Source organism: Prinia subflava, chromosome 1 (assembly GCF_021018805.1).
Source record: "Prinia subflava isolate CZ2003 ecotype Zambia chromosome 1, Cam_Psub_1.2, whole genome shotgun sequence".
NCBI classification, from domain to species: domain Eukaryota; kingdom Metazoa; phylum Chordata; class Aves; order Passeriformes; family Cisticolidae; genus Prinia; species Prinia subflava.
The window spans coordinates 109,114,794-109,258,972 of NC_086247.1; the positions used below are offsets into that span (position 1 = coordinate 109,114,794).

The 144,179-nt window shown below is 41.4% G+C and overlaps 2 protein-coding genes across 4 annotated transcripts; one reads left to right on the top strand and one right to left on the bottom strand.

Moving 5' to 3' along the window:
- Nucleotides 1-16,139: 16,139 nt before the first annotated feature.
- Nucleotides 16,140-55,640, top strand: TRAK1 (trafficking kinesin protein 1). Of its 3 annotated transcripts, none has more exons than XM_063407255.1 (14): nt 16,140-16,205; nt 19,432-19,548; nt 25,211-25,311; nt 26,100-26,208; nt 28,000-28,078; nt 28,467-28,597; nt 29,106-29,180; nt 30,411-30,548; nt 32,145-32,221; nt 34,249-34,485; nt 35,420-35,736; nt 39,939-40,268; nt 48,678-48,780; nt 52,643-55,640. In XM_063407255.1, exons 1-14 carry the CDS (start codon nt 16,155-16,157, stop codon nt 53,439-53,441), a joined length of 2,664 nt encoding a protein of 887 aa, XP_063263325.1. In that variant the 5' UTR covers nt 16,140-16,154; the 3' UTR covers nt 53,442-55,640. The 3 variants fall into 3 exon arrangements, with proteins under 3 accessions (XP_063263325.1, XP_063263334.1, XP_063263344.1); XM_063407264.1 differs by having other exon boundaries at nt 39,939-40,154; XM_063407274.1 differs by having other exon boundaries at nt 39,939-40,094.
- Nucleotides 55,641-60,711: 5,071 nt separating this feature from the next.
- Nucleotides 60,712-67,058, bottom strand: CCK (cholecystokinin). The gene is made up of 3 exons (XM_063420385.1): nt 66,909-67,058; nt 65,153-65,407; nt 60,712-61,080 (listed from the first exon to the last, which is right to left on the bottom strand). Exons 2-3 carry the CDS (start codon nt 65,403-65,405, stop codon nt 60,944-60,946), a joined length of 390 nt encoding a protein of 129 aa, XP_063276455.1. The 5' UTR covers nt 65,406-65,407; nt 66,909-67,058; the 3' UTR covers nt 60,712-60,943.
- Nucleotides 67,059-144,179: the final 77,121 nt, after the last annotated feature.

Below are 144,179 nucleotides of genomic sequence, written 5' to 3' on the forward strand. Positions count from 1 at the left end.
AGGCAGGAAGGCATGGCTGCGTTTCACTTGACCTTAGCAGCGAAGTGAAATCTCCTGTATGTCACTGAAGGATACTGACTATGCAGAAATTTATTGAAGCAGATTATTATGAACTGGACTGGTATTATGAAGAATGCACGGATGGTAAATATTTCTTTCTAGTCTCTTGTTGCAGAATTTGGAGCTCGTAAAACTGGAGCATCATTATTCAATGGTTTTAGAAAGGAAATACCCAGAAAAAGGCAACACCCAGGTGTAGCAGAGATGCCTGCACCTCAGCATCTCTTGTGAGTGTGCTGCAAGAGATTCTGCTCTAAGCTTTTTCCTCTCTGAAGGGAGTGGCAGAGCAGCATATGCTCTATGTGAGCTGTCTTTGGGCATGGGAAAGAATATTTGAAAAGCTAACTGTTATAATAATTGAGGTGAATTTAAATGTACTGACAGTAAGATTGGTTCAAGTTACAAGTCTGTGTTTTTTCTGTGTTACTGATATCCTATAAGATGTATATATTTGGTGTGTTAGCAAGCAGTACGTGTTTTCTCTCTGGTTATTTGTCTGTGAAAGACGTTAAAAATGAAGATTCTTAAAAGCGAGCAGGTTAACTTTTTGAGTTGGAAGAATTACAAACTCTGGCAAGCATTATCTTTTGTACCATTTGCAATTTTTTTGTAATATTTGCTAGGGTGATTATTTCTGTATCAGGACACTGAATATTTTCATCTGGCTTCTGATAGAATGCACATAAGAAAGGGTAAGGAATTGCTAAAACTGTATTCTCTGCAGCAAGAAAATTCAAGATCCTTTATTGATGGCACTCTGAAGCAAAATGCAGCCTTTGGGAATGCAGAGGTTTTATATGGATTTTATTCTGGTTGGAGAGTTTAGCTTAAACAAGACAAGTCCAAGATCGCAGTGAAGCAAAGCACAGAAAGCAGGAAGGAGTGTAGGCCCGGGGTGTAATATACATATGTAATACACAAAGATATTTCTATGATAGTGCTCTGATAACAGTAGCAGAGTTGATGTGAAGTGTAAAGATAAGGGTGACAAAATTTGAATGGTTTTTTATGGTCTTTTGGGTGTTACATGCCTCCATTTGTTTCTCAGTACTAGCTTTCAGAACTGAATGCAGCTTCAGAAGCTTATTACACTTGAACTTCTCTTATGTGTAATTGATTGTTCTTGTCCAGGTGTTCAAAGAGAGAGGTGCATATTTATTTGAGAGATCTGACCACTTTAAGTTGGATTGAATCCATTATGTAACCTTTATCCTCTAGGTTTAACCCTAGTAAATACTGTAGCATCTGATTAATCTGCATGATGTAACAGCCTGAGTTGGCCTGCTTTTAGAAGCTTAAGAAACAGACCAGTTGTACAGTCAATAGAAGCTTTCCTCAGGTTAAAGCTCCCACAGGTAGCATTTTTTTTCCATTTTTTCATTTTTATGATCCTTTGTCTGTCTGGTCAAAGTGTCCTGTGGAGGGGTGGTGTGCCTCAATGTCTGAGCTAAGAGCTGATCTTCTCACCCATTGTCTTAAGCTGTAAGCTGCACTGGGGAAACTGGGGGAGTTCCATGATTATGGAATAAGCAACAGGTGTTGGGCAAACATTTAAATGCCTTGTGGGATGAGGGCCTCAGGTGCACAGCAGTGGTTACTGGGATTCTGGGCTTACAGGTTTTCCTGTCAGTGCTGAACCCCTGCCCAGAGCACTTCTTCCGTGAGCAGAGATCTGCAGAGTCAGCTGGAGTATGTGCTGGCTGTCTGCTTGAAGTATTTGGGGAGTTCTTCCCTATGAGAAAGGGTTTAATGTCTGATAGGGAAATATCTCTCCAGCAGGTAAGGCATAATGCTTTTTTGCATTTTTTTATTACTATTATTTTTTAATTAAAGTATTCATTTTCTGTGTGATGGAGGGTAGTGCTGTCAGTCCTGTCTCGGCTTCTCAGGTGAACATTCGTCTCGAAGGGTTCATAGAATTTTATGGGATTTAGCTTTCTTTTGCTTCTTTGAGTTCAGGTGTGTGTGCAAGAGGAAGATTTGAGAGATGCAGTGGAGGGCACAGTCTTTGGCCTTACATACTGGAATGTTCATTTGGGTCTAAAATAGTGTTGGCATTTACCCTTGACAGAGAAAGGTATTTTAATTGTGGTAGCAGACAAAAGGCATCATTATAGTAGATAACAGAGCTTTTCCAAAAACCCGAAGCAGACGACATATTAAAAAAGATGCCTGTCTCTTGACTGGTGTTTTATTTTTGTTGATACCAGAGTCATTTTCCTGAGATTCTTTTTCCATTCAGTATAGTGAGACAGGCAGTTGCAGCTCAGCTGACCTGTTCTGAATATCTACTTTAAGACAAATCGAAGCACAGCTAGAGAGCCAATTTCTCTGCCATACACAGACTCTCCAGATCTCAGATGTATGTGTGCATTCAGTTATGAATCCCACACAGTTCACCCTTCATGATAAATAGAACGTTGAAAAATAGTGGGTGGTACATTAAAACTAATAGGAGTCTTCACAAGATAATATTCTGCAGAATTGTTTTCTGATGAAATTGTTCATACATTGTTTGTCAGAGCCTCTGGGACTCAGATTTCCATTTTAAAACACATGACTTAATTTGGTTTCCTTTATTTAATAATTATTTTAACAGTATATGGTTTCTTGTTCTTCAAAGGAAAAAAGTCTGAAATTATATTGGGATATAATATTTTAATGCTATTATTTTACTTAATAGGTAAAGAAGCAACTCACTGTTACTTCAGATGTAATGAATTTCTGTACCGATTGACAGTAATGATGTCTTCAACTTGCATCTAGTGGTGGTATTTTTTAATATCTTGCAAAAGAAAAAATGCTCAAAATTTACAGTTTATAAGTCTTGAGAAAGACTTTCTAGGGTTGGATTAATTAATTAATTAATTGTTTTACATAAGGTCCTTTACAGAGTTTATATTTGGTAGGAGTAGATTGAAATAGACAATAAGATGTCACACTCTGTTTGAATCACTGGTGCTAACTAACATTACAATAAATTGAAACTTCTATAAATAACTACTGCACTGTGCTTTTTACATACATTTTCAAGTATAATATGAGTGACACTTGTCACCTTACTTGGTGTTAACAAAATATATTGTGTAGGTGGAATGGGGAAAGAGCTGGGGCTGTTACTTGAGTAAGAAAGTAGCTATTTGCATAACAGACTTGGACAGCACCAGTGATAAAGAGGGAAAGCTGAAACGTTTCTGCTCTTTTTATGAAAGGTAACAGTATAAAAGTTTAGGTTCATCTAAGTATTCTTTCATTAAAAAAAATACATTCTTAAAATCTCACATGCAACTTGGGTGAAAAAAGTTAATACTAAAAACTCCCACAAACTACCAAACAAGTAAACAAAAAGACAAGTATATATCCATAGAAATTTTTATGAATATGCTTATTCCCTGTCTCTCTCTTAATGCAATATTTTTCTAAAGAACAATGCTTTCTAGAGAAATCCAGGCTGACTTTAGAGCAAATTACTTTTCTTGTGGTTTCTTCCATTACTTGTTTATTTCTACCTCAACAGTTTATAACAATACATGAGTTCAGTTGCCTGTGATTCCAGATGGCTTTGTGAATGTGCAATTGGATCTTTCCTCCTCGTTTCGTCTGCCTTGAGCTTTTGCAATTTTTTTGTGGAGGAAGTGGTGTCTTTCCCTTTCTTCCCCTGCCAGACCCACGGTGTGGCTGGTTTGTTACACATGCTGAACCTTCTGACCACTCTGTTTGCCTGAGCCACTCCATCTTGTTCCAGCATCCCTTCCTGTATTTTCTTCCCACTCATGTTGAAATGTTTTTACCACCTGTTATGTTTGCAGTTAGTGTTTAGAGCTTCTCTCCTCTATTCTGTTTTCCATTCCACTGATATGATTATCAGCAAGCTCACCAACTTTCTTTTTAACAATAGTAGACAATGTTACTGCTTGTTCTTCTTGATCTCTTATTGTTACCTTGGTTATGTTAGTGTGGTGACCCATCATCTCTCTCATACATTGGCCCCTTTTATGTCCATCCCTATGGACAGAGTAACCCTGGTGTCACTCTGAATTTTAGTGGAGGTGACACTGGATGTGCTACTGAAATCTGGGAGAATGTTATGAATGCCTTTAGCATGCAGTTTCTGAAAGAGCCCTTACTCTATAGGTATGCAGCTAAAGTACTCATTCAGGTTGATCTCATTGTGCTCCCATATCTTTTATCTCTATACATGATAAATATAGTTGAACCTTGCTTATATTCACATAGTTGTTGATACAATTTTCCTGGTTTTCTGCTTTTTGCCATGCCACTTCTTTCTCTTTACTCCTTGATTGACTCCCTGTTCTTTATCAAGTCACATGAGCCACAGAAGGCAACACACATTGCAGCATAGAGATATTTTTTGTTTTTATTCTGTTCAGATGCTAAGTATCTAGATAAGTGTTTTCCCATTGATTCCGTTTCTTTCCCTTTCTGCAAGAGTAACATGCTGTCCTTTTGGTTGAGTGACAGAAGATGTTTTGTGTGGGATTTTGAAAGAGTAGGAAACGTGAAACCTGTAAAAATTTGAACAAACTAACTTTGCTTGACTGTACATATTAACAGAAAGCACACATTCAATAACCAATCTATCTCCTTCCCTGAAGAGTCCACCCCAAAATACCCACATTTCTTCAGCAGCTTGTTTAAATCCAAATGCTGCCATTTCATGTGCTGTTTTTAGACTTCTTGGCTTACAGAGAATCTCTTTGTTCTAGGTGCAGCATTGTCAGAAGCAGTTAATTGTGCAGAAGTTAGATATTTTTATTGATAAGAGAAGGTTAAAATTATTTGAATGCATTGGAGTTCCTTGGAAATAATGAGTCAGGATATGAGGATTTGTTTGTGTTGTGTCCAGCCTCACCCTTCTTAAAATCAGCTCCTTGTTTGTGTGTTTCCTGTTTCATGGCAAAGCTGCTGAATACAGTCGGTATCTCACTGCAGCCATTGTACAGGGAGTGTGCTTGGAGCACGGCAACCTGCTTAACAAGCTTCCTGACAGGAGGTAAAGGTCTTCAGCCACTAATTCAGAGTGGGATTGCAGCAAATACACCAAATTTGCTTCCCAGTGGCAACCCATAAAAAAGCATCTTTATTCTAGTATAAAGTCCCTTAGTATGTGTGTAAAAGATATATTCAAAATCTCTTTTGAATCTTTTCAGATTAGATTGTATATTTTCAAAATGGAATACAATGTAGCTTTTTCTTTTTCTTGTTCTTTTTTTTTTTTAATGCATAGCTGCTTATTGTTTGGCATTTGTTGGAAACCTGGCTCATAGCCTTTAGCAAGTAAATGTTCCTGCACTGCTAAGGGGGTGTAATGCAGAATACATGAAAAATGAGTTGATAGTGTGAGGGTGGGGAGTGCATTACTTTGCCATCCATTATTGCTCCAGCATTTATCGTATGCTGATATCAAAATAGGAATTGCAACACTTTCTCTCAGGTTTTGAACGTCAGAGTCCTCCTGTGTGGCATTAGTTGGTATTAGTCACAGTTCAGAAGTCAGCCTGTGGGAATGTTCAAGTACCCTCCTTATATTGTCAGTAACATGCCTCCTTTCAGTGTGTTCTCCATAAACTAGATGGTTAGCTGTAGTTGATGACTTGTCAGGATTATTTAAAACCTCGCCATGTTTGGCAGGGGTAGACTTTTCTGTCCCTAAGCTTTAAAAGAATGCTTCTTGCATTCTTTTAGTATGACTTATTGTTTTGGTTACTTTCTCAATTTCCATTTTCTAACTATCACTGAAATGTGATAAATGGCAAGTAGGTATTTAAGACCCTTACTGTCTGATTGTAAGTATTTTTTAAGGTGTTGATTCACTGTTACAGGGAAGAACTGAAGACACAAAAGCTCTAAGCTTCAGAAACTAAAAGTAATCCTCATTATTACTAAAATTATATATTTTAATGTAACAATGTGGGGAGAAAGAGACATTCTTATTTTCCCCCCGAGTTCTTAAGGTTATTTCTGCTGCTGAATATTGCAGTAAGTGTTGGCAGTCACAGATCAAATTGCTTTGAGTGGCAAAATCTTTATTCAGAAATGAGTGTTTCTTCCCTGAGCAACCACTTACATGTATTTCATATCCTTTGGCTGTTATTTATATAAATATTGCTGCATTGTTTGCATTTAAATATCAAGAGTTTAAAACGTAGACCAGAATCATTCATCATTATTGTGTAAAAGTAGCTTCCCATCTCATACTACTGTTCTTCCTCACCACTAGAGAAACGGTAATAGCGGAACTGTTCTTGCAGGACCCAGACTCACGTTCTGCTGGCTTGCAATGTGATGTTTGTCTGTCTGTTCCTAGCAGTTATGTCTCCTCAGAGGATGATGAGGTGCTTTTGCCTTGCAGTTCCCCCACTTTGCCTGCAAATGTTTTGCCCCGTGACATGGATAGGAATGCTTTAGCAGCAAAGGGTACCTGCAAGTAAGGGAGGCAACTTAGCAAACATTAAATATCTATGACCACAAAAAGTTAAATAAGAAAGTTAGCCTGCCCTCTGTGTGTAAAGATTAGCAAACACAACCTGTTGGAAACCAAGAGGCCTGAGCGGAAGAGATTTGTTGCTTGTTCAACAAAGAAGAGATGCATGCACCCCTGAAAATTCACTTGGGGGCCATATGTGGATTTGTGAGGTATTTGTTTTCCCACAGCAGACTGAAGAGAAAAATGGCTGTGGAAAATACAGTATTCGACAGCTAATGGGATGTGTCATTCAAGTTCTTGGTACCAGTGTAAACTCTCCTTTGTAGAAGCAATAAAAAAGATCCTTTCCCCAGCCTAATTCTTCACTTAATGGTTGTACCATATGGTGGATGCTGCAATCAGACTGTACTGCACAGTAGCCCTGGGTATCAAGATCTCTCTTCTGGGTGGGATTGGCTGTGTGTGCCCAGGCTGAGGCTGTTCCCAGCTCCAGTGAGGTCTGGCTGCATTGGGCAATGTGAGAGGTGATTTATGACTGTGCTGGTGCACACCCTTCCCCAGGTGTGACAGTCAGAGGCTGGGACAGACTTCCGTGTTGAGGCACTTGCGGGGAGCTACCACTTCACTCATAGGAGCAGGGGCAGAAGAGAAGGGAGCCTTGTTGGTGTGAGGAGTCTCAGGGAGGGTCTTTCAGCCCACTGACTTTGTCTAAAATATGTTACTGGGGCTTTTGAGCAAAAACTGGCTACTGTCAGAGCTGGTCTGAGAAGCAACATAAACCTTCTAGTAATTATTAGACAGATGGTCTCTTCCCTCCTCCACCCCATCTGTACAACTCCGAGCTGTTGCACTAAGGACAAGTACTCCGGAGTTCCCTGGCTGAGCATGAGAGTGAGGAAAGATGGTATCCTGCTTTGTGGAGACCTTGCTCTGCTCTCCCCAAAGATACAGCCTTCGAGGGAATGACTTCCCATCGCCTGTGAGGCTAAGGCATCGTTTCGTGTCCATCTGGGATAACTGCAGCAATGTCAGTAAACGAAGAAGAGTGCTATGAGTATGACTATGAAAAGGAAAATGAGAGGCAGCGCACCTTTAACAGGCAGAGCCTTGACATCTTGGAGGAAGGTACTCTCTACTGTTTGTTTTTAATCTTTCTTGGTGGTAGCACATGACAACATACAAGTGATTTGAGTGATATTTGTGGTTTAAATAGGCAAAAATTTCTGGTTTACATGTGTAGCCAATATGTTTGGATGAAGCATTTGTCTAATATCTAAATAACATAAATCTTAATTTATGTATACTTCTTTAAAGAAGAAAGGCATGATCAACAGATGCAGGCTGTGCAATACCTATTTTATAAGAAACAGAAATGGGGAAATTTTCTCTCTCTGGAATTGTAGTGCATTTTTTATATGCACACAATGTGTGTGTCTTATGAAACTGTATATTTTAGGTTGTCATTCCCAGCAGGAGCTTCTAGAACAGAGCAGCAATTTTGTGCTTATCCATGAATTTGAAAGCCCATAGACAGAAATAATCCAAGTGTGGGGTCTTATGACTTAAATTTTCAATATAAAAACCAACCCAAAAAATGTTGTTGTACTTTCTGGAAATAATGGGCAACTGGCCTGTTCAGATAGAAATTAGAATGTATGTGCAGTGAAAATCATCCTGTGCACCTGCTGTATGGAGAGCATATCTCTGGTATGGTACCTATTCTAGGGCTGCTTCCAGCCAGTCTAGTAACCTTTTTCAGGGTTTCAGGTAGCAAAAGCTGAATGTGCCATTCCTTTTATTTCATGGGCTGTAGATTTTTCTCTGAAGCAGTAGTTTTATGGTAGAGAATGGTTACTCCCAAATAAACTATCTTAAAGCTGATGTAAGGATGCTTTGAAGGATTGTTAGCACAGAAAATGCAATGTGCTGTGAATTTACATCTTTGTTCACCTCAGGGTTAACAGTTCCTGTGTCCAGAGTTCTTGGTGAATGAACCATGATGAATGCTCTTTGAATGCTATTCCATAGGCTTTTCCTGTAAAAATTCCCTCATAATCAAATAACCCACCTGGTTTTCAGATTTGTGTGTGTGTGCAAAAAAGAAAGGTGCTGAAGAAAATACTGGTAAAAAGAAAATATAAAACTGGGGATTGGGATGGAGAGGAAGCTTATTAAGAGATGCCAGCTGACTTTTTTATAATTTATTCCTGCCTTTGTAGCAGTTAAATTATTGCTGAAGCATACATCATGCTGTTCTTATTCTTTCTGCTGACTTTACCTTTCATCCAGATCTAACAGTCTGAGGCTGTTCTTGTTGATTTTGAGAGGAGGAAAAGGAAAAGTGGAGTTCTATCTGGGATAAATTTAGCCCTGTGTTTCTACAGTGGCTTCCTCTCAAAAGCTCAGTGTGTGTTTGAAATGTTTTCTAAAGATGCTTTTTCATCTCCACCTATGCGTTCATGTCACCTACACACAGTGCAGAGATACACAAAACTTATATATGGTATTTCTGTGTATCTTTGCACGTGGGAGTGCTTGCAAAGGGTAGTATTTCTCTCGGAGAATGGGTGAGTCAATCCATTCTGTAAGTAAAGCAGATGGAAACACCAGCATATAGCCTTTTCATCCTGAACAAAAGAAACATTTTAGCTATATCTGGCTGTAAATCTGGTACCGGAAATGGGAAATCACAAGATATGCTTCACTTCAACCATTTATAGTTATTGAAAAGAAGAGGATAAAAGTTGTATAAATAAAACTCCTTAACTGTTTGGCCTGTTCCATGTGCAGAATGTGTACTCACTTCTTGACTATTATTTCCATTGTCATTTTGATGTAATGAGGTTTTTCTCTGTCCTAGCATTTAGATGCTGTAGCTCCCCTCAGTCCTGTTTCTGGAGCCTGTCACAGAACTAAGGTTTGCCTGGCAGCACTACAGTCAGGTCTCTTGATGAGAGTGGAAGGCATCTTCATAAGGGTCTGGGCAGAACAGTCCTAGAGTCACTGCATTGCTTTGGAATTGTAAAGTTGCCTAACAGCAATATGTTTATTTCTCATTTGATAAGCTGGCCTCAGGGCTGACTGCAGTGAAACTTTGCTCAGGGATATCTGTTGATAGTGTCTACTCAAATTTTCTTCATAAAGGAACCTGAGCTGTGAAAGGACAGCCTGTCAACTTCCTTTGATTAGTGATTTGTTGGGTCAGCTGTTTCTGAAAGGGTCTATGTTTTGGTTCTTGCTTTTGCAGCTGGGAGAGGAAAAGATTCTTACCTATGTAGGACCTATGATGGCAACCATTTCCATTTACTAATGTAGTAGTTTAAAAGTCCTGTTTATCTAAAGTACTTAGTAAATGCAGGCAAAGAATGTGTCTCAAGTTGAATTAAAAAGAAAATGTAAGTGTTGAGATCACTATTAAAATCTTAAATCAGGCACTGCACTCCAGGGGTCTGATTTTCAGAAAATGTAAAATACAAAAGGATGGAGACCGCTCAGAGCTCTGGAATCTGTGAATGCTAGAGCAAAACAGATGGAGAGGAATCATTCTTGGAAGCTTTGGCACAACCATTCCCACCCGAAGAGTTGGAATAGGAAAAGATCACATATTTAAGAAAGCAGACAGCTGACAATGGGTGGCTTACAGACTTGTAACTTCATTTTAGGATTTTCAAAGATGTACAGATCCTGGTTTAAATCTTTCACCCATGTATTAGTTACTTTGACTGCAGTTTAGACATTTCTTGACAAGAAATGAATGGAAATGAATGTCAAGACAGTAACTCAGTGGCTAGCAGTAAAAAATCCTGCAAAAAAAGTTTTAACTTTGAAGAGAAGAGCTATCCTGAGCTGTATCTGTAAATGATGTACGCATTAAGGCAGTTAGGAGAATTAAGGTGTTCTCTCCAGAGACTTTTTCTTATTTTCTTAGTTTTACTTTGTGTCTGTATTTTCTGAGTTTCCACATTTGATCTGTTTATGCTAACAGAAGGAACAAGTGCCTGATGCTCTTTTTGAAATGTCTTTTAACTTGATTTTTCATTCATCACTAGAAAATTTCATGCAGTTCATGTCCTACTTAGAGGAAGTACTTTGAAATTACTCCCTGCCCAAGGTTTCAGGGAGAGGCTTTAGAAAAGAAGTTAAGAACAGTGGCTTGTTGTTTTTTGGGGTTTTTCTGTGAACCTGAGTTTAAGTAATGACAAAGGTTTGTATGTGAGGCTTTAATATTGGATTTGCTAAGCTATTTGAATATCTTATGAGAGAAATGGCAGTAAACAAACACTCCTTAAACCATAGCCTGAAACAGCAAGAACAAATCTCTTCTTCCAGAAGAATCAGTACCTGCGGCTTAATATTGAAAGATTATTTTGCCAGCTGTGGCATTGAAATTACAGTAAGCCATGCTGTAGCATTTGGAGAAGACAAAGCCCAAATCTATTGGATTGTCTGTTGAACTTCCTGACCATGTATCCCTCACACCATGTTGTTCTCCCAGACTCCTGCAGAGCCGCCCACGGTGTGGCCTGGCAGCTGTGAGGCAGTTGGCGCGCTGTGACCGCTCCTTGTCCCTCTGACCAGGGTCACGCCACCGCTCACCTCCCCGCTGGCCTGCTCCCTGCTTCGGGAGTGCTGGGGGAGCCTGGGGCAACTGCGGGGCTGTTCTGTTGGGGTTTGGATTTCTAGCAAGCTGTGACTCAGAAGCACATTCTTCAAGCTCTGGTGACAGTAGTATCTTAAAATTTTTAAGCTGTTTAGATGGGCATATTCTCTTAGGGCTGTCTCAAATGTGGCAAGTAACAGCAGAACTGAAGTCTCTATCCCGGTTTAGCCATGGCTGCCAGAAACTCCTCTGCATTGGAGGAGAAGGTACCATGTTTATCTTTAACTGTTGAAGATCAGTAACAGCTGACAGCACATTTGAAGTACAATTTTTCTGAGTTTTTTTGAAAGGTGATATACCTAATATGGCACAGTTTCAGAATTCCACATGTGCTTGGCTCAAGTTGATGTAGTGCTCACAAGTAACCTGTGCCAGAGCATAACTATTAGTGGCTCTGGAACTGAGGCTGTAATTTTTAGTGGGTGCTTTATCTTTGGAGTGTAAAAATAGCCTTTGAGGAATGAATCCATCGAGAGGAGTCTGAGTCTGCCAGGGTGTGCAACAACGAACATTTGCCAAGTGGCAGCAGGGAGCACGGCTGCTGGGTCAGATTTGCCATGTGTGTTCTGTGTGGCTCCATGTGCAACCTTCAGGATGCAGTGCCCTTGCCATTGTGTCTTTGATGTTTGGACAGAGCTGTGAGCAGAGGGGAGTGAGACAGAAGCTGATTGTGAGGCAGGGCTTGTCATAACTGAGCAAGAATATAGCAGGCCTTGCTATAGTAAAAGGCTTTGGGTTGGGAACTGTTAAGAAAAAAAGGCACTGTCCGCTCCCACCACCTTGTCAATAAGAACATGGGTGTTTAAATGGCAAGAGATCTGTGCTCCATGACAATATGCATTTCCCCTGATAGAGTTTCTGATGAATTAAAATTTTGCTAGTAGGGAAATCCTCATGCATTGGGCCTTCCCTGTTAGACTCTGAAATTATACAGGTCAATATTATCTACCCAAAAAGTGAAACTTTACAGTGGCATGCTAGCCCTCTTATGCTTCCCAGTAGTTAGAAATAGATGTGAAGAGGAGCAGTGGGAGCTGGGCTTTCCTCTTCAGCAGTTGCAGCTCTCTTTTATTCCATTAGTTTATCCTTGGTTGATGGGTCTCAAAAATGAAGAGGGAGTATATTTTGAGGGATGCAGGGAACAGGAGCTGAGGATACCTGTGACTGCTGGCACTGGTGATGTATTTTTTCTTCCTTCTATTTGAATCCTTTGTTTGGCAAGTGGTGGCTCACTGCAGAAGTTGCCAGTAGTGGTATTCTTGTTCCCCTTCCCTTCTATGCCTGTCTCCTGTTCCTGCAAGCATCCTATACTCTAAGTAGCATACTTGTTGAATAGGTGACTTTCAGGGAGCAATCCAGAAGAGTGTGTGTTCCTCCATGTCCCAGTGCATCTCCAGCTCAGGAATCAGTGCTCCATTAACTAGATGATAAGAAATAAATGCAGGGTGCACCCTTTCACCTGTACTTACTTTGGGAAACACAGGGATGTGGTTACCAGTAAATTCGCAGGCTTTAGGATGGGATAAAGGTGGTGCAAGTTACTTTAAGGCAGAGGAAATGTTTGATCTGTGTAGTGTTTGTCCATTGACATGTTTGGCTTTAAAAAAAAGCCCAGATACTTCAAACTGCAAATGTGTCCCCAGTACCATGTATTTAGTACTGACATGAAAATAATGTGATGGGAGCTTTCTCTGCTCTTTGTTTCCTGTTCTGGATCTGGGACGTTTAGCTTCAAAGCACTTATCAAAATAGGTAATTTTTTTTTGATTGCTCTTTCTTTCTGTATTGTCTATCAGCCTTCTCCATAAGCTGAGAAGTGCAAATTATATTTGATTTGGCTGTTTGCATGCATCCATGCACTTAGACACAGTTCTCCCTATCACCCTCAAGCAAAAAGCTACTGATGTGTGAGTGAGCGAAAAGAGGTCAGTAATTTGGCACTGTAGGTTTTGCATTACAAGGCACTGTCCTTCATTTGCTCTTGTTTTATCTTTATAGCAGTCCCCAGGCTCTCATACCCATCAGATACTCCAGCAGGCTAGAAACCTGATCCATTACATATGTGGCATGTGGGGGGTATTTTTCTGCTGCATACTTCACTGATTACTCTTCTAAATGGTTTAACAAAATAGTCTATCTTCCTCACTGATAGATTTTTTGGTCTAAAGAAATCTACCAAGGAAATAAAAACTGCTGTAATAGGAATTGGCCAAATGTTATCTCATAGTCTGTGGAGGCTGAAATAAGTAGGTGTTTAGACACTTTTTAGGATTTTTTTTTTTTTTTACAATGATGCTTCTGAATTCCCCTCTCCCCTTAGGTTTCACCTTCTCTTCCCCGCAAGCCCTGATTTCTGAGTAATTGAAAGCAACACCTCTATGCTAGTTTGCCCTCCTTCCAAAAGAAAATCCTTCCTTTTCGTTGGTAGCTCTGTGTTTCCACAGTATTGTATGTAGTAGTAGTAGTATGGACAGTAGTTGACTGACAGATTTTATTACATGCAGTCTATTGAAAATTATTTTCACTTGGATGAAGAGGATGCATAAAAGGACATTTCTGCTTTGTAACCCTTTTACACTGACAGAGCAGTGTACGAAGATCTCTGTTTTGACAATCACCAACAGAACTTTGATGGAAGTTTCTAGATATAAAAGCTATTGGTGACCAGATTCTACTGTGCTGTGCTGCTGATAATGTCTGTTGTTATAATGCTGTGGTATTGCATTGCCAGGTTAAAGTTTAAATGGCAAGTTCTGAAGGAATAACCAAGGGAGTATCCACACACATCAGCCTTTATCACTCTCCCAGCTGAGTGACTTTACTCTGTCTGTGGGAACACCATCCTTTTATCAACCTGGCTGTTAGGAAGGTTGTATATTTACCTGAATTAGGATGGTGTGAGGTTGCCATAGTCCTGCTCATTGGTGATTGTTAATGCTAGGTACAGAGTTGAAATGAGCTTGCTAATGACAATGTCAAATATTATTTTATGGTAGTGATGGAATGTTGTAACCAAGGGAACTATTTAGTGTGCAGTTGTATTGGAAACCTGCTGGCGTCAGGGTTTCTGATAGATGTCTTATGACATGACTTATGAACTTACTGTATTTAAAATAAAACTGAGTTTATGGTGATGTCAGTTTGTGTGTGGATGAATAGTCTTCTGAACATTGCACCTTCTGTCTTTTTGTGAAGTTTTTGTGAAAAACTTGGGTTAAACCCCTTTTTTAATTATAGCAAATGCTCTCTGCAAGTTACTGCATTTTTTTCTGTGGAATCCTTAGTAGTTTGCTTTTGGGTAATATAGCTTGTAGTTTACAGATGTACTGTATTTTCGCTTCTGCAGTGGCAGAGCTATTCTTTCTATTGATATGTTGTGCTTGTCAGGTTATTACTTTGAAGTATAAACTTTTTGCTGTTAGCACTTTCAGACTTATTATTTGGATATATGCAATTATATTTTGAATATTTTTGTATAGCATTCTTTGAAGTTCACTGGAACTACTCCTGTCAATAAATATAAATGTTTTTAGGATGCAACCTGCAAAAGTAGAATTAGATAAATGGGAAAATAAACAAATAAACAAATTGCCATAATTTAAGCAATTTTCTGATGTTTAGGCAGGGGAAAATATCCTCCAGCATTTCAACAGATATCTAAGTACTGTTGCATTTGATGTATTACCCATGTGCCTTAGTGGTGGTCAGCTGTATGTTTATATGTACGCAGACTGTGTGTTTATGAATTAGGTAGTGTTGTTTCCTTGGTGTGACAAACTGTCTCCTGCTAATATTACTGCACAGTTCTGCCTTTTTTTTTTCTTTCCCCTCACTATATAAATCCTATTAGGCCTGATCTGTCTCTTCCCCCGCCTTAGTGTGCACTAGAACATCAGCTTATCTGCCAGACGGAGCCTTAAGTGACATTGCCAAGGGTAAATCCCCTGAAGAACAGTTCAGGCTACAGCAGCCTGGTAACTCACTGTCCATGTGATGCACTGAATTTCATTAACAGTCCTTTTTTGCAGAATTACAGGTTTTGAGGAAAAAGTGTAGTTGAAAAACAAAAAAGAATAGAAGGGCAGAGCAGAAAGTGCTGTTGTTTCCTGTGACTGTTGGTGAATTTTTTGAAAACTTCTTGTCTTCTTGCTAAGTGAGTGTAGCTTCTTAAAAGGATCACCTATGGTGGTAGACTGAACTTCTACATACTTTCTTCAGTCTGGCAAAACTCCTGGTTCCACCTTAGTGATTAACAATCTCAACAAGTCTAAGTAAATATTTGTTATGGGTGAAACCGGTCACTGTGGTGTGGCTGGGTATTATAAAACCCATTTCTTATTTTGCATGCATACTTTGCTATCTTGTACTGTAAAACCCAATTCTTATCAACTTACTATGACATAGTCTCTTTCTGATGAACAGTGCCTCTAACAGTACTGGAGTTACATATTCGTGGAGTAATGCTACTGCATGTCATACGATGAGTAGGTAACATGATAGAATCCTAATTATGTATCTAAGAGCCTCTGTTTTGACTTCCTGATTATTTTTTTAATGAACTCAAGATATTGTTTTTCAGAGAAGAAAGTTTGTACATTTTAAGTTTGTTCTGCCACTGACAAAAGCAAGTGGTTTTTTATAAGAGGAGCATTTGCATTACCAGTACCACATGAATCTAGGATTTTTTTGAGGGCAGCTTGGGGGAGCAGGGGTAGAGTTTTGTTTGTTTGTCATTTTGTTTGTTTCGAGGTTTTTAGCTGTTATGTGCTCATCCAAAGGTTGGCATAAGCAGTTTTTAGATGAAAACTTACACACATCTAAACTTAGAAAGATATTTCTTGCAAAGGATGGGAGTTGAACTTCAGTGAACCTTGTGTGTGTCTTCCAGTTCAGAATATTCTGTGATCCTCCCCCAACAGCACTGCCTGTCTGATTAATGTTTTGCTTTATTTCTTTGCAGTTTTATGTGCTGAAAGAGTGGGCCAGATGACTAAAACATACAATGATATAGATGCTGTAACACGTCTTCTTGAAGAGGCAAGTATTACATCTGTTTAAGGACCCCTACACAGTGTGACAAAGTAGTACTGAAATTACGTGGCACTACTACTAAACATTGTTGGTAGATCATCCACCATTGTGTATGAATAAGGGCTGTAAGTGTATGTACACTTTATCTCATTGTTAAGGCAAATACTCTTTCTAAATAAAGATCATTTGTTTATTTCAGTCAAATGGATTCATTACTTCTGGTTGTTTTTCAGCTGAGGCCATGGAACTTGTTCTTGGCCAAATGTTTGCCCTAATAAAGAAGGAGGAGGAGGAGGAGGAATCATCTTAAAATGACACATATTTTTACTGTACATGTAAAACTAAGAGTATCATTATTGATGGATATATTCTTTTCAGAAAATAATTTTAAAAAGCTCACAGACTTGTTTTCATAATAATTTTCTCAGATAATTTCTTTCCAGAGAAGTACATAGACACAAAATTAGAAAATATCTAGTACTCTGTTTGTCTTCTTTCTTTCTTTTTCTTATGTTTGGTTGATTTGATTGTCATTTGTGGAGTTTTTAATACCATTATTGTGGAAGTTGGTGTTCTTGTAATCCTTAGAACTCAGGAAATGTCAAAAAGCAACTGTCACAGTACTATGCTTCTGTTCAATAAATATCATGATAAACTGATTAAAATTAGCTAGTTTTCTGCAGTAAACTTGAGCAATGATTTTCCAAAGAATGCTTGTGAGTAATTCTTGAGGTGAAAACTGTTACAATTGTATTAGTTCATGGCTGACTGCAATTTAGTCCTTTATAATAAATTGCTTGTTTATTGCAATAGCAATGTCAAAAATGGGGTCTTTCCAGCCAGTTGGGTGGTCTGTTATTCCTCTAATTCTGGAAGGAAACAAGCATGGGAATGAATGCTCATGTCTCCCACCTGTTCTGGATACACCTCAGTGCAGTACAGTCTTAAATTTTGTGCTTTGAGCCAAACCCATTCAAACACCTCTGTACAGATTAGCTGTTAAAACTGATGTGTTACCCAAAAGACTTCTGGAATAATTCATCACCTTGTAGTAACAGTCTGTTAACTTGTTTGTGCCCTGTTCCCTTTGCCTTGTTTGGCTGAGATCTACTGAGTTTGGTCTGTGGCTCCTTCTAGTAATGATGGCAGCATTCTGCCAAACTGTTTCCTCCCCTGAGTCTCTGTGGCCAAATGTCTGTAGATCCAGGCATCACACTCATGGGAGCAATGCTTGAAGGACCTGCTGAGCCAGTGTTTTAAAGCTTCTTGTCTACTTTCCTATCTGGATGTTTGGAAGGGAAAAATAAGGAAGTGTATAACATGTCAAACTTTATTAAAAGAAATACTTCCAGTGAGCCATTTTGTTTTATTTGACCATAATTTCAGATGAAATTACTTTGTTCATAGGGATAGTTGCAGTTACAGCACCTTTCTCTGCTCTCCATATGATGGTTATCTTGCAGGATTTAACTCCTTCTGTTGCTTTCACACATACAAGTGAGAGAACAAACAAAAGCTATCCCTTGTCTGTTTTTCACATTCATGTTTGCAAGCTTCAGGTGCTTGCATTACAGCATTGATAGAGTGAAAGGTGCAGCATTTGGGAAGATAGGAAAGAAAAGATCTTGGAACAACACGTGTGCAGATATTTTAGAAATCTGTGCCTATAACCCTGAAACTAGGAAAAGGGAGTGGCACCAGGCCTGCCTGGCTTTGTGATAAGAATTGGAGCAGATTTCTTCATGAATCTGCTTTCTCATCTTTTTCTAATGATAGTGTAAATGTGCCTTGCTTCTCAGTATTATTTTTTTATGCACTGCTGTAGTAAATTGGTTCCTTATAATTGTGTGAGTAAGTAGCCTATACTCAAACAGAGATTTAGAGCTGAACTGCTAAAAACTTGTGTAGGAAGGCTGGAGGGGTTATTTGAAGAGCCTGGACATGCACTTACTTTCCTCAAATTGGAAGTTAAAAAACATTGCTGATAGATAGCTCCTCCTCTGTAGAGTCAGAACCATAGTAACATATTTTTTCCACTCAGAATTTATGAAGTGAGCCGAATTAGTGAACAATAAGCTGGCTTAAAATATATCCAAACATATTTTGGATAACTTTATGGCACCTATTGTTCTGAAAGATTGTACATAAGATTACATAAAGATTTTGTGTCTAGATAATGCCAGTAGCTTTCAATGCAAATATAAGTCTGACCTTCAGAAACCATTTGGAAAATGCTGTTTGCAGATACAGCATTGATCAATAACCTCTCTTTTTGTTTACTGGTTATTATATAACTTTTCCATTATGAAAGCCTCTTGTTTCAAATTCATTGACTTCAAATCTGTGTGAACAGTAGCTGTAGGTTTTATAGGTTTTGTCATTAACATATTCATGACATAAGGTAGCATTTAGTCATAAAATCTGGATGGTAGTCAGGGGCAGTAAGTAAACTCCAAACAGTGTTTTCAGTGACAGAGAGAAATTCTTCTCCAAATGGTGTTGAACTAAGGCTACATTAAGGAGTTAACCACAGCACCATTTTACCACTATTTAAAAAAATCTAGTAGTTAAATAAGAAAATGATAAATAGAAATGGTTAGTGAACAGCACAAAATTTTATGCAGTTTATCATCCTCTCCCAGGCAGATTACAATCCCATGTACCAGCTTCTGCAAGGCTGAGACATCCATATGTACATGTCATCAAGAGGATAAGCTCCTAGTTTTTATTGGTACATGTGGTGAACTGTCAAGACAGGTGATTTCCAGTACTGTGCTCATAGAGGAGAGGGAGGAAGAGGCCTAGCATGACATGGGAGTAACCACTTAATGTAGTTTGGGGCATCTGCAAAAAGGAAAGAGTTAGGGTTTGTTTTCATACAAAAGCACTAATGGTTGGCATACACAAAAACAGGAGCTGAACAGTCATTGTGGTGGAACTGGCTTCTACTCTTGCATAGCTTATAGCCTTTTATTTGTAGGTGGAGCAAGTGGAAACTGAAGAATGCTTTGAGAGAGTCAGTCCTTTCTGAATAATGCTGTTGGGAGATATGCAAGAGTAGAAAAGGAAAATCGACAAAAACCCCCAAACAAATAAACCCTCACAGAAGGAAAAAGTCTTTCTATTTTCAAAATGCTTGTTCTTTCCCTTTTGAGGCAGTTTTACCCTCTCTCTGATCCTTTGGTGATTAAAAAAAAATTGAAATTGGCTTTCTATTCTTAATGCTTCACAGAAAGAACGGGACTTAGAATTAGCTGCTCGGATTGGCCAGTCACTGTTAAAGAAAAATAAATCACTGACAGAACGAAATGATTTCCTGGAGGAGCAAGTAGAACACATCAGAGAAGAGGTAAGATTTTAATGCCTGAATGCAGTATGTGCAATGATGGGGGGAATTTCCTTCTAGCTTCACCTTGTCCATTCATTTGGCTGTGGGCAACCTACTCCCGTGTCTGACCACCCTCACTGCTAAAAATGTCTTCCCTATATCTAGTCTAAATCTCCTTTCCTTTGGTTTAAAACCATTACCATTTATCCTGTCACAACAGACCCTGCTTAAAAGTCTGTCCCTATCTTCCTTGTAAACCTCCTTTAAGTACTGAAAGGCTGCAATAAGGTCACCCCAAGCATTACCTTCTCCATGCTGAAAAATCCCAATGCTCTCAGCCTTCCCTTATAGGAGAAGGAATATTTTTGTGGCCCACCTCTCGACCTGCTTGAACAGGTCCAGAACTGTCTTGTCCTAAGAACTCCAGAGCTGGATGCTCACCAGAGATCAGTTGAGGAGGTGAATCACCTCCCTCAACCTGTTGGCTATGCTTCTTTCGATGCAGCCCAGGGTATGGTTGGCTTTCTGGGCTGGGAGTGCACACATTGCTGTGATCAATAAAACACACCAGAAAGCTTCTATAATTTCAAGTAGCACCTGTACTTTAATAGAGCTCTTTATCTGCAAGTTCAACTATCACTAAACTCCAACTTAATAAATGAGCCAGGAGCCAGTGTTGTTTCTCCTGTTCACAGGCAGTGACCTTGCTTTGTGACTCTCACTCGTGTGTGGTTTTGAGTAAGACAGAGAGCAAGAGAACAATGAACCACAGTGGAGTAAAAACTTCAAAAACAGTTCATAATTAACAGTGCTCAGGGATGTGAGATGTTGCATTCTAAAGATCACACATAAAGGATAAAGTGCAGATGTAGTGATCAGTGATGTGTAATAAATGGTGGTGGAGCACACACAATGATAATATCCTTTGATGTGACCTACCCTTTTTGACATGGAAAACTAGTTCTGTTCTCTCCCAAAGGATTGCTGTTGCTTGCTGCCCATTTCCCATCACGAGGCAGCCCAGCTTGTGTACTGGTCAATACGACATGTACTAGGTATGTGCAAGGTGACTGAGCAGGACTGTGCATTCATATCATCCACCTGGAGTGGAAAATTTGATTGACGAAGGTGGAGGACAGGGACAAGCTGCCTTTGTCCATGTTTGTTTTTATTTAGTGGGACTGAGGAACAGCATTAGGGAAAGTGTCACCAGAAATAAGCCTCTTACCAGGTGGCTTGGTATGTTGGGCCATATGTTCTGTCAACACCCCTCTTTCACACTGTTATTTTGACTCCTTCAGAAGTTGATGCTTTTGAGGCAGAGCTCATCAGACTTCAAAGTCATGACACTTTTGTGTATTGAAAATCTGCTTTCGTACGTTGCAGATTTTCTGTTGAAACTGAATCTTGAATATTTGAACAGAACAGTATCTAAGACAACTGTCTTTAGGAGCGAGATAAGAGAAAAGAATTTATTTGATACTTCTAAAATTCTGTAAAAATTGCCTAAAAATTGTTTGTCTGGGAGATACGTATTTTCTGTAATACAGCAAAAATTCTTTCTGGTGTGTGGTGTAAAATTAAGGTTTTATTTGTATATGTATCATGGCATTAATAATTTAGCTTTATATCTCTTTGACCTTTGTCGTGACAAAACCTTCACTCTATCCCATTAAGCAGACTGAGTTTTTCCCGTGTGCTGGTAGCATGCCATGCTGATAGGTACATGTCAAAGTTACAATGACCTGTGCAAAGTGCATCAGATTCTTGTGTTTGTCTTTTGAGTTTTTATTGTTAGGTGCTACTAAGTTTAAGAACGGGCTGTGATCATGTTCAGTAAAAACTGATGTAATCGAGATTTTTGCTGTACTAGAGAACACAAGGGTGAGTGGACTGAAGCAAGCACTTTAGTGTGTGCCCAGACACCTCAGTCTCAGCTTACTGTTTCACAATTGTATTCTAGATGTAAATATAAATATATAGATATAAGTATTATACTGAGGAAATGTTCTTAATTGTAAAGTATTTTGCTTACAGAGATGGGTGTCTGTCTTTTCAGCAGCAGAGTAGTTCCCAGGTGCAGTGTGTCTATCTGCTGTTCAGTAAGAATGCTACAGCTCCATGTTCCTTTTCTCTGCATAAACTTTGATATGCATAAACTTTGATATGATTCCTCCTTTGACATTAGAGCTCAGTATCAAAGAAATCTAAACCTTAAATCTGCACAATGTGAATTATGTTTGGAATGGAGTAGCTCACTAGGTTTTAGCTGCTCCTAATCTTTCTAAATTTCCTAGTTTCTGCTTCCTTTTCCTGTACATATTTAGTTCTATGTTTCTGAAGCTAAAATGGCAGCACTTCCAATGCAGTATCAGTCCTCAAATAACACCACCTTAAACCTGTGTTATCTTCTGAGTAAAAGCCCTCTAGACCTGTTATTCGAGTTCCAGATCACCTGTCAGAGTTTGTGTTTTGATGATAGCAGGTTTCAAAGTCTAGGTTTGATTTTGTTCTGTGTAAAGTGAGAGGAAAGGAAAAAGTTGAATTAGAATCTGGAATGGTGGCTTAAAAAAGAGAGCATTGTATTTGCTCTATTAAGAGTAGAAAGTAGTGTTGGAAAGACAGAAATGCTCTTTGACTTGGTACTTGTATGCAGTCTGTTTACATACAGTCTAACAGGGTGTCTTCCTTTTGAGTTATTCTAACCTGTTAAGCACTTAATTGCTGTCAGGAAAACAAGTCAACTCTACTCTTGAAACAGTTGTTCATGTTTCAGTAGAGATTGATCCTGTGAATTAGGTCCCAAGTCTTTCAACTGTTGTTTGCTGTTTGAGGATACTTTTATCTTCTATTTAAATTATGTTAAGACAGGTACGGCTATTTCATGAGTTAGTTCTGAAGCTGAGTACAGCTGTCAGGCCAGCAGAGGCATTTTAAAGCCTGAAGAGATGAGTTATCACCATGCTTGGTTTGTGGGGTGTCCTGGGCCTTGTCCCATAGCAGCAAGGGCTCAGTCTCTATTGCTTGGTAATACCAAGATTGTGCAACAGTTATATGGCAGTGTTTACTCTGGAGAGCACATGTTGCAGTGCCTTGTGAAAATACAGAACAGACTATTTCTGTTCATAAAACAAGTCCAGTGTTTTGCAGTGGGAAAATGTGTTGGGTATCTCTGGGATGCTGATAATATTTGTCACCAGCCTACCTGGTGCTGTGATCTGTGCTTTGGGTTTGGATTTAGATCGGTGTTGAAAACAATGTTTTGGCTATTGGCAAGCAGTGGTTGCACAGCATCCACCACGCTCTTTTCTTTTTGCCTCATGTGCCCCCATACCTTCCCAGCATTTTTATTTTTTTAATTTCCCTCTTCACTCTGTCCACCATCTGCACAAGATGCTGGGAAGGTGCACAGCTCTGGTAGCTGACCCAAACTGACCAAAGGGATGTTCTATACCATATAGTGTTGTGTTCAACAATAGAAGGTCAGGGAAAGGAGGAAGAATCTGGGATATTCATGGTTATGGTGTTTGTCTTCACAAGTGACAGTTTTGTGTGTCAAGGTCCCACTTTCCAGTAAGTGGCTGAACATGCACCTGCTGATAGAAAACAGTGAATAAATTCCTTATTTTGCTTTGCTTGCATGAGAAGCTTTGCTTCACTTATTAAACTGTCTCAGCAAGAAGTTTTTCTTGCTCTTGAGATTCTGAGTCTCTCCTTCATCCTGTGGGGATTGTGGGCAGACTGTGTGCTCAGCTAGTGGGTGTTTAGCTGCCCACCAAAGTTAGCACACCACAAAATGCTGCATCAAAGGGAGGTGTTGCTGGAAGTTACTGTAGTGAGTGTTTCACAGCCTGACTGTGAAACTGAGATTGGAAATGAGCTCTGGAGGTCATCTGGTCCAAACCCACTTCTCAAGCAGGGCCCCCTTACAGTTCATTGCCAAGGACCATGTCCAGACAGTGTTTGACTATCTCCCAAGGATGGAGACCCCACAAGCTCTCTGGGGAACCTGTGCCAGTGCTTAGTCACCCTCACAATTAAAAAGTTGCACCTGATGTTTTGGAGGGACCACCCATGTTTCAGTTTGTGCCTATTGTTTCAGGTCCTGTTCATTAAAAGATCAACCTTTCTGACTGTTCACTCTCTTTTGGAGGTTTGGAATGCACACAAATGACAGTAAAAATAGTATCCTCAGTCTTTTTAATTAATAGAAAAAAAAACCAGTAGCAAGAGCTGGAGATGATCTGGAGTCCACCCACAGACAGTATCTGAATTCTTGCTTTTTAAAGAGGCTGAGCTACAGTGTGCTGAAGGGAAGTGAATTGTTATTTTTGGTTCAGCATTTTTGCTCTTCCTGAAATGGAGAAAGCGAGCCTCCAAAAATTAATGCACAAATTTTATTTAATAGTTTTCTAAAATGTGGTTAGATGGGGATGTTTTTTTCCCCTTGCTATTTAGATCCCATGTCTCAGGAGGGCTTCGTGCCTTAGCACTTCTCATTATGCAGAACAGTCTTAGTTAAGTAAATGACCTTGTTTGCTTCAAATTCTGAACAACTGAAGTCCTTTTTTGGATTGTGTCTGCTCTTTTGTTCGATGAAAATGGAACAAATTCAAATCTATGTCATTGATATTCTCTGTTTTTTTCCAATAGTAACTACAAAGAAAAGTGTGCTTACAATATGAAAAGTGGAAGTTTAATAAAAAGAAACATACTGTGCATTTTTTACATGGGAAAGTGCAAACTGAGGGCCAAGTCTTGCAGTGCAAGTGGAAGGGAATGGATGTGTCTGATCAGTTATGCTGTCTATAGTTGTGCAAGGCAAATAAAAGTAATCTCCTGCTGCTGGCATCTTAAATCACGGCTGTGAAGTGTTGTACATGCTACTCTCTAATTGAGGTTTTAACCCTTTCCTTGGAAAATAGCGATATAAAATAACAAAGATTACATTTGTGGAGCTCACAATTACAGGAAATCTTAATTACCCACTTTTGATATTTTGTTCATTCTTGATAGATGTGTGTACTAAGTATGGGAATCTCAAACTACTTTACCAGAGCCAAAAAAACCTGGAAACTGACTGCAACCTCCACTGTTGGAACAGCCTCAGAACAGCAGCCTCCCACTGTGTGGTGATTCTGCAGCTCAACAGGCACTTGAGTTGCAATTGTAACCTTACTGTGCAAGCATTTCAATAATTTTATGTAAAGTCTCCTGGAGAGGAAGGAATATCTGCATCTGAGGCCTGCAAGGTTGGCGTCCCAGCCAGGAGGTGACAGTCATCACACAAAATGCACAAAAGCAATGCTTGGCTTGATTGTGCCACATTAATTTCTTGTTGTATCAATGCAATATATCCATTGTGGTGCATATGAATCTAGACTAATGTAAGAGGGAGTCAGGATTGCTCATCTCAAAGAAGGTAAAAAAACCCTATTCTAATAGCAGCGAGTAAATTGCACATTTGGACTTGTAAAAATACATTTAATAGCTATTTTAAAAGGTGTACTTTCCCTTCTTTCTAAGAAATAAAAGAAATTGTTCTGGTCTGTTTCAGTCTTGGACTCTCGATTTAGTCCAAGATGATGCCTGGAGAGTGAATAATGAGCTAATTTGTGGTGGTTTGCTTAAAAATGTGTCTGGAAAATCAGCTTACTGATCTGTGAGCTCTTTCTCTGTGTAGGTTTCTCAGTTGCGGCATGAGCTGTCCATGAAAGATGAACTGCTCCAGTTCTATACCAGTGCTGCTGAAGAAAGCGAACCCGAGTCCGTCTGTTCCACCCCGTAAGTCAGTCCGTCTGCAGCGTTGAACCATCTTCTGTTGGACAATTTAATAACTTTGGAGAGTGGTAAAACTGCCCCTGTATTGGCTAGAGCTATAAATGGGACTCCGAACTTGGTGCGAGGCTCCAGCTGGAAGGATTTGCACGGAGCCAGCTGGCTATCCAGTGCCTACAAGAGCCAGGAGGGGAGAGTGCACAGGGAGGCTGCTGACACAGCTCTGCAGCTTTTAGAGGAATTGGGTCACTCTTGTGGTGGGGCAGCCATGGGCCGCACTGACAGCAGCCCAGTACACCACATACACTTGCATGTGCTAGGATGTGCTACATAAGTGACCCTTGTGCTTGAAGGACCTGTGAAGGCACTATGGAAAAAATCCAAGCTGAGGGAAAGAAATAAAACATGGGTTCCAGGCAGTTTTAGCTGGCTGAACAGCATTGCAGGCTCTGAGGGGCTGTCTGCCCTTGCAGAGTTATTGCTGCATTCTGATGAAGCATGTGCAGCATTAATCAGGAGCTGTTGGATTGCTCCCTGTATTAAAGTGGTTTCTTTTCTCATAGCCTTGGCTGAATAACTTTTCCATAGGGAATGTGGGCGCAATAATAAATAACATTTTTAAATCCTCTCTTTTGAAATTCACTGCAAATTTATTGCTGCCCAAAAGTACTGGCACGAGTAAGCTGTATTTCATGTGTCTCTTTGCTTTTGAGATCGACGTTCAGTCTGTGCTTCTGTGAGATTGGCCATAATACATGTAAAAATTACTTTAAATTGTTGCTTTTTCCTACAAGGCTGAAGAGGAATGAATCTTCTTCCTCCGTCCAGAACTACTTTCATTTGGACTCTCTTCAAAAGAAACTCAAGGACCTTGAAGAGGAAAATGTTGTGCTTAGATCTGAGGTGAAATTGCTCCCTTTGTTTTGCTTAATATAGTCGTTCATCTAAATGCCAGAACACGGGTATTGAGAAGCCTGTAATAAAAGCTGAGAGTCTAAATAAGAGTATAATTCCACATGTAACAGATCTATATGTAGTTGTTTAATCACCATCCTTTATCTTTTTTAATGAAGGAAAGGCTGAAATGTGGAAGCTACGTGGAATCACAGAATTGTTTCAGTTGGAAAAGGCCTCTACGGTCATTAAGGCCAACCTTTGACCAATCAATACCTTATCAGCTAGACCAGAGCCCTGAGTGCCATGTCCAGTCCCTTCCTGAGCACCTCCTGGGATGGTGACTTCAGCCCATCCCAATGTATCATAGCCCTTTCTGTGAAGAAATTCTTCCCAAATGAAGCTACATGCAAAGCAGTGTTTGTGTAGTAAGAATGTGCAGGAGCATGGGCAGATTTTGCAGTCCAGGATTGCACTTTGAAACAGGTTTTAAAAGGCTGACTGGGCAGATTATATGTGACTTGAGCTGCAGATCTCAAGTTTGTAGGCTGGCATGGTCTCTCATACCAATTCAGTGTTTGTCAAAATAATAACTGGTAGCCTAAATTTGTATTACAGTTCTTCATTTTGTGTTTCAAGTCAGGCAGTTAATATTTTAAACAGAATGTGGTCTTCTTCTCTTTATTTCTTAAAATATTCTGTTTGTTTCACAGATGACACAGTTTTCAAAATTTAATAATTGAATATGAAGGGAATAATTTTATATTTTCAGTCCAAGTTTTAAACCATGGAAGCCTGTTACCACTTGGTAAACATGTAGCAGAGTATAGCAGAAGAAATACTTTTGGTCTAAGAGAATATATGAAAACAGTGTTATTGCCATTTTCAACTGCAAATGCAGGGCCTATTGTAAATAGGTAGTGCCGCACCTTTGCACAAGAACCAGGTAATGGACACTGCTGTGCTCTTAACTGAGAAGTTGCACAAGGAAGATGAGTAATAGATGGTCTGAGAATAATGGATGTTAGAACTGAGGGGAGCCACTGCATCAGGAGCTGGCAGCAAACCCCATGCAGCTCTGCCTTCCCACCCAGGGAGATGCAGTCTGTGCCAGCAAGGCACAGGATGAAGCCAAATCTGAAACCTGTGATCTGTGCTGTTCTCTGCAGATGCAACCTGTGGGTGTCTGTGCATGCCCCAGCTTTGGGAATAGATTACAGACCCACCGAGGTGGTGCCAGACAGGACCAGCTGGCTGCAGCCGTGCTGCTCTTGGCACAACCAGAGTCAGAGTGGAAAAGACAAAACAGGAAGGGAGGTAGCACTAAGGGGCTTTTTTGGATGCGTGGTTACAGTGCCAGAACTTTTCAAATAGAATTGAATCTCATATTTTTAAAATACTTGAATGTTTAATTCAGTTGTTTAAACCAAGCATTTATTTAGTTTTTGATGACACGTAGCTTTGCTCAGGTGACCACATCAAGTTCTGCATGTTAGTATTTTGTATGTCCAAGCCTTTCTTTTTCTTTTTACTTTTAGTGCAAAATACACAAGTGACATCTAGTGGGGATATGGTGATAATGATGCAAATTTCTTCATGCAGTAATGTCTCTGCTGAATGTTCACCTGGCCTCTTTTTCCAGAACATGTGGGAGGGCAGGCAAAAGCTGTGGTTTCTCACTGTCTTCCTGAAGGAGTGATTAGAATAGCTTGTCTTTCTGAAGCAGATGGAAGTGCAACAACAGACTGGCAAAGAACAAATGTGCTAATGTAGCATATTTGATGTGGATTTCTTGAACAGGCCTGTCAGCTGAAGACTGAAACAATTACTTATGAAGAGAAGGAACAACAGCTTGTCAATGACTGTGTAAAAGAGCTAAGTATGTTCCTACTTCTTTATACTTTTTTGAGATAGTTCAGTAAAAAAACCAAAACAGATCAGTCAATCATGTTTTTCTGTGATACTTATTTTTGTTTTATAAATGACTACAAGGAGAAATTTTCTGGCTGAAATTTCACAGCAGATGTTGGCTAAGGCTACATCTTTCTCATTTAAAAGTAGTTTTGCATTGAAAATATTCAGTCTCCTTTGCAGCATGAGCACTTAATGCCTTTCTGGTTGTGTGTCCTACTGTGTTTTTCAAAAATGCCTTACTGTGAACTGAGGGTAGGATTCTGCTGAAGCAAGTGATGTTCCAAAAGAACATCTTTATGCTTACTTTTCTGAGTTTCAGTTTGTGATGTTAATTGTAATTACTTACCTTAAAGGGGATGCAAACATCCAGATTGCCAATATCTCCGAGGAGTTAGCAAAGAAAACTGAAGATGCTGCCCGGCAGCAAGAAGAAATCACTCATCTTCTCTCTCAGATAGTCGACCTGCAGAAAAAGGCAAAAGCTGTAAGCAATCCAGTTGAGAGACTACTATTGTCATTTGCTATTGATGTAACCAGAGGACAGATTAAAATCATCTCTGTACTGGAGCCTAAAGGGAATATTCCACCTTCCTTATGTGGATGACCTTGTCTGGTGTTAAATACCTGGCATACTTGACTAGAAAGCATCAATTTATTAAAAGACGCATATATGATTTATCAAATGCAATAGTTAAAATTATTTAAAATATTAGATACAAAATTCTGCTTTGAGGGATGTCAGTGAGACAGGAATGTCAGTGCAAGTATTTCAGTGGGCACATACTTGTTTGAAGCTTCATGTAGCAAGGTGCATTCTAATGCTGTGTATTCTTGTGTTAACATTTTAAACATTTTTAAACTAATGTGTAGGTTAATATTGTTGCAGAGGAGATGTGAGAAAAGTTAGAATGTTCCTACTTACCTGTAGTATAGAATACAAATATCACAGGACAAAACATCACAGTATTTCTAACATTTTTGGAATATTGTAGTGTGCAGTTGAAAATGAGGAACTTGTCCAGCATCTGGGAGCAGCTAAAGATGCCCAAAGACAGCTCACAGCAGAGGTAAGTACATTACTTAGTAATGCAATAATTTAGTAGCAGAGCAATGACTATTCACTTTGCCATGAGAGGTTTAGTCTGAGCTGGATCAGAAACATTAAATAGTTTTGCCTGTGCATATAGAATGAAGGAACATTTATGCTCCTATTAGAGTTCAACCCCTTTTCTTTGCTAGTCTCTGCTCCTTCAAATGACATACATTTTGAAACACAGAGACTTATGGACTGTACAGGAGCACCTTTAGAGGTTGACTTCTCCAGGCTGGTAATTCCAGCCTATTTTGACTAGTGAGATAACATGGAAAAGGTCATTTGTGCTCTATTTGTTTGGTGTATAAACATAAAGCAGTCCAGTATTTCTGGTTGTGTTATGGATGCTACATTCACGTGAAAAAAAATGGACAGGATGGAATTAATAGAGCTTGATCCCTTTAGGATGTGTCTTGCACTTGCACTACTTAGTCATGAAGGTGGGAATGGCCAGAGGAGCTTTTCCAGTGGGTGGACCTTTTGTATCTGTGATGCTCAACATAGATTGGGCTCATGCCTCACCATTACTTTCTTTGGAAAGAAAATGAACCAGATCTCTTTTTCTGAACCAAATAGCTGATTTTTATGAAAGTTGTAGGAATGTGGTGTTTCAAACTTCTGCCCCTTTGCCAAACTTAGTTGAAGTGGCTGATGAACCCAGAGGCTGTGAGGGTACACAGACATCTGTAGACAGAGTGATTACATAAGATACATTTCCTGAGAAAGCTAAAAACAGGCATGATCTTAGGCTGTTGAAAGCTATATGTATGTATGTATGTATGCATGAAAGTCCTGCCTTTAAAATTCCTAAGTCCTTTGTACCGCTGTGGAATGTCTTGTCCTCAGACCATGGTGTTTGCCATGGTGGTCATTGTGGCAGTGATTAAGCACTAAACCTGATCAGACTAAAGATACTTTTTTAGCTCTTTATCTTCTCCTTGACAGTAGGTTCATGTAGATATGTAGGGAAGGAAATGGAGCAAAACCCTTCCTTCCACATTGTGACCTTCCCTGCCTGCCTTCCCATTACTAATCCATGTTATTAATGATCCTCCAGTGATACTCAGTTGTTGGAGATTGATTCCTTTAAAGTGGGATATTCTTCCCTACACCATTATTGCTTACCAGCATTAAAAGAGTTTGCAGGATTTCTATGGTAATAGTGCACCCCTTAAGGTCTTGGACTTTTTTCTCTATGTTACAGCTGCGAGAGTTGGAAGACAAATATGCAGAGTGCATGGAAATGCTTCATGAGGCTCAAGAAGAGCTGAAAAACCTTAGGAACAAGACAATGCCAAATGCTATATCACGACGGTACCACTCCCTTGGTCTCTTCCCTATGGTAAGCAGATTTAAGGAAAAGCCTGCACACACCAAGGAAAGGAAGTGTGCTTACATCTGACTGACAGCTTCAGGGGTAGGATGCTACGTCTGACACCAGCATGGGTGAAATGTGTATTGGTACAGTGTCAAAGGGTACCTGAGTGATCAGTTTTGCATACCTGGTTCTGAAACTGTGGTGTTGTGCAGCTCTGCTGTTATATACAGCCTGCAGCTGTCTGTGATTATGCTGTGAAACCTGGGTAGCATTAACAGGTTCTATGCATCTTTGTTAAACATCTGCCATACTGTGGTGGCTCGTGTTTATCAGGAGTTTCCTGTTTATCTTCAATATCCTTGGAGATAAAACTTCCTAAGGACATAACAATGATTTCCAGACATGGGATCTTTCTAGTAATTTATGATATATGTTCTAGTTCTTCAGTCTAAACCTTTGAACAGAGTTAAAAGCATACCTTCTTGTTTTATGGTGACTGAAAATTCAGTGGTTCATTAAAAGAATGTTAGTTGCTAATCTGTATTACGGCAACAAGTTATGGTTATTTCACTCGTGTTATCAACTTTTTTAACTGATTTCATGTGATTAGGAGATTTAAAGATCAGGGAATATGCAGTACCCTCAATGAAGTGAGAAAACAGAGTGGATGAGACTGTATCCAGTGACTTGCTCTGCTTACCTGTGTATCTCTAGAGTAGTTAGATTATTTCTGAAGGCAATGCTATCAGTGCCTTCTTTTGAAATACATTCATGTAATCAAGCAGCAAAATATGGCCTGCCTTGTTTTGTCTTATTGCTGAAGGACACATTTTATTTGTGCTCACGAGAAGTAAATTGCCAACAAAGGTGTAATTTGCCTTTTTGTGCTCCTTTCTGAGACTGAACACAGGCCAAATTAAAGTGCAGACGTTTAATAATACAAGTTGTGCTTGCAAAAATAATACAAATTGTGCTTGCACAAATACAGCTGAAAGCTGTGGAAAGTATACTTATGCTGAGATAGGTTTATGTGTTTTGTATGAAAATGATTTTCAAATGTTCAGTCATGGGACAAAAGATCATTAGCTTTATTAATGTTTGATACTTAGACCCTGCACCCAGCAGTTAAACTTAGTGACCAGCTACAGAAAATTGATGGCCTGTTAGCTCTAACCTTATGGAGAAAGTATATTGTGCTTTATGCCAAGAATGATGTCATTTTTGTGGATGAGTGGATAATGCTGTGGGGTTTATGTTCATTTTAAATGAGAACATGAAGAGCAAAGCTCTGTACATGAAAGGTGAGTGTTACTGAGTATGGAATTCAGTCTGGGAAGCTGGATCATGTTGTTGCCTATAATGCTTTTTTAAGGTTCTTTGGCAGATATTATGCATCATCAAGTGGTCCATACTGCAGGAAAATGAAGCTAAGCCGTATTTTTTCAGTACTTTAAATATCTGTATTAGTTTTCCAGTCATTTTTCATATTTAAACCTTCCTGTTTTCTTCTAGAAGTACTCTCCATTATTTACTATTCTGTATAAGTAATTTATTATTTTCTCTCATGCCAACCTATCAGTACTATGATATTTGTTTCTCTTTTGTGCTTATTTTTAACAGGATTCCTTGGCAGCAGAGATAGAAGGGTCAATGAGGAAAGAACTGCATTTAGATGACCCCGACTCTCCTGACTTGGCGTACGACTGAAAAGAATTGGTTCCTAATTGATTGGTTACATCTGAAGTTAATTATTTGATGAGAAAAGAAAAAACACGAAATAGTTGAGCTAGATATTTAGAAAGATATATTTCTAGGTGAATGTAAATGATAGGAAGACAAATTGCCTAGTTTGGGGGGTGTTTTTATTTTATTCTAAAGCTGCCAAAAGAAAACACCTATATATTAGCTTTGCCTTGTCTTGTAAACTTTTTTTCTCATTGGTGAGTGCTGAGAATGAGAAAAGGTTTGGTTTTTTGTGTGTTACCATGCTAGATTTCTTCAGTTACCAGTTAGGGGAGGAGTTCAAGTTAGTGGGTTTCTCCTTGGTGAGTTTTATAACATAAGTTATCAGGTAACTTTTGATCTAATCCAGTTTTTGCCGGAAGAACATTGTGGCAGTGAGGGATTTGGAATGGCTGGGTACTTAGTGTGGTGCCCATTACACCTGTGCTGAAGTTCTGTTGAGTTAAACAAGAGAGTAGTTTGAATCAAGTCAAGTGCTTGTGACAGCCCCAAAGTTATAGATAGGCACAGCTTGGCAGAAATGGCCTCACTGATGCCAGTTGCACGTGTACTCCAATAGGTTTATCCCCCAGATTTGTACAAAGCACAGATTGTTTAATTTGAAATAAATTAATCCAGTTTACAGGTCTATTAGAGAAATGAAGTTTACAAAACAAGACGGTCAGGGAACGTACAGTAGGCGCTTCCCAAAACCTTCTAATTGCATTTACAAAACGCCTGACGCATACACTGACCTTTTCAGAGCTTGAGCCAAGAACTATAAATGAGGCTTTGACAGAAAGAAATGTTGATTAGAGAAATGTAAGATCAGAAAGTTGTGAGCATGCTCAAACCCCATAGGATCCTGGCATCCTTCCAGAATAGTCCAGCTTGAAGCTGGTTTAACTTCTTTAGAATGTCTTATTTACTTTGCCTGTACCAGAGGAGGATACAATTTTTTTGGTTATGTGACTCGTCTTAGTTTTATTTATTTGTGCAGTGGTAGTAACTGCACGCTCCATGGGGCTATTTATTGATAAATACTTTTAGATACAGCCTCGTAATGATATACAGCTATAGACCTGCAGCCTCCACACAAAGGGTGCAACTGTTGAGCACCCATGGACAGAAGGAAAGAAATTTTAATGACATTAAATAGCCTAAGGCATGCAGTCACTGTTACAGCCTGGCAGTGTTACCTTTCAGATAAAGGGAATGTGCTATTCTTGTGTTCAGCATTGTTGAACCATCAAACAAAGCAGCAGTGGCACTTTCGCAGCATGATGTAGGGTAATTTTATTTTCTCAAGAAATTTCTGCTGAAATGTCATCTGATGTCAGTCTTAAAGCAGGTGCACAGTGTGTGTTATGGTATAAAGACAGTGGTGATAAGGAATGAACTGTAGAAGTAACTCAAAAATTAGGTTTCCATCCTTGCAGCCTCTCTCTCAAGTCTTGGTCCATTATATTTCTGGGATTTTTTTTCCTTTTTTTTTAAAGTACTATCTAAGGGGGTTGGAAAGTGGTTTCAAAGAGAAAAGATACAAGACTTGCTTGCGTGGAGGTACTCAGAAGAGTAAATTCAGACTCTCTTTTAAAATGGATTAACTAGTTTATAGTTAAGAGTTGAATGGAGTTCAGTTCTGGTTTTTAAAAACTTTTTTACATAATGGCTTTATGGCACTTCTAGCTGATGAACTGAAATGCTTTTTCACTTATTTTTTATGAATATTTGAAGGGGTACATGCACATAATTGTCAAAAGTTCTGTCAAAAATATTCTAGGATGATGGAAGAATTATGTTGATGGATTGAATGTAATGGCCAGACTGTAGCTAGTATGGGACCCTATGCATACTGCTTTCCAGAGCTATATATAAACCCGAAGTGTTTGAGAGACCTGTGAATAGGAATGGTTGTTAATAAGCTGTTACCTGTTTCTCTGTTCCTTGCTCTGTGGTAATAAGTTATTGAGTGATCATGAACTGTGTGTGTGTTTTACAGCCATCAGAAGCGGGTCTTCGAGACGGTGAGAAATGTCAATCAAGTTGTCAAGCAGAGATCCATGACTCCGTCACCAATGAATATCCCAGGCTCTAACCAGTCCTCTGCTATGAACTCCGTCATTTCCAGCTGTGTCAGCACTCCACGTTCCAGTTTCTATGGGGGAGACATCTCAAACATTATGATAGACAACAAGACCAACAGCATCATCTTAGAGACAGAGTCCTCAGATAACGGGTCAGTACCATAGCACTGGAATTTGCTTTTGCTTTGTTTCTGACATAAAGGCAAAGTGTTCCTGTTTTTTCCTCCTTTTGTCTTATGTAGTGCAGTTACCACAGTGGCATACATCTTTAAAATCTATTTTATGCTTATGGTTTTTGAGCACTCGAGTTTATTTAAAAGAGAAAGCTTTTATAAAGTACTGTGTATCAATCAGTGTCTGCATCTAAGACTTGTTCAGAAATGCAGCATTACCAGATGATGTTTTTGTGGGTCAACACTTGAAAACAATTAAATTTTCATCATTTTACATAAATGTCAGGGAGTTCTGATCCCAGATGCAGCCACAGTTAACTTTTTTGATCCTAAAAATAAATGAAGTGTGCATCTGTAGGTTACCTAATATGAAAACCTGTGAATGAAACCAATCAGAACTTTACTTTTCTAGCTCCTTGTCTCTTCCCCCAGTACAGCTCGACACTATGCTGTATATGCTTTTCAGTAAAAATGGCTTACTACCTCAAAACAATGTATGTTTGTCAGTATAAGGTACTCTTGTGAGTCACTGTGGTGTTCTTACAGCATTGGCCCTTTAACATGGGGTCTGCTTGCCTGAGTTTGTATGACTGTGAGAGACTGCAACAAGCAGGCAACTCGCACCTCTTTGTAGGAGGAAGCTCTTAAGTGAAGTGCAGGTTTCCAACCAGGAGCTTCCAGGCAGGAGCTAGGACTCAAAACTTTTACTAAGAGGAAGAAACAAAAGACTGGTGTTTGCCTTTGAGCTCTCCAGATGAGTAGCAAGTTGTTCCCAGACACAGGAATGTAAAGGTGTTGGTGAATGTCTCAAAAGTGTCATGTGGAAGTCTTAAACATTTCTAAGAGTGTGTTATTTTCCCTCCCACCCTTTTTTTTTTTTTTTATTTTTTGTGTGTCCCCCTTTGTGTTTTAGAAATGAAGACAGGATGAAGAAACCTGGAACTCCAGGGACTCCAGGCTCCAGTGACCTAGAGACTGCCCTGCGTAGGCTCTCCCTCAGGCGGGAGAATTACCTCTCAGAGCGCAAGTTCTTTGAGGAAGAGCAGGAAAGGAAGTTGCGGGAACTGGCAGAAAAGGGAGAACTCCACAGTGGTTCCGTTACCCCCACAGAGAGCATCATGTCACTGGGAACTCACTCCAGATTTTCAGAATTCACTGGATATTCAGGAATGTCTATCAGCAGTCGCTCCTACCTGCCAGAAAAGCTTCAGATTGTGAAACCACTAGAAGGTGATAACAAAGGGCCTCGGCCTTTATCTGTTGTTATTAGTGACTCTTTGTGGTCTCTAATCCATCACCAGAAAGCAGGAAATCTTTGCAATACATATTCTTTTTACTTTAGAGACAGTACTCCACGCTGTTGGTTTGAGATCTTCTAACTACTGTATTTTTCCACAAGCCTTAAAAGTGTTAGGAAACTATCCCAGCTAAGGCAGTAAAATAAATATTACAGGCCACGTGCACATCAGCAGTGCAGCCTTTACATCCGACCTAAATGTTACCATTTCCTAGTTGGAAAAGGAAGGTGGAAAGGTCTAGGAAATCTGAACAACAAGAGTTCTGTAAATTAGTATCTGGAAAGGCCTTTACCTACTTCAGTTAGTCCAGTTGGTCTAATAAGACTGTTACAGTGATTCAAAATTATCTCTGGACTTAATGGGTTGTTTGAGTGGTCACACAGGAATCACTATGGCTTCGTGTTTCATGTGTGAAATAGGTGAGGTTTCTTAAAGTCAAATTTCCTTCATACATTGTCTCAGAAAAAGGCAAGCTAGAGATAGATGGTAGTCAGGGCTAGAGCTGTATTTCAAAGTTCATTTCAATAGACTGTTTAAAAAAAGCTGTCAAATCACTTGTAGTATAGTCTGCCTGGCATTCTTCAGTTCTTCCAGGTTGTAGTTGGAAGTTAGCTGAGTCAGTTCCTCCAGGTTTTAAAATGAATGAAGTTCTCCTGTAGTACAGATATGCACTGGGTAACATAATTTAGCTTTGGCTTCTCTCTCCCTCTGTATTTTCCTTTAACAGATCTCTTGCATTATATTGCATTGTGTGTGTTTAAATTGCAGAAGTTCCTTTTTTTTAGAACAAATTTATTTCACCTATAAGGAGCATATAGCATCACAGGTACTCAGAAGCAAAAATAAGTGTTCTTATGTCCTGAAGAAAGTCATGTACTGTCTCTACCTATTGAAATGAAACCATAGCCATAGCACACAAACCCATACTGTCGAGCAGATTTTAATAGTTGGTTTTCATGGCTGCTTTTAAATGGTCATAAAAATTCTTGTACCACGTGAGGGAAAGGATGATTCCACTTTGTTTCAGTTTCCGCTTGCTACCACTGTAATAGATTTCTGTCACCATCCCATTATATCTGCTTTTGTCTTCCAATAAACTCTTAAAGTCTTTATCATCTTTCTATCTGTCTGGTTTTTTTTTTTTCCCTGGTTTTGTTCAATGTTTTCACTGGGCCATTTCTCTCTTGGAATTACTGCACCTTTTAAAGTACTTCCCATGTTTGGTTTTAGATCTTATTTGTAGCATGTTTGTGTCTGCCTGTTTCATGAGTTTTGTGTTTGTTAACTTTTATTAACTAAATATCTTTGATTTTGTTTTTCATTTCAGTTTAGTTTCTTTTCTGAATATTTTTCATGACCCTTAATTTTTTTTTTCAACTTCATGGGCACCTTCAGATTACTCAGGAAAAATAGTCTGCTGTACCTGCAGACTGCTACAAGTAGTTGTGTCTTTAGTTTTATTACTGTTTTGGGTGCTGATGTCATAAAACATAAGAAATAAACATTAGTTCTATAATAAATTTAGTATAGGTTAATGACTTCTGCTCCTTTAAAGCAATCTTTTAAATCCCCCAGAAAAAAAGAGTGACAGAAGCACTAAGATTCATCTTCCTTTGCACATTTAAAAAAACAACACATGCTTTCTTTTAGTCAAAGAGAAGGATTGCTTGATGTGACTTGTTTTAGTAATAGTCCAGTGGGATTGTTTCGTTTTGTTTTTTAAACTGTACACCTGTGATTTGTTGTGTCATAAGCATGAAATACCTGTGGGAAAACTAAAAACTTGGACTGATTATGTCTTCATCCACTTCACTGCAATTCTGAGAGCAACACACTCTGAATTTCTAAACTTTCTCTGAGCCTCAAAGCCTAGTGCATTCATGCAAAGATAGCAGGAATATAGGAAAAAAATTTACTCTGTTCATATATTTACTTTGTTCTTATATTCCTTCTTTCTTCAGTGGCATGTCCCACGGTTACACAGTAATTCCCTCATGCCAGCTATTTCTGATAATTTACAAAATCATCTGTAAGGAACCTGGGACTGAATGTAGGCCAAAGAAATGTTATATTTCTCTCTTTTTTTTGACTTCTGCAGCCTTCTCTTTTTTTCTTTTTATTGGGGTTTTACAATTGTTGGATTCCCTTGTGCATTAATGTTCATTTTCTGTATAGGAAATTAAAGCTCCCTTACATGCATTTTATGAGATTAGGCTCAGATATACTCCTGTTTTTGATGGAGCTTAGGCCATTTTGATTTCTCTAGTTTCAGTAGAAATGTCAAAGCTCAAAGTGCAAATATTTTGATAAATATATTTTCTGTGGAAAAATGAGGTATATATTGAAAATGAAGTGCTTGTATTCTGCAAAGTTTATTTTAAGTATAAGTTTTGGTGTACTTTAAGGTGAAAAAGATTACTTCTTCAGAAGCTAGCATGTAGAACTTGATTAACTTTTTATATTTGCATGCAGTGCAGAAAGAAATTTTGATTTCCTTTGTTCAATTCTTGGAGTAGACTGACAGAAAACCTCTGCTGCTAGGTTAAGGCTTGACAAGATCTGTCACTTCTTCACATTCTGGGGTATTTCTTTTACGTAAAAGCAAAAACTTGGCCTTTGTGACAATTCAGAAGTAAATACATGTTATAAGGATGTCTCTTCTCTCATTTGGGGATTGTAATGGCTTCTACTTCTTGAGCCTTGAAGGTACAAATTTTCTCTAATCTCTCTAGACTTACTTTAAATAAAAGAAAAAAAAAAGGATTATTAGCCAAAGTAATCTAGAAGATCCATTTATTCTGAGCTGAAAAATTACAGATCTTAAAAAGTGAGATAAGCTTAGTTAAAATGCTACTCAGTTCCCAGTCATTCTAGAGAAAGAGCTTTTCCCTGTTCAATTCCTGTTTACAGTAAGCTTCCTCAAGTACAATATGTGAAATGACAATTTTTCTCATTCCATAGGATTTTTCTCAGATTGAAAATGTGTATGAGAGCCACCCCTTCTCTAGTTATTACAGCTGTATAGGCTTTTACATACACCGTGCAACTAATTGAACATTCTTGGTCTTTGAATATGGGTGAGACATTTGTGTGCCAGCTTGTGGAATGAGTGAGTTTTCTGCTTTGCAGAGAGGGAACAGGAATAAGACTTCACAAACTGCTCTCATTTGATCTGGCAGAGGTGAAAAGAAAGATGTTTTGTCTGTGTCACAGGACATGTGTGTTTTAAGTCACAATTTTCAACACCATGATGGTGGGCACACAGGAAAATGCAGGCCCTTGCAAGCAGTGTTTAATTGCTAATTGAGGAATCAAATAAACCCTCCCCTGATTTCACTGGGCCCATCTCAGTGTATATATCAATTTTTCCCGATCCATTGTTGTTTCTGACTGTCTCCTATTAAATTTTGAATACTGAATGCTTTTCTCTGTAAAATGCACCTCCTTTTTCAAAACATTCCTCTGCCAAGGATGAAGCTACAGGTACAGTAGCATGTAGCTATGTAGTAGTTGAATTCCTGTAGCATAGGGGCCCACACAGGTATTTGGACTTGATGTGTAGTTCAGAGTTGTGTATCTGCTTACGCTGCCTGAAGCTGGTGGGGTTTTCTAACGATTGGTACAAAGCTAAAACTGCTGTGCAATCTAGATGTGTGACTACTGTCCTCCTGTTAGCCACTGGTAGGAAATTCTGGAGTGTTTTCAGTGCTTGTCTTTGTTTGAGGTTAATGTGGGAATATGGGGTATATGTTCCTCTTGGAGCTTTCTGTGATGGTGCTCAGATCAAGAGTTACAATGTAAATTCTTTCTACTCCTGCTTAATCCTGGGAATTGAAGCAGATGAGGATATTTACAGGGAGGCGATGTGCATGTGCACAAGTGTGCTGCATCTCACCACCAGGCTTTGCATAACTGCTGATGTGATCAGTTCATTACACACTGGTGTGGAAATGCTGAAGCATAGGTGGAGCAGTTTTGTGCTGTAGCATGTCCCTAGAAACATGAAACCCAGAAACTTTAAAGGTTTGGAGTTCCCAAATCTTTGGTCTTCCAGGTAAATGAAGTGGGACTTTGTCTTTTAGGTTCTGGATTGTTTACTAATTGATTTTGGTTGTCTTTCTGTTCCCTTTCAAGGTTCTGCCACTTTGCACCACTGGCAGCAGCTGGCTCAGCCTCACTTGGGTGGGATCCTGGACCCGAGGCCCGGGGTTGTCACTAAGGGCTTCAGGACCCTGGACCTGGACCTGGATGAAGTGTACTGCCTTAATGACTATGAGGAAGATGAGACAGGTGACATTTCTTACAAGAGCCTAACTACCTCGACGCCAGTTCAGCACACAGAGACCTCAGGTGAGAGGTCACAAGCACAAGTGACTGTTTCAGAGAACAAGAATAACCCCCGCCAATCTCAGGCTTTCACTGAGGAGATGCAGGAGTCCGCGACTGACGATGATGAGGGGTCTGGTGAGGGAAACTCATTAAGTCCAGTAAAACTGACGTCTTTGCAGGATTTTGATTACTGGGCCATTCTCACATCTCTTCAGAACAGCATCCATAATATCGCTTTGTGTGTAGCATCTGCACGATAGTGCGTGCAGTGATTACAACATAACCATTCTAACATTGGCTCAAAAATCATTTCTTAGATAATCTTTTAATTTGTTTTTCAGTAACAGCATCTGTGGTCAATATTTTACTCTATTTTGATAAGAGAAGGCTGCTAAAAGGAAGTGATTAATTCACAAACCTTTGTGTGGCATGTATTCGATTTGTGTGTGTGTATAGTGCACGCTGTTAAGTGTGTGTAATGTACAGATGAGATATATTTTGTATTATTGTAGTGTAGATCCTCTTCTGACAGTTCATAAGAGGTGATACCATGTTCTAGATTTTTGTACTTTGGGAAAAAAATGAAGACTAAACAACTGGTGCCCTAAAGGTGCCTCTACCTTGCCTTTGCTGAAACAAATGGAGTGCCTTGAAAATCACCAAAGAAATTCAAAGTAGAATTCACTTACCTCAGGTATAGTTACCTGTTTTTGAAGTCTTTCTGAGATAAAGAATTAAGGGGATGTGTATATGCAGTGACTAATAACATTTCCCTTATTCTTTCTCCAGCTCACTATTAAACTCTGTTCTTCCTATTTATACCGTATTAGGACGTAAACATTTTAATGAGTTATTAGATACTCTGAACTGACACTAGCAGTATTTTATTGCACAAGATTACAGATTCTCAAGACTATAGATGTGTTTTGAGTTGGTATGGTTTCTCTCTTGCTCTTGGAATTTCGGGGTTTTAATAAGCTATATAGTCTTCATTAAGATTTGCCTCTGATAAAGAATTTTATTTAGTCCAGAATCAGAAAATTGCCAGAACTCCTTTTTTTTCCAGCCTTCTTGTTTTTGTATAACTGCTTTAAATGAAGACACTTCCTTCCCTCTCCTTTTTCTGGGATAAATCATAATTTAATATTTGTCTGGTCTTTGGAAGATTAGATTGTCTCAGGGCTAAACAATAATATTTCTCTTATTATCATGACATGCAGAGTATCTTTAGCTCTCACTGCAATGGCAGTTCAATGCTTTCAGCTGTTGAATATAAGCTGCGTTCTAGAGTCAGTTGTATTAAGGTTAAACTTCGAATCATAGAATCATTAGGGCTGGAAAAGACCTCTTAAGATCATTGAGTCCAGGCATTAATCCAGCACTTCCAAGTCCACCACTAAACCATGTCCCTAAGTGCCATATCTACAGATCTTTTAAATACCTCCCGGGGTAGTGACCCAACCACTTCCCTGTGCCGCTTGTTGCAGCACATCGTCCAAACCTTCAACTTCCCTTTCCATTGGCAAAAGTTGTCCTTGTTCTAGGAAATCCCAGAAAGAAAGTTTGTAATTTTTCTCAATTAATATGAAAATGAATAATGCCTCTTCAGGCAGTTGTGTACTGTTTTGGATATTATCCAGGTTTTTATAATTTTGAAGAATCTTAGTAAAAGCAGCAAGAAAAGCTGGAGATACAAGAAACATGGACTGAAATAATCAGACTGAAATAACTGGCATTTTTAGGATCTAGGGAATAAAAGATTCAACAAAAGCTATGATTAATTTTAGAAGTTGTTGCTGTAGAGAGAAAGGGAACAAGCAGTTCTTTATGTATTCAGAGTACAGTAAAAAATTGTTGCTTGGGTGCACAATTTTCTAACTGTAAGAGTGTTCAGCACAGGAACATGTCAAAAAAGCAAGACTCATTGTCATGGGCTAAACATAGTTAAGGATATAGTTCCATTCCTTGTTGGGTTTTTTTTTAAAGAACAAATTTGTCTAACGTTTCTGGGTAATAATTTGAAAGAGTTCTTTCTTTGGAGTAGAGCAATAAATGTAGGCCTGCTCTGTGATTACAAATTGGTAAAAAAATCTAGTATTTGCTTGCATTTTCTGTCTCCATTATGATTTGAGTAAAGGTCACCGTTTATGAACAGGTTATTTATTGGTTACTGCTGACTTTTCCTGGGAAAGTCTATCTCAGACAGGGTTTTTAAGCAAATTCGCTACCTTATAAATCGATAAACTAGATAAAATCAATTAAATTGCTGTAGCAATCTTATTTTACCTTGTATTGTTTGCTGGGTTTTCTGTAACATTTTAATATGTTACAGAAATAAATGGGTCAAAATTAATAACTTTGTGTAGAATGAACAAGTGCACCAAAAATTTTAATTTCCCATTCTTTTGCCTTCTTTCAAATTGTCCTGTTGCGTAGGATTTAGAAGTATCCATGAGCTACCATATCATTATAGGTTGTGTTGCTCAAATGGAGTAAAGACACTGTATCTGCTTTTTGTTGAAGCAATTTGTCAGACATTGTACAAGGAGGAGGTGATTGTGGATTTTGTCAGAGTAGGCACTTACTAGTGGAGCAGTACTTCTTTGGGTCTGCAATCTGCCCACTGAAGAATGCTTTTCTGGGGAGGGAGGCACGTGCTTAGCTTATGAATTTATTTTGTGTTTAAATATTGTGCAGCCACTGCTTCTCATTGCTTCTCCTCAGCATTCTTTCTTCTAGATTTCTCTGTAGGAGATGCAAGGCAGGTAGGGGTGTGTATGGACATGCAGCACCTTGTCATGAGCCCATCATGAGTACAAGGTTATGACATCATTGCTTGCATGAGTCCAGTTGGGAATTGATTCCAGTTGGCAACATACAGAATAAACTCTTGCTGGAGACTGTGGAAGTAAAACAAAAAGGGAAGGAAAGAAAAATCTTGCACACAGTCTCTAGCGATAATGCCTTTACTTGTAATCCAGGATAGCTGCATTGTGGAAAAATCTTATTCAAGAGGTTTGTAAAAGGCTGCTGTTGGCAGGCCATAAAGTGTGCCAGTCTAGAGTACAGGTCTTCCAGCCTCAGACCAAAAGGTCTTTAGTAATACGGTGCCTACAAGGACCTTCCCAGCAGGTGTAGGTCATCTTAGCCTATTGGGCAGGTTTCTGCTTCAGTTGATTGTATGCCCTGAGGTTTGTATCTTGCCTTTTGGGCACTGGATATGTTCACTGTCACAGTACTTACAAGTAGTATTCATATTGCCATTTTGTGTGTGCAGAGTGCTGCTCAAAATGAGCCCAAGAGCTTATTTTAACTTCCAGACTCAGGAGAGCAAACACCGCTGGTGCCAAAAATATCTTGTAGGCAAAACAAGTGTATTCAGAACAATTGTGATAGATATTCTATTCCTGGGAGAGCTAGCATCAAAAATCCCTCTGACTAAAAAAGGAAAAGTGACGTTCCTTGTGTTTTCTTGTCCCTATGTTGAAACTTGTAGTACCCATTGGTCTATGAAATAGCATCTTCACCCTAAGTGTGTCTTCCATCCCGATTATGGCACTGAACATCACAGAAGTTAGCACACATAGTTCTTAAAATCATGTGGAACAAGTAATTTTTGCAGCACAAATTTTTTGTAACCTCTATATATATATATATATTTTGTTCTGAGAAAGAAACTAGTTGATTATAAAACTGTACAGAATCTGTTTTAGAGGGAGGGATTGTTTGGGCTGGTTTTTTTGTTTGGTTTCTTGTGGTTTTTTAATTCACTGGCTTTCATGTTTTCATTAAAGAAACAAATGAAACACCAGCCACTCAAAGCACTTAATAATGTTATGAATGTTCTCATTTTGAAGTTGGAGGGGCTTCACTTGATGCAGTGTATGCTTAATTGCCTGTTAATATTGGGTGCACAAACTGGTCTTTCAGTACTTGGGTTTGTTAGTTCCACTGATTGATTGCTTTGAGTAGACACGTGCACAGCATTACAGGAACAGCACTCTTGTGTTAGACATGAACCATGACATGGAGGGCTTTCCAAATAGAGGCCTAAAATTACAAGAACACATAATGAATGTATTATTTGAATTGTTTTTAGCAGGATTACCATACATGCTTCTAAAAATTTTTCATTGTACAGCAAAGCAATAAATTTTGTAACTCTTCTTAGACTTGAGGTATTGATGAATGTTTAAATATACTTTATTTTCAAATGGCATGAATATTTCATGGTAATTGTTTCTTTAAGAAAAATCTGTCAGCAGTTGCTTTCTATGCCATTAAAATGGTTGAATTTTAATTTGAGGATCCTAGCCTGCATAAACTTTTGTTGAAGCCACATTAAATACTTTGAAGTCTTCCTACATCTGTGCTCAATGGTTATATACGTATGAGAAAGTGATCTCAGCCAGAAGAACACCCTATCCAAAGAATACCTGCCTTTGTTCAGTTTTTCCTTTCTTTCTGTTTCCAAAGGCAAAATAAATGAAAGTTTTGGAAAACCAGGTATTCAGAAAATAATTTTGTTGTTTAAGAAACATAACAAAACCCACAATCCTGGTGCAGATGTATGAGTTCTTGGAGATTTTGAGTATTCACAGTTACACTTTTAGGAGTGCACCATGTTAACATTTTACAGCTGTTGTTTTTATCACTTATCTCCTTTTTGTTGTAGTGGTTCACCCAGGCATTCCATCTGGCCTTCTCTATATTCCCCCTATTCTGTAGCCAGGCATTTTCAGTTGTGGTAACACTGGATATCAGAGCTCTCACCTTTTGCCACCTGGAGGGGATGAACTCTGCTAAATCTAGACACTACATGAAGCCACTGGCTTGTCCTGTGGATCCTAGTGGGGCTTTGTAACCTAGTTTCCAATAATTTCACCTCACCCAAGAATGGAATTAGTGGCACAAACTGGCAAAAGTGAAGTCCATAGCCTGTGTTCTAGATGATCACACAGTCAGAAAAAAAAAAAAGTCTCCTCATGGTCCTTTGTTATCCTCTTTTAAAGCGGGCTCACTTTTCTATTCAGCAATAAACTTCTAATGCTTTAAAGCACCTTCTGTTGCTCTAAGGATGCCTCATTCTGATTGTCATTCCATTGCTGTTTCCACAATCTGTGCTGAAGAGATGCCCTAATTCCAGTGCTCTCCCTGCTCAAATACAAGAGAACCAGGTTCCCTTCTTTTCTTGAAACATGCCAAAAAAAGGATGGAGCAGAGTGGATTGCTTCACTGTTGGACTGTTGTATTAGCTTAGTGCCAGTCTGGATCAAATCATACTCTAAAGATTTCCCATCTTCTTTGAAGTTAATTTCCTGATAAATCTATATGTACCAGAATAGGTGTTTGTACGAAATGCGAAGATTTACTGGTCACCTTGAGCTCTCTGCCTCCTCACTGTTATTCCAGCATAACAAAAAATTTGAGCTTTGATCCAGTGGTACAAAAGTTAATGATGGTTTAGTATAGCTATCTCATACAAATCTTCCTCAAACTTAATTTCTCTTGACATCTTCTTGTGTGTGGGGCAGGCCACTTGTTTACCTACTGTAACTTTGTACCTTCCTCTGCACAAACTGGTTGAAAATCCAGGTAAAATGGGCTTTTGAGAGTTCCCTGGGCAGAAGGTTGTGTCCTAAACAGATCTATTTTGCTGTTGACACCTAGCAGAATGGCCTGCAGGCTCTGAGTCCTGAAGCTGGATCCGAGACAATTCTGAGATACATAAAATCAGCTTTGTGTTTTGTGAGGAAAGCCCTGTTTGTTCTACCAGAAGATGAAGCTCTCTGCACTGTTTGTCTGAAACCTGCCTTTTTTTTTCTCAGTATTTTAAAAGGTGTTTTTACAATAGTGTTTGTGCTTACAGAAGAGTCCCTTTCAGCTATGATTATTTGCATTTTTGCATAATGCCTGTGAATTGTTTGACAAAACTTAATAAGTAAAGAATCATTAATTCCTGAGTGCTAAAACATGATACAGCAGAAATCTTATGTTTAGATTTAATTTTAATTTAGGGGCAAAATGTACCGACAGCTTGCACAGGGTTCCTGATGGATGAAATAACATGATGTTCTGTAAATTTTGTTAAGCACTGAATTATGTACAGATTCTTTTTCACACAGATATGAAGCCTTGTTATTAAACTATGACTACTTTGGAATGAGGGTAAAATGAAAACTTTTGGTTTCAGACAGTTACATGGAGCAGGTGTATATATTCAAGAGAATACTTTGATATATGTAAATGAATGTGAAGATAGTCTTTGTTATTAGAAAATTGTATTACTTCCTCATGAACTTATACCAACTCAGGAGATGGCCATTCATATGTAAAATTACTAAGTTAGAAATTAATCATTTTGTTTCTATTTGATAAACTTTGTTCATTTACAGCAACAGGTTCTCACTCTTTTCACTGTGTCCAAAGGATGGAAAATGCTACAGCATTATGATACAACCCATTGTTGACTGATGAAGGATGAAGCTGGTACAGGACTTTTTAGTGGTATTTGAGGGTGAAATACATCCTTGGAAATGGATAGATTTTTTTCATGATTTCAGTTTGTCTCCTCTGATTAGAGTTAGTGATTTCTCTACTTTTAGCAGCCTTCTCCTATCTTTGACTCATTAATAGCAATGAGTCTTGCTTTTGCTAATGCAGCTGTGTTTCTTCAATGTGCCTGTCTCCAGTCTGAGGGGATGCCCAGTGGATATTACAAATGGGGAAAATGCACTGATTGTATTACTGCTGTGTGCTTCGGGTTGAGCTTGTGATCTTAAACCAGCATTGCTTTATTCTGTTCTCTATTCATCATCCAGGGATAATTGCTTTGCTTCTAATTGATTTATGCTAAAATCCTGTGTTTTTCTAAATAACCAATATTTTCATGTCCAGTTATTTGAGTTCTTTCTCCAGATTTTCTTATAACTCTCTGCAGTATGGAGAGAATCATGATTGCTAGGCTGTGCTCCCTTGTAATAGCTTTTGTAGTGCTCACACTAATCTCTAAAGCAACTGGATTCCTGAAGCATCCTAATTGCCATCTCTGGAGGTGAAGTAGAGCTTGTTGTTCTGTTATGCCGTGCTAACATTTGAGTGTGTTAACATGACACTCCTGTGGGTCCTGAGAAATGTCCTTCTCCAACGTTCAGCCGCACGTTCCAGCGCTGGCCAGATGTCACCTCACGCTGTGTGCTCAGCCCCCTCTGCCTCCACCGTTCACACTGCCCACGCTCTGCCCTTCACACACTGCTTCTGTGTGTTCTGAGAGGGCTACCTAGCCTCACACACTGTTTTGGAGCTGTGGTACTTCATATGTGGAAAAGGGAACACAGCCACAACTGAGCCTTGCCTTGCTTCTGCTGAGCTGCTCTGGGAGTTCAGAATGGTGTCTGGTCTAGCTGGTCCGTCTGTCTGTCTCTTGCAATGTGTTGAACAGTTGTCTACTGTGGTACTAAAATGTGGCTTAACCAGGGAATGGCTCAGAGGGTTGGGTAGGAGGGTTGGTAGGCGGGGAGGGAGCTGCACATGGTTTTTATCGTGCATGTCTTTTGAGCACTGCTAAGTTTGGTTACTGAATAGGAGAACCTATGCAATCATGATATCTTTGGTGTAATATTTAACTCTGGGTGTTTTTCAACCAGCTTTTCAGATGCATGGCTCTTAAATTCTGTAGTTATTTTGCAGTGACCACAGCTGCATTGTACAGCAGGTTAATACAGCCACAGAAGTATTTCTACTAAGAAGAGAGAAGTTGGCCTAAGTCCTTCATTTTTAAGACTGAGCTATATTGCTTCTTTCCCAAGTCACTGATCTATCACCAGAGTGGCAGTTTTACAGCCATATTGGTTAGGAAATTTGCTTACTGCACTGTCTACAAATATTCAAAAACTGCTATGCTATGCAGCTGAGGACATACATTTTTAAAGAACCTAATCACATGCACAAGATTAATGTCACGGATGTACGGTAGTGGATCCAATAAACTACCACTTTCCATACTGTGGATATCAAAAGTCAGAGAAACAGTAATTAATGTGTGTCCCTCCCCACCCCAACAATCTGTATTCCTGTAGCATTAGCCAGATGGATCCATTACTGAGAAGTAATGGGGATACCTTTTTGTGGATCAATCTAAAAGCTGAAAAGCACAAGCATTGAGAAAATTCTGGTGCTCTGGAACTAGTACTAGAAGATTTTGCTTGTAATTTCCCACTGATGCAAGCTGCTAGTTAAGACAAGGGCTAGCATTTCAAGCACTGCCTGGCCTAAATTTGATTTGAACAAGATTTAATTGGCAGTGTTTGTGATTGTGGGCAAGTTTCAGCAGACCTTTTTAGCACTGGCCTTGAAGTCCTAGAGGTGTTTCTTTTGGAGAACAAGTGTCTGTTCAACACTGTAGTACTTGAGCATTTCACTTTTCTTGCACTGATCCCATAAAGGTGCCTCATCACTTTTTGCATCTGTCTTATGAACACACAGAAGTTTGGTTTTCCCCTTTTCTGTGTAAAATGCAAAGAATTTGCTTTTTTTTTGGTTTAGTACCTCATCCTGGGAAGTGCATGTCACAAACCAACTCCACCTTCACCTTCACCACCTGCCGCATTCTGCACCCCTCCGATGAGCTCACACGAGTCACGCCAAGGTAAGGGATCCTCATGATGGCAAAGCCTTCAGCTCTGTCACAGTTTTCCCTCTAAGCAAATGCTAAATAATAGCATAAGCAGAGGCATTGACTGCATCCGTGAATTATCCACCCACCAGTTACTCCTCCCGTTTGAGTAACAGCCAGAATTTGGGAGGCATGTGTGATGTTTTAAAAAAACAATCAAAGTTTCTTAAATTTTGTTGTCTCTTGTTAAGATATTGCAGGATCACATACTTATATTGGCTTCGGTATCCAAACCTGGCTACTGCTTAGACCAGTTGTAGTCCTCATAGGTGAATGCATAGGACTTAATCTCTTAGGAAAAAAGATGAGTGGTTTTACCAGGGAGGAAGTCTAAGTCTTTCCTTTTAGAAGAAAAAGGGATGTGCAGGTAAAGAAATCCAGGAACTACGTGAGGAACGGAGGAGGACATATTCTTTAACTGGAAACAGTGAGATGTCTACTTTGTTTCTTGGTGTAATTTTTGGAAATTAATTCATAGTTGCCAGACTGGAAGCAATGAGCTGGTGATGCAATAGCAATTGGTATAGACACTGCAGGCCAACAGAAGGCAGTCCTGTGGCCTTATGGAAGGTGAGAACCAGAGTGGGGATGTGAATTTCATACCTAAAGAGAGAGCTTTCCTCCCTTAGCAAATCAGGATTTACAGAATGTTCTTTTCTGATTATAAGGACAATGTCTCATTGCTTTCTCTGCCCCTTCCAGCTCCTCTGTGGGAGTGTACCACTGTGTAGGTCACCATGCAGAGGTGTTGTAGCTGCACTTGTTTAGACATGATGATGTTTCAGTGTAATTTTTTGCTTCCCTTTCTGAACTGAGTTGGTTATTTGTGGCCTGGCTGGTTTTTCTTTACTCTTTTCTATCTTTCCCTTCAACACAATTACTGAAGAGATGCTCTTATATGGCTGCAGTTCTATTTTAATTTTCTCGTTATTGTTGAATTGCTGTCAGTTGTGATCATAATAAACTCCTTGGGTACTAAATCTAACAAATCAGTCAGAAAAGAGCTAAATTCAGTGCACTTTCAACTGCCTTAGTTAAATGCAAGTTCATCATTCGTTCAGGAGAGCAAAATAAATAAAACAGTGTTTCCAGCAGATGTTTAAGGAGCTCCTCCTTACCAACTACCAATGATTCTTCACAGGTCATGTGAGGAGGACGAGAAACTGCGTTATGTGTCGTTGTGATGGGAGGAGGTGTAGGGCAGACACTGACCCAGCGTGGTCGGGGGTGAGCAGCACTGCCAGCAGCCTCTGTGTTGGCAGGGTGGTGTACAAGGAATGCTCGTGTGTGCGGCACCAGCTAACCCAAAGAGGTTTGGTGTTTACCTGCCTGGCTGCATTTTAACCTGTGCTGCCCCAGGTGTTGCTCTAACCTGACTAAATTTCCTCCAGCTAAATGAAGTGCTCCTTTATTTGTTTCTTTTCTCAGTCTAACTCTGAGACTGTCACTGGGCTGAGTTGCTGAGGCCACTTTGAGTCTGTTTCTGTGGTTGTGTCCAGGGTGCCCTGTGGTGTTGATCAGTTTGATGGGAAAAATATTTCCCAGTAAAAGCAATGCCAAAATGATCAAATGGAAAAAAATGCAACACCTGCAACTGCTTTCTTGCAGGGATGGCTTGTTTTTTTAATTGCACTGTAATGTATAACTGTGCTGAAAAATTAGTAGAAATACTAATCTACATGTCTGTGCACCTGAAATCCATACCTGGGAAGAGTGAAGGTGTTGGAGTTAATGAACCATTGGAGTGCTGTAGTTTTCATCTTGTGCCTAGGATATCTTGGAAGCCTGACAACTAACACCATATGTCTGGATTTCTGAAATGTATATGGTCATACCTTGCAGAAAGTCAGTTCATGCAGTAACTTCTTTTTCTCTTCTCTCCCTCATGCTTTTCAAGACTTCTGTATTCTGTATTTAGCTGTATGGGAAATGCACCACAGTGGCTGTCACTGCTCTTTAGTTCCACTGGAATCAGAACTATGAGGGTCCAGCTTTAATCAGTGCTTAAGAGAAGAATTGTGAACTAACTTCTTTCCACCCAGCCTTGCCTTCAGACTGTGTGTGCTGCTGCAGTGGGTGTGCATCATCTCCTTAGCTCTGCTGGGAGAGATCCCTCTGCCCTGCTGCTGCCTCAGCCCAGGCAGGAGGGACAGGACACGAGGATGTGCCTGAGCACATCTGCCACATGCACTGACAGCCACAGCACACACGGGGGTGCAAGGAGACTGAGTCCAGAGCCACTGAGCAAGGCTGTGTTTCTAATTACATCTGCCAGTTTCCTCAAAGACGTGTTTCACTACGGTATACCAGGAGGAACAGATGGGATTCCTCTTGTCAAATTGCAGCTGCAATTCAGCTTCCTCAGTTTCACCTGCTTATGGTAGAGGTTGGTACAGTTCCAAATCACTGTTAGAGATCAAGTCGGTCAGATCCTATTTAGCCTTGGAAAAAAGACATGACTTGAGATTTCATAGCATCAGGCTAATATTTTCTTAATTAAGAAGTGCCTTAAAAATATGATTTTTAGACCACGGCACTAGAGTTTGCAGTGTTACATGAATTCACATCACCTGCTCACTGTAAAGCAAGGATCTACATGATGTTCTAAGCTCATCAGAAGCTGCAGCTCAAAGCATTCCAGGGTGTCCAACCTGATATGCACAGTAGTGTTGGCCATGTGGAGTTCATTAATGTAAGGTGAAATGAGACTGAAAATTCCAGTCAAGACACCATCTCGGCCCTTTTTGTCCGTATGGGCAAAAAAGATGCAGTTCAGTCATTGGCCAGAGTCTTGTCTTGGAAATCCAACCAGATTGTCGCAAAGGGGCTCTTTGAGATACTTTTCTTGGTGCAGAGAACCCCACTTAAGTTAAAGTCGCACGTTATGGCTGAACCAATCCAGCAGCATGGCTCTGCTGGGAAGGGAAGATCCCACTCTCTCTCCTGTTCCTTCCCCTCCCAGCTGCTTAGATTTCCCACTGTCTTGCACTGGCTTTACTTTCTGTCTGACTCTTTGCTGAGTGTCTTCTACTTGCTAAGCTGGCAAGGTTAGAGAGAGTAGATTTCCTTGTTTGAACAGTGGTGAGCTCACGTCAGTGAATCCTTTGTTAGCATCAAGTGCTGCATTGCTCAAGACCCTTTAAATGCCGTTAGAGGGGATGAACCCCTGCTTGGGAGATATTACTGTGGAATTCTTTGGGTTTTTTTATTTAGTTTGTGTCTGTGTACTTGTGGCAAAGACCATAATTTGTGTATGGTTACAAAAAGTTGGAACTTTTTTTTTCTGAAGGTGCATGGAGCTCTTGGGATTCTTTCAAACAGGCTTGAACTTTGAGTGTCATAGATATCCCACATGCCTTGTTTCTGCAATAACTAAGTACACCATGCCTCAGTAAATGAGTGTTCAGTTCTGTGCGCTCAGAAGTGACACTAAAAAGTAAATGTCTTGCTTATACCATTGGTCCAGTCTCCCACATTTCCTTGTCTCATAGAAGCAACTGGGAGTTGTGGCAGCCAGTAGATCAGGAAGAAAAAGTGAAGGTGTTGATCAGAGAGCTGTCAGTGGTTTATCAGGAGAAATGTGGTGCTGGATGTTGGCAGTGGCATTAATCCTGTGAGACTGGGCTCTGAAGTGTGCAAAGTGGAGATGTGTTTTTTAAGATCTGATGGTTTTGCACTTGTAATCACATTTGTGGGGGGCTGGGAACTGTCAGTGTCCTGTGCACTCTCCAAACAGATAAAAGGGTTAAGAATCCAAACAGGGTTAAGAGTCTTGCCTGTAGTAAATTTTAATTTTCTAGTGAAGAGAATAATTTGAGTGCTCCTTTGCTTTCAGCCTTAACGCAGCACCTACTCCAGCTTGTGGCAGCATTAACAATTTGAAAGGCACGCCGGTGGCTACTCCCTGCACTCCTCGGCGTCTGAGTTTGGCCGAATCCTTCACCAACCTCCGGGAATCCACGACGACGATGAGCACGTCCTTGGGGCTGGTGTGGCTGCTGAAGGAAAGGGGCATCTCGGCAGCCGTGTACAATCCACAGAGCTGGGACAGAGCCAGCAGGAGCACCCTGCTGAACACGTACTCCCCGAAAATGGCAATCATTCCTTCCACCCCGCCAAACTCACCCATGCAGACACCTTCTTCCTCCCCTCCATCTTTTGAGTTCAAGTGCACCAGCCCACCTTATGACAACTTCTTGGCTTCGAAGCCTGCTAGTTCAATCCTGAAGGAGGTGAGGAACAAAAAGAACATCAGAAACAGTGAGAGCCAAACTGACGTGTCTGTTTCCAACCTTAATCTCGTGGACAAAGTCAGGAGGTTTGGTATTGCCAAAGTTGTAAGTTCAGGGCAAGCGTCAGCTCCTCCTCTAACTGATGACCAGGGACCTCTTCTCTGTGGGGCACAGGGACCAGTGAGGGCCCTTGTTCCTGGAGGCCTGGCACCTGACGGTCTCCCCTTGGGCTGCCCTGCCGTGACCAGTGCCATCGGGGGCATCCAGCTGAACGCCGGCATCCGACGGAATCGGAGCTTCCCCACCATGGTGGGTTCCAGCATGCAGATGAAAGGCCCAACGTCCCTCACTTCAGGGATCCTCATGGGAACCAAGCTCCCCAAGCAAACTAGCTTACGATGAAGGACTTGATTTTTACAGCTAGTCTTTTTAAATGAAAATACTCAGATTCTTTCTCCAATCTCCTTTCCCTGCTAGCCCTTCATTGCCTCTTGAGTTTGACAAATCAACTTTGTGCCTAATGGGAGAAATGTGTAAACTTTGTATAAAATGTGTAAATATGTACCAGATCTATTGTAACGAATTGGAATATTTTACTGTTCAATTGAGTGCGAAAGGCTCTATGTTATGATTGCTGTATTAAGGTTAACTTGCTAACCTTTTGAAAAGGTTTTTTTTAAGATGCACTGAAGAAAAAAAACAAAAGAGCAAAACCAACAAAAAGGAACTTGACTAGAAAAAACCATGAATTCCGTAGCTAGCCTAACTTGAGTCAAAGGTGCATGGGAAGCTATTGAATGTGTTATGTGAGACCTCTCATTACATCACTTGAAGCATGGGAGCATTTGTGCTTCGTTAAATACTGAAAAAAGCACTCAGTTTAACATGTGCTAGTTTTAATTTTGCCTCTGTAGATGAGTTGAGCTGAGTTATTGGAGTGCCTGGTTATTATGCCTGAATGGATGAAACCTTTTTTTTTTTTTTTTTTTTTTTTTTTTTTTTTTTTTTTTTCCCCCCATTCTGTATTTGCCTCCTCCCCAAGATTATAAACTTGAACTAATACTGTGTTGAGGTCAGCAGGCCTACTGGGTACCTGGGATATTGGCATATTCCTACCACCACTGTTTCCTTTGGCACACTTACACTTTGTGCAAATTCTTGCTTTGTTGTTTTTTCGTTTTGTTCTGTGATGCTGCACTGGATTGTGGATGGGAAAATGCTTTACTATGTGTTGCTGCCACTGAAACATGCTTTGTCAGTGCGCTCAAAGAAAACAGTTTTCACAACTCGTGAGGTAAACAAGGCAGTGACTTCCTAGAAGTCCAGGTTTCTGCGGAACAGATCGACAGATAAGAATGTCATAAAATAACATGTAGCAAAACCAGTATTAGGAAAAGATGAGTCCTTGAAACCTCAGCCGAGAACCACAGAAAACATTTAGTAACAGAATGGTACAGGTGGGAAAGAGCAGCTTGCAGCCCTCGTGCTGGTCTTAGTGTTTCTTGCACGTCAGAGACCGTGGCCTTGTAAGCAGGGTGGGAATATTCTCCACCCATTTCCTGTTTTCTTTTTTCTGAGAAATCTTTTTCATCCAAAGTCGGACAGTAGCACAGGTAAAAATAGGGGAAATGCGTTATTTTCCCAGGGTTTTGAAAATGAGGAAAATACCTGCCATGCAAACATATAACCCCCTCCTTTTCAGAAAGAAAACATAAGACCTCACGCAACCTTTAGTTGCCAGGCAATCCTAATTATGTGGCAATTTTTTCTCTGTTTCTCCAAACCTTCTGCTGGGTGCTTGTAGAAAGAGTTGAAATACCTTGGAACTGGAACAGACTGGAGAGAGGTTGTTTCTGGAGTGGAGCTGAGACAAATATTTTTTGGAAGACGGAACGGAGAGGAGCCAAGCAGGGAGGGTTTAGCATCCACTTTCTTTTCCTTGCACTTCCTGTAGCATCTAAAATCAAGCTCCCCATTTGTTACCATTGTCACGCTACACGTAATTGCCGTGAATTGCCATTTGTACCAGACTGTTACTGAATTATTAGCACTGATAATTTCTTGTATAAAAGAAGCTGTCTTTTAGTCTTTGTGACGAGAGATGGGTGGGTGGTTTGTTTTTTTCAGAATGAAGTAGTTACTGCGGTAGTGCTATGGACACTAAGGATATTTTTTGAGAAAGAAAAAAAACACATCGGTCAGTTACAGCATGTGTTTGAAGACTTCTATTTATTCTATGAACTTACAATGTTTTAGTAAAATGCCATCAGCTCTGTTTGCTGTTGTATGTGTGCACTTATTGCAGGTAAATTTAAGTATCTTTTTATTTGAATGTATCTTAAACCAGTAGATAGAATAACAGTTGATTCTAAAAAAAAAAAAAGTCATGGACTTAATGGACCATTTTATGTACCCAGAGGAAGAAAGCAATACTGTAAGAGAACTTAAAGTGTAGAAGTTAATCATGCAACTGGGAAGTATTATTTAGCCTTTAAATAAGCTGTAAGAGCTGTCCACCCACCAGAGAAAGCAATTGTAACACATCAGAATGATGAAATTTAATTTTTTCTTCACTAATATCAATAAAATAACAGAAAAGTTGCACTGTTGTGTGTTATTCAACTTTTTCCTGTTCTTTTATGGTGATAAATCTTCCACCTTGATTCCTTGCTCTCATCTCTTATTTAAAGCAAAATAAGAGGCCATCCTTTGTTTTTTAAAAATTCTTAGACACAGAACTGGTTGAAAAGTTTTCAGATTTTAAGTTTGCTGAAATCAGTGAAACTTGAATCAAAGGCAAAAAAGAGAAGCATTTTGATTTTTTATTTTGATTTGTGAGAATGCAGAAATGGATGTTGTATGGTTTCTGTATTTTGAGGAGTTTGCATTCTCCTCCCTCATACAGTGCAAAACCTGTAGTAACAAAATGTGAAAGTACAGAATAAGGAGGAAACATCCTGTGTTTTTCAAAAGAGACAGGACTGAGGTCTGCTGTTGGCCAATATCTTGGTTACTGAGGGAGAGAATGTTACAGCGATGAAACATCAGGTAGTGAGGAGCTCAAAAAACCTGCACATGTGGTAAAAGCTTAGTAATGGAAAGAGCTCTCTGGAGGAGGGAATCATCAGGCAGTAACTCATAGAAAGATTAGACAGCCTCATTGAGGATAAGGGTGTGTGGGTGTGTATATGAGGTGGAGTGGGAAATAATAGCATTTGTATCACATACGTGCTACAGAGAGAAAATGGGGCAGCAGTAATGCCAAAATAAACTCGTGGAGGGCTTGCGTTAGTGTGATGCAGTGCCCTGTGCCAGCTGCAAGAGAGGCTTATGCCATGGGCAGAGCCAGGGACTGTCAATGAGTACAGACACTCATCCTTCCTCTCTGCACAGCTCTGAGCCTGAGGGAAGCTCGTGGTTGGAAAGTTAATGATTAATGGGGGGGATCCAGGGAGGAGAAGTCCTGTGCATCCCACCCTCCTTGCCTGGGAACAAGATGAGTTAAACAAGTGCCAAGCCAGGGAAGGTGAGAGCAGATTCTGAGATCCGCAGAAGAGAGGGTGTTGAAATTGTTCACTCTTGCAATATTCAAATATGTCAAATTTTTCTGGATGCATCTTTGCTTCTGGAAGTCCTCCTCTGAAAGCTGTGTTGGAGGGGAGAGGAAGATGAGGTGCTGAGGATTGTGTCTAAGACTGGGCTGTAGATGGGTCCTGGAACACAGGATGTTCTTTGGAGAGCTGATACTGCCTAAAAACGCCTTTTGAGACTCTTCCCCTCTTCCTTTTACCTGTATCCTAAGCACTGGATGGCACCACAACATACTGCTCTTGTGCACAGAGGTCTGAGAGTTCCTCCCACTCCCTGAACACATTTACTGGCAGCTCTCTACACTGAATTGAAAGTCCAGCAATGCCAGTGAGATGTGTCCTGCCTGCCTGTGGCTTGTATCCATGGTGAAGAATTAGCCTCGTTCAGCTGTGCCTACCACATCCCACTGGGTGCTCTTCAGACCTGCTTTAATTCATTTAACAAGCCAACTGAACCACAGAACGGTAAGGAAAAGAAAAGGCCTGGAAGTTACTGGTGCTAAGCAATATCCTTGGCTATAATGTAGGCAGTGGGCTTTCATGTGAGAACTGCATACACTTGAGAAGCCAGTAATGTTTGTATTGAAGAGATGACAGAGATTTTTGTCCTGCTGAAATAGGTTTCAAGCTGTGCTGAATCCAATTGCTGTTCAATTGACACAGGTATTTAGAAATGATTAAAGCTTTAACAAGCACAAAGCCAGTTTTTCCTTTCTTTAAGGGAATTTTAATGAACTTAGGGGAAACAAAAATTGAACACATAGAGAAGCCTTTCACTGCTCTGCTGGGACACTGAAACATTCATCTTGTTTGACTTGCAAATTCCTCTGCTCAGGCCTCGGAGAGGGGAGTGCCTGGTCTGCTGTCAGGCTTGCTGAAATGTGCACAGCTGGGCTGCAGCTGGGAACATCTGGCTGGGGCATGTTGCCAGCCCACACGCAGCAAGGATGGAGCAGCTGGGGATGCATCAAAGCCGGGGAGAGGAGAGCAGGATCCACAGGCGTTCCTGTATGAAGTACCAGGGGAGATGAGGCTGTGCAGGGTCGGGGGCACTGGTGCAGCTGAGGCTTCCCTCACACTGCCCAGCTCCCAGGGAGAGCTGCACCCTCGCCAGGCATGGGTGCTCCCTCTCTTGCCCGGGTTTCCCTTCATTCCCACAAGGAGCACTTGCTGTTTGCACCCTTTCCACAGCTGTTGTATGCACAACTCTTGAAAAGGATAACCACAAGCTTTTCCCAAATAATTTGTGTGGAGTTTGCAGCAAGCTGCTCCATTCATGGAGATTTGCCCAGCACCTGTTTTGAAATAAAGCTAGTAAAACTGAAACGGAACTAATTGAATCAAGCTCCTGGGGAAAATAAACTGCAATTAAACACAAAAAGGTATTGATTTGCTATTTTGCCAATGTAAATTTAGCATCTATGCACATGCTTTCATAAAGATAAATTTGGATAAAGCTAAATTAAATGTCAAGAGATTTGGCAGTGCCAGAAATCTCACGTCCCAGACAGCACCAGGAGGTTGTGTCAATGCACTGCTGTGTGTGCTGGAATCTGTGGACACTTCTCAGCCCAAAGCCCTCGCTGGATGCAAGGGGCTCTTACTGCAGGACCTCCACCCCTGGGGCTGCTGTTTCCCTTGGGCTAAAACACGGCAGCCTGGAGAGCAGCTGCACTAATGGCATGGGAGAAGGGGTTTAGGTACCAGGGCTGTGTGACCTTCCCAGGTTTGCTGGCTCCCCTGTTGAGCTCAAATTAGCACCTCCAGGTCACCTGGGAGCTGCATGGTGTCTCAGCAGCTTTGACAACCCTTTCCCGTCTGGGGACTCTCTTCTGCTCCCAGAGGAGCAGGTGATGGATATTTTTATGATAATGAGGATAATGTTGCTGAACTGCCAGTAGCCAGCTGCTAGCAGCCTTGCCCCAAGGAACAGCACTGTGTCCTACAGTCACAGTCCCTCTCCATAACTACTGCAGTTGCCCCTCTAATCCTTTATTCTTAACGCTCGCTTGCGCCAGTCGGGTGCTGAAACCATCTTTGTGTGTCAGGCAGAGATGCCCCTGTCCTGGGGGAGCAACATGTGAAAGCTGCCAAATCCATCACCTGGCTGCACTGAGGGCTGTGCACTGTCACAGACACCTTCAGAGGCCTCCAGAGGAGAGGAATGGGACAGAATAGTCTTTGTCTCTCCATCCATCTGCCTGTAGGAGATGAAACGAAGGAGAAAATGTTTGTATTTTTCCTACGGACAACATTCTGCAGTAGTAAGGCTTGATTTGTAACATCACCCACTCCCAGCCCCCCTGAAATATTACAATATTACATCCTTCATCAATATAAGCCAGGGATGCAAACATTTAAAAATATTGCTTGAATGTTCCTGACATTAATTTAAAAGATAGCAAAGCAGAAACTGAGTTTTCTCCCAAGTTACTTTTAAAGAAGCATCACTATGGTGGCAAATGTATAAATATATGCAGTTTTAGATTTATTTGTATTTTCCCCAGTGAAAAAAATAGATTAATTTGGTTTAATCTCTTGTTTGAAATTTTTGGAAAAAACAAGCACTTTGCGCTATTTTGCTGTGAGCAATAACCAAAACCAAGGAGAGAATTCAGGTGGTTTAGGACTCATTGTGCCTGGGAAGGGACCTAAAAAAGCCAGGCTAGATGGCTTGGAAACTGGTTGACTGGGAGGAGCTTGAGAGGAAGAAACACAGAAAAGCATTTCCATGTTTTCAGGATGAGATCCACAAAAAACCAAAAAAACCCAAAAAACCCCACAAAAAAACAAACAAAAAACCCCAAACAAACAAACAAACAAAAACAACAACAACAAAAATTGGTGTTACTAGAGAAGAAAATTTGCCATTACTGTTTGCTGAACTCTCACTGCAGATTCAGCAGTGCTGTTTGCTCTCCCAGCTACTGCTGGGAGCAGCTCCTCAAAGCATTTTTGTGCTCCTTGGCACAACCATTTTGGTTTGTTTCCCAATTTTGGCTTTAGTAGAATTTTGGTTTTAGTGCAAGTATTTTCTATGTATTGTTTTCTACACTTTGTGTTTGCCTATCAACTGCTGCAGAAATTGCTGCCTCTTTCCTTTGGCAAGCACCTGCTTTCCTGTGTGTGACAAATATTTTCCTTTTTGCACTCATGCACAAATTCAGGAGAAACTCTGAATTACGCAGTGCAAAAATTGCCTCTTTTATAATTTAGACATTCCTTAGATGTGAGATCCAGCTGCTGAAGGAGACCCAGGAGCTGCAGGGAGGTTGGTTACCTGTGCTAGAGGAGGAGTGTGCAGGTAAAACACTTTTTTTGCAGCCTGCCCATGGGCAGATGGGAGTGACTGCAGGAACTGCAGGGTCCTGGTTTTGCACAAGCTGGGATCTGAGGTTTGCACTGCCCAGCTCTGAACTTGGGGCCCTCTGCTCTGCTCTGAACCACGTAAGAGCTGGGCAGAACATCCCTCTTCCTCTCCACATCAGTGGGCAGTAGCCAGCTCAGCCTCTGTGATACTTGGGAGCCACCTCTTTCCTGTAAGGATACTGGGACTGGACTGCTCCAACACCTCTCCCTCTCTGGATCACCTGCTCTGCTCAGGAGCCTGTCTTCTCCCCCTCCCAAATGAATGCTTGGCTCACCACACAGCAGGGAATGCTCTGTTTATTCTGTGATTTGCAGCCATCAGCAGAACTTTCACATTGAATCCACAACATAAAACAAATAAACCAGGATGATGAAACACCTTGGTGTCATTCCTCTTTTTCACTGTTTTAGCACTGTTGGCTGTTCACTGCAAACGTGTGGGCTCAGTCTATAACTCAGTCCTTTGCAAACAGGGTCACCATGAAAATAGCTGGTCTTTTCTGGCAGTATTGTGCTGCTGTGTTTATATTTGGACAAGTTCCCTAGAGTTCAAAGCTATTGGGACTGACACAAGATTTCTCTGAAAAGTGGATAATCTGACTATTCAACCCATGGAATATATTTACAATGCCAAATGAAGGCATTATGCTGCCTCTCTTTATAGTAAGACACCCAGCAACATGCAGTGACAGGACAAGGAGGGATAAGTGAAATCATTTTAATATAGTATCAATGTATGAGAAACCACAAAAGAAAGAAAACGTTTTCTGGAAAATTCTGCATATGTATATATTGCATTGTATAATCTTACAGATAAACATATGTCAAATATATGATTTTAAATACTTTAAAACACTGATTTGAAGAGGACGACAAATTGATTTATCTCTTTTTGTACAGACATGGGAGTGTGATTTTTTTCTCGTTGCTATAGTTTGGTGTTCTTCAGGAAGAATACTCGTACTCTTCAGCACTGCGGCGTCCAAAATCCATCCAGCCCATGTAGTCTCTGTCATTTATCCTGTGAGTAGGATCAATGCTCTGTACCCTGTTTCCCATTACTGAGAATCTTCCAGTGGAACCTAAGGAAAAGCATTTGGGAGAGCACAGAGTAAGAGGACACATTTTCCAGGTTCACCTGCGTTCTGATCTGGCTTTCTGATTCTGATTTGGAACAGCCAACAGTGCTCACTGGCAGATGTCTGCAACAGTTGAAATGGACCTCATACAGGCCATGTAACACCCCTGTCATGTCACTGGGGAAAACATCAATAGAAACCTTATAGGCAGTGTCCTGGAAGTGGCTTGGATTTTTTCAGTGAAAAATTTATTTTCAGATCATTTTCTACCTCCAGCTGCAGTGACATTCTGCTCCTGTCTGACAGGAAGGAATATAGATAGATCTTTCCTTTTTCCTTCCTATTTTACTAGAGAGAAGAAGTCCAAAATAATTATCCCTATTCCTATAAAGCCCCACTTTGCTTCCTCGTATTGGGAGAGCTGCTCTACATGCCAAATAACTCTTCTTGAGAACAGGCTCAAGCCTGAGACACCACAGCCCTGTGCTGCTTAAAAAGACATAAACCTCAGTACAGGAGCTCTAACAGTGCAAATTTGGTAACAAGCAGGGTAGAGTTATGAATCCTAGGTTTTGTGGAAAAGTGGGAATAGTCCTGAAATGGAGAAAGCTGTGCCTGGATTCACAGTTAGAGATACCTATTGCTGGAATTATGCAGGGCTTTTTACTATGTCAGGGATTTTTATATTGCTTATCCAAAGGCTTCATAATTCTTTCACAGCAGGGCTGGATGCTGATTTCTGATCTTGCCTTATCCTTTCTTGTATGCCTTGCTTAAGGTATCAAAGAGACACAAACTATTTGTAAGGAGAATTTATGCTTAAAAAAAATGGGCTGCAATCCTCTGTTTTCACAGCATCACATGATTTAACTAAAAGTACAGGGAAAGGTAAATTGCTTTTCTCAGTACTCCCTGAAAACAGACAAAATTGATATATAACAATAATTAGATGGAGTTAAGCTTTGAGTGAGGAAGAGATTAAATATATTAGTATTCAATGCACACTGAGGCTTGAGGAATAAATACTTGAATTGATCAAAAAGGAAAAGAAGCCCAAATTAAATCCCATATATCCAAATCTACACAATTGCTTTGCTTTCAGTTTCATGTGTTTTGAAGAAACCTCTGTTGACTCTGTGCTTTTATGTTTCAAGGTCTGCCTCATGTAATGCTTTATAATGAACATGACCCAGTAAAACAAAAAGCAACTGCATTGCTTTGTTAGTGGCTGCAGGGAATTGAAGATACACACACATAAAAAAGCCAGGTTTAGGACATTTACCTAGACCAAAATGACACAAAAAAAAAAAAAAAAAAAAAAAAAAAATCAATTTTCCCTAGGATAGAATGTCTATCATTAAATGGTCAAACCCCACGAAGTTCACATTCATAATTCAAAAAGTGTAGTTAAGGTGATGACAATGGCTCCTTAGCTCAATGACCAGGCAGGGCTCAGGCAGCACAGAACCATCACTCAGACCTTGGTGCTTAGGAGACCTCTGAGCCTGCCCTGGCCTGAGGGCTGCAAAGGCTCCCCTGGTGCCACTTCCCTCTGGCCAGTCAAGGGCTCCTTAGAGGACATTAAATGTGCCTGTCACTGGCTGGAGAGCTACATCTCCTCTACACGGTGCCAGATTCAAGCTGAAAGTCTGCAGATGAACACAATTGAAAGCCTGGGTCACAAATTTCCTAACAGCACCTTAATTACCTTTCCTCAGCCCACTAGAGATTGTCATGTGGGTATCGTAGAATCAGTGTATGACAAACATATTCAAAATTGTAGCAGTTCAGCTTCATGCCATCAACCCCTAAGCCCTTGAGGGAACTTGGCTCTCTCACTTTTTAAACTAGAAATTCTTTACAAAACCAGCCTTTCTATTAATCATGAGGACAAACACCACTACTGGTCACAGCTAACACTAACAAAAGCCCAGACTCTCTTTCCCCCTAGATGGAATTTTCTAGTGATTTTTATGGTTTAGACAGGTGACTAATACAGTAGATGGGAGTGTTTTGCAGAAATTTCTGAAGTACTGCCCAGAGTCTTCACATTAAATGAGAATAGAATGTTTTGACAGCAACACTGTATGTATAAGTTAAGTAAATACTGGTTTTCCTGTGACTCTTCTCTCCTGTAATCAGCAACATCTACAAACTCAAGTCCAACTAGCCTAGTCACATCACAAGAATCTCATCATCTGCTTCCAGACCCTTTTTAGAATTAATTATATATGTCAATAACACATATGCAGGAAAGTGTCCCTCATATTAATATTTACAGAAAAAGACTTTTTAAAAAAATCTTTTAAATCCAAAGGGGTTTTTTTTTTCTTTGTCTGGCTAATCTATTTGGAAATGTCAGCCACATATTTCAGAGAATATAATGGATACATAAACTAGCATGAGGAGTTCAGTTCCCATGTGGGTGGACAACAATGACTATGCTGGGGAAAGGTAATGAGGATTCTGCTTTGCAGACTCCTGCAGTAACATTCTTATTCAATAACAGCCTTAAGTGTAGCACTGAATTGTGGGATTTCACATCTGAATTACCTTTCCATTAAGTTGCATGAACAGCTAGAAGTTGTTCTGTAATGGACATCGTGCAAATTGCTAACATGAGATGAAATCTTTCAGGCACTACTGAAAGTGATTCATTTTTCTGTTGTTTTTAATTTGGCTTTCTGTTCTGAGTACACAGAGGAGTGTGTATGGCTGCATGCACAAAACCAGATGTGGCATCTCCTAATTGCAGACCACCATCACAGATAAGGAGTTTGCCTAGCACAGAGGTCAGCAGGGAAGCTGTCAAGAGGGGAGGGTTAAACAATCTGCATTACGTGGAGAAAGCTCTTACTTATATAAAGTGAACTTTATCCTAAGGACAGTCTGGGGCTGGGTGTGAATTAATTTCTCAATGCCTGTATGTCCAGGTAATCCTAATCCTAATTACTGGCTTCTCTTGAATCCCTCTTTCCTTCTTAGATGTCTTTTCTGTGTGGAACAGGGCAAAGGCTTGACTGAAGTTTTCATGAGTGAACAAAATTTCTCTAGTGTCTCTTGCAGAGGTTGGCAGCCAAAAGGGCACAGCAATTAGGCTGCCCATGATGTTACTCTATTGAGACACAGAGCAGGACAGAGATGAGACAGCTCAAAAGGAAAAATGTTTTCTTGGGGAAGTTTCAGTGGTCAACGATTTTGAGCCATCATTTTTACTGGTAGCACTGACAGCATGCTTTTCTGCCTATGTAAAATATATTCTGTAAGGTGTCAACAGAGATAGCTTTCCTCTTTCTCTTATGCAATACAATTGTTTCCTCAAGTGACTAATAAAACTCATTGTAAGAATGCCCTGTAATCCCATTGCTCTACTGAGTCTTCATGTCTTTGTTACACAGTGCCATGGAGGTTTTAGATAAGTGCATGATTGTGTTCTCAGGCTGCCTGAGACCAAAAACCTACCAGGAATCAACATGTGTTGAAGCAAATATGCTTTTACTTCTCATTGCTTTTAATTATTGCACTAATAAATATTAATTCTGTGTTTTGAAAGCTTTCATGCTATTTTACTTTCCTCTGGGAACAAATACATGAAAAATCCAATACTCAGAATATTTCCCTCACACAGGCGTTTCTGACTGAGGTGAGGCTAGCCATTGGGTTTGTGTTTATCCTCAGAAAAGTTTTCTTGCTCGTCTAACTTTAAAAGAGGAAGGGAGGATTTTAACAAAGTGAAAAACTTTAAAGAAAATGTGGTTGCTTTATCTGAGATACACCATACTGAAAATACCACCAAAATAACAAGGCAATGAAAATAGTTAAAAATAAAAGCTGGACTATAACCTAAGAGGCAGGTGACATATTCTCCAGTTATCTTTATATAACTGGCAGCCAGAGAAATCCTTTCTTTTGGGGGGGAGAGAGCATTTGGGATGCTGTCTACTTCAGGGATAACCAGACAAGATCTAAATCCTCTCTTCTCTAGGGATTCCTGTTAGATGATGACAGGGTTCCCTCAGTTCCTGTGGATCCCTGCAGCAATCCCAGCGGCACGGAAGCAGGCTGTACGCAGTACCTTTTCTGGCTTGCTGGAGATACCTGGCCAGCAGGGCGCCGATGTTGGCTCTTTGGTCGCTGCCGGCCTCCAGCCGCGGCAGGGGTTTCAGGGGCCCGGCAGAGGGAGCGCGGGAGTGCCGCTGCTGCTGCGCCGGGCTCCGCTCCAGCTCGGCGGGCAGAGCGCTCCCATCGTGCGAGCCCCGAGCCTGCTGCCCGAAGGAGCTCACCGAGAGCACGGCAAGCAGCACGCAGATGCACAGCCCGCTGTACATGGCTGGGGAGAGAAGGACAGCGGGCTGTTACATGACCAGATTGGCTACATTGTGCAGCCCCTAACCCCATCTTCCACTGGGGATGCTGGCTTTTGAGCAAACCAGGCTTGTGCTGGGGTTTTTAAATGTAGGTAACTGCGGGATCTGTCTTAAGCTAGAAAATGTGAATAGCTAAATATCCTTGCTAAAGAAGAAGGTACAGGTAACTAATTTTGTTTCTTCCAGCCTAGTATGTGCTGCATCTCCCTGATCTACTCAATTTTTATTTGCTTTTCTTTCTTTGGAAGCTGCATTTCATAAAAACTTGAGGGACTTGAATCCATCTCTGTGAAAAACTCGAGATTCAAACATTTCAGTATTTTGCTATTGCATTAAAACTCTGCTGTTATTACAGATACTCAGTTTTGACAAGTTCTATGAAGAGCCTTATTCTACCAACCTTCATTGATTTGAACTTTACTGTTCAAGAGGTTTCATCAAGAGGTTCAAAGAAAACACAAAAAGGAAAAAAACCAAAAACTTGCCCCAGTGAAAGAAAAACCAAAATCTAATACTCCCGACCCAAAGTATTTGATCTAATAGCCGGGGTGGTAAAAGCTGTGTAGTTAAAAGCTGTAAGAAATAAAGTGCAGCTTCATATTAAAGAGGGGATTTGGATTTCTACTTCTTCCTTAGATGTGTACTAAGCAAAACAATGTTGGTTTACTAAATCGTTTCATCACATAAGCTGAAATGGTATTTTTTTTCCTGGAAACAGAGAAATTACTCTCAATTCTTAGAAGAAACAAACTACCTAGAACTTCATGCTGTGGGGGTAATTTTCACTTATAAATAAACATGGACTATCTTATAAATAAACATGGACTATCTCAGCTGCGTGAGATTTTTTGAACTGCTTCAGTTCTTTAGCAGTACACTTAATTCTATCCCCTTTTAAAATTTGAAGGTTGCATTAAGTTTATTTGCCCAACACATACACTAGAGATCGAAATATTTCACGGCATGTAAAACATGGGGGGTTTAAAATATTCTCAGGAGATGAGTGAATGAGGAAAGTTGAAACGTCACTCCAAAGTGGTTATTAGTGATGTACCCATCTGGGTTTGGGTACTCAGAAACCGAAGGTGCATTGCACCCTTTCAACTGTCCCTAGTCCTGCATTTTTTAAGCACACACACACACACACATATATATATATATATATATATATATATGTATGTATGTATGTATATGCATTCCTGTCCTCGCTAGGGTCTCCAAAGCCCCATCTCACCCCTGCTGGCCAGTTCCCTTCCCAACTTCCCAGCGGTGGGAAGCGCCGCTCCCCGCCTGGGGTCCGCCCGGCTGCCCGCGCTCTGGAATTCTTCTTCCCCGCCGGGAAGCGTTTCCTCCGGCAGAGAGCGGGATGCCCTCCGAGCCAGAGCCCGGGTGGGCTCCAGGCATCCCCATTTCCTTTGCCTCCCCACCCTCAGCAGCGGTGCCGTCAGAAGAAGTGCTCCCTACCTTTCCGCTACGCTTTTCCAAGGTCCCACTCGAGCTGGGAGCAGTGAGTCCCGTGTGTGCCCAAGCAGGGAAGTCGGGGGAGACTTAGCCTGGGCCCCTTAAATAGCGGCGGGCACGGCGGCGGTGTTTGCACATCTCTGACGCAGCCGGGGCCCCCGCCCGCTCAGCCCCCCGCTGCAGCCTCCGCCGCCCCGGGGGCCGGGGGTGTGTGCTCCCCGGGGGGAGCGGGGCTCCTTCCCGCCCTCCTTCCCCGCCGCCTCCCCCGCCCCGGGGGCCGGGGGTGTGTGCGCTCCCCGGGGGGAGCGGGGCTCCTTCCCGCGCTCCTTCCCCGCCGCGGCGCCGCTGGCTGCGGAGCAGCGCGGGCTCGGCGGGGCTGGCCCTGCCCCCGACGGGCACTCCCGGCTCCCTCCGGAGGGAAGCGCCCGGCTGGGCACGAAGGAGCTGGAAACCCCAGGTGCTTGCTGGGCAGTTAAAATGCTCCTGACCGGGGGTATGCCCACTCCTCCCGCCCTGGCCAGAGGCTCCGGGGGGCTGGTGCCCTCAGCACCGGAGCTCCGGCTGTCGGGAGTGGCCGCGGGCGGGCACGGGGGGCTCGCCCTGGCCGCGCTTACCGCCGATGGCAGGAGCGGGGGCTGGGCCGTGGGGTTCCGTTCTCTGCGGCCTCCTGTGACCTGAGCCCGGGGACACAAATGCCTCCATCCTCCCCTTCCTCTCCTAGGCTCTTCCGAACATCTGCTCGGGAAGACGGGACACTCATTTTATTTAAAAAGCAAAGTAAAGTGTAAAGCCATGGACGATCCCTGCAGAAAGCCGAGGATGGAGATGACTTTGGCGTGGGTTTTCCCTCACCGAGCACAGAACCACCAGAGTGTCCCCCGCTGTCCCGCAGCCCTCGGTGCTGCCCTGAGGCGATGCTCGCCAGGTGTCCGCAGCAGCCCCGGACACTCTCCCGCCCTCCCCCTCCTGCTTTTCGGGGAATGGAGGAAGTGTTCCGCGGCTCGGGCTGCACGGGCTGCCTCGCCGAGGCCGCAGAGGGTCGGGCCGGGGCAGCCGTGCGGTACCACCCGAGACTCTGCGCAGCTCATCCCCGCCAGCAGCCGCTCCTCGGACCCAGCGCGGGGCTCAGGCGTCACTGTGCCGAGCCTGTGCCTTAAAGTTTACAGTTTGGAGGCAAGCGAGTGGGCGGGTTGCTCTTCCCTCTCAGGGAAGGGAGCCGGGCAGCCCCGACACACCGAGGCTCCCCCGGGAGCCGCCTGGGCCGTGCGGGGGTGCGGAGCGCCGGCCGGGCCGTGCCCAAGCGACAGCTGAGAGTGCTCCAGCCCGCAGGGCAGGGCACGGGGGCCGTGTGTGCTCTTAGCCTCTTAACCCAGGGCTCCTGAGGGGACAACCGCGCTGCTTCCCATCCTTCCCGCAGCGCCGGTCCCGCCTCACAGCGCGCCCTCCGCGCCCTTCCCGCCGCGGCCCGCAGAGGGCGCCGCGCACCCGGGGAGATCCGGCGGCGCGAGGGACGGAGCTCCACGGAAAAGTCCCGAAATCCCGCGGCAGGACGGTGCCAGGCGGCATGCGAGCGGGAAAAGCCGACCTGCCGCCACCCCTCAGCGCGGGGAGCCCTGGCTGCCGGTGCTGGTGGAGCGGGACGGGCGGGAGAGGGATGCCGTGGCTCCCGTGTCCCGTCACCTGGCGGTGCGAGGCTCGGGGCGGCGGGGGTGGCGGTGGACCGGCTCCCTCCCCGCCTCCCCGCTGCTGACAGGGCGCTGCCGAGCGGGATGCGGCACCTGAGCTGCGGGCTGCCTCTCATCTCCCTCATCGGCGCCGGCATTGGGCAGTCGTCATCCCCAAGACCTTAACAAAAAGCAAAACCAACCCTCTTTTAAAAACGCAAAAATTAGTCGAAGCAGATTACCAGGGAAAGAAATTATTTCAGCACTACCTGTCCAATGGCTCTGTCTGTCTCTGGAAAAAAAACCCAATAATATTCCAGGTAATTCAATTTCACTACTTTGGCTCAGTGGGAAGAATACTCACTGCTATTAGACAATTAAATAGTGGACTCTGAATTGAGCTGTAGATGTCTGGGAAGAGTATCACAGTCTTTCTGGGAAGGTACAATAACAATTCTGGTAGAGTCACATCAAGCCCTTGTGAAACCCACTGTAGATAATGAGTTCCCAAGGGACCAGCTCAAAGCTGAACAGAAGAGAGAGAGCACTTGCTAATATATGCTCATGCATAATTCATATCAGACAGATATAAATCCAGGCATTTAAGTCTGACATATTAGCCTGGTTGAACAAATATGCACTACGTTTACTTTGAGCTGATTTGGAATATCAGTTCACTTACAAATATACCCCGGATTGGACAAATGGAGTGAGAGAGAGTGTGCATATGTGTGACAACCAAACTCCCTAGTTGTGCTCATGAACAGACAGAAAGGCAATGCCATATGAAATGGAATAAACAGGAATGATGTCAAGTTGTTAAAGTCAGCTGCAGGATCTATAGCCTGGGTAATTGGCTTTTGAATGCTGGGTTTTTCCAAACTGAAATCATTAATACCTGTATGTACAGTCCTCAGTGATTATTTTCTGACTTACTCATTTTTTCTTCAGTGAAAGTTTGAAGTTGTAGGAGAGTTTCTGTGCCTGGTAAATATATGTCAATTTAAGGAATTTAGAATTGTTTTGAGCAGAGATAGAAGACCAGAAAGCCTGTTCAGCATGAGTAAATATGACAGCAGGACTCTGAGGTGAGTTGTCTGCAGAAACTCAGACTATGTATTACTTTACTTATTGATATGGCACAAAAGGAAAGAATTGGGATTTAATTTGCAGTGACCTCTAGGTTCCAGGTCCAGTGTTTTTGTCAGGTGTTGGGCTTAGGTGTGTGCCATGGATTGCTGAGTGTCAGCCACAGGAGGGCCTTGTGCCACCATCACAGGTGGGGTGAGACAGAGGCTGCCCTAACACAGGACTTCAGCCTTAGATCACCAGGAAGGAAAGTGCTTTGGCTGCACCAGAGCTTGAGCAGTATTGCAAGCATCCAAGTATATATGCAAAACAAATTTGAACCTAAAGCAAACCCTGCAATGCAGTAAATGCTAATATAGATACATCCCTGAGGAGGAAGCTGAAAGATGCCATAGTTTAGATACTGCAGGCTTTTAAAAATTTGTTTTATGGCAAGAGTCTGTTAAAAGGTTTGAGTTTCTCTAACCTTTCCCCCTGACAATCAAGACACCTCTATCCTCAATAGCTTTCTCTGTTTATCTGCCAAAGGTTTTCTCCTGTTTAGCTGAGGTGGCAGAAGAGTTTGTGTGGTTAAGCATACATTTTGTGCTGTGCCAGCACAAAGCTGCAAGTTTTGGAGCAAGAAGGCAGCATGAGAACAGAGGGATGGAGAGACTTCCTTGTGTCTGTCCTGCAATGGGGATGGCTGGGACAAGCCATGGTGCTGATGTCCCTGTCCTTCTGCTGAGAGCTGGAGCAGAGCCTGCCTGTGAGCGCTGAAGCAGCAGCGAGCTTGGAGAGGCAGCCTTGGAGATATCCTGAGGGACCAGGGGCTTCATGTCCAGGTGCATGACAAGAAATACATTCTTTGGTTTCTAAGTATTACATTTTTTTTCTGATTATCACTATACAGGGGTTTTGTACTTCCATCTGAATCCTGACACTTGTAGGTAATATTCTGTGCTATGATCAATCAAATTAATGCTTTTGTTTTTATTTTCTTTCTTTTTTTTCACCCTCTTTTTTTTTTTTTTTTTTTTTTTTTTTTTAATGTGAAGATGAATGAGGATCTGGAGGATAGCAGGAAAGGGAATGATATCGTTTTCTGGAATTAACAGATGAATTAGTGAACAGATTATTAGGACCAACTGCATGAATTGTAGATGTAAAGTAGAGAATCTGTTTTAAGACAGCACATCATTCTGCGTTTTCTGAGGGTATTTATTCAGACATTAAATTTTTGGTATTTTGCTTTTCCAAATATTTTTAATTCTAATTGAGTAATTTCTATGTAATGCTGTCATGGTAGTCTATTTTCTCCCACTTGTGAGGAATGTAAACTCTGCTTAGAGCCAACCCAAAAACTAAGAGAGAAATTTTGGTTTTGGGCAAGTGACCAGAGTAAGGGATCTGGATCCTCTGAGGAGTTCTGACATCCCTTCACAGAGCAGTGCCTCAAACTAATACATTAGTCCCTGACTAATATACCTAAAGAAGGGCCCCTAGAAGCAGATCAGCAGAGCTGGTGCTGAGGATGTTTGAACACTCACAGATGGAAACAAAAAAGCATGAAATGGGAATAATCATAGTAAAATAAACTGGCTTGGGTTGGAAGGGAGCTTGAAGATCATCTAGTTCCAACACCCCTGACATGGGCAAGGACACCTCCCGCTAGCCCAGGTTGCTCAGAGCCCCATCCAGCCTGGCCTTGAACACCTTCAGGAGTGGCACAGCCACAGCTTCTTTGGGCAACCTGTGACAGTGCCTCACCAGCCTCACAGTAAAGAAGTCTGTTTCAAAATTGTACTCCTGCTGTGAACTAGGTGCTGTAATGCAAATTCATGGATTGTTATTAGAATTGCCTATTATCATGCAGTTGTGTGAAGAAAAAAAATAAGAGGAAAAATCCCTTTTCCAAGGAGAAGGGTTAGATTTTTTAGAAAATCAGATTTTAACCTGCGTCCCATGAAATTCGGGCAGTTGGTATGCAAGCTCTCTGTAGATCAACTGGAAAACTTACTTGTGTGATATCTTCGAATTTTGTTCCCCGTAGTTTCCAGAAGATATGGCAAAGTGGAACAGAAAAATCCCCACCACTTTCTATGAGTCCACCCAATCCCAAATCACTTGCTTCTTCATATGTTTTTTGTGTGTTTGTTTGTTTTCCTCTCTGAAAAACCAAATTGATTTTCTGTGGGAACTTGCTGATGTATCTTCCAAACTGATCACAGTATAGAGTCTTTTGTGCAAGCTGAAAACTGGAAATGGAAATCAATGTGCTAGCTAAAAATAACAAAGATATGTGAAATGCCTGTGGTTGGCAAATTCTCTGTGCTTTCACCAGTACTTTAAAAGTTACGTTGGAGCTTCTCTTGCTTGTTGTTACCTCAGATATATATCATGCATCTCAGGAGAGCCCTTGGCATTCTCCAGAGATGATCCTAACAGACCTCGAGTCCTCTTCCATTCAGACTTGAAGTACCTGCTTCATCAGATTTTTTTTTTTTTTTTTTTGAGCAAGAAGCTGTGATAGTGCTATCATCTATGAAACCAAAATACACATTCACAGGTACTGGAATCTGATGGCATTGTTTACGGTTTAGACAATTACACTTTATTCTATAATTAATATTTCCTCTTATGATTGTGTAGGAGAAGCCAGTGCAGATCACTTCAATGTACATATCATTACTTTATTATAAAAATAGACTACTACAGAAAGGAAATACATGGTACCTTTTGCACCTTTCAAAATACTTTGTGCTTTTCATATGCGCTCTCCACCTCTCTGCCTGAACCTGGGCAAAATCGTCTTTTCCACTGTGTGGCATTAACAGAATGCTGTAGGAGACACTGTTTGCTCCACACTACTCTCGCTGGAAAGGGGAATATTTCACTAATCAAGTTTGTCAAACAATTTAAAACCTAAAAAAGGAAGTTCTATAAATAACAAACACAATGTTTTAGCATTTTGTCTTCCAAATATTTGCATGTTTTCTTCTATGCTAAAACTAGAATCAGGATGTAAGAATAGCAAAGTAATTTGACACTGGACAGGCTGGACAGCCAATAAGGGCTTTTTAGTGTCTTCAGAAGACATAGTGTTTCTGTTTGATGTGTTAGTAGACAGGACAGCTAGAGCCTTGTTATTTCATTTCTGCTTTTAAATTATTCTTCTTAGTATGGAAGCAAATTGAATTTACCTGGATGCAAAATATTAATTGTTATTCTGACAATTCCTGTTCAAATAGAAATGCCAGAAACATCCATGGGAGGTGTAAGTGCTACACAGTTTTTTGATTGGTTAGAATGGAATAAAAAAATAACAGTGTTCTTTGGACATGAACTCTGATTGCCTTGCAGTGAGCTGAAGAAAGGAATTTGATCTAAGAGTTCTGTAAAGAAGATACTTAGAAGTCCTAGAAATTGCCCACTGGATGAAGCCAATATTCCCCACTTTTGACAAGGCTGCTCTAATACTGATGGCCCAGCAATATCTCTTTGATGTTGTGAGGGAGGGTTACGTGTCATGTGCCATGTCCAACACTTATTTATTTGTGTCCTGGTATTACCATGTTCAGAAACACCTACCTCTGTGACCGCCGTATCATAATCATAATCTCCAGGAGGTCAACTTATTTCAACCTGTCCAACATCTTCAGACTCTGAGGAAAAGGAAACAGTTAAATCAGAGCTATTTAAAAAATCTCCCTACTGTCCCTTAGTGAGTGAGCCTTCCCTGAAAAAAGCAGATGAAATGCTTCTAAATGGAGATTTTTTTTCTGAATTATTAAATATAAATGTATTTTGAAAGCACTAGGGACTAAGAACACATATAGATGTATACTTTGATGATCTTAAAGGTCTTTCTCAGCCTTAATGATCCTGTGAATCCACAACAGACAACAATTATCACCCAGACAGAACAAGTAAAGCTGAGGGGAATGATTCTTTGGAAGCAGACAAACCTTGATATGTGCTGCTTACTGTTAGGAGCAGCCTGCTGGAACTGAGCTGAGCTAGGGGTACCAGGCACCTGCTCCAGTTTGTGTTTAAGAGGAGCAGAGTGGGTGTCTCCTCGTGCAGCCATCACACCTTTGTCCTTCCTGATCCGATTGATGGTGCTGGTTGCCCTCATGGTGATGTACCTTCCATATTTTTTGGGATTCAGTGACATGATCTAGCTGCTCACATGATTGCTGGGATTCTGCCTGAGGATACAGTTCTTGGGGAGATAATGGCAGTGGGGGGACAGCAATGCAGATGTTTTATAATCATCAGCCTCACAAGAGCGGTACACGTCATCCTCTTGTTCTAGCAGTACAATAGAGCACCCACTGTTTGAATGTGTGTAGTTAAGTGGTTCTTGGCTACCTGGTCAGGATAACCCATTCCTGAAATGCTCATCCGTGCCAGTGTAGTGCTGGATCTGATGACGCTCTTGTTGGACATGCCTCCAGCTGGCATTGTTGGGCTGGCATTGTGTGACATCCTTTATAAAAGAGTTCAGATCATGAACAATGTGCTCTCAGGTCCTTATTTCAGGGAGAATCGTGTCAAATCTCTTCAGGCTTGGTGAGGGGCAAAGATTTCCAGTGGGTTACCAGTCCATCAGAAGACAGTCTATCGTCTCCAGCCATAAATAATACAATGATAAACTGTTTGATCAAAATGTTTTGAAGTGGAATCAGTCACCACATCCTAGGACACTACTGAACATAAAGCCCACACTTCACATTAATGAATGTCTAATGCTCCAGATATATTTTAACGTAACAGGGAGATAAACTCAGGTTGGTTTGTTGGTTTTGTCTAAAAAACCTCTTCACTCTTATGAGTTTGAGTCACTATCCTGAACTGTTCCAAAGACAATAATTTAATCTTTAAAAAATGCTACTAATATAATTATTAGAACTGCACAATAAAACTGAAATTTAGATATTCATGTATTTATTTTTTGTATTGGTAAGCAGGAATAATTCCTGAATACTTATTTATCTGGTGAATTTTTATTCATCTGTTTATATTTTCATTGCTAATCAAAAGAAAGGGTTAAGAACGTTTCAAATGACTAACAGAAATTCAATTGATCATGTTTTATGACAATCATGCTCTTGCTAAAAAGACAAAATTTAGATTTTTTTTTGTACAAATTAATTATTTATGATTTACCTTGATTTTCATTATTTTTATTTTGCTTTCCCTAACTGTGATGTTCAACAGTGAACTGTGTTTCTGTCCAAGCCCACAAGCATGGCTTGGATATATTACATTTCTTCAGTGATGCTACAGTTCAGCAAAAGTGTAGGACATTACTAACCTTATCATGTGCTTATGTTAGGAATAATACAGCAGTTCATCAATGTTTGCAATTGTGAAAGTTTTGCAGGGCTTTTAGCTGTATATGTTCTCCTCTGTTCCTGGGGACACTTATTGTTAGGCTGGATTCAGGGTGTTTTCTTCCAAGTACAACATTATGCAAGAAAACAAACATTCAATATTCATGAGACAGACCCATAGACTAAAGAAACTGAAGAACACTCTCCAAACAATAACTCTTTGGGAAGATAAATACAATGTACGTAGCATGGTGCATTATGCACTTTGTCTAATATACTGCTGAATTGCGGGGCAGAGAATCGATAGGTGCTTCTGTTGTGCCCTTTTAGGGACACACAGAATCATATATCCTAGCCAACTACTTGTCTGTAAGACCCTACACTGCAAAGCATATCCACTCATATGCATTTCTCATAAGGCCACTGAAAGCTGTAACTCTTGCAGGAGTCCCTGGAAAGATCTGAGCACCTCTAACTATGGGGCTGTGAGCCACAGGAGAGAATCTCTGAATTGTCCATGCTCACAGTGGCTCTAGTGCATTTTCACACTTGCTGGAAAGCTCTTATTCTCCCCTTTCCTTTTCTAAAATCAAATATGATGTTTGTGTTTTTAAAAAATATTTTTCATAGTTCTTTCATTTGCTTATTAACTTTATTAAAAGCAGGTTAATTAGAGAGAAAATGTCACATGCACTGATATCATTATCTAACACAGTGACATGTACTAAGTGGAGAGAAATGGAAGGGAGATCTTTATAGGTGAGATGGTATTTCTTGCTATCCCAAGGATGATGAATCTCATCTTTTTCCCACAGAAAAGTAATGAATTTTCTTCTTTTGATCTTGCATAATTATTTGCTTTGTCCCTGGTACAAACTACTGAACATAATGCCAGACTGTGCTCTCCATCCTTAGCTTAATATGTATGGAATTACTTGTTAGTCAAAGCTTAAAAAGAATGGGTATCATTGCCACATCCAGGCTGTACACAACTTCTGCACATATAAATCTTCACAATTTGGGTTTCCATCTTGTACTCTGCTTCAAAATGTGATCTTGGCTTCTTGGCTTTGAGATGAAGTCCACACATAGGAGCTGGGTAAGGACTGTAGATGCCAAGCTACAGAAGACATACGTCTGCCACTTCTGAGAAGTAAAAAATTGAAAAGGCACCCTTGTCCTTTTGCATTACATTGTTCATATGCTCAAAACAATATAAGGCTGATTTCACGTGGCTCTCCACTCTTTCTGGTTGCTGCAGACTGCTTTCTTTGCAATCTCTATATGGAACACAGCCATCTCACTGAGAATTTTAGGTTCTTTTCTAGAAACCAGTAACCTTTTATCAAACCATATTCTGAGGCATCATTTTGAGTTACCCAAGCCAATTGTTACTGGATCAAACACTCTGCACTAAGCTGGAGTCAACAGATGATTCCAGAGTAAGTTTAAAGTTCAGCTAAAAAAAGGTTTGTTCCTCTTCCTTCCACACACACATTTTGCTCTGTTTAATTTGGGATTTGCCTGGATTAGATAGTAAAGTTATTATTTTTCTGTAACAGGATATGAATGACTGAACATGATAAATAATGAAATATCTTGTAATCGTATCTACATGAATATTTCATATTCTTAGAGCCGTGAATTTATGCCATGTCTGAAAATTCTCTGAAGTATCTAACAAAACTTAATTGTTTGCGTTTGCTCCATCCCCCTCATATTGATGACACAAGCCCTTGGCTGCTGGAGATCACACCATTTTTCAAAAGTTAAATGTGACTACAAACACATGGAAAGCCAAGAACAGGCTGTGAATCTTCACCCTTTCCTTGCAAATTCTGTTACAGTGGAAGTGGAAGGAAGTGAGTTAAATTGGTCTTGTCTTTCACTTTGGAAGTCTGCTTTCCTCCTTTATAGTATTCATGCAGTGATCAGCTACAACAGAGGCTAAATGTGAATCCTAGCAGCTAAGCAATGTGCCAGGAATTACACATACTCTGAGACTGAGAGATAAGGAACTAGTGCTAGCTATGTTCCCAACCCAAAATGGGTAAAAGCATTTTTTTTCAGCAGTTATTTTTTGAGTAACTGGAAATTTATATATAGACCAAATGTATGGATTTGATCATGAAATGACAGTATTTCTCATCTTCAAGGAAGGGATAAAGGAGAAACTGGAAAATCAAAATGATGTTTGTGAAGGTGGATTTCAGTTATCTTTGGGAATTCATGGGGTGTTTTGTGAGGCTCAGATCTGAAAGGAAAACAAGATGAAGTTAACTCACGACTCTTTCATGGATTAATATTAAGAGTAAAGTGGTAAAACAAATGTGGAAATAAACCAACTTGGTTAAACTGTAAGTTCTTCACTGAACTTTAACACAAGGAATAAAAAAATACAGAAGTTGGAGTGCAGGTCAGAGAGCTGGGACAAGTCTCAAAGTACACCATGGGTAGGCAGAGATAAAGGTATCAGAAGGATCAGTGAACAGAATGTGATGCATTTAATGAGGGACATGAAAAGTAACTGGAAATCACTTGAAAAGTACATTGATTATAAGACAAAGGCCAAGAAAAGTTTGTGCACTACTGACTCTGAGGATAAATACGTCAAAAGGATAAAAAAAAGTTAAAATGTTTCTTTTGTATCAGTCGTCGCTTGTAGCTCAATAGCAATCTTTCACAATTAGTACTAATGACAACTGGAGACAATCTAGGCCTTTAAGGGGGTACACCAGGCCAGATCATCTTAGATGTGCCCTGATATTTTAAGACTCATGGCAAGATTTGCCTCTGTTGAACAAGCGACCAAAGCTGTTTCAGTAATCTTGCAGGTTTGTGAGTGACAGAGGACATACCAGATGACTGAAACAAAACTAAATGTAGTACTTCTCTTGTTGGAGACAGGAAGAGTTGGGGATTTATACCTTAACTTTAGTTCCCAGAACAAGTACTACTTCTGCTAAAGTTTTGTAAAAACCTAGACAATAATGAGGCGAATAGAAGCCTCCCCCGTCTTGCCATCCCTCTGACTCCCTGCAAATGCAAGAAAAATAAGTGTAATTTAAAATGTGAAGACAGGATGTGACTCTACACAAGTAAACACTTGGTTATAGCAAGCCATGTAATTCTGCTTTCAAGCAGAAAAGCAGAATTACAATTCTGTAAGTATAATTAAAAATTTCTGTAGTTTCTGATGTAGAAATTACTAGCATCTTATCCAACACGAATACCCAGCTGGCACTTAAAACAAGCTTCCTAGATTGTCTTGTGTAAGATCATGGTAGTAGTTTCTTTCTGGACAATGTCTTCCTTTCTTTGATTTTTATATCTGTTTCATATTAAGTACTGCCAGCTTGGTTTTAAATGCAGGAAGAGTTCCACACCCAGGAGCATGTGTTCAGGTTTCTTTCTGTGTGTGTGTGCAAAGAATACTGAAGCATATATAAAGAGGAAATCTGCATTCAGGTATTATCTGCTATTGAACAGAGGATGTGCCACCAAGCCTACAATCGATGTTTATTGAAGGAAAGGATAAATACTGCATGATGTTCCAGTCATTGACAGAGCAGTCTCCTTCTATTTAATAAACAGAGGAGGTTCATAGTGTTTGCCCAGCCATTTCCCTGGATATCTTTTTTTACTGGGCTTTGTCACAAAGTTACGTTATTGCTTCTTGTCATGTTAAGGTCCTACCTTGTCTTGTCTATCCTCTGACTGGAATACATTCGTCAGAAGATCAGCTGCTATGAATCAATGGACCTGCAGGGAAACTGCTGCAGAACATTGATTTACAACAGCTGAATATTGGCTCTTAGTCCTCACAAATTGCTGATGTCATAAACTATTAAGAAGTCAAGTTTAAAAAAAAGTATTCACGACACAGACTGGAAAATCGCACAACCACGCTGATTTTATTTAATAGAAAATGTGAAAAAAAGGAAAAAGTTTAGCATGAAATGAAGGCAAAATATATAAAAGGAGACAAGATGATTATTTTAGGAGAGTGAGTATTCCAAATTATAAGAATAGTGAACAATGCCATGATTTGGTCATTTACATGAGGTTTGAGAAACCTCTGGTTTTCAGCTTGTGTTTCAAATCAAATACAATGGGTTTGGAACTTTCTATCCATTCTCACCGAATGACCTAGCTGCAGAGCTATTTTGTTACTTTGTCCTTCTCCAGATTCCACCCTGGACTCAAGCATTTTAATTAAAAACAATGTTTCCATAAGCGCCGTTTTTGACCAAACAGCATTTTTCAGTGGGAAAATAACTTGGAAAGTGGGAAGTAATTATCTCTACAGTGTAGTCATTATTTTTTTGTGAGCTCTAATTGTATCCAAATCAGAGCTCATGTAAATCTGGTTTGAAGCAGTGTATTTTGCTCCAAAGCAAGGGAAAATCTGCACAAATCACCAAAACCCCTCATTAGACTCCAGTCTCTTACCCAAATATCAAAATTAGTCATAAAAGGATTGATTATGTCTTTGTGCACTGAACTGTTTTTGTCTACCACTGAAAAATAAAGCAGGATTTGCACCCTTCCTGTGTTGATATGAATACAGATCTTCCCCTAGGGTGATTTAATAAATATAACTGTGAAAGGAATTTTCTAGGACATCTTTCCAGTTTGTGTCTCAACTCAGTAATTTTCTTCCCCCCCTTTTTTTGCAGGTAAAACTAAAGGTAACCAGAAAAATGGTATGTTGTATTATTTTATGGTGTCATTAGTAGGTGAGAGGTAGTGTTTGAGTAGCTGATTAGTGAAGGACAATGAGAGATTCCAACAATCTGGTGTTCTCTAAGGGCTGCAGTTCACTGAACTGATGTAGTGCAGAAATGGGAATGTATTCTCACTTACCTGTAATGAGAGGTAAGTGGAACTTGCTTTCTCACTCTCTCTTACTGAAAGAAGCTGCTTAGCTTATCAATCCTGATCTAAGTACTAGGCCCTGTCTGATGGTTTCATTTCTCATTTGCTTTTCAATTCATTCACAGTCAGGATGAAAGTCAGGATTAAACAAAATGCAGTCCTGCCCTTTTCACAGGCTTCTCACTGTTTTAAATCTGTTGCCACACACTTTTAGTCTTTCCTTCCTGGAGAAGTTAGAATTTGGTTCCTATCTAGTAAAATAATAAGGAAAAGCATCTCTGGGGTTTTCAAGACTTTATAAATTGGGGTATTTATCAGAAAAATCAACATTGTACAGAAGAGGCCTCCCTTTCTTAGTTTATAATACATCTTATAAGGTTGACTGTGTTTTGTTTTTCTCCCGGTAGCTTCAGTCAGTCTCGGCTGCCTTGGTTGTTCCTGGTTAGGGATGCACCTACGTACCCCCCTGCCCAAGCAACTCCGGCAAAGCTCCCAGGCACAGGCAACACTTAGCAAGCTCAGTTATAGTGATATTCAGCTCTTAGCAGTGATCAGCTCTTTGCAGTGATTCTCAGCTCATAAGGTTGCTAAGGTGCCTTGGCAGACGCAGGGAGAGAGAGGAGAAGCGCCGTATGAAGTTCCACAGATGAATCTTTATTAGCATTCTCCGTGAAGGGTTTCAGGGACAGCTCTTCCACTGAGCTGGGGGAAAAGTGGGGTTTTTATAGGGTACCGAGGTTTTGAGAAGTGGTGCAATAGTATGAGTTGGGGTAGAAAGTGACCTATTGTCTTACAGGGAGATAAGAGAGGGTCCGAGCGCGGGAGAAGGGTTATTTTGTCCTAGTCACCATGACTGGGCATTTCTGCCCTTAGGCGACTGACCGCCAGAGAGGCCCACCAGGCCTCACGGCTGCAACAACTGTGGACCCAATATGTTTGTAAGCAAGAACAAAAATACAGACATGCCCACACAGAACTTCCTTTGAAATAAAATGCGATGATGAAGGGGGAGAATTTGGGAATCAGATAGATAAGGGGTTCGTAGCTAGACCTTTTTGATGGGTGGAATGAATTCTGGTTTTGTTTGAACGCTGAAGGTTTAGTTTATTTGCCCAATAAAATTGTGATGGTATTAGGTGGTAACTAGAGACCCCTTGCTGAGATTAGAATGCTTTTTTGTTAAGTTCTGGTAAAACACATGCAAGAGAGAAAATAAATATCCTAGGGAGCTCACAACAAGACAATGAAGAAAATCTATGTTACTTCAGGGGTCAGGAATTGAACAGAGACCTGATAATATGTGAAGTTCACATGTTAATGAGATAAGTTCCATGAGATTAAACCAAAAACAATCAGTGAGCACAAAAAGGAAATTTGTTTTTAAAAGATTTAAAACAAATCAGAAAGTGAAAACAAATCTACCATCAGTAAAAATGAATCTCTTAAGATCATGAAGCTGAAGAAAAAACCCACCTTGTTAGCTTAAATTCTGCATTTAGCCACAGCTGAAATACCTGAGCCTCTCTCTTTCCCCCACCACTTCTCTGCCTTTGTGATGGTGGTGACCATGTCAGTCTAAAGACCTCCACTGAAAACCAGGTTTTGGTGAGAAAGGAGGAGGGTTCTTTCAGTCCCTTGAAATGAAACATGCTAGAAACAGAGAGATCCTGACAAAATTCTCACGGGAGCAATTTCTGTTCTCATTGCTGTTTGTTTTATTTTTTCACCTTGGGGAAAAGAAAAAAAAGACAGAATTGATGCCATTGAAAGGGATGACTGTGCACTTAGAGTGAGGCCTATGCTCACATGCTGTTTGGTGTACATTGTTATTTTGCCTCATTAGTACTCTACTGTGCTGTAGATTGCAGACCACAGTGGGACAGTGTGTGAGTAATTTTGAAAGCCAAATGTTTTCCTGCAGAAGAGGAGATTACCTTACATGTATCTGCATCTGCTGTAGTTGTAAGTCAAAGCACAAATATTTTGATGACTTTAGTTCCGTATCATGACATTCCCTTACAGGATTTACAGGATTACTCCAGTTTACGGGCTTACAGTGCAAGTATTACAGTACTAATACTGCTATAACTCTTTCTGGAGCACTGGAGTAGTTCTGCTCTTGAAATCATTGAGTGTATAATTAATTCCATTGTGTGGTAAGTATGCTTTAGTTACTGTGTACCATACTGCACCCAAGAAAAAGATAAGTGTTTTGAAATGTAGCATGTGTAGGGAATGTAAAATTGTTATTAATCATGTATTCTTCATGTGCTAAACTGTATGTTTAATATACTTAATTCTATACTCTAAGTATGAAGGCATGCAAGCAAAACAAATGCTGATTTCTGTGTTTGCAGCCTGATCCATCTAATGGCATGAAGAAAAGGTTAGTTTTCAATGCTTCCTTGTTGTAACACTGGTCTGAGTTTTACATTCTGCCCATCTTAAAAGGAGAAAGACTGGATGCCACAGTGGGGTGCATACACTTGATTATCTGCTCCCTTACCACTTTTCACTAGCTCTGTCTTCATGACTCCAGATGCAATACCAGAACACAAGGCCAGAGCTCTGTTCTGCTTGTGCTGCATGCTGTATGATATCATCCACCTTTTATTACTCTAAACTTACTGTTTGCTGAGTCAAAACTTCATAACGCTTAGCTTCAACTATCTTTTTATTCCCCTTAGGATTTTGCCTTTTAGTATTCTACACATTATACTTTATAGACATGACCTGTTTCAAAGTTGTTGTCTTAACACCAGCTTGACCTAGCTGCTTCTGTTGCCCTGTTGCCCAGGGAATTCTGAGTGCCATACTGATATTAATGTGTTTCCTTTCTCTTTGATATTCTGGAATATATCCCAGGAAAAAATACTTTTGTATTTTCCAGTCTTATCACACCAGTACAGGGTCGCAGCTGAAGTGCAGCTGCATCCTCTGAGTGGCAGCAGCACCATGTTGGTGTGGGGGACTACTGGAAAACCCAAGTCCCCTGTCAGGAATGTTATTGGTTGGGGTGGCTCCAGACTATGCCATCCTATGGCCTTGGGTCCTTGTTACACGTCTCTGCTGGCTCAGCTGGCTGCAAAATTACTTCCAACGACACCAGAGTTGTATGATGATGAAAAGCTGCTCCTGGACTTCCCCTCTCATGAATTTACTGGGCCTTGTCCTGGAGGATCTTTGCTAATTGAAGATTTTGATTAATGGTGAGTAGTACTGCAAAGGTTGTTTATCTTCTTTTGAAACGGATTCTTTCTTATAGGTCTTATGTCTGAGTTAAGGACAAGGATTTGGAAGGTTCCTTCTTTGAGGCCATTGCTGATCTTCCACAAGTGAAACTGTCCCAGGTGAGCTCCCCCACTACCATCCTGTCTTCCCTTTTATTTTTGTATAGGCCCTCAAAGGGGGAAAAGATTCTTTATGAATATTCTCAGTGAGAAATAAACAGGAAGAGATAGTAATCTCTCAAAGTTTATGAAGTCTTATATGATAAAAGCATTAAAGAACAGTGAAAGAGGTGTCTGTCTTGACAGAAAACTACATAGTGACAGAGTTTTCCATTAGTTAACAGCTTCTAGCACTAAACGTCTTAAATCAGCTTTTAAAGCAGCAAACAGTTGAGTGCTTTTTAAAATTTAACTTTCATCACTACAAGCTGGCTCTCTTCCCAGCAAAGAAGCAAACAAAATTACTTGTTTGTGGGCTCTAAAAAAATCAGATTTGGTTTCTGATGCTTGATTTCTACTTGGAGAAAAATAATAATTCCTCAAGTCATCAGTTTCATTCTGAGAATAAATGTAGTAAAGACTCTGAACCCTCTCTGGGACTCATGGGATGCTTCCCTGCCCTTGCTCTTCCATGTTTTCTGCAGGGTGTGTGGATATTGGAGAAGTGGGCTAGAACCCTCACAGTGGTTTTTCTAAACATGAAACTGAGGATTTGTTTTATGTGCCTACAAGGCAGCACAAAGGCTGAGGATGGTGAATAGTATCATAGCGTGGGAGGACAGGGTAGGGCACAAGGCCAGCTTGGTGCAATCTTGCCCCTTGTGCCTACTGGTTGGACTAAGGAATGAAGAAATTTTCATGCTACATGTCCATGTAGCAGTACATGGTGCCCTTCCAGGTGGATTTCCAGTTATGAGCTCTCCAGTACAAGATGGATGTACTGGAAATAGGCCACTGAAGGGCAATTGAGAGGATGAGGGGACCAGAGCATCTCTCCTAAGCAGAAAGTCTGAGAGATCTGGGATGGTTCAGGCTGAAGAGATGGCTTGAGAGGATTTTAACACTCTGTGAGTACCTGAAAGGAGAGCACACAGAGAACAGAAAAAGGCTCTTTTCAGTGGTGCCCTGTGGCAGGACCAGTGGCAGTGGGCACAAACTGAAATACTCTTTTTGCTGCTGGGGTGACTGGGCACAGGCACAGGATGCCTGGAGATCTTGTGGACTGTTCAGTATTGAACATAATCAAATGTCCTCTGGACATGGACCTGGGCAGCTGGCTCTAGGTAGCCTTGCTTGAGCAGGGAAATTGGGCCAAATGACCTCCAGAGGTCCCTTCCAACCTCAACTATTTTGTAATTCTGGGATTTATATTAGTAAATAAAAAAAATCCATAGCAGTTCTTTGGCTCTTAGGCAAGTGGTATGCCATGGGTCATGCCCATGAGAGCTGAATTCTCTTTCCCCTGCCGAACACAATGCCTTCATCTGTGCTGTGCCCTGGAGCAATCTCTGGTGCATGCTCCCTTCTGAGAGGTCAGAGTGGCTGATACGTGGCCAGAGCCAAAACCTTGCCTGGCAGTGCACTAATGATCTGGGCTGTATCCATGACTATGGGACTGTGCTGAGCCTATGGCCAGTGTATGTTCAATTTGCTAATAAAAACACAGCCCATCAAACCTATTCTCCATAGTCCAACCACACTAAAGGAAATCATCATAATCACAAAGAGATTTTATGTATATGTTTCTTCCCTCCGCATTTGTTCCTCCTTAATAGACAATAAAAGCATCCTGCACGCTGCTTTGCCTCACAACTTTCTTGACTCCCACTCTAGCCTGGGCTTCCTGGTGGCTTTCCTGATCCTGATCCTGTCCAGCGTTTTTGCCTGTGTTCTTGCAAGTTGTCACTCAGTTCAATGGATTTTACTGGAAGTTTGGTGCTGAGGCACCTCTTTTCCTTAACAGGTACCTGAGGCCGTCTAGCTCTACCCAGGACTTAGCATTTGGTTTCTGCTGAGTGGGGAATTGATTGCAAAGGTATGAAGCAAGTCAATTACATTCCTAATGGGTGCTCACTGTGGAGGCTAATGCTGGAACAGCTTCCCAGCTGCTTCCTCCATTGCAGGGAGAGGGGAGGGCAGAAATCCAGGAAGAGAAAGGCAATGAAAAGAATCCATGCAAAAACGAGACAAACACAAAAGCAGGAGGAGCACAAGAAAGAATAAAAAGAAGAAAGAAATATTATGAAAAAGACAGTAGTTCTAGAAAGAAACCTGTGTTTAGCAGAACAGAGAAACAGAGCAATGTGATGGAATAAACAGAAAAATAGAAGGAAAAGGGGAAAAGAAAAATATATTCTTTCTTGACTTTCTTTTTCCTACTAGCACTGCTTTAAGAACCGTGTAAATAGCCACATCTCTATATTTGTGTTTTGCAGTAGTTCTACTACACATTTTATAGCTTTCAACAGTATTCTAGCTGAAGCAGAAGGAGCTTGTGGCATTTTTCTTCCTTTATGTCCCCCAGTGCCCTCTCAACCTTTCCTATGTTCTGCTGACAGAAGGCAGAAGGGTTACTTGGCACATTCACCCACCAGACTGGGTGCAAATGCATTTTGGCAGTGATTCCTGGTAAACTGCATATGCTTTGCACATGGCCCCTTCCCTGTGAAGTTTAGGGTAATATTCTGCTAGTTTTCTCTTTCGTTTATGTTTCCTTTCCCCATGCAGCTGGAATGTGTGAGCATGAGCATTGATATAGTGCTTATCTTTTGCTACTTTACTGTATGTTTAAAGCTCACCCATGCTGATAAGTATTTTTGCCTCCCTCTTCTTTGCCTTATCTGCAGAATCTTTCTTTCCTGTGTTACACACAAATATACCTTAGGAGCTCCTGCACAAGGCAACATGTTTTATCAGGCACCAACAAGGCACTGAGAAAATGACAGTCATGCTTACTGAGTGCACAAATTCTGCACTATTTGCACCCAGGTTGTGTACCCTTTTCCTCATTTTTGAAGTTTATGTGAAGTTTTGTTTCTTTGAAGAAAGGCAAAAACAAAAAGATGATGTATTTGCTTATGATTCTGTTATAGGTTGACACAGTTTGGTTTTTAGTTAAAGTAGAAACAGCTCCCTGTCAGGACCTTAGAATTGCTTTGAGACAGGCACCTATCAGAGTCCATTTTTGAATATTGACATATTGTTTGACCACTGAGGAAGCTAGATGCAGCTTTGAGGAATAACCATATAAAATTGTAGGTGAGTCCAAGGCAGTCCCTTTCCCCCCGGTCACTTGAACAGGTAACATCAGTGTTATAATTGCTAATATGATATTCCAATTAAAATAATAATTTGGTTTATTAAAAAAGATCAAATCACAGAATTTCGATAACCCACCAACAGCGGAGATACTTGACATAGTTTCCCCGGGAAATGCCAAGGGTGAACCGTGAGATACAGGGCCTGGCAGCCTGCTATCTCCCCCAACGGTTCACAAATTAGCCCGGTTCGGGGCTTGGTTCTTATATACTTTATTCTGCCCTCGGCAATATTTCCCCATATTTCCCATTGTTTCCCGACTAGCTATTCAAATTCAGGAGTTTCCCCGACCAGGCTGAAAAGAGTTTTTTTCTCAGTTCATATGTTAATGTCCAATTTCTATAGATCCTTATGGTTGATGAATGATCGAGATATGGATGATGACCGGAGAGGGAGTAGTCAGGAACCGTTGATGTTTCTGCCACCTTGTCTCGATGGGTCTCTGCGGTGCTCCAGGAGGCTGTTCCGTTTCCCGTAAGCCTATTGTCTCTTTTCTGAATGGGGGCGCCTGCTTTTTCAGGGTTGTTAGTTTCACCATCTGCTGCAAGGTCTCCTAAAACATAGACTTTTACCCAATGCAATTTTATACAATTTTATAATTTTCCAATTTACCATAAGAACATGAATTAATCATTTCACGTTTTTCACAATCAGCGGGGCCGTTCTCTTGGGATGGCCCAGCCTGGCCCTGCTGCTCCCTTCCCCTTGGGGGCAGTCAGCTCAGGCTTGGCTGTGCCTCTGGGCCTGGGCGGCGGGCAGGGGAGGCAGCTGGAGGCCTGGAGCCAGCCCAGCCGGGAGGGAGCGGCCCCTGATAACACCTCTGGGCCCAGCTGGGCTGAGCCCACCCCGATTGCCACCGAGGGGTGGGCAAGGATTGCCCCCACTCCACCTCCTCCGGTGACTCCGGGGCTGAGAGGGAAACGGGGGAGAGAAAAAAGCCCGCCTCTTCAGAGTGGCTGATCACACTGACCATCGCAGACCTGGGCAGATTTAACCCTTCCTGGGCAAGATGAAGCTTTCAAAACTCCAACCCTTTCCCTGAGAGAGAGAGAAGAAGGACAGAGTGATTTATTAAGTAGAAAGACAGCATGATACGAAGTCAGCAAAAGAACTGATAAAAATTATTGGAAGGAGGGATTGAGAAAGTGGACATTTCTGACTGGACTTCTCTGGATGTAAACCATGGAAACTGGACTAACATATCCCTTCAAATCATGGGAAGATATGCATTTAGGGAGATGTTGTGCAAATGTGTGAGGATTTTGAACAAAGGTGTATGTGATGGACTAAGTAATACTGATCTTATGAGATGCTTGAACAGAGATAGAGACGAGTCCACTGTGCGGTGAAGAAGTGAGAAGATCTCTCTGTTCCCCGAGAAGAAGGATCCTTTGTTTCTTTGAGTTGTGCATCTTTAAAAGATGACACCCTAATATGCAAAAGTCTAGACCCATGACCCATGAGCAGCCTGGGAAACTGCTAATGGGAGGGATCACAGAAGCAGGGTTTTTACGGGGCGGCTGTTTTTTTGTGCCAGGTGTTTTTTTCCCCACAAGAAAATGGTGGGGAAATTCTATAGGGAGATCAAGAGAGACTTCTCTCCCAAAGTGAGGGATGATTATGTTTAAATAGTGAAGCTGACTGAAAATCATAATTTTGTCTCTCTATGTTGTTGTGAGAAAGTGAGCAGTTTGTGGGGAAGAGAGAAGGGTTTTGAAAGGTTCAAATTCTCTTTTTTTTAATTTCAATTTTTTCCTTTTTTTCCCCCTTCCTTTAGTGTGTGTTAATAAAACTATCTTTGCAACTTTGAAGTTGGGCCTGTTTAGCCTTTTTCCTCCTAGAAGTCTGTCTCACAGAACAAAAAAAGACTAAGCACAAAAACCATCACAAATTTGGTGCATTGGCTGGGAAAAGTTAAAATTGATGAATGTGAAACTACTATAGATTCCAAACCTCTCATGCAGCTTGTGTTGTGCATAAGTTCTTTCAGTGCTGATCCAGTCTGTTTCTGGAACTTGGTTCTCAGCCTGTTTTTGTGGTATCGCCTTCTTTCTCCATTTTTCACTGCTCACTTTGCCAAAGAACAATCAACTCAACACCTTTGCAGACATAGTTCAAATTCAGAGGATCTACAGATTAGGAGGGCCTTCAGAGAATGTCTTCCTTGTACTATTTCAAGGACTGTTACTGTGGTGAAAAAATGTTACGAGCTACAAAGTGATGTCTTTTAGTCCTGAGACATGTAGTCAAGACTTTCTGATTGATACTCTCTGTCCCTTAAACAAAGAGTTCTTCTCTATATATCTCACTGTTAGTACAAAGATCTTAGGAATACATGTTTTGATAAGATACTTCACTCTTACCGTCTTTATTGTTTATTTGAACTTTGGGTGGTACAGCAACACAAAAAATAATTAAAGCTTCTCACTTTCCAAGACAGCTATTCTTTATGTAACTTTTAAGAGTACTAAATGAACATTACATAGCTGTCATATTGAAGGAAAGGGACTATTTCATTAATTGGCTAGCTCTAAGATTTCTTGCTAGCATTGTTATACCAAACCCATTGCATGGTTACACTAAATCTTCCATATACTATATTGTTGTTCTTCCTGAAGAATCTTCAAGTACCTAATTGGATTATTTTCTTGTGTGCATGCTTGTTTAAAGGGATTGCCAGCTGTCCTGGAAATGCAGTCACCTCCAGCGTGGTGATCAGCAATGCACAGGTTTCTGCTGTTTTCCTGTCCTGGATTTGTTAACTGGGAAATGTAACAACAGCATGGGGATACAGGAAATCTGTCACACCGGCCGAGATGCAAAGGTGCCTTCCCTGGCACAGCCTGAAAACGTGTGGGAGGGAATGCACGTGTGGGACAGCTCTTCCTGCCCAAGTAGTCTGAAGGGAAGGAGCTGGCCAGGACCCTTCTGGTCTTACCTGTATAGCTGTGGACACTGTGGCCCGTTCTGCTGATGTAGCCAAAGACCATGTGGGAATCACTTGACGCTTGAGAACACACTCCAGACCTGCTCCAAGAGGTGCTCAGCTGTAGTTAGAAGGTCACAAATGCCACAAGAGTACCTTTGAGAGTTTGGGGTTTGTTTGTCTTTGGACCATATTATATTCATTAGTTTTATTAAATAAATAATAGCCCAGTGGAAAAATATACACATTCGGCTAGGAAAGGGTTGTCAAAAGCATACAAGCATTTTAACCTCACTCCCTTTGGGACAAAATTGGACCTCCAGCTCCTGCATTTTTTAACTCTCCAACTCAAAACCTGATGAAGTGTCTGTTCCTGCTGTGTTTAAATATGAAGGAATGAGAATTCATACAGAATATAGTCGCTGCTACCAATAATTTCCATTGAATCTTTCCACTGTTCTCAGTGGGAATTATACCAAGCCTTTTTAAGGCACATAGCAGAATGTGGGACCTCTCATTCCTGATATTTGAATTTATTTTGTTTCTATCAAGCATGTATGTTGCTATGAAAAAAATATCTGTTAATTGTGTCCTTCCCAGAAAATGCAGTTCGGATGAGTCCTGTATGTAGTTCTTGGCTGTATAACTTTCTAAGCCAACACCTTTATGGAAATAATGCTTTGAAGATTTACAGTAAATAGGTTTACTACACAAGAGTTGAAGGCAGTTGGAAATGTGATGGTGTGACCAGCCATGAATGTACTGTAGAACTCAGAGTAAATTTGATGCTACAGGCTGATTGCAGTAGCTGTATCACTGTTTGCAAATGAGAATCCGTGTCTGTACTGTTGGGGTTTTTAGTTAATTATCTTTTGTTTATTAGTTGGGTTTGTTGATTTTTTTTTTAACAGAAACAATTTACATTTGCTAGTGTATTGAAAATGACTTGAAGCTAAGAAACAAGCATATTATGGCTTTTTTTTTGTATTTACTTTCACAGCATTAACAACATAAGGACATGACTGAATAATTCATACTTGTTTTACTGAGGCATTCTCACAAGCAATCAAAATCTTTCTTAATGGTCTGCCTAGACAGTGATTGGATTGCCTAGGCAGTCTCTGCTTGGAACCTTTGATTTGCAGTGCCCTACCTATGTGCTAATACGGTTTTCTTTCTAGCTATCTTCATCACACAAAATCATTTCCCTATGTATAAGCTCATAAATACTTTTTCTTCTTTGCCTCTGTCAATTCATATGAATATTTCTTGCTGCTGCAAGTTGATCTGCATGGTTTTATTTGTGAACATCCTTTTTTCTTTGACTCTGCCACTGATATTCAATTATTCAAAGAAAAACTCAACTTGCACATGTTTCTCTGCTGGAGACCAGCCATATCTATATGATATTATGTGTCTTATTCTAGCTGTATCTTCCTACCTGCACTGTCTGAGCATATTGGATTTATGAGGGGAGATTTTGGTATCAGGGTGGCTACAGGGTTGAATTCTGTGAGAAGGGACCAGGGGCTGCCCTCATATTGGACAGAGACAGTTCCAGGCAGCCCTTAAATGGACCCACACTGCTGACCAAAGCTGGCCCCGTCACTGGTAGCACCAGTGGGATTCGTGTTCAAAAAGGGGTAAAAAACCTTGTGCAGCAGCTGTGAGAGAGGAGTGAGTTAAATAGAAGAGGAACAGTCCTGCAGCACCAGGGTCAAGTAAGGAGAGGGAGGAGGTGTTCCAGCCACCAGAGCAGAAGTTTCTCTGCTGCTGTGACAAGTCCATAGTGAAGCAGGTGGTGTCCCTGCCCCCACAGAGTAGATAGATGTGTCCTGAAGAAAGCTGCAGCCCATGCAGAGCCCACACTGGAGCAGTCCCCTGGCAGGGGGAGAAACCCATGCAGAGGAACACACACAGTGCCTGTGGCCCATGGGGACCCACACTGGAGCACTCTGTTCCTGAAGTACTGTGTCCCATAGAAAAGATCCATGATGAAGCAGTTCCTGAAGAGCTGCAGGTCATCAGAAAGACCCTCATTGGAGCACTTAGTGAAGGACTGTATCCTGTGGGAGGGATCCCATGCTGGAGTAGGGAACAGTGTGAGGAGGAAAAGGCAACAGAAATGAAGTGTTATCAACTGACTGTAACCCACATTCTCCATCCCCCGGTATCTCTCGGGACAGGGCAAGTGGTAGAAGAGTTAAGAGTGAAGTTGAGCATGGGAGTAGAAAGAAAATGGGTTTCATCTTGTTCTAGTTTAATTTTTGGGGGGAGGAGGGAGTGTAGGGTGGTATTCTTTTCACCATCCTATTCTATTTTTAATTGTCAATGATTTAAGTCGATCTTCCAAGCCAAGTCTGTTTTGACTGTGATGGTAATTGACGAGTGATCTCCCTGTTCTTAACTCTTAAGATTTTTCATCCTGTTTTCTCCTGGTCATGTTAAGAAGGGGAGGTGAGAGAGTGGCTTAGTGGACACCTGGCATTCAGCCAAGGTTAACGAATCACCTTTACCTGAATTGTCCCTTGTGGTCCTTTGGGCAAATCCTAATTAGGATTTTATTTTATGGAGTATTTATGAAGAAATGTAACCAGATATCAAGAGAATAAGATTTTTTTTCTCACTCTCTAGTTTGCACTTTGTATTTGAATACACAGAGAAGATGAACAAATGTTTGTGGGTTCTGGCACTTGATTTGAGCTTGTGTAAAATCTGTCAACCCCATCCTAACTTCCAGCTGTTTTCTTGAGCAACAAGCAGAACAATGTGGCTATGAAAGGGTTTCTTCTTAAAGCATTTCTATCTGTTTCAGCCAGAAGTCTACCTCTGTCTACCTACTGGAACTAATAATCTGGGCTGAAATCTCAACTTATTTGGATGCATTTCTTGAATATTTCATCTCAGGCCTTTAATGAATGACATCCTTTTCACTTTCTCTGCCATTCTCATACAGGGCAATGAGCAGTGGTGGTGAAATGCTTGTTGACACATTAACTGCTAATAGTAACATCTACTTTAGCCTGAAACAACCATGTAATTTCTTAGATAAGACCAGACAAGAAGAAACCAAAACCATCTTTTAAAAGGGGTCTCTGTTCTGATTAAGCTATATTTGCTTGCAGCAAAGGCAATGTGCCAAAATACTGTCTGAAACAAAAATACTCTGGTATTGCTTGGTGGGGGAAGAGTTGTTATTCCAGGCAAACTAATTGCTAATGTTGAGTATCTGAATCACAGCCTTTTTCTGCTGAAAAATAAGCTTTGTAGAGGTACATAATTAATGAAGCCTGAAAAGTCTGCTTCTTCCGTTGCAAGCCATGGAATGGAACGAGAGGATATCCACTGTCTTTCTCCAATTCCCATTAGCTCAACCTAGACTTGGTTGTAAAGCCAAACATCTCCATTTGTCACCCAAATGGCAGAGCAAGGGATTCCATTCAGTGGACAGTCTGAGCAGCAGAGACAAAATACATCTAAATGCCTGTGCCTCTAATTTGGCGTGAATTCTCAAGTGCCCAATAAAGGGTGAGCCAAACAACATTTTTCAATAGGAAGAGCTAAAAATTAAGTTCAAATGAGTCTGCAGAACAGGTCTGCACCTGGCTTATCTTCCCCTCAGTGAAAGCCAGTCCCTCAATGACATGTCCATGATCTTTACACAGTATCAAGGTAGAATGAAGTGCTTTAGCTGGGATAATTTCTTGCTGTGCAATGATGTAGTCTAGCTGGCTGCTGCCTGTTGTCAAGTGCTGAAAAGAGAGGTTCCATTTTGGAAGTACCTCATTTCTGTTTCTAGCAAGTATTTCCATGTCTGAAGGCTACCAGCAGGAAATTACTGCTGCTGCTGAATGGAGGGAGAATGAGCATATGGCAGGTGAAGCAGTTTTTTCCAGGGTTCTGCCTAATTTAATTGCATGACTACATGCAAGAATGAGGCATTAAATCTGAGGTTGTAACCTCATCAGAGAACTTCCACTTGTGATGTTGGTGTGGGACAATGGCTTCAGTTGCTTGAAAGTGAGTGCATTTTGATAAAAAGTGAAGGAATGAGGGGAAGGTAAAGTGAGCCATCTTGCATGAAAGCACTAATATGCTCCAGAAGTCATGGTGGAGACTTTTAAATCTCCAGTTCACTCCCAAGGGGCTTGATTTTAATAGCCTGTCCAAACCAAATTGATATTCCTTTCAAGTCCTTCAGGGTATTCAGATTCCACAAGCATTTGTTATGCAACCTAATTAATATGGCTGCACTTAATCCAAAGAATAAATTGATGAAGGTCTACAAAGGCTGATATTTGATAGCAAAGCCATTGGCTTTGTTTCAAACAAAACAAGTATAGAAAGTCACAGATACATTAATTTCCTAAGAGAATCATTGCGAAAGACATGAGCAATGCTCAGTGACCTTTTATATTATATCAGACTGTTGTTTAGAGTAGAAACTGTTTGTGTTTATTCATTCTGAGTATGGTGCAGCAAATGGCTTCCTGTCTAACTTTCTCAGGCAGATGTTCCAGAGGAGCAAGGAAGTTGAATTCCCTTTCCCAATTAGTAGTACCCTATGCAGCATGGGAAAGCTCCCCACACAATTTTCTGTCTCAACCAGCAGATATGGAGTGACTACATCAGTGGATAAGGAAGAGTTAAGGGTGTCATCTATCTGGACTCATATAAAGCCTTGGACACAGTCTCACAGAACATCCTTCTCACTAAATTGGAGAGATGGATTTGATGGGTGGACTGTTCAGTGGGTAAGGAATTGGCTGTATGGATGCACCCAGAGAGTACTGATCAGAGGCCCAATGCCTGGACGGAGACCAGGGATAAGTCGTGTCACCCAGGGGTGCATATTTGGACCAGTACAGTTTAATACCTACATCAATGGCAAAGTGGGATCGAGTGTATCCTTGGCAAGTTTGCCAATGATCCCAGGCTGTGTGGTGTGGTTGACATACCTGAGGAGTGGGATGCCATTCAGAGGAACCTGGACAAGCTTGAGGATTGGGCTTGTGTGAGCTTTATGAAGTTCAACAAGACCAAGTGCAAGGTGCTTCCCCACAGTCCAGGCAGCCCCTGGTATCAGCACAGCCTGGGGGATGAACAGATTGAGAGCAGCCCTGGGTAGAAGGATTTGGGGTGCTGGTGGATGAGAGGCTGGACATGAGCTGACGCTGTGAACTTGCAGCCAGAAAGCCAAACACATCCTGGGCTGCATCCAAAGCAGTGTGGGCAGCCGGGCGAGGGAGGAGATTGTGCCCCTCTGCTCTGCTCTGCTCTGCTCTGCTCTGCTCTGCTCTGCTCTGCTCTGGTGAGACCCCACCTGCAGGGCTGCATCCAGCTCTTGGGTCCTCAGTACAGGAAAGACCTGGACTAGTTGGAGCAGATCTAGAGGAGGACAACAAAAATTATCAAAAGGGTAGAACACCTCTCCTATGAAGAAAGGCTGAGAGCATTGGGGTTGTTCAGCCTGGAGAAGAGAAGGCTCTGGGGAGCCATTCCTGGGGCCTTTCAGTACTTACATGGGGACAAACTTCTTAGTTGGGTCTGTTGCAATACAAGGGGTAATGGTTTAAAAGTATCAAAGGGTAGGTTTAAGAGTAGATATAAGAATTCTTTCATAATGAGTGTGGTGAAAATGCAACAGGTTTCACAGAGACATGGTAGATGCTCCATTCCCATGAACATTTAAGATTAGATTGAGTGAAACTGAGCAACCTGATCTAGTTAAAGATGTGCTTGTTCATTGCAGGGAAGCTGGACTACATGCCAGCCCAAGTGATTCTGTGACTCTGCTCTATATTTTAGCTTTGACTATGTCAGGAGTCTTTTCTCCAAACAGTTATTTGAACATTTTAGTACGTTAGCTTGGAGTATTCACTGTGACTTGTCTCAGTGGTCCCACATTAGCCGTGGAGCATTATATTGTGTGGGGTGCTGTACTGCTTGCCACACAGCTGAGAGACATGATGGAGTGCATCACACAGCTTCCTGTCTGCCTCGTTAAATCACGAATGCAGGAAGGGGATATGGCATGCACTTGGGTCTCACCTTACAGAAAATCAAGGGCTACTTAAATCCTGAAGATGGGAAGCATGGCCATGCTCTGCAATTTAGCTATAGTCTGTGAGAGCTGTATATTTTCCAGTGAAACACTCTTCCAATACCATGGCAGAATGTCTATGGCACTTACTGGGGAACCAAAAATTGAGTTGGCCTTGAGTTGCTCCCAGGACATGTTCATGGTAGACTGGGACTTCTGCCTGTGAGCAGCAATGTGTCCCTGGAGCGGCAGGAGCTGATCCTTCTCCATATGGGAGAAAAAGATGGGAGCAAGTACAACTGCAGCACAGGCAGTGGCAGGAGCCTTGAGATCAAGCTGAGCAGAGCTTCTACTCGAACTCCTTGCAGCTGAGCTCCAAGGCTGACCAAGGCTTCTCAAACAGTTCTGTCTTCTCAGAATGATGAACTTCACTGCAGGCAGCTCAGCTCCCAGGATGAGTAATGTATGTGCTTCAGACACTGGACTTTGCAAGCAGATGCTCACAGCCTCAGACTGGAGTAATAGTGCTGCTTCAAGGGACTAGTAGGTACCCAAACTGCTTTGGAATATCCTCTGTAGCTGTATCTTGTGGCTGGGAAAGATACTGAATATTAACATCAGTGATAATCTGGCATTGAACCATGGCTGGGACATGAGGGCAGTAATATTCCTTAGTCTCCCTGACCAGCCTCACCTGGGGCCTCCTCCACCCATGCCTTCTGCCTGTAATCCCAGGAGCTCTGTTTAAGCTGGGGTTTGGGCACTCACTGCTGCTCTGAGCTATGTAACAGGTGTACCTGGCTCTAGTCTTGCTTCTTAGAGCATTTCTGGGTATGTGTATTTTAGGTGCCTTTGTCCCTAGTCCTTTCTTTTGGATGGATGTTGGAACCATTTTGCAGCATTATCTCTAGCCCTGTTTGGCTGATCTGCTGTATGGGTTCCCAGGTCACACCCTGGGCCTGGTTCATTACCTTGCTTTGTCTGAGACTGTAAATAGACTCTGTTATTATCACCATGGCTGCCTGCCATGTTCAAGCCCTCTGGGAACATGCCCTGATGAGTGAGGGCACTTCCAGTGTTGTGGTCACCTTTGGTTCCTGGCTTATTATACCTTGTGGAGCTGCTCTTCTCTTGCTGCTCTCATAAAAATAAAATGAAACTGCAGGGCTGTCAGGTTTTTTTTTTCTGTGAGTACACAGTCCAAATAATTTAGGATGTCCTTTCATATAAAAAAGAACAAGAAAATCCACAGTGACTCTAAGTGAAGAATAAAGGATAATACTAAAGAAGAGTAATGAACAGTTTCAATTGTTACACACTTACCACTCTGAATATAGGCTGATATTCATATCTGAATATGATATATGCTTTTATACACCTGTTAAAATTCTTTGGCAGTAGGTTTTTGACAGCACTGTGTACTCCAACAGTTACTTTCAAACATTTTTTTCTATTATTCTATTCAGCTGTGAATATTTCCTGTAAGGATCCTCTCTGAGCTATGTAGCTAAGGTTCAGAAGAAAAAAGAGCCCTGCAAAAATACAATAAGGGTTGAGATACTTCACTCTACTTCTGTAAAAGCTAATGATAATTATTATGGAAAGAATTTGTGCTATATTGAAGGAGCTGAGGGTTGCTTTTTTTTTAATTAAAAAAAAAAAGGCTAAAGCTGACAGATCCTGGATCCTTTAAGGAGGATAAGAAGCATGAGCCTCTGGTGTAGGCTCACAGGGGAGGCTGACCATACAGTAGATACTGCTAACATGCTGTACACTCCTTTCATTTTTGGCTGTTGTGTTTGTTTGTGTTTTATTTTTTAATGCTGAAAATTTTTCAATGACTCTTCACATCATTTCCTGCTATGCAAAACTTGCTTATTTCTCAGTCATTCAAAGCAGCAACTCAATTTATGCCTTCAGTTTTGAGCTTTGACCATAAGCTGTGATGGACAGAATAATGGTGGTAAAGCTTGTTTCTGAAGTAACCTCTAGTCTTCAAGTGCTAAAAGAGAACCAAGAAGATATACCAAAGGTTCTTAAATGCTGTTTTTGTGACATTCAGCTCAAGTAGAATTAATTTAAAAAAGAATGGCCACGTTTCCCTGGAGAATGTGCTCAGAAGGGCAGTTGCTTTGTACCAAAAATCACCCTGAGAGGTTTGCAAAGATAATTAGCATTAGCCTAATTGCCTCACTGAAGTCGAAGGGTAAAGCAGAGTTGGGCTATGTGCAGCTTGTTGCAAGTAAGAACTTGTAGTGATACAGGAATGTTGCTTTCCACTGCAAAATGTTTATATTGGACTTTGAGATTCTGACAATGACAGTAATCTGTATTGTGGGATTGCATTTTATGGAAATGGTTTGCTCTGGCTCACCCTTGGAAAATGTATGGTTTATCCCCAGTCCGTACCCTCCCTGCAGTATCCTGTATCTGTAACCTCATTGGCTGGAGAATGTTACCGCGCCCCTTTGAACCTCTGTGATAAGAATGCTAAGGCAGAAGGCTCTGCCCCTCCTGCCCCTCTTGCCCCCCTACCCCTGGAGGCGTCCGGACGCTCCTCTCTCCTCTCCCCCCCTTCCCCCTCCCCCCTCCCCTTCCCCTCTCCCTCAGTGAATAAACCCTCACCTCATCAGCATCCCACCGGCGTCTGAAGTCTCCTTGCCTGCCAGCACGGGAACACCACGACCCCAAAAGACCCCAGGGGTCTCCGGGGGGCACTCCCCGGGGACCCCCCATAAATTTAAACAACAACAGATGACGCACCAACGTCGGGCAACAGCATCAGCGACCCTGAGAAAAGATGGACCATGGTAACACCGTTTCGGTGCCGTCTCCGGTGGAGCGGCCGTTCTGGGCCATCGCGGCCCGGGGCGGCCCCTCCCCCACCGCGCAGAGACCTCGTGAGCCACCACCCGGCCGTCCCACCACCGCCGACCAGCCCGGCGCGGGCCCGGGTCCCGGCCCCTTGCGGCCCCGGCCCGCCTCGGCTCGGCGGCGCGGGCTGCGCGGCAGCGGCGCGGCACCCTCTGGCCCGCGGCAGCCGCGGCGCAGGCGGCGAACCGGCGGCGGAGTGGCCCCGGCACGGCACGGCCCCGGCGGAGGAGCGGCCCCAGCCCAGCGGCCGCGGCGCGGGGCAGTCCCGGCGGAGCCAACACGTGGTCCCGGCCCCGCCGCAGCGCGCGCGGGCCCCAGCACCGGGAGAAGCCGCGCGGAGAACAGGCGCCCCTCCCCCCGCCCGGCTCAGCGGCGAGAAGAGCCCCGCATACCATCGATCGAGCCCGAGAAGCCAACGCCCCTGGACAGCAGCGAAAGGAACTCAGCCAGACGGCCATCAGAGAAGGAAAAAGCAGTCTTCAGTTGTGCCCAAGCCCCGCACCTTCCAAAACTCGGTTTTGTAAATTGTGTAACCTCCTTCCTTACCCTTACTCCCTCCTCCCCTCGCTGCTCCTTCTCCCTAACCCCCTTTCCCTTAACAAACCCCCGAGAGTTAACCCCTTCCTGCTAAACCCGGCACGGCACGGCTAACACCACGTGCTGCGCTGTGACCGCATGGCCACCATGGCCACGTGCTCTCAGTCCCATCTTCCGCTTTTCAAGTCCCACAAGGTAAACGCTAAGAAACCAAACCCCAAAGCTAAAGTGAATTTGTAATACCAGTTTTACAGCCTTGTATAATTGTTAATGCTACTTCGATTCCCTTTCCCTGTTTTTCTGCCCCTGTCCCTTGCTGTTCTGGCCAAACAGCAGGGTGTCCCAAACCCCTCCATTTCCTTCCCATCCCCATGAAGTAGTTTTACAATTATGCCATTCTAGTTTTGTGTGTGTTCATATTGCAGATTCCCCTGTTTTCTAATTTAGAAAGCAGAGGCCTTTTCAGGTCACAAGTGTGGATCCAAGGGAAGCAGTTTTTAGATTGTCTTCTTGTAAAGCGCGAATCAGTAGTAGACTACTGAATCGATAATGCTTTTTGGGTTTATACTGTCCTCAGTTAGTTCTGAGGGTGATTGATAACCTGATAGAGTGTCTGAGAAAGTATTTGACGGTTTTTGTAGTTTTTTTCTTTTGTTTTTCTTTTGATGACCTAAAACTGGGGGTCTTTTGTTTTGGTTGAACCAGTTGGAAAGTGAAAGGAGTGGTTTGGCTCAGATCCGTGAGTGTCGGTGACTTGCTGTTCAGGCCTTACGGGAATTCCGTGACAGATCAATGGCAGCTTGAGTTGATTTAAATTCCTCACTGCCCCTGCCCGGCCCCAATGGGGGAACTGCAGCAGGCCACCTGGAGAATCTGAAGCCGTGTGTGGAGCCTGGGGAACTCCACGTGTTTTCCTGTCCCTAGAGTGGGAGCATAGTCAGCGCCTCAGCCTAAACTGGGGGCTGTGGTGGTCTGAAAAGCCAGTTGGAAAAGACTAGACACTATTAGGCCAGTCACGCTGGAAAGGCTCAAACAAATTTGTTAACTTGTTTCAAATCTTGCAATATAAACTCACATAACCTGTCTACTGCAATTATAACATAATCCTTACTGCAATTGTATTTGGTTTCATGCTGCAAAACTGTAATTACTGTTTCATTTTTTAAATTGTTAATGGTCATATGTCATATTTCTCTTCTCACATTTTAAAGAAAAAAAGGGTGACTTGTGGGATTGCATTTTATGGAAATGGTTTGCTCTGGCTCACCCTTGGAAAATGTATGGTTTATCCCCAGTCCGTACCCTCCCTGCAGTATCCTGTATCTGTAACCTCATTGGCTGGAGAATGTTACCGCGCCCCTTTGAACCTCTGTGATAAGAATGCTAAGGCAGAAGGATCTGCCCCTCCTGCCCCTCTTGCCCCCCTACCCCTGGAGGCGTCCAGACGCTCCTCTCTCCTCTCCCCCCCTTCCCCCTCCCCCCTCCCCTTCCCCTCTCCCTCAGTGAATAAACCCTCACCTCATCAGCACCCCACCGGCGTCTGAAGTCTCCTTGCCTGCCAGCACGGGAACACCACGACCCCAAAAGACCCCAGGGGTCTCCGGGGGGCACTCCCCGGGGACCCCCCATAAATTTAAACAACAACACTGTATCAGTATAGCTTAAGCTCTATGACCCAATCCCTGTGATTTTTGCCAGTAAAACTGACATTGTGTGAGGAAATCATGCAGCTCATCATGTCTCTAGGCTGATGTCTGTATTTGCTTCTCTTCTGCAAATTTTCAGGGAGTGGTTGGTGCCCAACAAATTTGCTTTACAGACAACGGGGGGAAATTCAAGTGATGGTGAAGGATCCAGGTGTCTTCTAAACATTTGTTTTAGAAACCCCAAGTATACTTTAATGCTTCAAACAGAGAAGCAAGGGCCAGGAGCGTTGCAGAAATTCAGAACCTTAACTTGAAGTATGTGACAGGAAATCCTTGGTGAAGCTGAGTATGGAGCCCTCTCAGGGTCTTCTGTTGGGCAGGAGAATGAGATAACTCATATGGAATGCAAGGGGAAAGGGCATTTATGGAAAGGACATAAAGAATGGCAAAGCAAAGATGGGTTTGGGGAATACTGGAGGGGGCTTTGAAGTGAGAACTTCCCAAAGGTCTGGGAATGTGAGCTTTATGTGGGAAAGATTGATAGAGTTTCTGATAGAGACTTGAGGGTATAACTGGTGAAGGGGAGAAGTTGGTATATAGCAAATGGGCTTCCACATAGGGAACCCCTCCACTAGAGGCAGGAGGGGAAGGGAATCTTGGTGGGGAGAGGTTGAAAAAGGTTTGTTACAGGAGATGACAGGGGCATAAGTAAGGCTTTTTCTGTGAAAGTTAGTGGAGCAAATTCTCTCTCTAGCTTGAGGGACAAAAAAATTATTTTGGTGTGAAGTGCATGAGCACAGGACTCTTGATTTTGGAAACAGGATTTTGAAAGAGGACTCTGTTCTGGTGATCCTTCTTCACTGCTGAGGACACATCTGGAGAGCTATACCACAGTCCTGGGTTCCATGGCCCAAGAAACAAAAGGGAATATTGGTACAAGTCTAGAGAAGGACCACGGGTATGAATCAGGGCTTGGAGCACCTGTCATACAAGGAGAGGCTGAGAGGTGGAACTGTTTAGACTGGGGAAAAGAAGGCTCAGGGGTAACTTACTGAGTTTTTTATAAACATTTGATGGAAATATGGAGGCAGACTCTTTCCAGTGGTTTGAAGGACAAGAAAACAAGGCAAGGGGAAATGGCTGAAAAATGAAATAGAGGAAATTGCATTTGAACATAGGAATAGTCTGTTTTCTCTTAAATTGTAATCAAACACTGAAATAAGTTGCTCAAAGGTTGTGGAGTCTCTGTCCTTAGAGATCCTCAAAGCCTAAATAACCAGCTGTAGTCCACCTTGCTTTGCATAGGGCATTTGGAGCTTCTAACCTCAGCTGTACTCTGACTCAGCAAGTGTGTTTTGAACATTTTAAAGCCTCTTGGGAGAGACCTAGATAAAATACAGTGAACAAGAAGACAACCTCAAACCTTATCAATATGAATGGGAGCTTTCCCCTTGAATGAATGCATTTATTTCCTTCATTAATAAAATCATACTTAAATTATAGACAAACAAATTTTAACATCAAGCCCCGACAGGGAATGGAAAATGGAAACGGATATTACTGTTTGGGAAATGGATATTACTGTGTTCTTATGAATTCTTTATTCACCTCAGTAAACTTGTGAGTGTTACTCCCAGTAAATTGCTTATGAGCAAATTTGATATAGTTCAGTCAAAGTCTGCAGAATCTGGGAAGTAGAAGACACATTCCTGTCTCTGATGTACTCATCAACCTCCCTTAGGCTTAGCAAGGGTGGCATTTGAGTCATGCTTTTTCTGACTAATAGCACACTTTAAGGAATACACTGAGCAAATTAATAACATAATACAAAAGTAATTCAAAGTTCAGTTGACTTTCATGTTCACTAAGGAATCACATCTGGATTTGGATAAATAAGGGGAATTTACTTTTTTGTGGGAGGAGGATGAGAATTTTTCTGTCAAGGAGCTAATCTACTCCATATTTATGCCTATCAAAGAACTGCTGAAAATACAGGAATTAAGAGGGGTGCAAAGGTAGATTAGAATGTAGAAGAAGAAATTAGAAGCCTTTCAGTGGAGCAGCTCAGATGACAGCATCACCTACATAAATTTTAAATGAGTCCAGTGTACTCTGGGTCCTAAATTTTATGAGATTGATTTGAACAGAGCCAAATTGCTCGGGTTTTTTAAAAATTTCTTCTTTATCTGTTCACCTGCCTGCAGGTCCTGCTTTAATATTATGCAATTAGAAGTGCCCACAGCATGATAAAATGAGTTCTGATTTACAAAATTCCTGTTTGTTATTGTTTAAGAATTCTGACGAGCTGTAGCAAGCCAGCTTTTAGATGGATGGCAGCTGTAGTGAAAAAGAACTAATTGGCAAGATGGAGAAATTATTTAGCAGAATTAGTGACAAGTAGAATTCTCCTCCAGCAGGGATTTTAGCTTTGTTTCTTTATATGAAAACACCAATATTTAGGTACTTCAGTAAAGAAATATTTCAGTGGATTTTTTTTTCTGATTAATTCCAGAGTCTTTTAATGGCAAAGGTGTTTAAGTGACCTCATAACAGCTGGGTCACTTGGAAAAAAAAAAAGTAAAACAATTGGAAAATAAATGTGGTTTTATTGATGTATGTGGTTCATATCATACATTTATATCTCTAGTTATTGCTCACATGAACCTTTAAAACAAACATTGCCTGTCTCACACCCATTGTATAGCATCCTTTCCATAGGATTCTCAAATTCTCAGTTTCCATTTATATCACCCAAAGACAAGCATGGCTGATAAGATGTCCAGCTGGTATTTCCAGAGATGAGTCTCTCCTAAAACTCTGAAGTTGGTTTTTTTTTTTTTTTTTCATTAAAGCCCATCTGAATTTGGTGAATCAACTCCATGCTTTCCAAATGCACAGGTCTTCATAAAAGCACTGTTCAGCCTCTGTGTCAGTGACGGCTTGTGGCTGCATGTGAGTTTTGGGATTCTGTGATTGCCACCATACAGGAAGGACAGATCTGTCAGAGGGGATGGTGGACACAACTCTGAGTGCACAGTGCAAAGGCCTAGACTAAGAGGAATTTTCTTTCCCAACATCCATCTCGACAAATAATTCAATTCAATAATGGCTGTTCTCTTTCTTAACTCTCCTGGACTATTTTGCTCAAGAAACTTTTAAGGAGGAAAGGCTGATTTTCCTGGCCTTGAGACATAATGCCTTCACACAAAGTTAAAAGCATGGCAAACTGTCTGGAGGGTGTTCAAGGTGTTCCTGCTATGCAAACTTTAGTGACAGTGTTTGGCCTAGTTTTAAACTTTGAGTTTTGTAAGAGTGGATCTATCAGCTCTTTTAGGACTTCAGTCTTAAAGCATTTTAGTATTACTTTAATATCCATGTAATTTTGTTACTATGTGAATGGGAGTTGCAGAAACTGGGCTATAGGAAGACTGAAGCATTTTAAAACAGTAACTAGGCCCCATTACTGTATTTGTCTAATCTGTTTTCTGTGGCTGACTTCCTGTCCCAATTACTTGTGTTCGTTCCACTTAAAGATAGACATGAGCATGAAGCTGACATCTACATGTATTCTTACCTACAAATCTCACAAAAATCAAGAAATTTTCAAAGTCATGCATTAAAGAACTGAAATGAAGACTGGAAACAACAGTTGTTTAATCGAAATTGGAGTTCCACAAGAATAACCAGAGACAATAATCCACAGACATTTAAAGCAACTGAACAAGAACTTAAATATATTTGTCATTTGGCTTTCAATAGAAATACTTAATTTTAATATTTTTGAATATTGCTATTTTCTCCTTGCCATCTCTCCTGTTATTGTGGTTGTTTGGGTTTGTATAGGTTTTGTTCTTGTTACTGTTGAGTTTGTTTGTTTTCATCAGCCAAAGGGATAGAAAATATGATTTAAATAATTTTTAATATATTTTGTCCCTTTTTCCTCTCAATTTTTTTTTACCTAGGAGGTGGAAAATGGAGGTAAATTAAAACCTTTGCAAATTAAACTGTGGGTCAATAGGGGAGCAGTAGACCAAGTGCTTGTCTAAGCCATTGTATTAGTGTATAAAGAAATATCTTCAATATCCTGTCTTGTTTATTTGACAAGTGGGAGTAAATATTTGTTTATTTTCTGTAATTATAACTGCCAGGAAAACATTCTGATAATCTAATGAGGTGGTTTCAGTCATTAGTGTGCCCTAAATGGTGAGAAACCTCATAATTACTCATAAGACTCTTATAGGATCTGTGACTGTATCTTCAACTCATCTTCAGGCACTTCAGAAATGCAGCTCATGGAACCTTTGCAGAGCACTGTTACTGAAATTTAAATACCAAGGCTGAGTCCATTTGTTTCAGACATCGTGCATCTTCCAGGACTGTGCAGAGCATTCAGCACCTCACAGCATGGAGCTCTAGGAGTGTGGGGTCACAGTCTATAACGCTCTGGAGCACCTGAAATGGTGTGTTTGGTTTGTGACAGCACAGTCCTTAAAAGTGAAAATGTATCCGAGTCACTGCTGGAGTGCTGCCTGCTTGGAGGGTGTTCTCCTGCCTTCGTCCCAAATTCTTTTTCCATTAAGGCAGAGAAGCCTTACAGCTTCCTGTGACTGTCTTCATCAAGTCTGGCACAAGTGGGGAAACCATTTTTCTCTTTTTCTCTGAAACACTTTTCTCTTCTTGTCATTATAGCAAGAGAGGGGCAGTTTATTTCTCTACCAGAGTAAGACTTACTGCAGCTTTGAGGAGTTGGAGATGGGGCTATATATCCTTGTAGAAATAAAGAAGGACTCTGAGAGCCTTATCCACTGGCATTTTAATCTCTGAAACCATTCTTCTTGCTGTAAAAAATAATGTGAAGGATTCAAGGTGAGACGGAACCATTAGATTATTTATCCTACCCTCCTCAGTATATTAGTCCATAAATCATCACCAATTGAACAGAGTGGAAGTGCTTACCAATAGTGTATCATCTAAGCAGCATCTACTTTTAGTCAAAATGACTTCTGAAATATAGAGTCTGACTCTTTTAGTTTATTTCACATGCTAATACCCTTCACAGAGAGAAATTTGGCCTTAAGCTTCATTTTGTATTCACTTCTGTCAGAGCCAACTACTGTGTGGTTGACAAAATCATACAAAAGCATTGAATTTTCCTTACACTACAGGGTTTTCACTGCAAGGTATTTCCCTTGATTTATGAATAGATTTCTGAAATTATTCTATGATTTTATGTTTTTGTACATCCTACAAGGAAAAAAAAAGGAAAAGAACCCAATAATTCAGTGCTGATCACCACACTTATATTGCACAGAAAGATAAAACAGTTACTTGGACCCCAGGGTCATCCTTAGTGGTCACAATAAGCCCTTTTTGCCCACACCTGCAATAGGAGCTCTGCTCAGTTACTTGTCTGTGTCTCTCCACTCAGTCCAGCACTTTATGGAACTCTGTTAAACTTTGTCATCTGCATAGTTTTAGCAGATGTGCTTTTTAGGTCTGTTAGATCCTCACCTCTGTTGGCTTGGTGGCTGTCTTCCCAATTTTTTTCCTCCATTAACCAGTTCATTCTTCATTTAACACAGGCTTTGTATTGCAGATTTTTTTGTTTGTTTTTAATGAGGCTGTTATACAATATTACCAGTTCTTCAAAATGGCCATTGTTTCTGTGTACTAACTTTTGTAATCTGTTTTTTGTGATTTATGAGTGTTTAACTACAAAGGTGAGGCTTGACCAAAGCCCCAGACTGAAGTGTCAGTATTACCTTCTTTCTGTGATGAGGAAGTTAATGGGAGTAAACTTATCATGCCTATCATAAAAAATTCAGAACTGCCAACTGTTTTAGCTTGTATGGAAACATCAGTTTCCCAGTGGGACCTGTGTCTGCACATGTTCTGTCAGAATTCATCTCATGCTTAAGAGTAGCATTGTGTGGGAACACATGATGGTGTTCTAAGGACAGCACTTCTACCTTGATGTGGATTTCCACATGCATAAAAATGATAGGGAGCAGATTGATAAAGAGCAAATGTCTCTCTTTTAAACAGTCTTTAAGATTTGCATGAGAGAAAATGAATAAATTCTTACTGAAAACCAAAATGCTGTACTGATCAGCATTCTTCCCTAAGAAGGAAGAGACAGTGAAGGCAACATGAGGCATGAAATGGTCAGACTTTGATAGTGGTGTAATAAAGACATGGTAGAGGAAGCTCTATAGAGCAGAACAGCTTCTCAGTTTTAATATTGTATCCATGTTTCATTTCTAAATGCTTTACCAATGACAAACACACAAATAGTAAATATTACAAACCTGAGCATTGCTCATTGTGTCAGTTGCAAGTATAGCAGAAGAAAACTATAACAAAGTGATAGACTTTTTGTATCTTAATAACCCCAAAATAGATTGATCATTACATTGTCTAATAAACATTTATCAATACTTTACAAGTATTTATAATTAGGACTTTATGATGAAGCCTGTTTCCTCTTTACTGTAATGTAGCACTGTGTGTCTGTTGTAGAAGGCATATAGTTTTAATGAGTTATTTACTCTTCCATATATTCAGTGAACTTGACTGTCTGAAATGGCAGTGTCATAATATATGATCTTGATAGAAAGCCCTGATCTAAAGTTTTTGAACGTCTGGGGATGTTCAAGTCTGAGGTCAGATACAGATAAGCTTTTGATGAGCACAGGTGGAATTAAACTGAGATCTGAGTTGGCAACAATGCTGGCAGTCAAGCCTGATTCTTTTCCACAGGGAAGTCAAGAGGGTGGATATCTATTCTGTGTATATGTTCCTGGAGCTATATAAGACTCTTCAGGATCTTTTAGTGTGATCCTTTTTGTAATAGAACAAAAATTACTTAATCCAAAAGCAGTCATGGCCTCTACACAAATGGAAAAGGAGACATATAGACAGTAGCGTTGATCTTGGTGACAATAGGGCTCCAGTATATTCTCATTCCAGATTCCACTAAATTTCTGGCAAACCAACATAATCACTGTCATTAAAATAGAAACGACACCACTCATCATTTAAGTCCAAAACACCTCATTAGAAATGTCAAGGATAAATGCTACTTGCTGGCAAGATTTAAATGCAGAGTCAAATCCTAAAAAAGGAGAGGATCTGTCATTTTTTGAAGTGCAGGGATCCTTGTTTGCATAGCATTACCAAAGCACAAAAAAAGGTTATAAACAGAAGCTGTAGACTGTATTAGACTGTACAATTAGACTGTAGCTAATTTAATGGTAGGGCAGATGATTTGTACTTTCACAATTGCTCTGCAGAGGAGAAAAGATATGCTTTATCATTAGACTGTGGTAGTTTTCTAAAGAGAGAACAGCACCAGTAATGATAACTCAGCACCAACACAACCAATGTGCTCCACTGCAATTGAATGCTGGTTTGCTATATCATCTTTTTATTTAATCTCAGCTGTGAGTATTCTGGCTACCATAATGCTCCCTCCTGGTCCAGGAATGTAGGAGTTGATAGATTGGAACATCCTTCATTGCACAGAAAGGAGCAGCAGGAGTGAGGAGGCTCCTTTGCCCTGACAGGTGACCAGGGCCTTCCTTAACAGGTCTGACTGTGTGCAAATTGGGTTAGCAGTGAAATTACCTCAAGGGAAATGCTGTGCATAGTGCTGAGCATTTTCTCAGTCAAAAGAGACAACTCCACAGCATGAGATTTTGTAAAACCCCTACATAAAACTGCACATGAATGAACATTATCGAATGTGCTTAACACTCATATTCTGTGTGAATTTGACCAAAATGAGACTAAAATCTCTCCTATTAAAAGATAAGAAGAAAAAACTCCAGGAAGCCATTTGCTGCTGCTGTGGTAAATTGTCATTAGTACACCACTTTGTGAACTAAGAACAAAGTTATTTTGCTGGAAGGACAACCCTGCTGTATGTAGCTCTGAAGAACATTCGTGATATACTGCAGCAAGTAATGAGATTCACCAAGACAGTCTTTGCTACTCCTTCCAATTAGTGTTTGGGAATAGAAATAATTACTTTTAGTATTATTTGTTTGAAGATTCTGAGTGAGTCATTGAGCCTAGTAAGAGCACTACAAACAACGCTTTATTCCTTCTCTAGTTCAGACCACCTTATGACCACAAGCAGGTTTCCTTTATTTTTATTTTTTTTTTGCAGCCCTGTGAGAAATCTGATCTACTTTGTAGAACTGCTCGATAGCAGCATACGGGTGGCAAGAGCATAATGAAAAAGAAAGCCTACTCATAAAGGACCTCACATATTTATATGGATCCTTTTACTGCTACCTGAGTTCACATGAGTTTGCATTAGTCCTCACTGAGCCTTTCCTGAGGTCTGGAATGTTCATTCATTTGATGATGGAGACTCAGGGGGTCAGACCATGTTCTCTGAGTCTCTGCTGGCAGTTAACACTGCGTTCTTCTGTAATTTGCCTGGAAAATGTCAACAAAATAGCCCTCTGTCTGGCAGTGATATTGACTCTATGGTGGATAAGCCAAGTAGTGGGCTGTATTTAATCACCAAATCAGAGAAGCAGGTTTTATGAACAGGGGACTGAAGGAAATCTGGTTTCTTGTGGGTGATATCTGTGCAGTGGTATAGGCTGTGTATCTGATGTTAGATTCACAGCTGTCTAATGAAAAGGGAGTCATTCCTATTTCTTTTTTCTCACAATGAGGACTCTAATGATAGATTTTCTTTTGCTACCCCTCCTCATGTGGTGGCAAACTTTTGAGATTTGCACTGCACTGTGGGTTTCGATCAGAACTACAAAAGTTGTACAGGGAGAGAAATGGACACACCCAGGTATATATCAATGCAAATAAGCCCTGAGTATTAGTTCCCTGCAAATTCATTTGTCTCTAAGAAAATCTCTGTTTCATTCACCTAAAAAAGTTTGTGCTGCCATGAGAGAATGAAGGGAGCTGGTCATGGATCCAGTCTGTCAGAATTAAAACTTACTGGGTGTTGTCTGTCCAACTGAACCACTGACACTCACATCCTATATTGAAGCTGGAATTCTTACCTTAGAAGGTACCTCTCCTGTTTTTATTGCTTGAGAGGACTCATGTACCTTCCTCTCATTCTGAGAAATAGAGAAGCACTGGTATCTGTGTGCTTTTTAATCTACACTGACAAGAACCATTCTTGGTTTTATTTAGAATGTTCTTCTTTGTGCAGGATTTTGCTTCCCTGGTTCAAGTTCTTAGGTAAAAAACATCACAAGATCTCATAAGGAATTATGGATTCCTATTCTCTTCATGCCTAACATTTCTTTATTTTAATATTTAAATTATTCTGCCAGTCCTGGCTTGAGTCTGGCTTCACAGTCATTGTCAGACATTGCAGTAAGCTTTAAAACTCTATGTCCAAAAACTAACAGACAGGCACAATCTCACTTTCATTTCTCTGAGTGACACATAGTGACCCTATGGCATATGTGAGCATGACAAAACATGGAATTTTGGTTGGGATGCCTTGAATCTACCTCACAGCTTCTTATAGCTAGAGGAATCCCTTTTTCTATTTCCCTGACCTGAAATACAGTTCCCTCCTCAATGTTTATATCATACAACACACCTTTTTCTCAGAAGAATTTTGCAAACATTGTGGCAGAACATTAGTGTGACATAATAATAACAGTGTTGAGGAGAATCAGTTTTTTTCCCAAATAACTCTATAAGCTACTAGAGGAAAACAAAGCACTTATCTTTCATGAACCAGCCCTTGACACAGAAGCTGAAGACTTGTCTTGGAAAGGGGGCAAGGCTCATTATGTGAAAGAGATTTAGAGTGTATTGAAAGCAGCCTCAGTTTAGTGGCACATAATGATGATCATTAGAATCATTTGACAGTAAAAATACTTACAATACATTGTTTATATCGTTCAAAGTTAATAAGATTATGTATGTCAATTTAGTGAAAAATTAAGCAGGATATCTTAAGACCCTGTAATAAGTGAAAAAGCATATAATTGCTTTTATAGGATATATGATGAATTATTATGACTAAAAGATGAAGGTGCACCATACATGTGTACATAAGGACATCAGGAAGCTTGCCTGGAGGATCCTATGCAACGAACTTCCCAGGCTTCATGAATGCCTTTAGGAAACCTCTGGAGAGGAGGTGGGAACGAGCCACAGCTTAAATCTCGTGAATGTTTGCAGGTGGTGTTTAGAGACAAGCATTGTGGTCCCATCAAAGATAATAAGAACTTTTCAATTGGTTTATTTGGGAGGTCAGTTCTTTATAAAATACGACTTTGATCTGGGTTCTGAAGTCCAATTTTGCCTTGGCTTCACTGACAGAAGGTTCTAAAAAGACGTTAATTTGGAAGGCTCCGCTGGAATTGCCTTTTAATGTTCTTTCTAGAAGATACAAGATGACATTGCCATTGCTAATAATATGTTTGATTGTGATTTTTTTCACATCCACCTCATCACTGTAAGTCAGGGGCTGCATAATCTGTGTGCTCTGGAGTTTGTATTAGTAGGTTCTAGCTGACAACTCAAGAAAAAAAAAGGACTGTGATATTCTGTTAACATCCAGCAGAAATTTATTCACTCTGTCACATAAATTGTGTTCTGAACAGGTTAAAATTGCATTATTTTCCTTCAGTGTGGGGTTATTTCTATAATGAGAAGACTGGGTGTGTTTTGGCTTGAAATACGACTACTGGTTGGTGAAAAGGCACTCCTGATTCTAATCTTCCAGCAGAATACTGTTCTGGCCATTACCCTGAACAACCTTTCAGCAGGGCATTTTACCTCCATATGAGAGCTAGCAGATTCCTTAGATGTTGGTGGAAGTGAATCAGAATGCCATCTCAGGAAAAATATGCCCTGATTACCAGCAGCAGAGCAATACCCAGATATGTAAGATTTTCTGTATTGTCTTGCTCATCTCTGCCTGCTGTGGGCAGTTCTGTGTAACCTCAGTCCTCCCAGAAAAGCATATGTGTGTTTTGCAGGCATAAGTAGATGGATGGCACTTAGATGAGCTGCTCTCCTTTCTGTATAACCTTCCAGCCTCAACTGTTCTGCAAGTCTGTATGCATCAATATTGGCCACTCACCTTGAAAGAAAGCAATGTCTTCCTTCCAGCCAGTTCCTTCTTTCATGTATCAGTTTTACAAGTGGAGATGTTAGCACCTTTTACTTGTAGAGTTTTTAGATGTTTTCCACATCTTCAGTTTCTCTTGGTTTGCTAAAATTTACCTTGTAGCTGCTGACCATAGAAAGAATAGTAAATGTCTGAACACAAGTTTAATATTGCTTCTCAGTCATATGGAGCTCTTCAGACTGTCCACCGAGATCTTGGTTGGAGAATGAGACTGTCTCTATCATCTCACCTGTCAGAAATGAGTTAACAATGTGATTTCAAAATGCTGAGGGAGAAAAAGTAAATATTTTTTTTCCCCAGAAAGACACTGGCCTGCTAAGGAGATGTGGTACTGTGGGTCCTCCCAGTCTTTTGTTTACCTCTACTCTGGACTCTTTTTCATGGCAGTGTAGCTGTGGATGCCCCATCCCTGGAAGTGTTCAGGAATGGGTTGGATAGAGCTCTGAGTCACCTGGTCTAGTGAAAAGCGTTCCTGCTCATGGCAGGGAGATTGGAACTAGATAATTTTTATGGTTGCTTCCAACCTCCATTCAATGATTCTATGACTTCATCCTTCTTTCCTCTTTTATTTTTCTACTAGATACACAACATTCTTGACTGATGAATTAAAGAAAACAGCCCCCAATGCTTGTGAAAAGCTCATTAGTAAGAAGGCTTAAATATGGCCGAAATGATGAAACTACAATCTATTCTGATAATTTGTATTTTTATTCCATACATTGTGAATCATAATATCTATTTGGGCAACCTGTTTAATTATTTAGTACTTTGTTATGTACATTAGGGTCAGACTTGTTCCAATGGTTAGCACATTGCCTGGGGAGCCAGGCTACACGGAAGGAACCTGATTGACAATCCCCTGTAATTGTCTCAGTGGTGTTCTAGAGAATCACAGACTGCAACCTATGAAATAGTTTTAATGAAATCAAACAAACTTGCACTTCACTTGGTGTCTGCCTGGGCTCAAAGGCAGTGTGAGGCACCCTGTAGCTGAATGTGTCGCAGATTCTGCAGGTTGGAATGTGATCTACTCTTGCTGCGCTCCAATAAGCAGTCCTTTAAACTAGTACAAGGACAAGATTGTTGGTGCTCTCAAAAGAGCAAGTGCCTGTCTCATAACTAGCACTGTAACTTCTACAACTTAAAGTGCAAAATGCCATAAAAGCGTCTTTTCCCTTTAATTAACGTTTGAACAGAAGGATAAGCTGTCTGGCAGGGCTTGTTCTTGCCCCAGTTTAACTAAAGTATCCCATTAGCAGGTACTGTTGAAGAGTTTGGTAACTAAAAAGATAGAGAGATTTTTCTAACTTTCTGAAGAAATGATCTAAAAATAAGAATGTATTCACTGTCTATCTGCCTATTTCATTTCAAATGCATCAAAGAGCTGGGCGTTCCTATCTGCATCTGTTGGCTTCAAAGGCAAGGTTTTGGTACAGCTGAACCAATTTAAGAACGGTTTTCTCCTTGAAAGAGCATGGAACCAACCAGCCCATCTTTCAACTAGGATTAATTCTCCCTGTCTGTATAGAACATCCATTACTGTGGGAATATTTGTTCAAGAACAGGGCAGAAGAAGGCAACCTCATTACCTGACCACCATGAGGCATTAGATAAATCTTTTCTGCCTTTATCTGTGTTGACCAATGTAGCAAAAACTCCTCCAGATAGAATTTTCTCGTGAAAGACACTTTATTTTGATTACCCAGAGAACTGAGTAAATCTGTACCTATGTGTAGGTGTTTGAGAAAAGCACAGTTTGCATGTCTGGCAGACTGTCTCATTGGGATGCAGTGAGAGCAATTGACTTTGCTTTTTATTGATCAAGGCAAGATTCTTGCTCAAAATGCCGAGGGCCAATTTTTCCCTAGGAACAGCTTTAATATTGAAGTCTATGCTGGAAGCAACGAGAGCCACTGAAAGTATGGTCCCAGTACTACAATGCCCTATTCTGAAGAGAAAAAATAACAGTATCTTACCAAGGCATAGACACTTTTACTTTGGCAGATGCTTCTGGTGGCTAAAGATGTTATCCTCATCAAAAAAATTTTGCAGCTGTCTTTTTACCTGAATTTTTTGCCTGTTTTGGCCCATCTGCAGAAGAGAATCTCCAAGTCTTCCTTGTGTGATTCAGTGTTGTAATGGTTATCACAGTCACCCTAGGACAAGTGTAGACTTAAAAAGTTTATTTCAGATTGTTGTGAGAGATGATTTCAGTTAAACTCAGATACTTGCATGGCTTAAGTTGCTGTGAACATTTGCTGATCAAATATCTACCTGCATCTAACTTAGTGATGCTTAAGAATATGAGTGGTACCAATCACAACTTCTTCTAAGTCACTGTATGATTAAATAACAAAGTTAACCCTCAAGGTTCCTGGAGATGTATTTATCCCACAAGAAACTTCAGCTTGAACTCTCTGTTCATCTTAAATATAGAATTCTGTTCCAGAATGTTAAAAAACTGCTCTCTTGAAGGTAGCTCAGGTGAGAGCAAAGTGTCACATAGGAAGAAGACTAAGTCAAGAAGGCCAGTTGTCTTACTCCAAATGGTCCCTTGAAGACAGAAATAATTTTGCTAAAAAGAGGCTGTTGAGGAAGTTTGGAGATATCTGGTGCTTCAAGTATGATACCTAGGGAAAGAATAATGGTAGGTCATTGAAAATATTCTTTTCTATCTCTAGACAAATTTCTGCACATTATTATTATTGAGATATTGAAACTAAGATCTTTCTAAATTAAGCTCTTATAGGAAAGTGCTCAGCCTAGCTGAATTTCTGTTGTAATAGTTCAGACAACAATTGTCAGAAGTAGGAGCCTGTAGTTGGATAAATTCTTTGCGTTGAGCATCCAGTAGAATCCTTTGAAGAAAATGGAAGCAGAATCTCATAGCTTTGAAAATCACTTATGTGTATGTCTATGTTGGAAGCCACGATTGCATAAAAATGTCACACTTCTCAGAGTTTTGATCTAAATTCTGAAGCCCTGTTTGTGACCCTTATTTTGTGGATGACTCCATAAACTATTTCTAACTTTTCCCAGAAAATCTCTGCAAAAATACACTTCTATGGCATTTTGCACTATGTCAAAGATGTAATCTGTATTGGTTTTACATACTCACTAGTGACCCCTCTGAATGTGAGCATAAAGTCCAACTGAAGCATAATAAATCCCATCTGTATTCTAAATGTGAGTGTACACGACAGAAGGAAACCAACACAAGAACATATTGCTGGCTGTTGATTCTGACACTCTTCCCACACAGTGATTTAGTGAGAAGAGCAACCTTGTAAAACGGTGTCACTGTCAATCTGCTCACATCATGGAAAGACAAGTAACCAATCATAAAGGGTCTCAGGCAGAGACATTTGTCATCTCCAAAGTAAGTGTCATGACAAAAGGTATGCGACTTCCCAGTAAATTAAAATAACAAACATGGATCTTGGTATACAATGTAGTACAAATGACAAGACAGGGTGGAATCATTCTCACTCTGCTGACTGTGCTTGCAAAGATAAACAAGAATGATCTTGAAACGTCGGCTTGTAGGTATTTTTGTTCAATTTTCATACAAGAAAGGGCCAAGACTCCCTGTGTTTTAAATGTTTTTTGGCTACCAGCTTATCAGACTTTCAGACTGAAACTGTTCTGTCTACTTCAAGCACAAAATTTTGATAGAATCACTTAGATTGGCCTCTAAGAGCATAAAGTCCAACCACTAGCCTAACACTGCCAAACCCACCCCTAAAGCATGGATAAGTGCCACACCTGCACATCGTTTGAATATCTCCAGGAATGATGTCTCAACCACTTCCTTGGGTAGCCTGTTTCAATGTTTGACAGCCCTTTTGGTGAACAAATTTTTGCTTGTATTAGATCCAAAGATTCCCTGGCACAACTTGAGGCCATTTTGTCTTGTCCTATTGATTGTTACTTGACAGAAGAGACTGACCCCCACCTCACTACACCCTCATTTCAGGTATTTGATAGGGTCTCCCCTCAGCCTCCTTCTCTCCAGGCTAAACACACCCAGCTCCCTCAAATACTCAGACTTATGCTGGAGACCCTTCCCCAGCTCTGTTGCCCTTCTCTGGACATGCTCCAGCACCTCAGTCTCTTTCTTGTTGAGAGGGGCCCAAAAATGAACGCAGCACTCACCAGTGCTGAGTAGAGGGGGACGATCACTGCCCTGGTCCTGCTGGACACACTGTTGGTGATCCATTGCCCTTCTTGGCCTCCTGGGCTCACCCTGGCTCGTGTTCAGTGGCTGCTGAGCAGCACCCCCAGGTCCTTTTCTGCCCAGCAGCTTTCCAGCCACTCTGCCCCCAGCCTGTAGTACTGCATGGGGCTGTTGTCACCCGAGTGCAGAACATGGCACTTGACCTTGTTGAAGTTCATGTAATTGGCCTCAGCCCATTGAACCAGCCTGTTCTGATCCCTCTGCAGAGCCTTCCTGGCCTCCAGCCAATCAACACTCCCACCAAACTTTGTGTTGCCTGCAAACGGACTCACAGTGAGCGCACTTGATCACCTTGTCCAGATCCTGGATAAAGCCTGGAGATCCAGAGCCTGGATCCACCCCACCAACAGGATGTTACTCCATTCACCATCAGCTCTAGGCTTGGTCATTCAGTTGTTCTTTTTTAACCCAGCAAAAAGTGGACCTGACCAAGCCATAAGCAGCCAGTTTCTCCAGGAGAATTCTGTAGGAAATGCTGCTAAAGGCTTTTCTGAAGTCTAGGTAAACAACATCTGCAATCTGTCCCTTGTCCATTAAGCTGGTCACCTCACCATAGATGGAGATCAGGCTGGCTAAACAGAACCTGCCCTTCATAAACCCCTGCTGGCTGGGTCTGATCCCCTGATTGTCCCATACAAGCTGCATGATGGCACTAAAAACGACATGCTCCATGACTTCCCTGGCACTGAGGTCAGACTGAACGATCTATAGGCCTCCAGATCCTCCTTCCAACACGTCTTATAGATGGGTGTCTCATTTGCTAACTGACAGTCAACTGGCAGCTCCCTGGTCAGTCAGGCCTGATTTGCTGAGCACTTCTACCAGTAACCTTAGGTGGATCCAGCCCCATCTGACTTGCAATCTTTGGAAAATAAAAATAGCTAGAAATAACAGTTCAATGCCATGGAAACAGAGAAATTGGCGTATTTTGTTTTGTCCTATTATAGAGTGAAATTAATTTTTTAAAAAACTTTTCCCTCTCCTTCTGTGTTTTTCTGAGACTCCACACATGCAGCAGTCACAGTGATTTGGGCTGATACCTGTGTGTGGAAGGCTCATGTTCTCCTAGGTTCAGTAAGTTCTCTCAAAACATTACTACCTCCTTTCTTGGGAAAGTGGAATGAGAATTGAGGCTGCTTAGCTGTCACTCAGCTAAATTGCTTGAGCTTGCAGTGTTTGGCACAGTGGTTGAAAGTCTTGAGTTGTGGGGAGAAGGCTGCTGTTGAACTAAAATCCAACCATGGACCACAGAAACCAACCTAACAACACTGTCAGTAGCTTTAGCAGATCTCTCCAAAACATTTCTGCAAAAGGTAAATGTGTCAGGAGCATTTTATTTTCGGTTTTGACTTGATGGAAAGTTATTCTGTAGCTCAATTTTTTTTTCTCACTTATACATCTTAGTAGTCCTGAATGCTAAAAAATGGAAACTATAAGTAGCACCCTGTGCTTGCCTGTGCCTTCCATATGCTGAAGTTACAATTGCTTCTAATCTTGTATTTGAAAATAGCTCGCAAATGCAAATTTGGCTAAGTGCAGATGCATTGCTAAAGTGTTTTTGAAGTACGAGGTCAATGCTGTTTAGGAAAAACCAGAATGAGACTGATAACCACCTCTGTTAAGGACTTAATTTATTTAGTGCTATAATGTGATCCTACCCATCATTTGTCAAAGCCATTGCCAATAACATAAGCAGTTGCAACTACTTTTGCACTTCAAAGGCAAAGTGTAGTGCAACTGCTTATGTTATTGGATGCACCTTCCCCTCAAAAAGGAAGAACCTGTATAAAGCAGACAAACCACTGAAGGCAAAATGTAGGTCTGTGGAGTAACAATCACTGTGTTCTCAATGAAACCATCATTAGATGTAGGTGTCAACACATGATGGTTCTGCCAGCTCTTCTGGTGTTGTCAGTTTACCTTTCTCTAAGACTTAGTCTGCAGCTTGTAATAATGAAAACGTCATGAGCTCTTCTGCAGGGAATAGCCATATTTTCAATGTTACAGCTGTACAAATTGACAAAAACTGCTTTTATTTCCTTTACTGTGCCTGTTTCATACTCCTTTAATAATCAGCATAACCCCACATTTTGAATGGTCTGGATATAGTGTTACAAAATGTTGTTTAGAGTTGTCAGAGGAACCAGATGTTAGAAAGGGTTGTCGGTGGTGAATTCATTTCTTATGGTGACTAAACTGCAGGTGACACTGAAACCAAGACTGAAGGGTGTGATGCTGAGAAGTGGTATTTCCATCACTATCCCTGTTAATGAGCTAAAACCTGAGTTGTTATCACAACTCATTAAGGAAACGATTGTGGGAGGACAGATAGAGATAGTGCTGAAGGCAATTTTGCCCCTGATATATTGCAGCTGTGTTAATTACCAAAGAGTGGGAACAGCCTTGCCCTCAGCTATGGGTGTGATAAAAGGGTGAGTTGGCTGGTTGGAGTCACTTGGAGTCTGCTGGCTGGTCTGTGAGGAGGAGGGGATAGGAGGTTGTGTGAGGGACAGAAGGGGTAAGATGTTGTACAAGGGACACACAGGGTTAGGTGGCTGTGCTGGGGACAGGAAGGAGTGAGCTGGAACTGCAGAAGGAAGAGAGAAGAAGGAGAGAAAGAGCCAGTGCTACATGGAGCTGCCCATGGGAGGCTACACAGAAAAGGTATAAGAGACTTCTAGATAACAAGGTGCTGCTGCTTGAAGCCTTGAGTGTCAGTCGTGCTTTCTCTGTCAAACAATGACTGGAAATTTCAGACTACATTTCCCTAAATCACAGAATGGTTGAGGATGAAAGGGACCTCTAGAAGTTATCTTTAAATGAGCATCTCTAGGAGCAACCTCCCTGCTCAGGTAAAGTCACTGGGAACCAGTAGCTGATGGTCATATTCACATTGGCTTATGCATGTTTCTGGGGAGGGAGATGCCACCATTTCTATGGGCAGCCTGTTGTGGGATTGCATTTTATGGAAATGGTTTGTTCTAGCTCACCCCTGGAAAATGTATGGTTTACCCCAAGTCTGTACCCTCCCTGCAGTATCAAGTTATCTGTAACTCTATTGGCTGGAGAATGTTACCGCGCCCCTTTGAACTTCGGTGTTAAGAATGCTAACGCAAGGGGGTTCGGTCTCTTTGCCCCTCTTCCCCCTGGAGGCCTCCTGACGCTCCCTTTTCCCTCTCCTCCCTTCCCCCTCTCCCCTTCCCTTCCCCCACTCCCGCAGGACCATGCTCCCTGCCTGGAGTGAGGCTCTGAATAAACCCTCACCTCATCAGCACCCCACCGGCGTCTGAAGTCTCTTTGCCTGCCAGCACGGGAACACCCACCGACCCCTAGGGTCTCCCGGGGGACCCTCCCCGGGAGCCCCCCAAAATTTAAACAACATCAGCCTGTGTCAGTACTCAGTTACCCCTGCAGTGAAAAAGTGTTTCCTGCTGCTCTGGGAAAACTTCCAACGTTGCAGTTTGTGCCCATCATCTGGGCACTTCTCGTCACCATGTCCCACTGAGTACCCCACTGACAGAGCCTGCCTTGTGTATTCCTTGCACATCCCTTCATGTATTTATACACTATAAGCTGCCCTTGAGTCTACTCCAGGCTGAACAGTGCCATCTGTCTCAGGTTTTCTTCATGGGAAAGATGTTCCAGAGTCCATTAATCTCCCTTAGTAATAGTAGTCTCTTTGCTGGACTCTGTCCAATATGCTCATGTCTCTCTTGTGCTGAGGGGCCCAGAACTGGACACAGCACATCAAGTGTGGTCTCACCAGTGCTGAGTAGAGAGGATCTGCTGGGAATACTTTATCTAAGGTAGCCTGGGTTACTGTTTGCCACCTTTGTAGCAAGGGCACATTTTAGGACCCTCAAATCCTTTTCTGCAAAGCTGCATCTGAAAGAAGACAAAGGCCAACTCTGTATGAGTTGTGTTTTGCTGTTACTTTGACATAAGCCTGTCAGGTGTAATTTTTGGGACCTTGTTTTGGTTAGTAAAGAGAATTTTCCTTTTTTACCCTTAGTCATTAGATGAGCTAGCCCAAAAGAGAAAGGCCAGCACTATATTTAATTCTGCAGCAGATGATAGAATATTTATATAGTGGAAAATCTTAGGTGCTTTGACTTCTCTGTGTTTACCTTTTGTTCATTGGTCATCCTGTGATTAGAATATGTTCTCTTGCTATGAAAAGAGACATGGCCTTAGTATTTGCCCCTCTTTAAGTGGGGACCTTAAAGGCAAAAAGGCCTCTTTGTAGCCATTGGCCTGCATTCCCACAGTCATGCTGGAGTAAGTGTTGTTCTTCAGTAATTGCTACGGCACAAAGTTAGTAGCAGCATTATCTGTCATGGTAACTTATTAGAGATATTGGAATTTTGAGGAATTCCATATCATAATTGGTTTCAGAAATGGTTCAGGTTGTCTTATACATGAAAAACCCCCTACCCTAAAATTGAAAGTGAAAGCTACATGACAGTAATTTTACATTTTGATTTTTCTATGTCACAGTGCATGGTTCGTTAGCATTTGTATTCCCTTTTGGTCAGGATGATAAAAGACCTTAAAGCACTGTAAACCAAAAAGCATAACTAAGCCAAAATGCCCTTCTTCAGAGTAGCTACCTTATATCTTGAAATGCTTCAACAGGAGTAAGGTTTTACCAGACTCAAAACAAGTATGTGAATTAATGATGAGAAATCCTCATGTAATATTCTAGCCCGAGGAAATCTTTAGGAAGAACGAAACTGAAATGTGGAGCAGAAGTGTAGCTGCCATGTTGTTTGACATCATCAGCCCTCACCTGATTTCTTGTAGTAATGCTTTCTATTAAAAAAAAAAAAAGCTGTCTCTGTCACCTATTACTCTGGTGACTCTGGGGAAAAAAAGGGTGCTACAGCTCAGGGAATCACCTCAGTTCAAAGGTCCAATCTCAGACAAAAAGGAAAGAATTAAGATGTAGGGAATGACAAATTTCTATCTTTTAACTTTGGCGAAAAAGATGCAAATAATGCTTATGGAGCACTTAAGAAATGTGAATTTAGTTTCTGTTTAGAGCAAGTTCTACTGGATTATGTAGCTGTTAAGCAGAAGTGGGGAAACTAGTAGAAACTGGTTTTGGTGGAACAATGCAAAATGTGGCTATCGTGGACATCTGGTGAGCTAGTAATGAGGAAATGTGATGGACTTGGGAGACGGTGCAGAGAAAAAGGAGATAAAGCCCACTGGGCATAAGGTCACAGATAAAGCACTAATTTAAACCTACATGGATTTTTGAGCATGTTCAGGTATAATACAGCTTCTGCAGGAGTTCAGGAGGTCTTGACATGCAGAAAACCGATATATTCTTAGTGTGGAATTGGGAGATCAATTACAAACAGAGAAAAAGCTCAGTTCTGAGTGAAGATAAACTGATGAAGTGCTCTTCATAACTTGACATAGCCTGTGTGGCGTTGTGTGTGAAAGGGTCTATTGTAATCCAATTTGCTCAGGTTATTTGTGTCAAAGGTAATTGCTTCATTTGTGCCAGTGAAGCATTTAGAGAACCAGCTGCTTGGATTATGTTTTAATGCTAAAATAAGATATATTTAGGGAAGTATGAAGACAGTACTATTTACAGACTCGAGACTTGTGTTCAATTAAGTTCAATGCAAGTTGCAATGACCTCAGTTGTTCTCAAGATTGGGTCCTTACCCATTAGAATCAATAAACACATTGCTTAAATTCTGCCTCAGTGATGGCACTTATTCTATATCCTGCTTAAAGGTTGTTCCAGCGCAACATTTCTGTGAAAACTATTAATCCCTAAAGGAATGAATTGGATAAAGGATAAAAGAGACAGGCTGAGTCACATCCTTTCATAGAATGCCCTTTCCTAAAATTTGCAGAGAGAAAAAGAAAAAAAAAAAAAAAAAAGAAGAGGGGAAATAAAATAGATTTTATTTTAGTATGTCCTAGGGGACATACTAAAAATGTTATAGTCACTTCTGGTGTAAGCACAGTAAATAAATTGTGGCTTGTTGCCCATGTTTTCTTCTCCCTGAGATTAAATGAGAGCAACTGTGAAATTATTCTAATATGAGCATGCAGTCAGAAGCCATTCCTTTTAATTTTTGATATATAAAATTTCAATGTGCAATACAATGTAGTTCCAACTGAACACTTCTACCGCCCTATCTTTTGCAAGGCAGCAAATGTGTCAGGCAGAGTTCAAGTGTCTAAATTATTTTCTGGATCATTTCTAGATAAGTAGATGCAACATATTTCCTTGTAGTTTTACACTGAACCATAAAGAAAAGAACTTGGCCTAAAGATGCAGCACTGTGGTTATGAAGATTCCACTTGGTTGTGACCCAGCAACAGTGAAAATAAATTCCAAGACTTTGTCTTGTGCTGAAGTAGCCAAGGTACACACCTGTAAAGAAAATGTACCAATGAAAGGTTTTTCATCAATTATTTTATCATGTAAAATGTTTTTGTTTATCATGTCATTTATCAGCAGAAATATCTTGATTTATATCTTGCCTCTGTGCTGTTCAGGGCAATGCAACATGTCCTGCAAGTGGCAGACAGAGGATTCACGTGAGCCTTTGAGATGGCGCTGCTTGTTTCACAGGTGGTATCTGAGCAGAGGATAGTCCACAAATAACCTGTGAATGTCCAGTTTGGAACAGGGGACATTCACATCTTCTTGTCATCCATGGAATTTTATTCCAGTATCCAGAACTGTAGTTAAGATCTGCTATTCAGTGTTTGTTTTTATTTTTAAATAGTATTTGTCTAATGAATTCTAAAGTCATAAAAGCAAAAAGCAAAAAAAACCTCATAAAAATGCACAACTGAGCAGTAAATCAAGTTATCTTCAGCTTAGTCCTGAACATTTCCAGCAACCTTTCTGGGATCCTGTCTCCTGGCAAGTATTTACCTCTAAAATGGTATGTAATTTAATTTAGTGTTCAAAATATTCAAACCTTATATGAAGTTTGTCAGATTCAAAGTCAGGCCCTGTGAGTAAGAAAAAAGAAAAGATAGAATGGGCCCAACTCTCATTTACTGCAAAGAAAGAAACTTCAGGGTAAAATAAGGTTAATTTACATCAGCTTTACAGTCCCTTTTAGCCATCAGAGAGGAGTAAAAGGATGACGGTGAGCAGTATGAAGCTGACTGATAGAATAAATGAGGCCATGACAGCAGGAGATTTGGTCTTATAAAAGGACACTCTTTTAGCTAAAGAAGTTAAATGCTTGTCTGTTGTGATAAATACATGTCTGGTAAATCAGCTTCTTTTAGAAAATTAGTTTTTTAAAAGCCATATAGCATACATACATTGACCAATATGACATTGAAATAGGGTTATGCTGTCCCACTGCATTACCAGAAAGACATTATTGCCTTTGTATTAAACTGCATGACAGTCAGGCTAGGAGAGCCTTAAAGAAAACTTTTTTGGGGATTGTTGGGTGGTGGGAGAATCTGCACAAACTTCATGTTCCCTAGCATTAGACACCACTCAATGAGGAGCTTTGCTGAAGTCCTCATGGACTGAGGTACTGTCTACAGCAGTAGGAAGCTCTTTCACAGTGTCATCATCTATCTGTAGATATCACAAGAGAAAATATATTGTGTGCAGTAAAGAAAAAATCAGCTCAGTTTGTAACCCCAGGAGTTGGAATTCAGAAATGTCCTGCACAGAATTTCCACCTCATGTGATTCTTGCATGTGGATGAATGTTGCTTGATGGATCATTGATGACTGGGACAGGCAAAATATGATCAAAGAGGTATTGAAATTTACTCTGGGTAATAGCTTTTGGAGGATTTTCATTTTTAGATTTCAAGTGACCTGATGCTTTTCTGTCTTGCTGAGCATAAATAGCAGAGCAATCAATTTCCTAATCTTTCTCCTGAAAAAATTAATAGAAAATAGAAAATAGCACATAGAAATAAAAATAGGGTTTTCATATATTTTTAAGATTACTGTCTTGCTGAAAATCTTCATACTCTTTGCTGAGAAATATTCATCTTGGAAACTATGTATTACCTCAGAGAAACTGTTGTGATCCAGTCTGATCATGTATTTGTGAGTAGTACTTCAGCTTCCTGTAAATTAATGACATTTTCTATGAACGTGAAGTACAAATGCTGATCTGATGTATTGCTAAAAGAGGCAACTGCAACATTATGATGTGACCTTTAATGGATATAAAAGGTTCCTAGCACTACCACTGTTTCTGGACAAATCCAGCTTAAACTATTTGAGGACAGATACTAATCTAAAGTGTTATTCATTTCTGTCTATAAGCCAGGCTATCATCTGAGATGGGTTGGTCCTCTACTGCCCTCAGACAACCCCATCCTATTGAAATCAACAGGAATTTGCAAATAACTTGGACAGAGCCAGAGGACATGCAGCACGCTGAATCTTTTTACCTATTTTCCTTGGGTTTCAAGCCCTGATCAAGAGATATTTCAGTATGTCCTGCTGTAATACATCTACTATCCATTTCTCTTTAACTATAAAATCTAAAACTATGTTAAGACTGTTCTTGCTGAGGATATCTACTGAGCAAGCAGATGGTTCATTCTCCCATGTAACTTCTTTTATTTTTCTAGAAAGTCCCAGCCTGCAGGGCTTTTCCTGGCCTAGTGTTATGCTTTTCTAGTAACAGACCATCAAATATAATAAAGTAACATTGAAAATTTCTTAAACCTGTATGCGGTGGATGTACTGGGATTCATTAATCCTCTCTCACTGCAACACGGATTTATCTGAACACAGTACAAACTATAATTGGCTGGGGTTTTTTGTTTACTTTGGGCACATCTTTCACACACACACACCCCACACACAAAATTACTCTTTGGCCAAAGTCATCTTTGTCTCAATCAGTTTGAAAACTGAGACAGAGGCATAGTTCTGTCACAGTTGTATTGGTGAAGGTCTGTCTCAGCTCTTCTGGTAAAAGTGAGCTTTCAAAGGAAAACAACAGTGAAGAAGTTCAGCTGACTGCTTCCAGATTTTGGTACTGAGGGCTTTGTCATGAGAGGATTGAAGACTGTTTGGTGATGATGTAATGATGAGCTTTAGAAGAAAAGAGACTAAGTAGTTCTGGCAGAATAATATTGACTGGAAAATACTAAGTGAACTTCATGAAGCAGGCATATCATGCATAACTGGCATCGTCATAGATAAATTTGTCTTTGTAATTTAAAAACCAAGAGTAACTTAAGATGCCTTTGCTTTGACATGAAGAGAGAGTACATTTGACCTATTTATCTGCTGGTGATGCAGAAGAACTGACCAATTTTCATCTGATTCTGAAAAAGGCTTTGTTTCAAACACGTTCAAAAGTTAATGCTACGTTTAGTGCAAAGAGGAGAAGAAAGCACTACACTTCCTTTTCAACCTTTCTCCTGGTAAGGACCAAAACTGTCCAGAAGCCTTGATAATGTTATAATTCCTTTACTTGTGAATCTGAATGGGGAAGTAGCAAAAAACCTTGCTTAAGACAGTCCCTATACAATACTCTTTAAATGTCTCAAACTGGGTCCCTAGGATCCAAGTCACTTGTTGGATTTAGGGTGAATATCTTTGCTTGATATAAATTAAGATCACCTGTATGTGAACTGCTTGTGTGGTAATATGAAATGTAAATAAGACAAATAAAGACTCTGCTATTTGCACAATATGTCTTTTTCTTACATCTGTGTATGTGAATGGACAGCCTCAACTGAAGCCTTTTTCCCTAAGTGTTTTAAATAAACTCATCAGGCTGACTTTGTAAGACTAGCATGTGTTTAGCAATAAACAGCATGAGTAAATGGAACTGTAATTTCTTTTTTCCCTAGGGAACAGTATTTAAATTATTAATCAGAGAACAAGTAATGAGTTAAAGGGCAAAGGCACTGTATGGCAGATCAAATTTAAACACAAGACTAACCATATCTAGGAAGTTACTTTTATGTCACTTTAGATAGCAGGGATAGCACTAGTGTGTTTGTGCACTTCAAAACATTTGAATATTGAAAGAACAGCTGATTGATCCTTGATAGTGTTGAGAAATCTGAGTTTCCACATCTTTACCTTATTGGTTGGAGCCTTTCCTTGGTTTCAGATCAAGATGCATAATTTTTGCAACATTTGCCCTGTGTTTATGTTCATGTGATTAATGTCTATGAAGAAATTAAATCTTTACCTTTCCTACTGTTGGGGCTATTCACATGAATAAAAAGTCATGGTGCATACCAGAACCTTGTAAGAATAATTTTTTAGATCATACCCTTGCCTTGAACCAAATTAGGAATTTCTCTGTGTTTTATTAGAAATATACAACCATTCACCAGTAGACTCTACATTTATATCCACTCCTGAAGTTACCTGGTAAAAATAAACATTTGCCAACTCTAGCAAAGGATGAAATATACATTTCCTTTATACAGGAGAGGACTACTCAAACTGAGGAATCTTGTATCCAGTTCTAACTACCTGAGGAGTCTGTGCCCCTATGGCATTAAACTTTGTTCTATGGCTGTACCTCAATCTTCTACACTCCTGTTTTTCCTAGTGGGTCAGTCTGCTTCTTCTTGTCCCATCTCTTTTCTTACATAGATTAGACTCTTTTCCTTAAAGTTCTAATGCCAGATTGATTTTTATAGTCTAATTCCATAACATTTTCCTCTCAGAGGACTTCTGAGGTTGATGCCTATCAACCTATTTTCAGCTCACTCATTCAACTCATTGTAGTCTGCTTCTCAAATTTTGTTTCTCATCCTATTTTTTGGCTTGCTTTGATCTCACAGTCTCTTGCAAGGACTCCCAGAGCAGTTCTCTTTGACCTCTCATTTGTTCTCAAAGGCATCTCATCTGAAGCCTGATGCAGGGCCTTTTCACCACATAGTCTCGGATCGATATTCCTTCTGTTTCTTGTGTCTTCTGTCTCCCTGTTTTTTCTGTTCTCTCTTTTTCCTCAGGTCTGTTTTCAGGCATCCCTCTTCATCAGTTTCTTCCCCATTTCCCTCCTGCCCTGTTCTCTCAGATCACTGAAAAGAGAAAGCTGCATATTAGAACAAAAAAGGCCTCAGGATGGTGAAGATACAGGGAGTGTAAGACGGGAAGAAATGGTCAACAAGATGGACCAACACTGGAGTCACTTGTTTGATGTGACAGGGGCCTGAAAAATTACCCTTCTTTTGGGTTTTCCCAGTGCAAGTTCAGTACCAGTCAGAAGCTCATGGCTGCAGGCTAATTGTTACTATGCCTGCATCTTTCCAGAATAGTGCTTCCATTCGCAACTGCTCCTTCTTCTCTTCCTTTGGGGTTGCTTCCCCTGCGCCATTTCCTCTGCTCCTTGCAGTTTCAATTTACCACAGCCTTTCCTTTGTCCTTGCAATTTGTAAAAGTGTCAAAAGGTTTGGGATGAAGTCTAGGATGGAAAGAATAAGGGAACCAGTAGTGACAGTAGGAACTCTGAGCTTATGGTACTGTTTGTCCATAAAAAGGAGGGAATGCTTATCGCAAGAGCTTGGGAAATCATAAAAGAAAATTCTACAGGGAATAGTATTGTACCATGATCATAACGGATTAGATCAGGGTCAGCAGTGTATTTGTTTCATGTATTAGTTTTGTTTCCCATACTAGAACTTTGGATGCTACTAGAGCATCATCAGGAGATGTTGTTTACCAGAGAGGTAAGACACAGCTTGCTGTCTAGGAACTTTTGTCTCTCTCAGGTGCTTCTTACAGTGTTTTGTGGGCTTTAGGTTGACACAAAAGAAATCTCATCTCACACAGATTCTGGGAGCTTGGTTCTTACATTCACTCACTATTTATAAAGCTGACAAAATTCTGAGGAACTATCAGGAATTTGGTTGATTGCTGGACTTTGTAACCCCCAAAGGTTTCCCTCTAATGAACACAAGTGTCACTACACAGCACAATGTTGCCTGATCTCAAAGTAGGGCTAAGAAGTGCCATTGCCCAGTTTCATCTGCTTTCTTATGAGCTGAGAGGAAGTTTTGACTTGATTCAAGCAAAGAAGATAATTTTTGGGCAGTAGCTCTGTTCACTAGGAGATAAAACAGCTGCCCCATTCAGCCTGGATGTGATTTGCTCAAGAAACTTGGGCACCAAAGAATTACCTCTTTAAAATACATAACTTAAAACTCTGCCAGTGCTGAATGTTGCCATGTATGGAATTGAGATGTAATTTATATTTCCCTCAAGAAATTTTACTTGCCTAGTAAACTGGCTGAAGGGCGATACATTTTCCTCCCTCTTCTCCTCACGCCTTTCCACCTCCACAAACATTTGTCCTTTTCCTGACATCTCTGTTTATGAAGCATGTATCTTTTCCTTGTCATTACACAGAGGGTACCTGGCTTGAATCACGACTTCTACCCCAAATTTTCTGGAGTACTTTTCTTTGATACAGTGGCAAATGTTAGAGAGCAACATAAAGAATTTTATTCTCCACTGCAGAGCACAAAAAGATTCTTGTTTTCACTTCTCTTTGACAGTGTGCAATGGTCTGTGCATGAGTGATCAAATAAGTAAATTGAAGGATTTTTTCTTTGTAAATCCAGTAGCCAAAATTAATGTAGGCTCTGTGGAAGTTCTGACCTTTGCTCATTGCCACTGGTGTCTTCTGCATTCTGTATACAATCTGCTTATGTTGTATAAGGTGTTGTATGTGTCCATAGAATAGGAATGATCTTTGAATGCTCTTTTTGCAACCTGTTTTGAAAAGAAGTCCTTTCATGGTTGCCCCGTTGCAAATTTTAATTATATGGGGAGAAATAGTCTTTAAAGTTGAATCAAAATGAGGAGTCTACTACAGGGGCAGTATTTATTGAATTATATTTAATTTGTTTTCCTGAATTAAGTAGTTTTTCTTTTCTGATTTAAACACTTTTTTTCATAAACTTCCAAAGCTGGTATGCTTGCTGGGGATTGAATTCTTCATTAACTCAGTCATTCTTGTGGCCAGAGGCTAGGATTGGGGAAAAAAGCAGCAAATGGCAATGTTACTTGCTTTGTTAAAGCATCTAGAAAGAATGTTCTCAAATTCAGTGTCACAAAACCAGAACTGTAAATGATGTAATGAAACCACACATTAGGGGAGCCCTTCCCTCAGTATTGCAAGGTTTTCAAGCTAATCAAAATTACAGTGGTAGACTAATGTGGAAACTGCTGGGAATGGTTTCTCATACTTGCCTGGTTCTTGTGTTTCTCCCTGAACATTTGAAGTTAGCCTGTGTTGGAGACCATATATGAGGCTCAGGCTCTGAACTAATGTGAAATGGCTTTTCTCGCATTCTTTTCTTCTTTCCATCCTTTTCTTTCCATATTCTTTTCTTTCCATCCTTTGTTTTATGGTCAATCATTTGGGTTACTTTCAAAGCCGCCTTTGGCCTTTGAGTCTCTGAGTTGTGCAGTGCTGATGCAGACGTCATCCCTAGTGAGGAGAGCAATTCTACCAGCTGTCACGTTACTCTTTGGCTCTTTATGCGAAGGAATTTGAATCTAGAAAGACAAGAAGAGCTGAATACAGTTGAGTAAGGTGTCAGAGGGTCAGTGTGCAACGTGAGACAGATAAAAATGTAATTTAGTAATCCAAATATAAATGAGGGACTTTGCCTCAGGAAGTGTTCATGAAGGAGGCTGAGGGCAGATGCAGAGTTTGCAAATATGGCAACAGAAGATGGTAACCCACTACAGAATATGAGGCACATGATCAAGAGATATGAACATGTGAAGACTGAACTGATTTAAGTTGAAATTTTTCTGTGAGTTGCAAAAGACAGAAAAGACAGAAGGATATGTTTTGCAGTTTTATTTGATGTCTCTTTTAAAAGACAATTGATATCTCAATAAGCTCGTGTTCTGTGACTGAAGAAACTTACATAGGAAAGTGTTTTAAGAAGAGCTATAGAAATGATCCCAAAGGTTATATAGTCAAGAAGTTAGCTTTATGGTAGGAAATTAGTAATGACAGAAATGAGCCACAGAAAAGGTGATGATTCTTTTAAACTCCTGGACTCAGACACCAATGTCTGACAAGCTATAAGCTTCACTCCCTCCACTTTCAAGCCAGCAGAATTGTCTAAGCTCTAGTCCTCTGTCAGTCATCCATCAGGGCAATGTGAAACTTTGGCAGAGTTCAGGCCTGTGGCATTCAGCTAATGCTGTGGATCAGCCCTGTGGCAATATCATTTTGAAAGAGCCCTTAGATTTGAAGGATGGGAGGCACAAGCTAGAAGAGACTTGAGGCTGGAAGGATGCCTTAACTTTGCAATAATACATTACACTTGAGTTTAGGGGAGCCCCTCAGGAGATACTGTCATAAGTCTATAATGAATTCCCTTCATGATGCCCCTTGCTACTTTTTCTCTGATCAGGATGTCAGTTTCCCTGTGAGACCACAGCACTGTCATCTAGTGTAACAATGCCTTGAGTTATTTTCTCCTTAAAATTACTTGGTTGTTCATTTATCTGCTTCTTTTCAGAGCTGTCCTGATTTTTTTTTATTTGTTTTAAATCCTTGTCTTTAAACAGGAATTAATAATTTTGGTTTCTATGATGCTCAGTTCATTCATTTAGGAAAATTATTTGCTCCCCTCCTTAGCTGACTTATTTTGTTAATGTGAATAATTCATTTAGTCTTATAATCTACTATCTGGAGGATGCCATTAAACTGAAAGGTTATTCACTTAGATAATAATGATCTAATTTGCCTTTAATGTTGTATTATAGATAGTGTAAGTGATCATTCCATTTGATTAGCACTAGCAGGTCTGTTCCCAAAGGGGCCACTTTTACTTTTCTAAGGGGTCACAGAGGTGCAAAACAGGCAGAACAAAGGGACAAGGAAAACATAAACAAAGTAGATCACATGAAGATGGGACTCTCTTGCCTGAATTCAATGAATTTCTAAATGAGATTTTTTTTGTACCCAGTGGCAATTAAAATCAGTGACTCAGTGCTTGCCTTGATGTTCAGTAGAGTATGCTAATTCAACTGTAACTTGGATAGTAACAGCAAGAGAGGAGAGAATGGGATGGGAAAACACAGCAGTATTTTGCTGGTCTTGGCACAAAAAGGCTAGAAAGCAAGAAGTTGAGCTTCCTTTTAAACCAGAAGCTAGAAGAGTTGCTTAAAAACTGATCAAATTATACCACATGTGAAAAGTAAAAGAAAAAGCCCAACAGGAAAGTGATATAAAGGAGTGAAAAGATCCTATTTTTTAAATTGCTGTTCAGCTTATGAATTAAGACCCCACCACAGATTATAGCCTGTTGTTTGTTCTTGCTTTGTGCAATACCTTATATCAGCAAGTGTTTTACAGCTCAGTCAAGAGGAAAGAATCCTAGAATCACCTTATTTTATGGGATTAACAGCTGTGAGCAGTTTGAGTGCAGGTAGACTCCAAGTCAACAAATTGGGAAAATACTTTATAAGAAGTTACAGGCAAGTGGTTAGATAAAAGGTTGCATTTTTAAAGCTATATTGAACACATTTGATGGGAGTAAGTCAAATTCCAAGAAGTTTGTGTATTTTTTTTTTTCTGAATTTCTCCTGTGCAGATTTTACACGATCTATTACAAAATGGTTGTATTACCATTACTGGGAACTCTAGGGAAGGTTTTGGACATATAAACTTAAAACCTGCCATCTGGAGGTGCCTGAGGCTATGAAATTCCACTGCGTGTATCACATCCCAATAGTGAAAGGTAGAGCAGTTCTGTGGCTCTTTAGAGAAGCCTGAGCTGATAACAATTAACACCCTTAGTTGAAATTTATTGTCATTCAAGCAAGCCTAATATTGTTCAAGCTGGTGTTCTTTGATGAAACAGATGTAGAATACATTTCTTCACCACCTCTAAATGTTACTACAGCCTGGCTCTGAACCAACAAATAGATATGGGAGCACATCCATTGATTTTACTAAGAGTTAAATCATGCCTTGCAGTAAGGCTGCTGAACTTAGCACAGTCTGAGAGTGAAGAGGCACTAACACCTTGATTCTAGAAGAGGAGGAAAAACTTATCTGTAACCAGACAAAATTATAATTAAAATAGTAACAAACCGAGTTGCGACTTTTGCAGATATTTTTAGAGAGACAAGATGTTAAGCTTTCTGTCACAGTGCAGTCAGTATGGAATACAAATCAAAATTAAATGCCCTTATGGCAGGAGAGTGTGCCCTGACAAACAGCTAGGCTGGAATTCAATTTTCAATGAGGTATTGCCAAGGGGTAAAAAAAAAAATAGAAATGCTATGTAAGCTAGGAACTTAGCCAGTATATTTAAGTTAGTAGCCTCAAGGATTACAAAAATAACCTTAGGCTGGTGAAAGCCTAAAAATTTGCTAGTGCGGTTAACCACAGCCATGTTAAATGCAATATGGCCTACAAAGAAATTTTTGAGCTGTGAAAGACATCAAGTGGTATAACTTCCTCCAGATGCAAATTTTTAAGTGTAATGAAAACGAATTGGGCTTTGGTGACCTGGCAATCTGTGCTCCCAGCCCAGGAAGCCACCCATGTCCTAGGCTGCATGGAAATGAATGAAGAGCAGCAAGTCCAGGGAGGTGATTCTGCCCCTCTGTTTCATTTTTGTAGAAAGCCTGGAACACTACAGCCAGGTGTGAGGAGCCCAGCATAGGAAGGATGCAGACCTGTTAGAATGAGTACAGAGAGTGATGGAGATCCTCAGCGAGCTGCAGCACCTCTTCTATGAACACAGGCTGCACAGAGAATGTGTTAGGTGCTGATGAGGGACAGGTGCCTCAGCCTGAATTAAGGTGCAAATGAGACCATATGGTGACAACATGCAGATTTCACTCAGTAAGAAATGTGAGACAGAGAGGCAGAAATAGGAAAGAGGTCTCAGAGAGAGAGCAGAAAGTAATCAGGTAAAGAACTACATGATCATTAAGGCCCTTCCCAAGCCAAACCATTCCATGATTGTAGCTGACGTGTGGATGTGACTTTTAACTTGATATCATAATTATTACCAGTATATTTTTTTATTCACTACTACTCCTATTTCATCTTCTTCTATGTCTTCTGTGTGCAGCTCCACTAATCACAAAGGAATAGAAGCAGACCTGCCCTTGATAAGTCGCAGTGTGTCCAATAAGGATGAGTGTGATAGGGCGCAGCTCTGTCCAATAAAGATTGGTGTTATAAAAGAGGGGGTTGGGTGATGGCAGAAGGAGTCAGTGCTGCAGGATGGTGCCTTTGCAGAGGAGAAAGGTATGAAAGTTTTACTGTAAGATCATATACTGTAGATGCTTGCCAGCATCTTCAGCGTTGCAGTTTTGAGTCCACGATCAATTAGTGCCATGTGTGAGGAGCAAGAACTGACATTCTTATTGTTCTTGTTCCATTTATTCCAAGGCTTAATATTCATATTATTTATGACTACTGCAATTTCTTCTTCTTATACTTCTAATAATTTTTCTTCTAATTACTTCTTACTGCTACTACTGTTTCTTCTTTTTCTTTAGCCTCTTTTTCTTCCAATTTATATTTCTATTTTTCTTCTTTACTACTGCTATTACTGTTTCTACATCTTCTAAGTATTATTCATATCCTTATCCTTTTCTTGGTTTTGAGTGTTTGTTTTTGATTTTTTTGGTGTGGGTTTTTTTTTGCCTTTTTTTTTACTACTACGCTGTCTTAAAGCCACCTTTCATTTGTTTTGGAAGAGCTGTGTGTGTCAGAGTCAGGCAGTGGGACATGGGGTGTGGGGAGCACTACCTCCTGTCTGTTCCCATTCCTCATGTATGAAATCCCAAAGAATCAGCATGCAGTCCTTTCTAGCTCAGAGGAAATGGCCTTAGATTCAACCTGGGGAGGTTCCAAATAAAGATCAGAAACACTTTGTCCGACAGAGTGATCAGGCTTTGGAAGACGTTGACAAGGAAGCTGGTGGAGTCACTGCCTCTGGAAGTGTTCAAGAGTTGTCTGGATGGGGCACCTGGGGACATGGTTTAGGGCTCAGGCGAGTGGGGCCAGGGTGCTGAGGGGACTGGAAGAATTTCAAGGTCTCCTCCCACCTGGATGACACCCTGTGATTCACCACTGAGGCACCTGACCCCAACTGTGGACCAGGGCTGATGGTTTGGGGCTGGCCGTGTGGGTAACATGTGGTCCTGCGGAGATGCGCTTGGGATGCTCCAAAGCAGCTGGGGATTGCTGAGGCTGCAGGGCCTCTCTCCCCCTTCCCTCTCTCCCCCTTCCCTCTCTCCCCCTTCCCTCTCTCCCCCTTCCCTCTCTCCCCCTTCCCTCTCTCCCCCTTCCCTCTCTCCCCCTTCCCTCTCTCCCCCTTCCCTCTCTCCCCCTTCCCTCTCTCCCCCTTCCCTCTCTCCCCCTTCCCTCTCTCCCCCTGCCCTCTCTCCCCCTTCTCTCTCTCCCCCTTCTCTCTCTCCCCCTTCCCTCTCTCCCCCTTCCCTCTCTCCCCCTTCCCTCTCTCCCCCTTCCCTCTCTCCCCCTTCCCTCTCCCTTCTCTCTCAGTGACCATGTTGCTTTCCCGCAGTCGAACTCCAAATAAATCCTCATCTCATCAGCACCTCACCAGCCATCTAGGGTCTCCTTGCCTGCCTGCATGCAAATACCAACGAACCTAGGGCCCAGGGGCTCCTGGGGAACCCTCCCCAGGGACCCCCCCTAAATCTAAACCACAATATGTCTTGATCTATATTGGGGCCAGATGGGAATGTCCAGGTGCCTCCCATGGCAGGGGCTAAGTTTGACAGAGAGACTGTGGATCGGTTGCATGCCTTTGCATGATGTGCAAAGAAATGTGCGACAGAGAGAGAGATAGAAAGAAGTAGGAAAGAGGTCTGAGAGATAGAGCAAGAGAGCAGAAGGTAGTCAAGTGAAGAACTAGACAATCTTTAAAGCCCTTCCCAAGCCAAACCATTGCGTGCTTGTAGGTGACGTGTGGATGTGAATTTTATCTTGATATTACTCTTACTATTGTTATTATTATCATGACACTTCTTTATTCACTCCTACTCCTATTTCATCTTCTTGTCGTCTTCTTGTTATTCTTCCTTTTCCAAGACTTCTTATTTTTCATTATTTCCTACTACTACAATTTCTTCTTCCTATTATTCTACTTCTACTTTTTCTTCTTCTTCTATGTATTCTACATATTCTTCTTATTCTCCTTATTCTTCTTACTCTACTTTTTATTCTTTTTCTACTTCTACTTCTTCTACTTGTTCTACTTCTTCTATGTATTCTACATATTCTTATTCTCCTTATTCTTCTTACTCTACTATTTATTTTACTTCTTCTTCTACTTCTACTTCTTCTTCTACATTTTCTACTTCTTCTATATCTTCTACGTATTCTTCTTATTCTACTTTTTCTTCTTACTATACTTCTTCTTATTATTATTACTCTTCTTATTGTACAGCTGGCCGTGTGGGTAACCTGTGGTCTTGGGGAGCTGCGCTTGGGATGCTCCAAAGCAGCTGGGGATTGCTGAGGCTGCAGGGCCGTGGCCAGGCCAAGGCAGCGCGTGTGGCTCCCTCAGGACGGTGGGCAGGCTGTGGGCCAGCCGGCACCTGCGGGGCTGTGCTGGTGCCAGCAGCGGGCACTAATCGTGGGGCCGTGGGGCCAGGCAGGGGCAGCGGAAGAGGCTGCGCAGCGCCCACAGCGCCCGCCTGAAGCGGGAGGGACGTTTCTTGCGGGGGGCCACTGCTGGCTGAGGGCCTGGGCTTCCACCTGGGGAGGGGAGGCCCAGCGTGGCCCTTGGGAGCCCGGCTCAAATGCCTGGTGCTCAACCCAAGCCTCCCGAGGGATGGGCGGAGGGAGGCCGTCTCCTGCAAAACCTCCCTCTGTTCGCCCTCTGGCTTCTTGTTCAAAGAGCTCGAGGATGCTGATTTCATCCCACTCGTCTTCCTCCCGCAGAAGGGGCTTGACCGCGACACTGTGGGTGGTCACACTTCCCCAGGTGTCCTACTCGAGCTCCTTGTCACTGTCATCCTCCCAGCTTGACTGCACGGAGGGCCAGTTACAATTCCCTTTGGGCTCCCAATGGCCCAGGGAGTCTTCCCAGTCGGACACTTCTTGGTAACTGCTGACTTCTTTGTGCCACAGCTCTTGTTCACTGTATTCTTCCCAGTCAGAGAGTGCGGCAGACCAAAGGACTTGTCCATGGGAAAGCCCTTGCTCCCAGCCTTCTTCCCATTCCGAGAGTTCCTTGTAGCTGCTGGCTTCTCCTAGGGACAGCTCTTGCTGGTTGCATTCACCCAGTTGGAGAGCTGATGACTGCTACGGGCATCTCCTAGGGGCAGCTCTTGCTCACTGCAGGCGTCCCCTTGGGACACACTGTCATAGCTACGGGCATCTCCTTGCAGCAGCTCTGTGGCTTCTTCCTCTTTGCACAGGGAAAGCGTAGGCTCCACAGCCAATACTCCCTCCTCACTGGCTTCCTCTGCCAAGACCAAACCCCCCTCTGCCTCCTCCTCCAGCTGCTCACTGAGAGCCTGGGCCAGGAGCAGGCTGAGTAAGGGCATGGTGGGACATCTTGGGATGTAAACAGGGGCAGAGATGGGGAGCAATTCCCTTTCTCCTGGGGCTGCTGCTTCTTGTTCTGCAGCCATGCTTTGCTCCAGATCCCTGTGCTCCTCTGGCTGCTGGAGAGCTTCCTGCATCTCCAGCAAAGCCAGGCTCATAGTCTCAGCGCCCATCTGCTGATCTAGGTCTAGCTGAGACTGGCTGCAGCTTGGGCTGTAAGCAGGGTCAGAGATAGGGAGCAATTCCCTTTCTCCTGGATCTGCTGCTTCTTGTTCTGCAGCCATGCTTTGCTCCAGATCCCTGTGCTCCTCTGGCTGCTGGAGAGCTTCCTGCATCTCCAGCAAAGCCAGGCTCATAGTCTCAGTGCCCATCTGCTGGTCTGGGTCTAGCTGAGACTGGCTGCACCCTGGGTGGTTTTGTGTTTCAAGCACTGACGTGTCTGTCTCTGTTGATGGAAGCTCCTCGGTGAGGGCAGGAGAAGCTGGTGCGTTTTCCACCTCGGGAGCCTGAGGCATGGTGGGCTCTTCATCCTCATCATCAGCAGCCAGGGCCGCAGCAGCTGCCGGCTCAGTGTCCGAGGGACTAGTCAGAGCAGCAGGGGTGCCTGGCAGCTCCTGGGCTTCCTCTCCCACCATCTGGGTGCCCACAGTGCTGGGAGAGCTGGGCCTTGCCTGAGCAGTATTCTGGGCAGGCTCGTCCTTGTCTGGGTGCAAAGTGTTATCCCAGATCTTGTAAGTGCTGCCTTCTGCCCATTGGGACAGCCCCTGGCTGCTCTCACCTTCTTCTCCTTGGGACAGCTTCTGGTTGCTGATGTCTTTTTCCTGCCGGGGCAGCTCGTGGACGTTGTTTTCTCCTGCTTGGTACCAGTCTGGGTCTTTCTGTCCTTCTTCCAATTGGAACATGTGGGCCTGGCCTTGCACGTCTTCTTCCAAAGGAGGCACTTGCTGGTATCCATCCCCTTGGCACAGGGACAACTCTTGGTATGTCTCCTCACCTTCCTTTCCTTCTTTCCTTGGGCAAAGCTCTTGGCCGCTAATAGCTTTGCACTGGGCAAGCTCTGGGTGCACCTTATATTGCCGGCCCTCATCCATGTTGACAAAGGGCCCCTCGTCCTGCTCTGTCTCCCCCAGGGGCAGGACTGAGGCACCCACTGAGGGCCTGGTCTTCCCTGCGGCTGGGCAAGGGGCTGGGTGCCTGGGAGTTGGGGTTCACCTTCTCTGCTGTGTGTGGGACGTCCTCTAGCACAGAGAGAGATCCCGCAAGCTGCTTGCTTGTGAGGTGGCGGCTCTCACGGGACTGGGCAGCGCAGGGCCGTGCAGCCCTGTTATCCCCGTGGCAGGGCGTGGCTGTGCCGTGTCACAAAGGTCTCTGGGCGCCACAATGTCCCGCATCACTGAGGGCCCTGAGCCAAGGCGCCTGTGTCACAAAGGGCCACGCCCGGCAGCCTTCCACAGCGGAACCCTCTGGAAGTGGGATGGGGCAGGCCCCGGGCTTGTGGGCTTCTAGCCCCTTGTTATGATCTGCTGATTAAAATGATCAGAAATGCCTCTGGCCAAATGAAGGTGCAGAGGACATGGCACACCCAAGCCAATAGGATGGGTTTTCCTGAAGAGTAAATGAGAGAGAAGGACAGAGAGAGAGAAAAAGAGTGATAAAGGCAGATGAAGCAGAAAACCTCAGTGCCCTGTGGATCCGAGGGGCGTCCCTTTGATGCTGTGCATCAGACCTCCTTGGTGGTGAGGGTCCCCCTAAAACCAAGAGTTGAGCGTCTTTGTGGAACTGCATTTTATTGAAATGGTTTGCTCTGGCTCAGCCCTCGAAGTGTATGGTTTATCCCAAGTCTGTAACCTTCCCTGCAGTATGGTGTTTGTGTAACCCATTGGCCTGAGAATCTATCCGCACCCATTCAGAATCTCTCTGATAAGAGTGCAGGGAGAAGCGGGCTCACCCTCTTTGCCCTGGAGGCCTCTGGAGGCTCTGCTCCTCTCCCCTTCCTCTGCTCCTCTCCCCTTCCTCTGCTCCTCTCCCCCTTCCCTCTCTCCCCCTTCCCTCTCTCCCCCTTCCCTCTCTCCCCCTTCCCTCTCTCCCCCTTCCCTCTCTCCCCCTTCCCTCTCTCCCCCTTCCCTCTCTCCCCCTTCCCTCTCTCCCCCTTCCCTCTCTCCCCCTTCCCTCTCTCCCCCTTCCCTCTCTCCCCCTTCCCTCTCTCCCCCTTCCCTCTCTCCCCCTTCCCTCTCTCCCCCTTCCCTCTCTCCCCCTTCCCTCTCTCCCCCTTCCCTCTCTCCCCCTTCCCTCTCCCCTCTCTCTCAGTGACCATGTTGCTTTCCCGCAGTCGAACTCCAAATAAATCCTCATCTCATCAGCACCTCACCAGCCATCTAGGGTCTCCTTGCCTGCCTGCATGCAAATACCAACGAACCTAGGGCCCAGGGGCTCCTGGGGAACCCTCCCCAGGGACCCCCCCTAAATCTAAACCACAATATGTCTTGATCTATATTGGGGCCAGATGGGAATGTCCAGGTACCTCCCATGGCAGGGGCTAAGTTTGACAGAGAGACTGTGGATCGGTTGCATGCCTTTGCATGATGTGCAAAGAAATGTGCGGCAGAGATAGAAAGAAGTAGGAAAGAGGTCTGAGAGATAGAGCAAGAGAGCAGAAGGTAGTCAAGTGAAGAACTAGGCAATGTTTAAGGCCCTTCCCAAGCCAAACCATTGCGTGCTTGTAGATGATGTGTGGATGTGAATTTTATCTTGATATTACTCTTACTATTGTTATTATTATCATGACACTTCTTTATTCACTCCTACTCCTATTTCATCTTCTTGTCGTCTTCTTGTTATTCTTCCTTTTCCAAGACTTCTTATTTTTCATTATTTCCTACTACTACAATTTCTTCTTCCTATTATTCTATTTCTACTTTTTCTTCTTCTTCTATGTATTCTACATATTCTTCTTATTCTACTTATTCTTCTTACTCTACTTTTTATTCTTATTCTACTTCTACTTCTTCTACTTGTTCTACTTCTTCTATGTATTCTACATATTCTTATTCTCCTTATTCTTCTTACTCTACTATTTATTTTACTTCTTCTTCTACTTCTACTTCTTCTTCTACATTTTCTACTTCTTCTATATCTTCTACATATTCTTCTTATTCTACTTTTTCTTCTTACTCTACTTCTTATTCTGCTTGATCTTCTTACTATACTTCTTCTTATTATTATTACTCTTCTTATTGTACAGCTGGCCCTGTGGGTAACATGTGGTCTTGGGGAGCTGCGCTTGGGATGCTCCAAAGCAGCTGGGGATTGCTGAGGCTGCAGGGCCGTGGCCAGGCCAAGGCAGCGCGTGTGGCTCCCTCAGGACGGTGGGCAGGCTGCGGGCCAGCCGGCACCTGCGGGGCTGTGCTGGTGCCAGCAGCGGGCACTAATCGTGGGGCCGTGGGGCCAGGCAGGGGCAGCGGAAGAGGCTGCGCAGCGCCCACAGCGCCCGCCTGAAGCGGGAGGGACGTTTCTTGCGGGGGGCCACTGCTGGCTGAGGGCCTGGGCTTCCACCTGGGGAGGGGAGGCCCAGCGTGGCCCTTGGGAGCCCGGCTCAAATGCCTGGTGCTCAACCCAAGCCTCCCGAGGGATGGGCGGAGGGAGGCCGTCTCCTGCAAAACCTCCCTCTGTTCGCCCTCTGGCTTCTTGTTCAAAGAGCTCGAGGATGCTGATTTCATCCCACTCGTCTTCCTCCCACAGAAGGGGCTTGACCGCGACACTGTGGGTGGTCACACTTCTCCAGGTGTCCTGCTCAAGCTCCTTGTCACTGTCATCCTCCCAGCTTGACTGCACGGAGGGCCAGTTACAATTCCCTTTGGGCTCCCAATGGCCCAGGGAGTCTTCCTGGTTGGAAAGCTTTTGGCCAATGGACTCTTCCCAGTCCAACACTTTTTGATGTTTGTCTGGTGAGTGGAAATAAGCCCACTCTTTGTAAAACTGTTATGTCATCCGCACAACGTGTACTTTTCTATTTCATATTTCATGTTTTTTCTTTCAATATTCAGAGGTACTGAAGTGGAAAACTCGTTCTTAGCCTTTCTAATCTTATGGTCTTCCTCAGAGACAGAAATTGAACATGTGACAGTGCTTTCAGTTTCCAGTTTCCCAAAGAACAGCTCTGAGCCAACATCTCTAGTCACATGGGGTGAGTCAGTGGCTCACCTTAGAAAAAGTCCCACAGCATCTAGTCATTTTTGTGGTGGCCTAGATTGAATCATGTCATTATACAGCCTAGCTTTTCTCAGCTATGAGGCATCAGAATCAGTTTGTAGCATAAATTGAAAGGTTTTATAATTTTAATTTTTCTTTATCCTTTTACAGCACCTAAAAGCACCATCCTGAGTAGGTATGTATTATTCTTAGGTGCTCAACATGCCATGGATGAAACAGCAGTTTTTATTTAGAACTCGTATAGTCAGCAGTTTGTTACACTGTCAGGTAAAATGCTCTTTCATAAAGCACTCAGAGTAAATGAAGCTCTGTGAAACTCATCCCGTGTTTTGCATATAAAGCCAAAACTCAGCTTCAGAGAACAGCTGTTCCCAAAGCTCTTTGCAGAGTTTTATGGGAATACAAATTCTTGTAAAATCTACTGTTATTTCCACTCCAAAAATGCAAACCACTGGAATGCATGAACAGAGCATTTTGCAAGTACTTCAGCCGCATAATTGAAGCACATGTTTAAAGAATGAAGTAGCCATAACAAAAGTTCAGTGATTTACTGTATCATTGAACATATAAACACATCTTGAAAATACTTGAAAAATACTAATATGCATGAATATATTACTTCTATAATCCAAACTGTTTTGTCTAGGGACTTATTCCACTGACAGGGCTGATGTAGCCATCCACTGGGTTTATCCTAAATGTTTGCTAGTAAGACCTGTTCACTTAGGGCTCTGCAGTGTAGTATTCTCTATTGTGCTTCTGTAAGGCAGCTTTGGATTGGTTTGCCTAGGTGTAAAAATAAAAATTGTCTGATTTTAACATTCTTCACTCTCATCTTCACAGTTGAAAAACTGTATAAAAATGCTCCATTTCTCAATGAACTGATGCCTCAGAGAGCAAAACAGGTCAGTCATTCAGGGAAATGTTATGATTTAAGCTATTTGTGTAGCGCTAAGTAAATTGTTGGCAGCCTTTTTTCTTTCATTCATAACTCTTGTTTCTGTAGTATTTTTAGCTCATCTAATATCTATGTTTAGATGTGTTCATGGTAATGGAGATTTAATGTGATAAACCTCAGAAACTCTACTGTCATCTGCCTGGTAAAAATAGGTCTCTAGGGAGTATCAAATCTGTTACTGACCTTCAATCCAATTGCATCTGTCAGCCTTCCAATCTGTGGAAAGTGCTTGGAGCAAGATTTTAACTCTATTATATTTTTCCTTGTCTGTGCTGAGTTTTTGCCTTTTTTTGGAGCTCCCCAAAAAGGCTTTGAAGAAAGGAGATGGGAACCTGAGTGGTGTTGAATGTCACGAAAGGCAATACTGATGAGGAAAACCAGTATCTTAAATCTGCTCTGCTTAAGCTTTTTGACCAAGGAAAAAACTTCAGTACTCTTAAAGAAGCACCTGAAGGCCAAACTGTGCAGCTTTGGGAAGTGAGCAGAGTGTGATCTGGGTTAGACTGGAAAGTTTTGTTCATCTATATTTATATAGAGAGAGTGGGTAACCCCCTCCCACCTTTTCCTAGTTTTGAGGATCCCATGAAACACTAGGACTAGTGATCTCCAAGTTTTAACTTGTGCAAGATGAAGAACGTCAGCAACACTCTCTGCACTCAGCCATGAGCTCTTCTTCAGTCTGTAGTACATCTGTGAAGACAGCTGGACACATCTTAAGGTAATCCCTAGATCCCTAAACAGATGAATCCAATGGATAATTGCCATCGTAGTCCATGATTACCAATTCACTTCGGCTTGGATGCAACCAGTAGATCTTGTATCCTTTTTTTTTTTTTTTCTGTTTCTGATCTATACTCAAAAATATCTTCTATAGGTAAGTAGTTTAGACCACTTTTTCGTGTTCCAATTGAGATTTTAAAACTTTCTTGGGTTTTCCATACTTTTTAATTTTTGGTCAAATAATTTTCCATCACCTTCACAGCTACTGTCGAACCCTTGGAAATATTAAAACTAATGTTATTTCCCACTTTTTAATAAAAATTCAAGTGCAGAAAACTCTCTTAGACTATACTTTAGCTGACTGCTTTTCAACTGCCTCTAAACAAGCTGCATGCAAAAAGATTGAGAAATAAAAATATTTACTACATCTGGTTTTGTTCCCAGATATTTCAGCTAAGAGGAAGGTTCTTTTGAAGGTGATTTACTAAAAATTATAAAGGATATCCTTCATGATGTACTGTCTACTTCTGCTGCTTGCATTTTGCTTTTTCTTTTCGTGACTCCCTACTCCCTACTTGTACGTCTGTACCATACTCCCTATGGTACGTCTGTGAAATAGAAATTTGGGTTATTTGCATCAGACTTTTATGGATCACAGTAAATTCTGGACAAGCTAGGAAAATGGCAAGAATAAATTTAACCTATGAATGAAATTTTAATATGATTACTCTTGCTTTTTCCCACTTTTAATTTTAGATTTGTTTCATAGTCTTTCACTGTACAGATGCAAAAAATCATGAGGGCTCCAAAGCCTAGTGCCTGAATAGAATCAGGAAATCGTGAAATGTCTTGGGTTGAAAGGGATCTTAAAGATCATTCATTTCAAACTCCTGACCTGGGCAGGGGCACCTTCCACCAGATCTGTTTGCTCAGAGCCTCATCCAACCTGGCCTTGAGCACTGCCAGGGAGGTGGCATCCACAGCGTCTCTGGGCAACCTGTTCCAGTGCCTCACCACCCTTACAGTGAAGAATTTTTTCCTGATATCTAATCTACATCTTCTGTCTTTCAGTTAGAACCCATTCCCCCTTGTCCCATCACTACATGCTCTTGTGCATAGACCCTCTTCATTTTCCTTGTATGCTTCCTGTGGGTGCTGGAAGGCTGCAATTAAGTGACTCCTAAGTCTTGTCTTTTCCAGGTTGAACAAATACAAGTTTATCAGTCCTTCTGTATAGGAGAGGTGCTCCATCCCTCTGACCATCTTGATGGCTTCGCTCCTACGGGCTGATGTTTTTCCTGTGCTGGGGACTGAAGGGCTGGATACAGCGCTCCAGGTGGGTGTCAGGCCTTGTTGTGATAGCAGGTTCACAAAACCTGTTTTATGTTCTCCCTTTGTAGTAAAAACTCCAGTAGAAACTCAGTGCAACTATTCCATTGCCCCAGGACCAATTTTTTTTGAGATATAATGTCCATCAAACTATGAGTACTGTCCTCAAGCTGTATTAGGTAGAGAGGCTCCTTTTTGGCATTTTGTTGATTTGGTGGAAGAGTGCATGGGGAGAGGGGAAAGATCAATTGTGATGTATCAGGCTACTTCGCCAGAGTGTTTGGCAGAATATTTGTCTTAGAAACATTTACAATCTGTTCAGATTGTAGAGGAAGGTGGAGAAAAATAACTTTCTGAAGATTTTGCCCATGTAAATATTTTAAAGTGCCCTGCAGAAAGTCTTTACTGAACATATACCAAGTATCTAGCTGATCCCAGCCACCCAGGAGAGATGGCAGGTGCTCTGTGCCCTCTCAGCTCTTGTAGCAATTTGAACACTCTGTTATACTTACCATATATGCCCTTCTCAAATGTGATTCTTGATGGGAACAGAGTTGACGTCTTTGGTTCACCAATCTGAACTGCTTTGCCAAATGGTCTACCTTTGGGGTGCAGTTGTATACAGGAGAACTCTCAGTGGTTG

Bases quoted from the DNA above. Each gene is read 5' to 3' on its own strand.
- TRAK1 (XM_063407255.1), top strand. From the start codon at position 16,155: ATGACTAAAACATACAATGATATAGATGCTGTAACACGTCTTCTTGAA. The intron at 16,206-19,431 runs GCAAGTATTACA...AATGCTTCACAG, and splicing joins TAACACGTCTTCTTGAAGAG to AAAGAACGGGACTTAGAATT. The intron at 28,079-28,466 runs GTATGTTCCTAC...CTTACCTTAAAG, and splicing joins TGACTGTGTAAAAGAGCTAA to GGGATGCAAACATCCAGATT.
- CCK (XM_063420385.1), bottom strand. From the start codon at position 65,405: ATGTACAGCGGGCTGTGCATCTGCGTGCTGCTTGCCGTGCTCTCGGTG. The intron at 61,081-65,152 runs GTACTGCGTACA...GCTTTTCCTTAG, and splicing joins TCTCCAGCAAGCCAGAAAAG to GTTCCACTGGAAGATTCTCA.